Below are 121,073 nucleotides of genomic sequence, written 5' to 3'. Positions count from 1 at the left end.
AAGGTTTACCCTTATGGGCCCGGTTCCTCGAGCAAATGGCTTTTAAAAAGGAAAAGACCAAGACCCTTGGTTCGGGTCTTAGCTCGAAGTTTAGGTCATAGTAGGTCGTCTGTTTCAGCGAGAAATGATATTTTAATGTTTTGGGTTTTTTTTCTTTCTTTTTTAGCAAGACGCACTGGGCGGTCGTTAGAACCAACTAGTTTTTTTCCCTTTCTTTCTTAGGAGTCGGTCTTGCATAGCCTATGAACAAGCTCTCCACTTGGGGGAGTCGAGAGAAGTCACTCGAGAGCCACACGCGAAAGGAGAGGCTAGTGCCCGAGGTGGGGAAAGAAAGGAGAGCTCTCCTTTTCCTCCGCCCCTCGCGGCTTCGCCGCTCACTCGCGCGCTCTCTCGCCACTCGAAGTGGAAAACCTGCTGGCAGGCTACCTGAATCAATACAGTTCAGTCTCATTAGAAGTCTGATTTTTGTATAAAGTATTTCTCTGACTACTAAATTCAAAGCAAGGCTTAAATTAATTGCACAGCTTTGTAAAATCTCAGCGAGTTCACAGCAACAATGGTAATCATTAAAACCAAACTGAATGCAGGGCTGGCACTACGGCAAAGGGCTGATTTATTACAGGCCTATAATCAATCAGCCCTTTGCCGTCGTGCCAGCCCTACATTCAGTTTTGTTTCATTTTACCGGCACGTTATAAGTGACGTCTGGCTACAGCATCTCTTTAATTAGAGATCCGGCAAGAGGAACCAGTCAGTTATATTTACGCTTTGCGTGGACCTCTGCATTCAAACAGTTTTTCTTAATGCAAATATTGTTGCCATCATATGCATCTTGCCAACTAAGGCACGTCCCAGACCCTTTCCTCCACCACCCCCCACCCCCGGTTCGACATGCCCACAAACCTCACATTAAGGATGATCAATTAAAATTCCACGTGCTTGAATTTCTAGCGCTACATTTTCTTGTGTACTCTGTTTAGCGGGGATAGCGGAAAGAGATGAGGCTTTTCTTCGCCCTTCTATTCATTGGTGGAACATATGCAGGTAAAGTAAAACACGCGAGCCCCAATTTACATTTCATAATCACATATGCATATCCATGTAAAAATTTTGTATATCTTATTTGAAAGCTGAAAACACTCCAAGGATGTGGGCCTGAGCGGGAACCTTTTTGTCAGCCACGGTATCTGCAAAGGTTATCAGTGGAAGGAGAGTCGAGGAGGAAGGGATGTAATGTAACATAGGACAGACCATTTTCTAAAACTGGGAACAAGGTTACATTTTATACATTCAAAATGAGCTACAATGCTTGCAAGAACGTAACACAATCAACTGTATACATGAAAAAGAAGCTAAGTGCACAAAACGAAAAAGTTAACAAGTATTGAGCACTTTAGTTGAAGCCGTTATGCCGGAATAGTGATAGGGAGGCAATTTAGTAAACGATTCCGATGTTACAAGAGGTTCGATCAGACAAGGTTCGACTGTATTTTGTACACGCTGGTTTTGCTCTCTGCATATAGGACCTGTGGCGTGACCGTATAGAAAACAGTTCTGATCCTTTGCGCCCTGAGTTTTCGGAATGCGATGTTACAGATCTGATGAGAATTTCTGGGAATTTAAACTTGTTTTTCTTTGGTCAAATACGTATTAGATTTACAATGCTGTCTCCATGCAGGAGAGGTTTTCGTGTATTTCGTGATTCACAATTTTCCTTTATTATTTCATCAAAGTATGGTGTTCTATTGTAGCTTATTGTGTTGCGCGATCTTTTGTTCTGTTACTTCATTATAACACTGACGTGTTTGGTATTTTCCCGGGGGGGGTACTCCTGAGAATTCTTGGTGGGGCTGTGCCGAAGACTTCTCCAAATCCTGACCCCGATTCAGACCAAAAAATGTCATAGTTTTACACACGTTTTTAGACCTGGCCTCCAAGAAATTATGTCATAATTACTTAGATAAGATTTCTTATACTCTGATTTCGCGTATTTCTCTTTCTTTCTTATCCATTTGGAACTGAAACGATAAATACGTTCATACACTCCTATAGTTTCCTCGAAAACCATAACTAATTCTAGACCAAAATGGACGAAGTCTGTACTCGTTTTCAGACCAAAACGGCGTAAAAATCATACCCTTTGGGGTGGCACAAACCTATATCGGGCTTACATAATGGAGTACACCCCGGGGTATTTTTTCATGATTTAATATGATTAATGTAAATCAAGTAGAACGCGTTCTTTGTTGTTAAAGCTTTAACGCCCTGTCCACACCAATGCGTTTTCGTTGTCAGGGGGTTTGCTTTTCAGGATTTTTACGTGAGACAACAGCCTTTCCATCTTAGCCCTTACAGTATGCCCCTTACAAACGGACGAAAACATTGTTGGCCAACAACTCCCAATATTGTTGGTTGTTACATGTTGGGTCCGTTCGCACGGCCCTGTTGAACGTTGTTGAGTGTTGTTGGGAGTTGTTGCCCAAAGTTTGAAACCGTTCAAACTTTTAGCTACGTGAAAACGGACGCAACAACTCCAAATGACATTGTTGGGCGTTGTTACATCTGTTTGCAAGTAGTTTTAGACATACTTTTATCCAAAGGTAACAGATAACAACAGGGCAAATTTAATTTATAAGACGATTTTTTTTCCGCATCGTAGAAAGCCTCGTGCAATTTTGTTATGGCAAGTTCTGTAGGCCAGTTTATGAGTTTATCATCCTAAATAATAACCTACGCCAGGGTCAGCGAACTGAAGACTACTAATGGTTTTTTGACCGCTACTTATCAGGACTTATTAGATTGATATGTGTACATGTTTTGTAAGTAGTGCTGTTGATCTTGTTTTTTCCGTTTAAATTATGCTGGAAGAATTCATTTCCTCTGAATGTTGCAAGAATCACGAAATAAGGCAACGATAACCTTTTTTTTTTTTACTACTAATAAAGAAAATTATTTCTGGTAACTGTCTTTTATGCTCAGTTAGCCGATTATTGTACATTCATAGTAATCTTCATTTAAAGGTGATGTTACAAGAGACGATTCGCAACGGCGATTTTTAGCGCAAGACAACGTTGCAACATTGTTGCGATATTGTTTCGAATGGTTAAAACATATTTCCAGCATTGCAATACTGTGTTGCGCTAAAAATCCTCGTTGTGAATCGTGCCATGTAACATCACCTTAAATGAGATGTGTCACGAAATTTATCAAAATTCAAACCGTGGGAACCCGCAACAGTCGCGAACCTGATTGTAACATCAGTAAAAATAACTGCTTAAACATTGAAAACAAGGTATAATTACATAGCAAACACAGATGGACGGAAGCCGGATGAACAAAATTGAAGAAGATTAAAACGGAATAACGATTGTGTTTTTTTAAAACCTGTTGGCCTAAACGTTTTTGAAAGGTAATTGTCGTTGCCTATTAGTTTGATTTAATGCTTGGGAGAAAGGCATATTTTTTCCACACGAAGCCGTAATTTTGTCATTCACACTCTCTTGTAATTCACAAGTGATTTGTTAAGTTCCATAGCGAAAAAGGACCCTTCTTAAAGTGTCAAGTCTTCTAGCTGGCCTAAAGAGACCCTCGAACAGTTCTAATAGGGGACATTAAAAGATACCGTAAAATTCCGAAAATAAGCCCCGGGGCTTATATTTTCAAAGGCCCTTTTTGAGGGGCTTATATTCGGAGGGGCTTATCTACGGAGGGAAATTTGCGTTTCAAATCGATTGGGCTAGCTTATAGTTGGAAGGACTTCCGCTTTTGCTTTATTTTACTTTGTGTTTGAGGGCAATTTTCCAAGTACAAGCCCCCCCGGGGGGGGGGCCTTATAGTCGGAGGGGTGATTTCACGGAGGGTTTTTTTGTGTTGCGATTTTGTGTAGCTTATATTTGGAGGGGCTTATACATGGAGGGGCTTATTTTCGGAATTTTACGGTAAATGTTACAGAACTGAAATAAGTGACTGACCAGATTGACTGACCCGCTGACTAGATTGTTTTCGTCATTCAACAGCTAATTACTCCTGGCCTTTTTATCCAATTGCTAACCAGGCATTGTATGGTTACGACCAAGCAGCCAACAAATCTTTCAAAAGCGAGAAAATCCCAAATGGCGTCAGAACTCAGGTGGAAGATGGAATCCAGGCTCTGTTTGTGCCTGCAGGAGAAGAAGTCGACCTTGGTGACTTTGCTGGTACATGCATCAGTAATCCATTTCTCTGTCAGAATTTTACAGTGTCATTTCTCTTTAAAACTGGAGCCGATAAAGATCTAAAGGTCCTGGATTCGGGCTTGCGTGCTGATGACCAAACATATGAGTACGAGTATGGCTGGTCATTTGAGATTTCTCCCGATTCTGGCAGTGCTAAAGTGACATTCCCCTGTGATGGCGCGGGCAGCGAACTGGCGGCTCGCAATTCTTGGATTCAAATAGTTTTTACTTTTGATTACGGAATAATAACCAACGTAGTCCTCTATCAAAATTATAATGGCACACTAGTAAACAGTCTGTTGGTATCGGAACATAGTTATGTGGATCAAGACCGGAACACGCGTCTGAAGCTTGGCTCCACATCCAACACAAAAGGGTTCTTTATAAGCAACCTAAACTTTATTGGAATTAAGCTGAGTGTAGAAGAAATTCAAGAACTTGGGAACAGGAGTTTTAAAGAAGGTATGATGAAGGGTCCGTTATTAAATGAAGTATAACTTAAATTCTTTTGCAGGGTAATTGTTTTAAGCAAGACAGAATAAATGGACAGAGAAAGAAACACCCATTCTAGCCCTTAGGAGATGAGAATTTCACCAAAGTTATGTTTAGACCAATGAAACACTTGAAATTAATCGGAAATAAGTTTTCGCAGAGGTCCGCAAAGTTTTGTTTGGTCTTAGAATTCAACAGTGGCCATTAAAATATTCTGCATTGTTTGTTGTGAGGAAGTCAGCCGCCAGTGGACTTGATGACGTTTTAAACAATGGATAAAAATGTGCGGACGTCTCAGGAATTAGGCTTTCGTTCCATTACATCCTGTTAAAATAACTCCGCCAACGCCCGAAGATTCCATCTCTGGTCCATTATTCTCTATTGTTGCGTTCGACATAAGGAGAACGCAACACATAATCATGCGATTCCTGTGGTACTAAAGGGTGACCTTTTGTAGTACTCATTTCGTCGTACGTCTGCATTTTCTGCGCCATTTTGAATAATTTATCTCGTGGGCACAAAAATGTGAAAAATAATTAATTTAACTTATGGTCTTAGCAATTTGGTTGCGTGGCGCATGCATAATGCGTTGCTCTTTATACACGTCGACTCTCTTGACGTCGAATGTCTCGGGTTCCACTCCTGCTCATTGAGACTTCTTTCTTTTTTTTGTAGTCGTTTTGCTTTGTTTCGTTTCTTTTTTTAAAAAAAATATATAGGAAGCGTTTTGCAGCATCAGTTTATAAATAACGTCACATTTGACAGTAAACCTAAAAAAGCTCGAACGCAGTTCCTAATCTGCGATTACCAGTAGTTTTAAGTAGATAAATGATTTTCTAGTCTGGCTTAAAAGTCCACCAGACCCAAAGGTCTGTTAGAGGGCCAGTTAGGCAGTACATTCCGATTTGGTTAAAGACTAAGATCATGAGTTTTGTTTGGCTACGGGGATTAAGTCCGCGGATTCCCGCTCTGCAGTTTTTAACATACAGTTCAATGAAAACACAATAGTTCAATATAACCACGCCAGAAGTTCAATAACAGCACATTTGTTCAATGTCATGTCACTCAAAAAGCATAATATAGAGCATTTATCTCCCTAAAGCTACCAACTCGTTAATTTAAGGAGAAATTTGAAAGTCCAATTATTTCTCAAACTGCGGCCTAAGTTAGCCCGAGTACAACCGTCGCCTCTCTCAAACAAAAACCAGGGTTGCCACTGTCAGGGAAAAGTCAGGGAAAGACGAAAAGTTTTCAAGGTCAGGGAAAATCTTTGATATTGTCAAAGTCAGTGAAAAGTCAGGGAATTCTGTTTTCCGGTTTATAGTTCATAAGTTTTCTTCAAGACTTTGAAATGCATTTTCTTTCGGAAAAGATGAAAAGTATACTGCAAAGCAAGCAAAGCGATCAATTTTAACACTCTATGCCTGACACATGTAGTAGTTGTGGTCCGTGGTTTTCGTTGTAAATGCTTTCTTCCAAATTCCTTCTTCCCCTTTCTGCGAAAAGCGGAAAGAGGTTGAAAATGAAGAGAAAAATATCGATGGCCTGCAAAAAAAGCTAAAGCGAATGTAAACCTCGATTGTTTCTCATTAATAAAAGGTCAGTGAAAAGTGTTTAAAGATCAGTGAAAAGTCAGGGAAAAGTCAGGGAAATTTTAACTTTCTGATGAGTGGCAACCCCGATAAACGTCTCTCTACTTGTATTATGTTTGAGGGGAGGAGGCGGCTGTAGGCAGTCTAGCCTAAGCTAGACTCGATCGGTTTGATTAACGATTCTTAGAGGTCTATACAAGAGAATGTAGAATGTATTGATGTATTCACTACAATTTATTTCGTCGATAGCCATGGAGGCAAAGAACGTCACAATTGAGATTCTGGAAGCTCAAGTAATAATACCAGCAGATGCTGGCATGGCAGTGATACGAATGCGCCGTCAGGGATTTCTTGCCATTGCTACGGCAGTGAAGTAAGTACTGAAACAGTCCATGCTAAAAAAGGGAAAAATAGAAGAATGTAGCTCCTAATATGGTACGGCCAAAGGAGGTGAATTCTTATTATGGTATTGTTCGTGGTTTGTAGATCGAACCAGGCTCTTTGGTAGAGGAAAAAAAACAATTGAGCCTTTTTTCCCTACTAACGAACCGGGTCCGAGGCTAACTTTGTCAACGTCCATGAGAAGTGTTTAAAAACTAGCCGGTATAATCACTAAACAGTCTCAAAATAAGCACTGAATATACATTTTTTTCGAGGTGTTTTAATCAGTGTTATCAATTTCAGCACTGAAGAATACAACCTCGTCCCCAGGGCGCTTTTTTTCCCTGCCTTCCCCGCCCCCCCCCCCCCCCCCCCCCCCCCGGCTCCACACCTCCAAAACCAGGGAAAAGCGCACTGGGGACGAGGTTGTGAAGAATACGTACCAACTCCTCGGGGTGGGTGATCATAAGTGAGACCTCTCCCCTGGGGCTATGCTATGCTAATGAGTCCTAATGAGGTCGAAACAGCTGTCCATGGCTGTCACTGCCTGGATGATATGGTTGTGCGCATGCGTAAGGTACTCTGGCCATATGGCGGAGTTGATACGTGTGATACAGTGCTTTGATTTTATTCTTGATATGGATGAGGACGTTGTCAGACTGGACTCCTTAAAACGTGTTCAGTGTTTTGCTGTCGTTGGTACGGCAGTACATATGCATGGTGCCCATTTGGTCAGGATGTACGTGTTACCCCACGGAGGGTTGACAAGTTTAAATTTAAGAGTTCATAGCATTATTGTATGAGACTGAGTATGATCTGAAGAGTTATCCAATTCGTAGCGACCAGTTATTCGTTGGCCTCGGCGAATAACTCCCTGCTATAGATTCACAATAATTCATACATTAGAAACAAACTTATATTCTTACCTCGAGCGATGTAAAGTTACCTCTTCATTGGCTCGTTCCTTGGCAAATTACGGATTTAAAGGGATCGTTTACTCTAGCCGATGTTGCTCAAAAATCAATTGCATACGTTGAGTTATATCTTTTCTGTTTTTCGCCATGTTTTTAGGCATTAGTTCTGCTATCGTCTTCGCAAAATGTGTGACATTTTCCGCTATTTTCTCTACCACTACGTATACCAAGACAGCCGAACTAGCGCAACTTCGTCAAAGAGCTTCTAGGTTGCCATGCCTTTTCTTGCAATTACCCTATAGTACTGACGTCATTTTATCGGATATGGCAAACGTCTTCAAAAATTAAGTCAACGTTGACTGATTGCGGAAGAATCAGTCGGAGGATTTCGGCCAATCAGAAACAGAGAATTTCTTTTTGAATTAATAGTGATATATATTATCTGTGTTGTATCTTCTTAAGCTATGATGTGAAAAGCTTGACAGCGGAAGCAAACAAACACTACAAGGCTGCCGCTGGGGAGCAACTGGCATTTGCTCCGGGAGAGATTTACAAGGAAGTTAAAATTGGTATCATTAACGCGGATAACAGCTTTGAAGGCAACAAAACCTTTCAAGTCATTTTCTCAAGTTCTCAGCGGTCCGTGACGATGGAAGGACCGCAGCAGGTCAATGTAACTATTATGTACACTAAAGGTAAGAGAAATACTTTTATATCTACCTGGTGTTTTGAAAACTGGGCTACTGACCAGACCTGACCCCTACCTGGACAGAGACACCGAGCCCAGGGAAACAGGAATAAGCCGCGGTCGAAATTTCAGTACAGCCACAGTCCAGTACAAACCTGGAATTTCTGGAATTTAACCAGGGTACACCAAATATATACCAGCTAATAGCGATGTCCCTGTGTAATAAGCTAACACCCACCTTGACGACAGCCCTCCCTCAAAAACCGATTGCTTGCTCAATGGGGGAAACAGGGTGGCCCGAACCTTCTCGAGCATTTTTTCAAGAAGTTCTAAGAATCGAGCAAGGAAGCATAGAAAGGCGGCAAAAGCCGGGTAGACATGGATAAGGGTGTGAAAAACAAACACGGGATCTACGCCAAAATGGTTGTAACACCAGAAGGTCAACAAAGAAACAAGGAGAAACACAGACGCTTGATCCACTGTGCAAGGAGGGAATATACTTTGCAAGAGATGGAAACGAAACCAACTGAAAACCACCATCCTCACGATGATGAATCACAGCATCAAAAGCGACCAGATCCTTCTTACCTTCCCAGAAAAAGTTCAACAAAGCGGTGTTCAACTCACGCCACACCCAAGAAGGCGTGGAAAAAAGAGAAGCAGCGTACCAGATGCAGGACAGCGTCAGAGCGTTGGAAACCAGAACGCGACCACCATACGACAAAGAGCGGTGGCGCCAAAAATTAAAGCACTTTTGCACCGCATCAATTCGAGGCCTCCAGTTCACCTCACTCAAATCACTATTTCCAATAAATCCCGAGAACCTTGATCTCCGTGGACGTCCAAATAATATTAACAGGCCAGCGAGTCGGTACGACTACGCCACGCCCCCAACCGCACGCCCTCGCACATAGAAAAATTTAAAAGCTGCGAACCAGAACCCTTCTCAAACAAAGTGTAAGTTTCGAAAATAGCACGAATGGCACTGCCAGTAAAAACGATAGCGGAAGTATCATCGGCATACAGCGACAGAATCGGGAGAAGAGAAGGAGAGCAAGGCAGCCTTAACCTCACAATATCCGCGTGGGCACGGATATTAGGGGCTTTAAGATCCAACGACGCGACGGAAACGAAAACGTCGCTGAATTTGGGATCTTTCAGTCTTTATCGCCATTATTCTTACCCACTTACTTTGTCAAATGTAGGCGAACCCGCCTGGAGTTGAACTCCGTGGGACCGTATCCAAGTTCAGAAGGAGAAATATATTTTCGTCTTTGCTTGTTTACGTACTCCATAAAACGCGAAATTAGGCATTTTCAAGTCGCTGTCGTGCAAACAAGGGCAAAGAAATATACAAACAAGCGTAATGCACGTGAAAAGTTGTTGTTTTGCTTATAAAACCTATTGTTTTTTGACGTTCTGGTTTCCGTTCGCTTAGTTGGATCTTAAAGCCCCTATTAACGGCCAACACCTTCATGGTGAGCACATAGAGCAAAGGCGACAGAGGACAACCTTCCCGCACACCCCGCACCCCGAGAAGATTTCAAAGACGGTGATACATAACCGTCAACAAGGATAGAACTGCGAATATCCGTTTACAGACGTTTAACCCAGCTAATAAGGGAAGACAAAAGAGAAAAGAGAAGACCAATCAAAACGGTCGAAGGTCTTCTTTTGGTCCAAAGACAAAATGGCAACAAAAAAGACTGAGCTCATTCGCATAGGTGGCAACGTCACGAAGTAGAGCAACGTTTTCCCCAATATAACGGGAAGCCACCCCACAGGTCTGATCGAGGGCCACAAAGATGTAAATCACCTGTGACACTGTGCTACTGATATTGCATTGTTTAAAGATATCATCTTTTGAACATATATCTTACCAGAATAGATTACACACTGGTCAACCTCAGTTGATCACGTTACTGAAGTTTACTTGGTTTTTTTGGAGCAAGATAGGTGTAATCAAAAATTCCGACATATATAACTGAGAAAACTTGGACTTTCCTTGTGGCAGAAGGGCAATACCATGAATACCAAACGTGTCTTGAAAGTTTAATAATCTGTTGTTTTCCCTATTTTATTTTTCAAGGTACTGTCCGATCAAAAGCAGCCATCACTGATGGTATGTATTCAATTAAAACTTCTTACAGTTACACTTGGTACTTTTACTTTAATTTTTTTTTTTTTTTTTTTTTGCGTGACCTCTCGGGTAAATTACTGGCCATATCAGATTTTAGGCTTCACTAGTTGGTGTAATGTATCATCTTATATTTTTATTTTATTTTATTTATTTATTTACACCACCACTTCTAACGTAAGATTACAGCATTACATTCAAATTGAGATAAAATTCATGGTACCATAATTAATGAATCTTGAATAACGATATATGCACGGTTTAAGTTGAACAAGAACACTTTCATAAAATAGGTAATAAAGAAAGTGAGAAAAACAGCGAAACAGTCAGTGATGAGAAGACCGCGAACAGCCAAAGGCTTGTACAAGGAGGTCCTCCCTTGATTTGGTCATTGATTGAAATAATTTAGAACTAGGGTGCAGAAGAATACAATAGACTTCAGTCAGCTTCAAAGGTACGAGAAAGAAAGTCTGTTCTAAAGTTTCTGAAAGAAACGTGTCAGAAGAAGCATATTTTAAGTTAAAACTGCAAAGAGTGATAACTGTTTCATTATTCATTCAAAACAGTTCCTAGTTCCTCTCCATATACACAGTTAAACGCACCTTATAACCTCCCCTGAGCTTAACGAGTGTCTTTTGGTCCATAATTTTCAAAACAACTGCTCCACAAAATTTCACTGCGTAACGCAAAAGAGTATCGAAGTATGACTGCACAATAAATCTCACAAAATCTACCTGAGCGGGCCCTTCGGGATTTTCTGTTTTTACGTCATCCTAACCATTTCGTACTTGCGGGCGCAAACAATAGAAACGTCATCATTACCTACCGATTCCTCGCGGCCCCAGTTCGAGTAAATCGAGATTTTTTCTAGTATACTGACTGTATATTTGAACTGTAAGTACTGTCCTTAATATACGCGCGAGTTACTAGGGTGCCTCCTCGGGATTTCGCCTCTGGGCGAAATCCCTGCGGGGGCAATACGTGGTCTAGCCCGTTCCAGGCTCCTAGATAGTCGGGTCCGCGAAATCGACAAAGCGAGAACACGAAAATAGGCTGATTTAGCAGCAGAACGGGAACGTCATTTGACGACGGAAAAGCGCACGGAAAGGACTAGACTCTACTTCCGGTACCCAATTTGCCGCTCTGCCATTGGTCAAGCCAGTTGTTTGATTTGCGCGCGCAGTCGTCAACAGATGTTCCCGTTCTGTTGCTAAATCAGCCTAATAAAAACACCAACACCTCCCCTAATCAGATCACGCGCTCATATTTTCGCGTGTTCTCTTAGTAGGCCGAACTTTAAAGTCGGTCGAGTTTTTTGTTCGTGTTTTCTATGCAAAAACGGGTAAACAACGGGTTAACAAAGAAAAAGACGGGTTCCGAAATCGTAGTGTGTTCCTGGCCAAAGGTCTGCCAGCACTAAAGCTTGTTATTTTACATAATGGCACAATATGATAATATATCGTCTGTTTATCCAATAATCAGGGGGTCTACTTTACTGCGTTATTTTAACGTTGCTAAACCTGCTGCTGGTCTTCGATAAAAGAAAAGGTGCGGAAGGAAAGTAAGTTGATATATATTCACTTATTTTAATTGATGTAGAATTATTTTTTGCAGCAATATTTTCACGATTATGACGCTTTTCTTCTTATTTGAAGCGAATTCTTACTTCTGTCAATTCTAAACTTCCCTGTATCAAATAATTCCATAACACAGCCTGAGCTTTTGGTACTGAAACGGCCAGCATCTCTCTACGCAGTTCAATTCCACAACGAAACGGCCATTATAGTGCACCCGACTAATTGCTAAAATAACCTTCCCTCAATGACTATTTTTAAAACAAACCATGTACAAACTCATCAACAGAGTGTTCCTTCAATGCTTTGCTTTGTTGTAAATATGTTTTATCGATATGTTTCGAACAGTCACGTATTAATATACTATATAAAAATAATTTACGAAAATGTTGTACCGATGGTATCACACGACATATTATATCTAGCTCCTTAGCCTGAGACAGTAGCAGGCACAAAAACGGGGAGGGAAGGGTTAGGGCAATTTCTCTCCCCATCCTCACTCCCTTTTTTCGTTCCTCCACTCCAGACACGCAGGCTACTACCTCCCCATTACATACACCATATCTTCTTTTTCTTACTTCCAACCGAAATTTCCACATTTTTCTTTTTTTTTTTTGCAGAAGGGTGATGATGAAAGAAATAATAAGAAGAAAAGAAGAGAGCATATAACTCTGATCTAGTAGAGAAGATTACATTATTGTTCTTCATTTTTGGTTCCTGATCTTCTGGTTTTCCTGTTTCCAAAAACGTTGATGTTTTTTAGTGTTTAATGTTAATTACCCATAATTTTTTGCATTTGCTGTTTAATTGGCTAATTTTTTATTGTTTACTCTTTCAAGAGAAAATACTGTTTGGAGGGTATTTCGCGAGAAACTCGTATTTGATCACTGTAAAAATATATCGTTCACATATGAATATAACTACGACAATGAAGTCGAAAATTTTCGTTTTTCTCCTCAGAAGTCTTCTCCAGTCTTCGAACATCTTCGGTAGTCTTCGGAAATCTTCTGAATAATCGGGAATTATAGGAAAATGGCCGAAATTCCTTGATATACTTAACAAAATATTTTGGCTTTTTTGCGCCGTTTTTTTTTCTTTCTGGTAAGAATTTAATGTTACATGCACAGTGAATTTTTTACTGTTACCCAGTTAAAATGCCTAAAATTTTAAAACTGTTTCAGGTTACAGAGTCAAAAATTTTAAAAGTGTTTTGCGTTATCGAGGTACCCCCATTCAGACCCTCTTTTCTGGTGTATCTTTTCGGCGGCATCTTGAATTAAATCAAGTGTGAATAAAAGCTGAATCACTCTTATTTGTTTAAAATAAATACCTTCACTTTGAGGGTAAAGGTTTTGTTGTGTCTGTTGTGACATAGGAAATTATAAACCTGTTTAGTGTTTTCGTCTACACCTCTGATTTAGTTCTGTCACTTCTCTTACAACTTGTACTTTGGGTTATTACGATTTAGTACTTTCACCCCTTGTTCAACTTATATTTCCAGTTATTACAATATGCGCGTAAGAAGAGATATTACATTTCGCGTTGAAACTATATTGCATTATGCGTTGAGTCGTTAGTACAGTTATCCGTCGATGATATAACATTTTGCGTTGATATCAATTACATTTCGGGGCATAAGGACAGAAAAGGTACTCTAGAACGTATAGAGTGTTTTCACTCACGTGGCCAGCATCTATGCAAATTTATTGGTACAAAAGGAAGCGTTTGCATGAGATAAGAGTTCAACTTCCACAGAATTGGTTTGGGACACTAACATGGTCGCCGTTTCATTGTTTTGGGACACCAATATGGTCACCGTGACGTCATGTGGAAACACTCTACAGTACATCATTCGTTCAAAGCAATGCTGACCCTTCTTCAAACAACTATATTCACGAAAAAAACAAGCCACTCGGTATGAGTGTATAGAATTTGTTCAAACTTTGCCATAGTCGAACTAACAAAGGGAAATACAAGCTCCGTTAAGCGGTTTCTGAAAAAACTCCTGGTACCGAGAAATACAAAAGCAAGTAAAAAACACACTGAAAATATCGTCTCCCATGTCTTTATTAACAAAAGGAATTGTATCGTATTTACATAGTCCGCCCTCCTAGGAGTGGTATGAATTTACACTAGAGTACACTTACTAACTATACAATGTTCTTAACTCAAAATATATAAAGTACTAGAAAATCATATGTCTTCAAGATTTCTTAAACCTATAATGTATCCAAAATAATGTTTCTCATGCCAATAAATTTTTAGAATAATTCAGTTTGGTGAAGATTAGGATCCTTTTCGCGGACTCAGGTCTTTGCCTGGGAATAAAACATTTTGACTCAGAGTTAATATTGTTTGCGTAAGGTTGAAATAAAATCCGCCTCAGGTAAAATAGGGGGGAAAGAGAAGAACAGCTCCCCCGAAAAACTGTCTGCCAGCACTTGACCGATAGTTCGACAGTTGGCCGACAGTTTACAGACAGTTGGCCGACTACCTTTTATGTAGACTTTTCAGACTTTTTCTCCAGCCTGTTGCCCCAAAGTAACCACGCATTAACAGCCGACACGAATTAGAAGAAATAAACTTAATAAATGCCTTAGTTTGACGGTACTCAGTACGGCAAAACACGGTCAGCTATAGAAGTAGGTTAAAACGAAATCAGTAAACTTTAACACTTTTGCATCAAATAGAAGAAATAACCTTAATAAATGCCTTTGTTTGGCTATACTCAGTGCGGCAAAACACGGTCAGCTATTGAAGTAGGTAAAAACGAAATAAAGTTTAACAGTTTTGCATCAAATCCAACAGCATAACGGGTTTGCGGTCTTTGTGATGTCAGAGCATCGACGAGTGCGTCCACAACTTTATACGTGTCCGGCGACGCCTGGGTAGAAGCTAACTTTCTCAAACCTTTCTTAACTAAAAAGAAACAGAAAAAGATTGTAAAATCAAGACAAATTGATTCATGTGGAGACTACAGTGTTCTCGTTCAGTTTGTTGAAGGTTTGAGGCTGAAAAGAAAGGCAATGTAAATATAAATAATACTAGCACGAAACACTGGTCGGTTTAGAACAAAAAGTGGACAGTGCACGGCGATAGAAGTCGTTAACGCATAAAAAGATATTTTATTGGGCAGTTATTCTTTCAAAATATGTCTCCGTTTCCCACTAGCTTTTATTCAACATCGACTAATTTTTCATAAATGCATGGCTAGCACTGACGTTAACGGAGGAATAATTAACAATTATTCCTCGAGCCCGAATAGGCTCTGATTCAATAGCCCCATGAGGCCGAAGGCCGAATGGGCTATTGACTCAGAGGCCATGAGTGCGAGAGGAATAATTGTTTTAGTAAAATCCAACTAGTTGGTCAAGAAATTCGAGACAAAACGCGATTTATTTGCCATTGTTTTGGTTTTCAAAGCCGACGCTTTTTGCTACTAGTGGGCTATAACATATAGCCTAGTAGTAGCTGAACCAATCAGAACGCCGCATTGATAATAGACCACTAGTTGGATTTTACTAATAGCAAATTATCCATGATTACAGACACGCAGGAAAGCGGCGCCACAGCTTCGCTGTTTTGGGTGTGCAAAGCTAAAACAAAAAGTTCGCAAACAGCACCAAATTTTTCCAAGCAAAATTGCTAAACACAAATAGAAAGTACACAGGGTGACACATTTCATATACATACGGCAACGGTAATTTTAGTGCGCGTTAAAGCTAAGTTTCTATATGATGGCTACGATTACTTAAAACACGTTAAGACATAGCGGTCAGATAGAAAACCGGCCATAAAATTAGAGAAGATACTCTCAGACACTAAACCACAGCCTTGCGCATGCGCACTGCAAAATCACCCAAAAAGTGGCAGCCATGGACAGCTGTTTCGTTCTCATTTGGGCTCATCCATCTTGGCATTACTCTCTGACTGTCTGACAGGCTAGGCTCATGAGCATGGCACATCCAAGACCGAACAAAATCTTTCTATTCGTCCCCGCAACGATAGCTACAACATTTGAAGATTTGTTTCCATACAATCCTTGCGATCGCTAAATTTCTTTTTCAGTGATCCTAACAATCGTGACGATGGTAAAACCGTCATATGGAAACCTTGTCTCCTACGCGGCAGTTCTTTGTCTCGTCACGCAACACTCCTCCCCAAAGCCCTAAAGGAACTCTGGGAAGTGGCGTGGCGTAACAAATCAAAGAACGGTTGCGTCGGAGACTGGTGGAAACAGTGCTTTACGTTTTGAAAAATTTAAGATGATAGATGAATAAAAGTTACAAAATTAGATAACAAATCAAGATGGTAGAGATGTTAGATAATCAACAAAGATGGTAGAGGATCGATTTGTCTGCTAGAAAAACCTATCTCAAATCATATTATGACCTTACTTTTCTCTAGACGCTTTTCTCCATATTCCTGTTTTAACTCCGGACTGAGAGCATCCCACAATTCCTGTAATGACTGTATGTTGCGCTCTGCATCTGATAATGCAGTTTTGAACAATCCTGGTTCAATGATGCTGACCTGTACTCCCCAAGGGCGCATTTCACGTCTCAGAGCATCGGAAAATGCTTGGACGCCATACTTAGTGATGGAATAGCCGGCTGCTCCAGGGAGAGAGACTCTACCTATAGCGCAAAAAATGAAGACTTGCTTCAATTGAAATAATTTTTACTTCTTCAACTTTTGTCGTTGTTAATTAATTCCCGTTCTTTTTGAGATATGTCCAGAAATACACGCAACAACGAAAATGGCAAATTTGGCGAAAATTCTAATCACATGTTTAAAGAGGCCCCTTGAAAAGTGGCAATTTTTTTCAAAATCGCCACTATTGAAGGGGTCCCTTTCAACATCTCATCAGAAGTTTCGCCACATCTTTGGCGAATTTTGGCCAAATTTGTCATTTTTCGCCATATTCTCCGTCCTCGTCAACATCGCCACTTTTTAGGGGGCTCCTTTGCCATCTTATTTGACAGGTAGTTAAGGCTTTGATAAATTTTGCCATATTCGCCATTTTCTTCAAAATCGCCACTTTCAAAGCGCCCCTTTGCCATGTCATTTGAATTTTTGCCAACACTTTGGCGGGTGTTCGCCATATTTACCATTTTCGCCAAAATAGCCCCTCTCAACCCTCTGGTCATTTTTTTCCCAGATTCCTCATTTCTGTCATTGCTTGCTAGTTTTCACTATTTTCGTCATATTCACCGATCTCCAAGGGGAAACTTTTGGCATCCAACTTGAATATTTGCCAAACCCATGGCGAATTTTTGCCACATTCGCCATTTTCGCCAACTTCTCTACTTTACGAGGAGTGCCTCTTGTAATCTCATTTACATTTTCGCCAGTCCTATGGCGATTTTTCGCCAGATTTGCCATTTTCGCCATTGCGTGCATTTCTGGACATAATTAACTATTGTGACTATTTTCCTTGTATTCTGGTGAAAGTTCGCTTACTAGGGTCTGAAAAGAATGATCCTGGTCCCGCGATCCCGCTTCTTTTTCTCGACAATCCCGCATCCCGAACGTCTGTCACCTCTATACCGAATATCACCACATCCCGTACCAAGATTTGGGCAAATGCCGCTTCCCGAGTGATGGTCATCCCGGATGCCGTTAAGAAATTTTTCGTTTTTCCGAATCCCGCAATGTATTACGGTCAAACCCCGGATCCCGGTCAAATCCCTGATCCCGAGAATAGCCTTTCCAGTCCGGAAAAATAACCGGGAAAAGAAACAACGAGTTTTCTTTTTTTAAGCACCTCACTTGAATATACCTTACTATATCACTAACAGGAACGTAGAGCTACGTCCAGATTACAGTGAAAGAGAGGTCTGGGTAGGAGGCGCAAAAAACGCCCTTTTACGCAATGTTAACACCTATCCGATATGTGACGCTTCACTTTAGAGATTGGCGCGACGCATTTTTGCTCCGTTTCAGAAATCGCGCTGAAATCACCGTTCTAATGAAAAGCCCTTTCTGGTGTGGTTTTTGTGCGGGCGCAACAGCTATTCAGTGTAATGTTTAAGTACTTAGGACTTACCCAGGACACTCGATAAATTTACAACTCGTCCGCTGGCTTTCTTGACCAGTGGCAAAAATATTTTCGTGACATCCATGAGTCCCCAGAGATTGACATCAGCAAGTCGCTTGAATTTTTCTAGTGGAATCCATTCTATTGGTGCGGTTAGAACAATGCCAGCATTGTTTACCAGTCCCCAAAGCCCTGAGATGGAAAAAAAACAATAGTAATTACATTCCTATAAGAGCCTACCTTTGAATCCCGGGGAGGAGTTACTCATGCGAATTCTTGTTGGGGGTGTGCCGCCCGGATCTCCAAATCCTGACTCTATTTCAGACCAAAAATGTCATTTTTCACACCCGTTTTTCGACCTGGCCCCTAAGAAATTATGTCAACATTACTTAGATTAAGGTACAGTATAACGGGAAACAAGAACGTGCGACTTGTTTTGAGACATTGCCGCAAAACGAGTTAAAAAGCGATGTGGCGCGTTTTACCACCCACGTTCAAACTGTCTTGCAACAAATCAGGATGTTGCAGGTTGCGAAAATTTGTTGCAGAAAGTAGAGAATAGTTCTAATTTTTGCAACAAACTCTGCACATGTTGCGCTTTTTACCAGCCCAAGGCAAACTTGTTTGGCAGCTAGTGACATATCTTCTGTGTATGGCGTGGTTCCCGTGTAATTTTATTCAATCAGAAGTCAGTATTAACGCAACTTGCAGCAACCTTCATTTGTTGCGAGACAGGTTTGAACAGGTTTAAATATGGGTGGTAAAACGCACAACATCGCTTTTGCAGCAATGTTGCAAAACAAGTTGCACGTTTCTCCTGCCCGTTTTACCGTGCCTTTACTTACAACAGCAACAAAAAATATTTCTTAAAATTCATTTCGAATTCACATATTTCTCTCTCTTTCTTACTTATTTGCAACTGAAACGATAAATACGTTCATACACTCCCGTAGTTCCCTCGACAACCATACCCGATTCCAGACCAAAATGGGCAAAGTTTATACCAGTTTTCACACCAAAACGGCTGAAAAACTACCCTTTGGAGCGGCACATAGCTATATGGCTTATATAAGGGAGTACCCCACCAGGCTTTGAACAGGCACCCACCTCGATCGAATATTCGAATGTCCACCTTCAAGGTTGGAAAATTTGAGTATGAAGAGGACAGTCCCACCTGCCTTTCACCTCAGTAACTTCTGCGTCCTCTCTTAAAGTAGTAACTCATCGTTTCGGTGGGAGAAGAACCAATTGTCGTGAAATTGGGCCGCAACAAAAAAATAAATTGAAAACCGTCCGGTGGAAGAAGCCAAGAAAATGAAATGTCATAAAAGACTAATTTTTAAACAATTTATCCAAGTCTCAGGTCTTTGTGGCCCACAGTTTCTGAGTCATTTGCCAAAACGTTTCACGCACCTTTGTAGAGCTTTGTAACGAGCGACTAAATATAGGAATAGCTCCGACCTGTAATTGGAGGATAAAAATAGTTATTAAGTAATAAGTTAAAGCTTAACTTTCAGCCACGAGTCACACTGGACAACGATATCACTAACGTTGTTGTGATGTGTGACTTCTGTTTCGTCCTACGTAGTGAAAGAAGCAAGAAGTCGATGTATGAACCTTAAAATTTCACTTACATCGACAGAACCTTTTTCTGGTGTTAAACAGTACCAACAGAGATAGGAAATTGTCACAGCGTTGGCGAACAGCGTTCAGTTCGGACTCAAACAGTCGGAGCTATTCCTGTATTTCAACCGCTGACGGGTCAATGTACAGGAATGGCTCCGATCTGCATAAAGAGAGACTTGTCACATGATGGTGTGTGGTGTGGGAGGGGGGTGGGGGTGGGGTGAGGGCGATCATGACCAGATGATATAAATAAAAAAAAACAAAGAGCTTCACCGAAAAAAAATTCAAAATCAACTCAAATAAAAAAGTCGACAAAGGAACTAGACTTTGCTTGATCATTACTGATTACTTATCTGACTGTCGCTGGTGATTAGCAATACGGGGTTGTTTTTAAATGATCTGTTTTAAAGTTTTTGTACCGAGTTGCTTTTCATCCGACAAAACTTGAACGAATCAATTTATCGAAACTAAAAATAACTTGCTTGCGTCCATGATATATAAGGCCTAAATTTAAACCTTCTCACACGTAACTTAGTGGACATTATCGATTGATTGATAAATTCGACCTAAGTAGTGAGGTGCCCGCCTCACTGCATAGGATAGGGATGGGGGGTGAGGAGAATGAAAGCATTTTCTAGGGGGGGTCCGCACTTGAACATGCTTTTTTTAGGCTTGTATGCATTGCTTCTGCCTTTACTGGTGGGCAAAGTCTATACCCGTTTTCAGACCAAAACGGCTCGATAACCCTTCTCTTTGGGGTGGCACATACCTATATGGTTATATAGGGAAGTACCTCCCAGGGGGCACTTTTCTGATGGTCCCTCCTCAAAACAAACCTGACTCAGTCAAGAAAAGCCACTGTTTTGCCATGATTTGCATCACCCGGCAAAAACTAGGTCAAGACAAAAAATACACCGCCACACTCGGACTTTTTTTCCCGGTTTATAACAAATCGCTTTCTTTTCTTTACTCTGATGAACGCCTGTAGGACCTATAATTGAACTAGCTTAGTCCCTGTAGGTTAATTAAGTAAGAAAGGTCACATGACTCAACTAATACACAAATAATTTATTAAGCAAACAGTAGACTCAATGCAAAACCGGCCACTAGTTGATGAATATTATTTTGCTCATGGTTAAATTTGCTTTAATAACTTCATTCTTAAATTCCAAAAGTTAAACAAAAATGAGTTATCTCATGCGAGGCTAGTGAGGCTAATTTTAATGTATAAAACAGACTATTCGATTTAATAGGTTTTCTGCATTGTTTGATCAAACATCTCAGTTGTTGATTCTTTTCACTCATACGACTGAAGCAATTTTGTTTTACGAACTGCAAGTATGCATGACTGCCTTTAATCTATGCTGGGGTCCTGTACATAAAAAAGCCTTTGTACACTTTAGTCTATCTCGTCTATGTGGAATTTTCTTTTTTTGAGAATTTCTTCGGTGGTAGACAGGTGGTACAAGTCCATTCGTCAGGCTCTTCCTGCAGATTGGCACATTCCCTTGAGAAAAAAAAGAATTTAAGAAAAATGAAAATAGAAAGTTAGAAGATGCCGTCCTTTTGCCGAACCTTTTAAATTTAGCCATTGTAAGATTGCCCTGTGCACAGATGCCCTCTGCACTCCAAAAAGATTTTTGAACCCAAGAAAAAACATTCTCAAATTGACAAAAAATATATTCTTCAGAGCAGAGCTTTTGGAGCCCATCTGGATCAAGTTTGCGGTTATTCACAGCCTCGTTTTGATGAGACTGTAGTTTCGTTATTAAAATAAATTCTAATAATTGAAAAAGAGCACACATATTTATCTAATATCTGGGAAGTATTTCTAGTCGGAAATGACTAGTTTAGTGAGGTAGTTAGCAAGCTTTCTTTTCCCAGTTCAGACCAAGTGATTTCCCTTTTGTCTTTTTCTCTGCTATGCGCAAAACAAACCAACTAAAGCGGTCTATTAAAGAAGTGACCTCACCAATCAAACCAATGTAAACAGCTCTCACACTGGATCATGTCCATGTACCTCGACTGCTGGCATAAATGACATGACCAAGACTCCTTCAACTGGCTCACTGCAAAACAAAGATTGCTACGTCACTTGTCAACATATGTTCACACATCGCAGCTTGTCTTACTGATATTCTGTATATCGTTCGTAGTAATAAATTTTGCAGAACTATTACAATCACGATCCTAACAACAGACGTAATTATCACCTTGTAAATTTACTGTGAAACTCACAAAACCGTGAATACCAGAATTATTTATGGAATGTTATTGTGTTTCGAGAAATAAGCCAATAAGGCGCGAGATAACGAAACTGCAAACAGCAACGGTAATTAGTTTGTGGTTTTGAGCTTTGCTCGCCTGCCCTAAACTTTTTTGTGATTGGCCAGTACACAATCAACACTCCTGAAACTTTTCAGGCGTTCACGGTTTTCTACGTTTGACAGTAAAAAGTAGGTGAAATTAAAGCTGATTCTCTTACGCAACATAAGAAGCTTGTTCCATGCGTCGTCTGAGAAAAATCTTTTCAATACGGTCAAATCAGCGTCTACGGCTTCCCCTGGAATTGACATTACTTCGCATGGGCTGAGCAAGTCGCTAATAGAGAGTTTTCTCCCAGAAAGCTGAAGGTCTCTGATTGTTAGGCTTTTGTCTTTACAAAACCAATCAATCATTTCTTGCATTTCTAGAAAAACATATAGGCATATACTGAATACCATACGTATGTAAAGGAAAGTGAATAATAAAATAGGATTTAGGTATATGTAGCATATACAGGGATATAATATGGGTGATAACATGAGGACCCAAACTGATTGAAAGGTAAACCATCTGTTGTGCAGGTTTATGTCAACAGAACTGAAAAGAGTTTCCTGGAACATATTTCAATTTGCCTAGTTTCTAGTTTCTATGATTCAATTTCTTTGGTCTGTAAACAAGATTAACAAAAAGTGAGCACATAGGGTTGAATATGGGAACAGAGGAAGAGTGCAGGAGCGGATCCAGGATTTTTTTTAGGAGGGGGTGCACTCCTCTCTTGCTCTACTTCAACACCAATAAACCACATAGTTTTTTTTTTGCAGAATACCAGTTGTATTAGAAAACCGCAGGTCATCTCAGAGGGGGGGGGGGGGGGGGGGAGGGGGGTGCGCACCTCCTGCGCTCTCCCCCTAGATCCGCCCCTGGAGTGGTTCATGCTCCAGCAAAATACGTTGACAGAAACTATACATCTTCATAAAGCAAAAAAGGTCCTTTGCTTACCATCTTCATTTACGTCTTCTCTTGTAAAACAATCATTGGTTTTAGTTTAGTCTTGGCCTTCTCTCCAGGTCTCTGTAATCGATATTTTTTCTTCTTTTGACGGTTTTGCAAGTAGAAAAGAAACGTCTTTGTGGTACAATGTTTTTGTTATGTGGGACTTTGTTTTGGGGACTTGGAAGGTTTTTCTTGCCATGGTCTCGAATGGATATAAACAGGCTGTTTGCCGAATTAATGCTTCTCTCCAACTGTTGTAACGCGTTGTCGTTATCGCAGCCTTCAACATCGGTGACAATGGAGAGTAATTTGGCTGGAGGGCCTTTTTCTTTAGTTCCCTATCTGATGTTCCTTCATTGTTTGCCGTTTGCCTTAAGCATTCTCTTAGGAAGTTTAACTCAGAAGACTTCTCCAAATGCTTGTTGTCACCCCTTGACCATTGAATATCATCGTTATCACATGCTGCATCGTTATACCCCTGCGAGTTAATAAATTCATCTTGCGAGTTATCGCATCTACAGACAAGATGGATGTGCTTGCAAATAGTGCTGGTTATCAAACTGTCCGGACAATTGCAGACATAAAGATGCACGCCGATTCGACACTCAGGGCACTTAAGCTGGCAGTTTGCTCTTTACAGGCGCTCATCAGCTTTGAAACTTTGTAACGACTTATTCCGTCTTGCCCAAGAACTTCCCAAGTATCGTCTTCTTCCACCTTAACCGAGGCAGTTGGGAGGGTCAAGCTGCGAAGATGCCGTTCATGTATCACACTTAGTCGAGATGTTACTTTCCCCTTAGTCAATTTGATCAGACGATCAAACGTCTTATCTCGTACATATTTTAAAAGGTTGAGAAGAAGATTGCCTAACCGTTTGTTGCTTTTGCCTTTTAAGTATTGATACTTGAAGACCTTGTGGAAGGCTTCTACAAACATATTTGTATTAATACCAAGGCCGACTCTAAGGCAATATGCCCATTCTTGTTTCCTGGAAACCCATTCCTGTTCAAAATACTTTCTGAAGGAGGCAGTCTTTGAAGGAAGACTTAGACGACGAATGAACCCTCGTAAAGACTCCTCAAACAGTGTTTCACTGGTCTGTTCAAGAACGGTTCGAAACATCTTGTACACTTCTACCTCTGTTTGAAGGCCGCCGATTTTCTTTCTTAACTCTTTAGTGACTTCCCTGTCTACGTGCCAAGTGCAAAGTAATTTCTTAGGACGGGGACAGTCATCCATCACCCCCACCCATGCAGTGTAGAACTGTGGTGCAACATCGCTCATGAACCACGAGGCTTTAATGGTTCCAGTGTTCTTCTTGATTTCGCAGAAAAAGGTGCACATTGTGGTTGGTATCTGTTTGTGGTTTCTGGTTCGTTACTGGTACTGATTTCTGACCCGTCATTGGACGTGGTTTCTGGTCCGTAACTGGTGGTGGTTTCTGCTTTGTCCCTGTTGGTGGTTTCTGTTCCGTCACAGGTGGTGGTTTCTGGTCCGTTACTGGTGCTGATTTCTGACCCGTCATTGGACGTGGTTTCTTGTCCGTCACTGGTGGTGGTTTCTGCTTTGTCCCTGTTGGTGGTTTCTGTTCCGTCACAGGTGGTGGTTTCTGGTCCGTCACTGGTACTGTTTTCTGACCGGTCGTTGGAGGTGGTTTCTGGTCTGTCACTTGTGCTGGTTTCTGGCCGGTCACCGGTAATGGTTTCTGGGCTGTCCCATTGGATCCCGGAACAGTTGCGTGTTGTGATACCTGGTTTGTGTCCTGTATTCCAAGCAGTTGCAGATCGATATCTTTGGAAGATATACAGTGAATGAGCACCCTTCTGAGGAAGCATGAATGGAGTGTGGGATTTCTCAACCACAAAAATTCGTTGGAAATAGGTGCTCTGGTGTCAAGAAAACCTGCTCTCCAGAGGGTCGGATAAAGAGAACTAATGGCCCCCATTACAACAACAATCACCCCACAAACGCTTCCGCAGCTCTGCAAAGGTACATTCTTGAAGCATCCATTCGTACATTGGTGGAAGCCACGTTGGTTACCTTCTGGTTTGTGGGCAATAAATCGCCCTTGCGCTGGTTTTCGGAAGACAGGAAACTCCATCGCTAAAACATTAAGTATGGCGTTTACAGTGGTATTTATGTTAGTTGGAGGGGGCCACGCGAGGGTGTCGTAGTAAAACCACTTGTTCTCGACTGCATCTATGTAAAGCAGAGACCAGTGGCGTCCGGGCTTGTTAGGTGTGGCCACATCGGTTTTTTTAATGCCACCAGCCACATTTATGATGAAAACGATTGCCTTGATTTGTTTACCTCGCATAACGGACCTTGCATGTCTTTGTAGGTCGACATCGTTTAGTAATAGTAAATCATTGAGCATGAATACCGCCGTCATAGTGTTATGGTGGTGAACATTCAGAAGATCTATAAACCCGTTTATCATCGCAACATTCAACCACCTGTTTGACGTAAGGGTGGCCAAGTCGGACGTTAATATACCTTTATTGATGACAACTTTGTCATCAGCATTACCAAAGAGCAGTTTCTGATAAACGTCCAGAAATCCTGGTAGTGCGCATTGATGGTTTGGTAATGTGTTTTAGTTAGCCAGGTTTTCTCTTGCTTCACTTGTTGGGAAATATCCCTCAGCGAATGGACGTTCAGCAGAGTATCCAACGAGGAATTGGTATAAGTACCCAGAGAACAGGAGACTGCTTGGTACTTTCCATCTCTCAGTGTATCCAGCATAACCTCACAAATGAATCTAGAAGGAATGCTTGACACCGCGCTGACGTCACTAACATATTGTGGTGAAGTTTGTAGTGAAGTGTTTGGACCTCGGTAGGTAAAATTTTCGGGAAGGATAAATCTGCGAAATCACCACGGCTGGTCAAGTAAAATTTGTTCTTGATGATTATGTCCTAAAATATGACAAAAATAGCCATCATTAACACCAGGATTCTGGTATACAAAAGGGGTACCCTTGCTGTCGATAATGGCATATAAAAGGAAGGGATGGACCTCCGCACAGAGCCTCCCGTATGAATTTTTCTGGGGTACCCCCCGGAATTAAATGAATAAGATGCTTTCTTGGATGTAGCTTTACCTGAAGTACTGGATCTAATTCTTTCAGGAGAGTTCTCGATGTAGCAAGAGATGTCTTTTTTCCTACAAGGAAAACAGAAACTCATTACACGAAATGTATTACTTCGGACGCACACACGTGAATTGGACGTGAAGACACGCAGCACTTGGTTTGTTTCATCTCACTGGAAATATAAGCAAGGATGTCTGACTAAGTTAATATCATCTTACCTTTAAATCTTTTTAGACACATGTCCTGAGTTTCTTTATCGCCGGTGGACGATCTTTCACTAGACTAGAACAATGCTGAATATCCTGAGTGAGTATATATGCACTCCGAAGCACAGCAAGCTGTTGCAGAGCTGAATATGATCAACAAACAAATTTTCGCGCGCTGCTTAGCATCCAGGCTTGACCACAGGGTTCTGACCTTGCGTGACCAACCTATTTAGCTTATTTGTATTGTACCCTCTGGTTATAATCGCGTCAGAACCCCCCCCCCCCCCCCCCCCCAACCTCAACTACTTTATTTTTAGTTTCGATAAATTGATTCGTTCAAGTTTTGTCGGATGAAAAACAAATCGGTACAAAAACTTTAAAACAGATCATTTAAAAACAACCCCGTATTGCTAATCACCAGCGACAGTCAGATAAGTAATCAGTAATGATCAAGCAAGTCTAGTTCCTTTATCGACTTTTTTATTTGAGTTGATTTTGAATTTTTTTTTCGGTGAAGCTCTTTAGTTTTTTTATTTATATCATCTGGTCATGATCGCCCAGACCCACCCCCAACCCCCCCCCCCCCCCCCTCCCACACCACACACCATCATGTGACAAGTCTCTTTATGCAAATCGGAGCCATTCCTGTACATTGACCCGTCAGCGGTTTAAATACAGGAATAGCTCCGACTGTTTGAGTCCGAACTGAACGCTGTTCGCCAACGCTGTGACAATTTCCCATCTCTGTTGGTACTGCTTAACACTAGAAAAAGTTTCTGTGGATGTAAGTGAAATTTTAAGGTTCATACATCGACTTCTTGCTTCTTTCACTGCGTAAGACGAAACAGAAGTCACACGTCACAACGACGTTAGTGATATCGTTGTCCAGTGTGACGCGTGGCTGAAAGTTAAGCTTTAACTTATTAATAAAAAACCATTTTTATCCCCCAATTACAGGTCGGAGCTATTCCTGTATTTAGCCGCTCGTCAGCTTTGTATTATGGCCGCCGGAAAACAACAAAAACATCAGTCATCTGGAGTTCACTTTTTCTATAAAAGCTCTTTCTTTTCACTCGAGAACTAGCATACGTACGCATAAACATATCCTCTAACACTTGAAATGGTTATACTACTGAAAATCAAGAGGAGAGACTTTTTTTCAACGAGACAGCATTCCAATTTTGGTGTCACGCACTGTGAAAACTCGGAAGTTCAAATTGCTGTATTTTCGAAATGAAACATGCTACGGAAATGGACAGTTGTACAAAGACTTACTTTTTGTTTATCTTCAACCTAGTATATACAAGAATTCGTAAAACCTCGCTATTTTGACTTTACAGTTTGATGACTTCACCGTGAAAACCACTCCTATAAAGTAAATATGGGCATGAGCGCTTTTTGAACTCACCTTGTCCCGAAGGCAAAATTTCCTTTACTTTCTCGTAGACATCTTTGATTTGCTGCGAGTTTGTCACGTCCATCTGAAATGTTTTAAGCCTGTCGCTCGTCACCGATTTCAAACTCTGTTCCCCTTCCTTTGTCAGACAAGTCGCCAACACATGAACTCCCATCTTATCCAAGCGAATGGCCGTTTCGTGGCCAAATCCAGTGTCGCAGCCCGTAATAAAAACATATTTGTTTCCTAAGTCACTCACTTGCCTTTTAGAAAACAACCTGAAAATGATCACTGTCAAGATCACTGCTGCGAATGTGACCACACCGGCGATGCGGAAGCTGAAGCTAGTTAAAAACGGCTCGATCATGTTTATAAAGGAGCGATTTGTTGTGTCTGTTGTGTCATGTACGTCAATGTATTGTATGGGCCTTGGTCTGCCTAGCCTGCGAGAGCATCAGGCTTTTTCGGAACTTGAGCCGAAGAAACCGGATGCTCTCGCATTTTTGGCTATGGTCTGTCACGCAAATGACACGCAAGGCAGTGCCGTCTAACGACGCACAAGGGACCTGGAGCCTAAACGGTGGCGAAGCCTGGGAGAATCTACAAGACAGTGAAGGCAAAGTGCGGCGATTTTGTCTCGGTTTTGGAGGAAACTATGACAATTAATCCCGATTGGGAATGGGAAAAGCATCATTTGACCTCGCCAGTTGCGAGTGTTGCGTTTTTAGGTGCAGATTTGATTATTTCAGGTAAGAAAAAAACAAATTGACTTTAGATCTCTTTCACGTGTTATTGGATAGGAACAATTCAGTGTTTAACACTGAAAAATTGACAACCAGTTTGGGCCAGATGAGTACCGTTTAAGCTTACTGTCAGGTTAACCTAACCAACAGTAAAAACTATAGTGGGACTCGCTGTTGCTCCGCTGAATATAAAGAAAGTAATACCAGGGCCTGAACAATAGGAGGCCTTTTTATAGTTGTGGGCTTGGTGTCCTAGCCTTAACTTTGAGTGAACGTGAGGCTGAGGTTGACCTTGTTTCGATATACAAACCCTTCTCCCATTTTTAATGTAAATTTTGCTTAAAAAATATTAGCCAGTAGAAGAACAACATGATTTACATAATAAATCAGGAAGAGTTGTATCAAGGGTGTCCTCTGTTCCCCTCATCTCACACTATCTTTTTACTTAGGCAGTTTTATCCAAACAAGTTTATTCAGTTATCTGCATCTCGCAATGTTTACATGTTTAGTTTTGTTTCATGAACTTTGAAGGACTGGAATAACCTAAACAATGATATTATTGAGGTTATTACTCTAAATGCCTTTAAGCGTGCGATCTTAGAGATTGATTTGGACCTACAATAGTCCTAGTTGTATGTCATAACAGGTGATCCTTTCCTGGCATATCTATTTAAACAGGATTATTCATGTTTATTGTGTAATTTATATTTATTTATTTATTTATTTATTTATCTAATAAGCTGTGACTATAGTGCTGGCCAATTCACATGTATGGGAAAACCATTGTGAATTAAAACGATAGATGTAGATGTAGAGATCAAAACAAGGTCAACTCCAGCGTCGTTTTAACCTGTAACTGTCCAATGGACTATTGATGATAATTGATGATTGAATCTGGGGGGCAGCGGGAGGGGGGGGAGTACTCAAGGGAAGTTTGGGTAGGGGTGTGCCACCAAGGCCTTTAATCCCTGTCCCTGTTTAAGACAAAAATATTGTTCATTTCGCTAGCCTGTTTAAGACAAACATAGACCTTATTTGATTAACCTCATTTGTTTAGTTTTGCATACAGAATTGAGTAGTTTTTCAAACTAACATCATGGAGTTAGACATTTTAGAAAAAATGTTAGCCTGTCATAACCAACATTCACTCTTGTAAAAGCTTCCAGTTGAAAAGACACCCTGTTCAAGATGCTAAATACAAGTAAAGAAATTGTATATGCTGTTTAAAATTCAAGACCTTGAAAACATACCCTGTTCAGTGGCACTTGTTTATGCCAAATGATGTAGTGCCCAGATCAGATCTATCAATCAAAAGCAATCCATTAATTTCTGTGAATTGGCATAGACTGGCAGAAAAACTTCCGTGTTCTACCATAACATTATTTCTTTACAGGAAATGGACCATTCCTTTATATACACTCAGTGACAAAAGGAATTTTGTTGATTAATGAATGCCTTTTGACAAGATCAAGGATACATGGAATAAGAGGTATAAACTACATGCGCTAGAGAATTGCTTGTTGTCCTTTTCATTAAAATACTAGTCAGAAATATTTCTTGAAACTCTGGCAAACTTGGTCTAGCTTTTAATTTAAGTCTTGTCAGCTGGGTTAAGGTCTCGGTAAAGGAAAACAAGGTGCCCACAGAAAAAAATTCTAGTCGCGCGAATATTTTCGCTACAAAGGCAAGTTATATATCAAATTAAAGCTAAAAGACTAAATTACCTTATAAAAGATTTTATTTCATCGAATTTCAAAAGGCGCGTAAGTTTTTTGCTCTCGAACTCAGAGGTATCCAGTTTACTGCTGAAGCTCCAGCCCTTTCGCGTTGTTAAATATTCACTTCCTTTTTATTGCATCTGATTGACAGATAAAAGACCTAAAAAAGGGTGTGAGGAAATTTGCATATGTCTTGTATTAGCGGAATTATTGCATTTCAAACTAAAAAGTCAAATCTCGAGCGCGATTTAGGCAAAGAAAGTGACATAAAATGAGTTACAAAGGGAAATCGGAAAATTCCTCACACCCTTTTTTAGGTCATTTATCTGTCAATCAGATGCAATAAACGCGAAAGGGCTGGAGCTTCAGCAGTAAACTCGATACCTCTGAGTTTGAGAGCAAAAAACTTAAGCGCCTTTTGAAATTGGATAAAATAAAATCTTTTATAAGGTAATTGAGTCTTTTAGCTTTAATTTGATATATAACTTGCCTTTGCAGCGAAAATACTCGCGCAACTAGAATTTTTTTCTGTGGGCACCTCGTTTTCCTTTACCAAGACCTTAAGAACTGGTTGGGTGACCAGGCGTGAATGTCCTGCTATGAGGGCTCCTACTTCTTTCTTTCTTTCTTGTCTCCTTTTTTTGCTTCATTGTCATATTTTATTTTTACATGTGTATTGCAAAGCATTTTTTTGGTCGCAAAAATGGAAAAAAACCCAGCAAGTTTGGCTGCAAATTCAACTCTGGATCAATGTACAGAGCTGAAACAAGTCTTAATTGATCCATTGGCGGGGAAGTGCCAAGTTCATTGTGGTTTTGCATCAGTGTATAAACATGAATTCAAAGAAACATTCTTGAAAGTTTTTGATGGTATAAAGCCAGACTGAAATGCACTTCTGACACACAAAACTTGCAACGGAAGCAAACTTGTCTGCTAAGTGAGAGACACTCCTGAATCTCAATTTTCACTCTTATTTTGAAGCTAATGGTCCAAATTGCTTCAAGGTTCTCTGTTAAATCTTTCTACTGCCAAAATCTATTGCAAAAAGCCTTTTTTGAACACGTAAATGGCCTCAAAAACAGCAGGTCAAGTTTGATGCTTGATGATGTCATTCCAGACACCAACAGATATACAGTCGACTCTCTCTTAACTGACACCTCTATAAGACGGACACCTCCCTAAAACAGACACCTAGAGTTGGTCCCTGCCTTTCTTTACTCCCTTCATTTGACTCTCTATAAGACGGACATCTCTCTAAGACGGACACTTACTGCCGGTCCCAAAGGTGTCCATCTTAGAGGGAGTTGACTGTAGTACATAGAAATATACGTGGGCCACCCATGTTTGCAGGCCACTTCAATCCAAGCATGATGCTCCTGCTGCACACTACAAATTTATAATCCTAGGCCTTGTGTGAATTATATATTTGTTCAACCAAGTAAAGTACAAAGGTTGATTATTTATTTTGTTGATTGTGGTCTTACCATACAGAGATATTTTGTCAGACAGTTCTCATTTTCATGCCATCAAATTTATTTTTCATCCTAATGTTTTTTTGGTTTATCCTCTCCTTTGCATAGTTGAACAGAAGTATGGTAAGTTGGTGGTGATTTTTGGACAAAAGGCTATCAGAGTTGTCAGTTTGCAAGAGAGTGCTACTCAGTCTGGTAGCTATAGGTAAGTTGAGCTCTAGAGTTTTTTTCAAATCTGGTTATGTCATAAGTGATACAAGGGACATGGGCAAGTATGGTTGGGACAGGCGTGAGTGGGTAAATGAAATGGTCACAAATCAGGATGTGGCAGCATTCACAGCTTGGTACAGAATGTGATTCTCCCAGCTTCAATCATGGTGTATCTAAGCCTCTCATTGATGCAACTTCCCATCTCCTTCTTGACCTACCCTGGTGATCTTTTCCCAGGTTCTTGTTGAGTTTCCTCCAAACTACTGTGTTCAACAACCATCCTTCCAGGACTCAAGCTCATTTCTAATGGAGGCATTTGTCATTTCTGAGTCCACGGCACACACAAATTTTTCTGTAGTATTTATGCTCGAAGGCGTGATGCACTTCACATCACAATGTTTGATTGCGACAACTTGCATCATTTACCTAGGTGTGAATTATAGGTAAATGAAATGGTCTTTGGTAGGTGTGATAACAACAACAGCAACAACAACAACATTTATTTCCTTCAGTTAAAGTATTTCATGAAGTAGTGACCCAAAGTGACGATAAAATTTTCTGCGGTTCAAACACATGAAATTCATATATTCATCTTTTCATCTTCATTTTTCCCAGGTACATTACGAACCAATTTATTGACCAACTCCCGGTCCACCTAAACTGGGATCACAGAGGTCAGGGCCAAATCCCAGACTTTCTTTTCACAACTTACAGCATGAGTTGCATCGGTGACAGGGCTGTCACTAAAGGCTGGGACCGGGGATCTACCCGGGCAACTAAAAGCATAAGCTCTGGCTATTCTTGTAGAAAACAAAAGGAAATAATATCCAAAACACTTCCTAGCTGTTAAACTCCCCGCCTACTACAGTAATTTCATATTTTCAGCTACTTGACATTTTAGTGACAGCCCTGTTCCGGTGATCTTCTTTACATTTTAAAGTAATACTGAAAAACACTTTTTGTCTTATCTCAGTGTCAAGGCTGCAACAGATATTCAAACATTTCCTGATCTAATATGGGATGCTCATTGGCTCTACAGTGAAGAAGACTTGCCAAAATACATTGCTATAGCAACAGCTCACAATGCTGTGTGGCGTTGGGACTGGGAAAGCAGTACAAAGCAGTTAATTGCTGAGTGTGAGGAGCCCTGTATACTGTATCTTTGTCTACCAAAAATGAATTAAGTATCTAAATAAAGATATGACCATCACAGTGCTTATTGCAATGTAAGCAATATATTGCAAAAATTCAATATTGCATGAATATTTGCAATTAATTAACACTGCGATGGTCATATCTTCATTTAGATTTGTATGAATGAATGACACTTTATTTCAATAGGGTGCATAATTACATTCACACGATGAAACTTAAATACAACTATCACTGAAATACTAAAATCTTTAAATACTAAATACTTAAGTACCAGGATATTTCCACAATTCACATCATCTTTATTCTACATTTTATTCCTTTCATTGGTTAAAATGAACTCAACAAATTGGCCTGTGCCTAATGTATTGGTCTTCATGGCTGAGTTGGTAGAGCACTGTGCAGCACTAATGCACTTGGTTTGAATCCCATTGAGTCCCTGAGTACACTGTGTGCCCTTTACCAATATTAGAAGTAGGAGAGATGGCCTTAAAATTTTCACATCCAGCACTCATAATTGAAAATATGAATCCATCAAGACAGTTTTCTTTAACAGATGTTTTTTCTGCAAAGATACTCCGCTCAGTTCTTTGGATCTCATTTGGATGACTTATTTCTTGCTTCTGGAACGGTATTTAATCAAATTCTTCTTTGGAAAGTACATGGTAAAAAAGATGAACAGAACAAGACTCTTGTGCTCCATAGACTCACAGGACATGAGGGTGTCATATTTTCAATAAATTTTAACAAAGCAGGAACTCTTCTTAGCTCTGTTTCAGATGACAGGAGCATTCGCCTGTGGAAGATTCCAAATTTAAAGTCTTTAGAGACAAATGGCTGCGTGGAGCCATTTCTTGTAGTTTATGGGCATACAGCAAGAGTCTGGGATGCCAAGTTGTTAGAGACATGTTTTGTCAGTATTGGTGAGGACTTAGTCTGCAATGTGTGGAGCTATGATGGAAACATTGTGAAAACACACAGGGGACATACAGGTACGTTGTGTCATTTTAAGGGCACCACCCTGACCCGTGACTAATTGGAAGAATGTAGAAGGGGGTGAGGGAAATGATCTCCAGGACCAGTGCCATCTAAATGTACTTACGTAGATTGTTGTTCTACTTAAAACCATTTTTGACAACCCAAATCCTGGGTACCATATGCCCTGGAGACCATTTTACATAATTGCTGTTGCCACATAATTCACACTCATGTCCAGATGTTTAAGCGGAAAACTGCATGTAATAGAGTCAAAACTCCAGAGGCACCCAACAACTGCTTTCTGTAAAATATCTGTTCGGAGAAGCAAATATTGCCTAGAATATCCTATCACTTGAAGATGGCTAAATATTTCTAGATGAATTCATGTACATTTTTGAAGCTTATCTTATAAATTCTTACGACTTTCTGAGGTTTAATTTTTCACATTTCACTGCCCAGGTTAGGCTATTTTTCATACAAAAAGGAAACCTAAAATTTTCGGATTCAAAACTGTGATTGAGAGATGAATCCAAAAAATTCTCCCTTTCATAATACATTAAATTGCATCTAAAATTTTCAGGAAAATAATACTAAAGCCCTTGTAATTTTAAAAATACTCAAGTCCCCCTAGGATGACCGAACAGGTACAAATTTTGTAGCACCGCTTAGAATGCATTTCTAGAGATCTAAAAAGTACTCAGGATAGCCTAAAAAGTGTTTTCAATGTTTTTAAGAGGAAACCGTTTTTGGGTGCCCCTGAAGCTTCCTGAAGCAAATTGGAGTTAACTGTTGTAAGCAGAGGTCTGTATCAAACAGGGTTTTGACAAGGCAGCTGTAAGTAGAGCTTATAAAGGTATCCAATAAAAAAGCATGGACTGTACCAATAAAATAGTGAATGTCAATCCAACGGTCTGAAAGAACAAGTGTGATAACAAAACTTCATAACAGAGCAGCATCTTTAGGGTGCTTTTCTCTTTAAATGCACATGAGTGAGTTTTGCCATCTTGTTGTTGTGGACGTTAAAATAATAAATCTTCTCCCATCACTATACCCAGGTATTTAACTACATGTATGCTTATGACAGGTCGCAATATTTGGAGTCTTGCTGTCAATCAAAGTGAAGATCTCATTGTCACTGGTGGTGGAGATGGGAGCATTCGGCTGTGGCCATTATCTAGCTCTGATCAGTATAGCAGGACTACATCAACAGAGACATGTTTGCCATCGGACAACACAGCCTCTAGATCACAGAAAACTAATAAAAAGGATTACCCAAGATATGTCAGTTTACTTGACCTATCCAACTTGCTAGTGATGACAAATGAAGGGTAAGTAACAGTGTTGTGCCCTCCTGATGTGGGGGAGACACTCCCTTATTTGGCCTTAATGGGTATGTGCCACCCAACAAGGCATGATTTTGATTGTTAAGTCTTGTACAAGATATATGATTTGCTTGTCAGCTTCTTGAAGGGGCCATTTGTTGAAGCTGGGTAAGAGCATTGGGTTGTAATTTGCATAAATCTCACCCACACTAAGATCATTGACGTAACAAAAACCACCAAATAACGAACTTTAGTTAAAAGAGGAGTTAAGGTATGCATTGTCTGCCAGGACAAAAGTAGTGGCCATTGTAGGTTGGTGGCTTTTAGCTGAGACTGGGTGCATGGAATTATCTGCACAGAGGTTCAACAAAAAAACTATTTCTTGTAAGTGTCTGGTTTATTCTATTAACATGCATGTCCATTTGTTTTTGCTCAGGTGTTTGTATAAGTATAGCTGGTCAAAGAAAGATAATCAGATTGGTAAAGGAGATGATTCCCATACTTGTTCAAACACAGAGAGCATAACCACAAAGGATCAGTGGAAATTGTTATTGAAAGATCCAAACTATTCCTTGTATAGTGTTCTAGCCTTGTCTCCCAGTCGTAAGGTCATTGCATTTGGAAATTTACAGGGAAATATTAAACTTCAAGATACAGGTGAATATATAGCATTTTCTTGTTTTAATGTTGTCCAATTAAAAGTAACCAAGTAGCTTATTTGTAGCTTACTGAGAGGTTTTAAAAGAAACAGTTAGAAAAGGAGGAGACTTTGATGTGACTTTGATGATGAATGTGTTTTGTTTTTTTTTTTTTTATATGGCTGAATCCGTGAGTAGGCATTATAAAGTGAATCCTGTGTTCTGATTGGCTACGCAAGTGGGCAAGATAGGCACATCTTGCCTACTTGGGATTTCCTGCTCCGGTCCCACTAGTAAAAGTTCTCTTTTTTGCCTTATAATTAATTCTTTATTGACAAGCTTGTTTGGTCAATAAGGGTGGATATTGGCCTCATTCATTTTTCCTTTTATTGACCTTGACTTTGTCTAGGTCCACACAAATGCAAAATAGAACTTGGTGTATATCCAACCATCATAAAAAATTCAAAGTCTTATAAAACAAGACTCAAATTTGAATTGATTTTTTGATTGTTGATTATCATCATCATCATCATCATCATCATCATCATTATTATTATTAAATAAACCTTGCACCCTCCCTACAGATTTCAATCATCCCTGTATGGAACTCACTGCTTACTCAGGCAAGGTTCATAATCTTCTCTGGAGCAGTCAGAATTCTGGCCAGTACCTCTTTTCCTGTGGGCCAGAAGGACAAATGACTTGGTGGAATATTAAACATGTTCACAGTGTTCCTGTCTTCATTGTTTCTCCTCTGCGATCGTTTATCTTACCACCTTCCAAGCAACGCTGGGTCACAGCCATTGAAATATTCCCAAATCCTTCAACAAAACGAACCTCTGACAATTTAAATTGGACAGCAGAGTCTATGTTATTAGTATGTGGGGACAGAAAAGGTTCCCTTCATCTGTTTGATCCTAGATGCTCCACTTCTTCTGAAAAGGTACTTGCCAAGATAATGTTTACTGAAACTCTGTTTGACAAAATTTGTTGTTATAAAAATTTCCCATTTTTGTGAAAACTGCTAGACCGCTACGTTAATGCTAGAGCTTTGTAAGTCTGTAAAATGTCTGTGCCATTTTAGTTTTTGAAAAAGCCAGATTTAAACCGGCTTCTTGAGGAAAGTTCATTTTACCGGTATTAACAACTAGTATTATATGGTGCACCGAATTATCTGAATTGTGGAGGCAGAAGGAAGGGGATTGGGGAAGGTAACAAATTATGTATAGTGCTAGAAAGAGCTGTTTTGCTTATGTAAATTCGGTTTCGGTTTCCGAATTTGGATAATTTGGTGCATCCTATACTACTATGGACCAGTTCATTCAACGTTACTAGGCAGGGCACTGGGCAGTATAACAGAATGTAGGCCAGCAGCTAATAGATAGGACGTTAAATTTTTCCTTTTGTTTGTTTTTAAGCCAATTGCTCCATCGCATTCTCTTCCTCTTATTCATGGTAAAGCAGGCGTTAGTCATCTTAGTCTCCATAACAGCACCATCTACTCATCGGGCAGAGACGGCGTTTACAGGCAACTAAGAGTGCATAACAACAAACTGGAGGTTATTGACACTAAAAAGGTAGAAAAATTTGTAATTCTTACACAATAATTTATGCTCTTTGTGTCTTTCTGAACGTATGACCTCGTGTTTTCGTAAGCAGCTTAGTGTTGCCCAATGTAAGGGAGTCAAAGATTCTGCATCCCACTCCGTGTATTCCGGATTCAAGTATTTGTTAGTAAAATTTGGATTCTGGATTCAAAACGTTAGTGGGATTCAGGATTCCACAAGCAAAATTTTCCAGGATTCCTGAATGTGGATTCCCTTACGTGGGGCGGTTAATGCATCATTCAATAATACATTTAAAAAACTGACTAGTTAAAAACGGCTTAAAATTTCGCCTCCTCGAAAAAGGTGATTTTTTTCATTACAAATCTAGCGCGAATGAAAACACGTGTTAAAGTTCACTTGAATGTAGTGTAAAACCTGTCTGTCAGTTTTCTCTTACTGGGGCAGTTTCATTTTGTTTTATCTGTGTTAGGTGTTTAAAGGTTTTGACTGGCTGGAGCGACTGATATTCACGGCAAATGGACAACTTCTTATAGCGGGTTTCCATGCTGTAAGTCTGAATTAAAACCGTCTTTTTTAGCCAATGCATCAAAGAAACTGCTTTATAAAAACGTTGTATTTTATTTCTTCTTTTTTGTCTCTCTGTGCAGGCGTATTTCGTTTTGTGGAGCGTAGAACGTAATGAGATACTGTGGAGAGTTAAGTGCGGTGGGGCTCATAGAGTCTGGGACCTAGCCCTGAAAGAGTCGGTAAATAACGGCACGTTACCATGGAAGCAAAATTTCTGGATCTCAACAATAGGAAGCTTAAGCAACGGCGACGGCGACGGTGACGGCGACGGCAACGAGAACGGCAAAAAAGGAAAAAGGTTAATGAGCAAAACAACTTTGCACGTTCATCACGTATTTTTTGTACATTTCTTTGCCGTCGTTGCAAGAGTGCGACATGAACTTTTCACGCGCCCGCTTTACGGAGTTGGTGAACACAACGCAAAAATTTCCTTTTTCTTTTTCTAAACTTAGATACAGTCCTTTCGGATTCAACCACAGAAAATTTCGCCAAATTTGATATATTAAATGAAACTGAATAAGGTTAATGAAGTCTGAAACAGTGCGAATCCACTTTTTAAGTGACGTTCTCGGTTTGTCGTCCAGAAATTTTGCTACTATGGCAAGGTGACATAAAGACTTGACTTCTCCTCTCTATCGACCATGAAATAACACTCTGTCCCTATTGTGTAATGGGTCAAGAATACGTCTATTAGTCTAAGGCAAAGTAGCATTAATTCAGTCACCGAGCTGCAAAGAAGAATCGGTCATCGGACTATACTCAAAGAAAACTAACCTTTTGTCGGACATGATGTCTGGACAAAGCAAATACCAAAACTGTCGTTTTGCAGGTGAACAAACACAATTCTATCTTAAGCGCATGTAAATTGTGGTTCCAACGAAATAACATTGTTACATTGCATATGTACAGTAATTAGTGTACTAGAACACAGGGAGGCCCCTTAAAACTAGATTAAAACACTGCCGGAGGACACTTGCGTAGACTTTGCAAGAGAGAAACATGCCTGTGTGTGTGTGTGTGGGAGGGGGGGGTGGGGAGGGGATTGGTTCAGAAAAGGTCTGCTTTAACCAGGCGAAGTAGTTTTAGTTATTTTTCGCCTTTCCTTATGTTACAGCAAATAACTTTCAAATTTTGGACTTGGCAAACTATCAAACTCCGTCGAAGTTTCGTTTAAATTACCTATCTATGGTGTTATTAGGATGTTTCCATTTCTGGAGCGGTGTTGTCCTTTATCAAAGACTCGATGATTTACACGCATGAAATTGCTTTTCCAAGTGAAGTGAAGAAGGCAGTGTTAAAGGTAAGCTTTTTCAGTTTTATTTTGCTCACCCAGATTGTGAGGAAAAGTCGAGTACAGCGATGTTTGCTGTTGGTTCACTAACTTTTTATAGTATGCGTCGTCTAATTGCGTTCCGAGTTTAGGCCATAACAGTAAGAAGACAACGGCTACGAAAGGTCACTTGAAAAAGTGAATTTGCGCTGGTTCAAACTTAATTGCCCTTATTCCATCTCGTTCAATTCGTCAAATGTTGGCAATTTTTTCTAGAGTTGAATTCTAAAAGACGGTACCGAAGTTCGGTGCAAAACTATGACGTGAAATTAGGTATTTTCACGTCGTAGTCGTGCACATCCTTGGAGACCCAGCAGGGGCGGTCAGCCGGGTCGGGAGAAAAGGCGCGCGATAAAAAATTGGGTTTTTAAACAGCGACGTTTTTTTTGCACTCTTGAGCCGTGATTTTGAACAAATTTTTGGGCAAATCGTCTCTATAAGAATTAAGATACTTGTTGGCAATGCAAATATGGATGCGTCAAGGCTTATTAAAAGAGAAAAAGGCTCACTTCCAGTTGACATGCGTCGCTCAAAAACGTCGCTGCTTGAGCTCCCCATTCGCACCTGGACGATTTTACATTCGTGCGCCACGTTGCGGTGCTGTCCATATTCCTAGCACGAGGAACAGGCTATATATAATTCTTTGTAGCGTTCTCTCCATACGTCATCAGTTAACATATGACATCCATGGACAATTCCCTTATACCCTTATTCAAAGTGGAATTTGGAAATGATAGTGTTGTTGTCGCCGGAAAGTGAACGACTTACGTCTTATTTACCTGTACTGATGCAAATGTTTCTCATTTAGCCAGGATTTCATGGACGGGAAGCCACGTGCCTTCGTCATATAGACTCCTTTGTGACACGGAAAGGTATTTTGCCATGGATTTATATGATTAAAACTTTTGTTGTTGCAAGAGCGACTTATAGACAGCGTGGACTGTTGTTAAACAGCTCTCGTGTTTTCACCATGTTTAATGTCAAGTTTGTTAGTTGCTGTAATCATTTTAAAAGGCCGGTGAGATGCAGGAGTGTTGATGCTCTTTTCAAATCCACAACGGTACCGCATATTTTTAGCCAGAATCCGATGTTACAAATGTACGTCCACTGAAGATGTATCTTTGTCTTTACTTTACACTTGACAAGAAATTGATATTTCCAAAAGAATTGAAGTTTTAACCATTCCCTTACATTTTTTCTTAACTTGTTTGTTTTGTTTTGTTTTTACAGGAGAAATCTGTGACGTCTTGGCTACAGCTAGCGAAGATGCCAACATCAAGCTAATTATCTGTATCCTCTTCAGTATTACAAGGGTAAAATGTTCTAAAACTCCTCATCTTTTATCCCAGACATGATTCGGGATAGATGATGATTTTTTCAATGCGGATTACTAGATAATATAAAACCTGTGATTGTCTTCTGTGATGTTAATTTATATCGTCTTAGCTGTCTGTTTTTCGATTTTTTTTGGTTATTGCTTCTCTTAACAATAGTTTACACATCAGCTAATCGCTCCTCTGGCTTGACCTCGCCATTTTTCACCGCCCATGGTCACATATCAGGTGTTAAAGCTTTAAGCGTAACAAAACGTCCTCTATCACAGTTTCAACCAAGCGCCAGCAAAGACAAGACCAGCAGTCTCCTCCTCTTCTCTGGCGGAGGTCGCGCGTCACTTAGATGCTGGCGTCTCAACCTGTCACTCATTGATGTTGACACCGAGGGTTGTCATAGTGATACCATAACATCTCCGATGGTTTTCTTGGGAGAATATTCGTTCTCCTTCAGTAATCATCGTCGCAGGCGGAGGAAACAAGACTTAGCATCCTTGTCCGAGATAAGATTTATGTCTCTGACGACATTAAATGCGGTGGAGATTATCAATCAATCGTCAAGTCAAGACTTGATAGACAAGTCTCAAACATTGTACTTCGTAATGGCAGCTTGCTCAGATGGTTTCGTCAGGTGTGTAGTATTCCCTCTTTGCCTTTTACAAACCTAACAAAATTTGCAGCCATTTGAGTGGAAAAGGGCCAAAAGGCAAGTTTTTTGCGCCCGATAAGCTCGAAAATCACACCAGTGAAGTGAAAGGAAAGGAGAAAAAGAAAGAGCTAGTAGGAAGAAAGGAGACGAGAAAAAAGCAATGGTTGCACTCTTAGTTTTTATGTTGGCTTCTTTGGAGGCAGTTTTGGCCCAAAAAAACTGCTTGACGGAAGAAGTCTTTTCGGCGGTAACGTTTTAAAAAACCGGCTTGATATATGTTTAACTAAATGCGTCTCTGTTTCTTTCTTTTAGGGTTTTCGCCTTTTACGAACAGCAAAACAAGTTCTTCCTTCTGGCTCAGTCCCAGTACCTCAGACGCTGTGTTCTCACGGTCAACCACGTGATTGATTGTCTCAGTGGTGAAAGGCCGCTGGTCATGATGTTCGCGGGGGACACGGCTGGAAGGATTTCCTGCTGGGACATCACTACGTTACTGTTAAGCCATATAAGGGAATGCTGTACTCCAATCAACGAACAGGTCGAAACATTTGGGAATGTAACAGAAAGCGAAGCTAGCATTGAGTGTGACGTGGAAAATCTTGAAGTTGACAGGGGAAATGTTATTAATAAATCAAGTGAAAAGAACACATTTGAAGCTAGTGTTTCATCAGAAAATGGTGATAAAAGTCACACAACCTCGGAGAGCGTGACTTCATTTTCTAGCGAGGAACGCTTGACCACAGACAGTTTAAAAGCTGCAGAAAATGCCCAACAAAACGGAAATTTTTCTTCAGGTAAATGTAGTGAAGTTGTATTTAAAGAAGAGAATTTGGCCGATTTTGAAGCAGACGTAAACGCCTCATCTGAGATGGCTAATTGTGGCCGAGTAGAACAGCGAACCGAAAAGACAGACTCCAAGAACCTTGCTAACATCCAAACGTTGACTGGAGACGAAGTTTCAGAAACAGATAAGAAGGAAAATGCTGTTGTTAATGTTGCATTCGTGGTACCGCAAAATCAACCCTGCTCAACACAACTGCAGGATAATCCAGCACTTGACTCAGCGTTTAAGGAGCAAAGTGACTTTTCCTGCCTACCTCTGGTACAGACATTTCTTCCCCCTCCAACCCACGTGTTCAAATGTCACCAATCCGGGGTAAATGCACTCTCGCTCACAAATATCAATGGTAAGTTAATGTTATTGTGAGGATAGGTACAGTTCCTGTTCAGCTAACGGTCACCTCTCCACCAGGACCGGTGAAGGGCAATAGTGAGTTAAATTGCGGGAAACATATTTTAGTAGAGTCTAACCTTCATGTTCCATCCAAGACACCATGATTTTCCCAATAAAAGCCCTAAACGGTCACCTCTTGTAAACGACCGCAACCTCTTTTGGAGGTGATGGTTTTTTGGCGGATCCTCTTCTTGGAAGAGAACTCCTGTGGTTTGACTATGGTAACCGACTACTAAATCTTCGCATTTTGGGTGGTCTCTAACGGGACGTTCGACGGCTGTGTAAAATTTCGAAATAAGTTTTCAAGAAAAAGATATTTGTAAATTTAAATAAAGTTAATGTATAAAGTGCACCAAATATTAAATTCGAGAAAATCGTTTGTTATACTTATTAACGCACACTAGTCATCCAATGATCTTCCAGAACTTCCCACCGTGCTGGAAGTTTGAGTGTGACTATTGAACGGAAAGTGGATGGATCAGAAGAAAGACAAAGCCACGTTCATTCCGTTATTTTGTTTTATTTCTAGGAGAGTATTTGCTGGTCAGTGGTGGAGATGACAGCGCACTGTATGCGGCACAATTCACTTTGAAACTGGACAGCAATGACGTCACCGAGGTTCACGTGATACGCGAGATAACTGAGTCTTCAGCTCATACGTCATCAGTAACAGGTAACAACACGTGCATGCCACGTGCGTCAACGTTAGCGCGTTATATTTCCTGGGGGATCTGGGTCGATCCATTTACGTGACAAAGTTGCTTTGACAAGTGAATTCAACTCGCTCCATATAAGGGAATCCAAGGCGGTCTTGGATTCCGGTTTCCAGGTACTGCATGACAGTCTTTGTCAACTGGAACTTGGACTCGGCATTCCAATCTTTAGTGAGATTCCGGATTTCTTGAGCTGTATTCCGGATTCCAAAGCCAGGATTCTGGATTTCTTAAGCAAAAGTCTCCCGAATTCCCTTACTTGGGGCGAATTCAAAATTTGCGGTTTAAAAAAGACAAATGTTTTAAGTAATGTTTGAGACGAGAAGGTGAAATAGCAGGGTACCGGAAAGGTATCACAATGTAGACAGTGAAAATGACAATTACTTTTTTGATTATCGTAAATTTCTTGGTTTGATTGAATGATTGAATTCTACCAATTTTTCCTTCCCACATGCGTGTAAATTAAATTAATTTCCCATTTTTCTGTCGCGTGTAGAACACATCTGATCAGTACTCAAATGGCAACTGGGTAGACGCGAAAGGTAAAACTGTCAAACAGTTTAAAGTATCCCAAGGCGGATTAAAGCGTTTCTTGTTTGCCTCCACTTTTAATCACTGGAAAACTCATTTAAACCAAGTGTAGCGGTATCAAAGAATCGTGTGTTTATGTTACAGGAGTAAAGACTTTGAGAAGTGGATTAATAATCTCGTCTTCTGTCGATCAAAGACTTGCTTTGTGGGAGTTGGCTAACGGAGATCAGGTATTTACCGATTTTCTTATCACGAGTTTAAGTTCTCGAGCAGTTTTATGGCATTTTTCTTTGCCTAAGCGGTATTAGCGGGAGTTTCGCGTGTTGAAAGCCAACACTCAGAGACCAACGCTCGGGGTAGACCGTAGTTGAGGAGAAAGTGCTGCCTTCAAGAATCAAGTGTAATGCCATCGACTGCAAACGGTTAGACGGCTAGACGTTTCGGATAAGGACGATAAAACGTACGCCCCGTCTGACAGCCCTTGCGTATATAAAATTATTTGGGACGTTCAAAAACCTAGGCACTGTTCGTAAAGAGTCGTAGAGATCGTTGTCCCCGGTGTGGTGATCTATCCGCTCTGACGGTATCGGCTCAGTGCTGAGCGAATGAGACCACAACATACACACTTTTAGAGGTCAGGTTATTTGCAGGTAACCGCAACCCTCACTCAAGAACCCAGGAACTCAGGGCAGGGAGAACTAACAACGAAGACCCCACCCAAAAAGTGAATTCGCGCTTTTTCAAACTTCATCACCCTTATTCCAAATCTTTTAATTTGCAAAATGTTGGCGATTTTTTTTTCAGGGGTTGAATTCTAAAGGACTGTAACTTAGTTCACAAAGAGAAAAAGAAAAAAATTGTCTTGTGTTCACGTCCTGTATTAACGTGAAATTCGGAAGTTTCTTGTGCAGTGACGGCAAAGAAATGTTACAAAAAAGCTTGATGCGCGTGCAAAATTGTTGTTTTGCCAATATAAACCTCAGACTCGTACCCATTCGCTATTTAAGTGTTTTTTGGGGTGAGAGAAGATTGGGGGATTAGGTTGAGGCGCGTGCGGGTCCTCATGGGAAGGGAAGACGGAAAAATAGCTAAGTATTGTGGTTGAATTTTATCCTTGGTGCAAAATGTTATTTTCCTTTGTTTTATACTCTGTCCCACTTTACCATATACAAAAATAAGGGATAAAAAGATTAAAAGCAAGGATAAGACTAAGCCTCAGCATATGGCATGTAAGTTATTCTGACCTTTTAGAGCCACTACTTTCCTCTCTCTGTATGACTCGTATGACTCGCATTGCCGTGTCAAGAGATTATTCAGTTATCATATATTTAGAGTGATATACTATAATCGAAAACCGTTCTCCTAGATTCATGCGTTGATTGTCGTTAGTTTTTCTCAACATATGTTCATATTGTGTTGTTTGTCTTTTTTGTTTATGTTCAATAACAGGTTTCGCCCCCACTATTTGCCTTCCGTCAACTCACTGTAGAGGTGGTGGACATTGCCGATGTCCAGGATTTGGAGGTCTGGGGCGAGAGGTATTCCAGAATATTCAGCCAACTTAGAATCACGTTTGGGGCCAACGGAATAAAATCCGATCCAAATTGAAAATTTCTCAAGTTAAGAAATGAACTGATAAATACTGTTAAAAATAATTCTTATGGATAAAACTGACATGAAACCTCGTGCTTTTCTTTCAATAAAATGGACAGAATGAACAGTAAACGACAGGTAAAGGGAAAAGTTGATGACGCGGTAGAAGTATGCCGCATAGGGAATTCTAAGGCCATGTCCACATGAATACGGACATTTTTGAAACGGCATATTTTTTATCTGGTTCGTGTGGACGGGGCGTTTACTGCGCTTTTCACAAACATGCGAATTCTGAAGTTCAAAAGCCAACTGACGATTGCGTTTTTTGCTGCCGTCAATCATCTTAACGGACCTCTTAGGAAACAATACTTTACTTTAACGGGTTCAAAAGGGCATGGTTTGTGATTTGTGATTGGTAGATTTCGATCCGTTTCGTGTGTCTCTGTGTTTCAAGGTTCGTTGCTTGTGATCATAATTATGATTGACGGCAGCGAAAAACGCAATTGTGAAGGCGGCCTTTAAACTTTAGAGTTCGCATGTTTGTGAAAAGCGCAGTAAACCGCTCGAGCGACCATCCTCAAGAGGTTTTACAGGCGGTCGCTTGCGACAGACCATTCTCGTTAACAACCGGCTCTAGTTACTAGAACCCTTGTGACTGAATTAAAGAAAATACTAACTTGTTAATACTCTGCTTATATCTGGTAAAAAAAAAAACAAGAAATACAAGTTCCTCGGGCAGTTGTATCTGCCTAAAATTGCCGTCAGCAGATAATCACATATTTAGAGTTAAGGCCAAAGCTGAGAAGTTTATACTTCATTTCGTTATGGTGGCACACTCACTCATACTTTTCCTAACTTGTTTATTTTTTTTACAGGGACGAATGCGTTTTGGCGGGAGTTTGTGGAGTTGGTTTACAGACATTTTGTCTCGTTGGAAAAGAATGAAAGTTTCCGCTCTCCTAATGGAGACGGGACCACCATTTTTGTGTGGCTTATCCTAGCCACACGAAAGTCAAGCCGTGGCTAGAAAGGCTGTACATTCTTTCTCAGTTATTTTAAGACCCTAAGTTTTGGCCTGGCCGTGGAAAACCAACCTGAGACTATTCAGAACTACGCTCACCCGTACGATCATGCTCTTCTTACTTATGAAATGACTCGTGGGTTCAAACATTTTACTGGAGAACTCAGGTCCGACGACGGCGACGGCTACGGCGACGGCAACGAGAACGTCAAAAAGCAATAGGTTTAATTAGCAAAACAACAACTTTGCACGTGCATCACACTTTTTTGTACATTTCTAATTCTCAACCCCTGTACTTACGCTTCTGACTCCGCGCACAAGTCATGCGGAAAAGAGCTCTGGGGTCGAGATTGCTACATTTCGCCGCTGCTCGACTACGATATAAAAAATGCCTAATTTCACGTTTTGTGGATGACTGACGTAAACAAGCGACGACGAAATGTTCTTTCTCTTTCCCTGAACTTAGATATGGAATAATCACGATGAAGATTGAAAGAACGGGTATTCTCTTTTCAAGCGACGTTTTTGCCGCCGTCGCCGTCCCAACCTGAGATTCCCGAGACCTCCAGCTCTGAAGTCCAGCGGTGTACCACCTGAGCTAATCCGCCCGCCAAGTATAGAGTCTGGGTAAATGGTATAGGGCGCCATCCATTCAACCAAATTTTCCTGAAATTTCGGTCCAAAACTCAATGGATCGGTTCGGTCCAACCAGAAAAGTTTCGAAAAAACTGGTCCACCTTTTGAGGTGAACCACTTTTCCCGGTCGGACCTGTCGGAATTTTGGTTGAATGGATCGCGCCCATAAACTCGGTGGAATGGACCCTTAACCTCAGTGATTCATGATAAGAGAGTGCCTATTACTACCTGAAGTTTAGGACCTCTGTAACACACGCTTTATTCATGGACATTTTTGTAGCGCTGTGTACAAACACAATGCAATACATATCACTTTTTGATGGTGGTGGACGTGCTTAATATAAAAGCAATTTTCCTTTCCATTTTCCGGCGAGACTTTGTTATCCCACAGTCATCAATGTCTTGTTAAAGGACCCTTCTATAAAACAGGCTCCTCCCTAAAACGGATTTGTAGAGTTGGTCCCGGTCGCACTTACTTCTTTTCTTTTGACAGACTCTATTCTATTGATGGGCTATAATTTAAACAAACCGATTCTTGTTTGGCGGTAGCGTCTTGAACAGTTTCTCATCTGACCAAATCGTTTGTAGTTGAGGTGAACCATTTCACAAAAAACAACCAGACTATTTTCAGTTTTAAGAATGATCATTTCTTTATTATTTGAACCATTTCGTAATTTATCACTAGACCATTTGCGCTTTGTCTGTGCTATTTGACATGATCGTATTCATGTTTTGGTGTTAATCAGGTTAATGGCCGCACTTATTTCATGAATCACACATTTTCTTTTGTTACTCAACATCCTTTATTTAACTTACATACTTCATGAATATTTAACTAACTGAAAGTCCGGGGAGGGCTTGATAATGTAGCAGGGAAGAGCGGGGCTGATGAATTGAATAAATTGCTAATTATAAATGCAAGGGCAATATCTATATAAATACCCGGTATTTATCTGTATATTGCCCTGCTGCCCTGGGCAATATACAAATAAATCCCTTCCATTTATAATGAGCAATTAAAGCAAATCATACACGTCCTTTGACCCCGCCAAACATTCTGAGAAAATTTCTCCCTTTAACACAAATATAGAAATTTATTCTGCAACTATAGAAAATACAGTAGTATCCCATATATCATGCAGGCTATGTGTTCACTCTAGGAAAATTTTAAGTCTTTGGAAAATTTCGTCGTCACTTACACGCTTCCAGGTTCTTTCTTCTTCCGAATTTCCAAAACAAACTTCCCAAGCCAGTAGTCAAGCTGCTCATTAGCGACTTTCTTAATGTCAGGATTGACTTCGTAGTATTTCTCTTTGCTGCTATTCTTTTTAACTTTTACATTGCGTTCGACGGCCCATTCCTCCCAGCAACGTACCGCCCATGAAGTATTAACTTTCGTGTTTGCCGGTATTCTGGACTCTCTTCTCTTCTCGACTTCGTTATCACAAACAACAACGATATTACGCCCAGGATTTTCCTTCTTTTCGACTTCAACACTATCTCGTTCGCTTACTTCTCTAAAGTCTCCCACCAACTCTTCCAAATTCAACTCAGGGGAAAAAGGCTTCTGAGAGAAAGTATTTTGCGTTAGGAAAATTTCGTCGTCACTATCCATTGCCGCTCTCGCAAGTGTACTGGCCCCCAAAAAATACCAAGACAAAAATAAAAAAACACAAAAGGTTTGAAATTTGATTGTTGTCGGCTTAGCAAACAAACAATGCGCTATTGTTCTCTGTTTCTCACCTAAGTGAGAAAAAGTGGTTTGAACAAATTATGACCCGTGAAACGCCCTTTCTCTGTGTTACAATACTTACAATGAAATACGTCATTGTCTGCGGTCGGATCAAAAAATGACAAACAAACAGATGTCAAAAACAAGTGGCCAATTATTGCCCTGTGAAAGACGACCTTTATGTAACCTATACCTCATGAATAATATCATGAAATAAGTTAGATAAACCCCTCGAACGTCGGTATTAATCCATATACATCCCTCGGGCCTACGGTCCTCGGGATGTATATGGCTTAATACCTCCGTTCTCGGGCTTTATCTCTTACATAAAGGCTACTCTCAAGCTCGCGCATGATTTCCACAATCCCCCCCTTATGGAGAACTTGCTCGCAGGGCAGACTATATTAAAAACCGCCAGCTGGGCTGGTCCACTCGTTGTGGGACCCCAAGGGGTCCCACCGTCTTTGGCGAAAAAATATAAAACTGCTAAAAGGAGAGTCTCGAGCTCTCCAGAGCTTTCCAACTTAAGTCTTTAGCCGGCTTCTCCTCTCGAAAAGACGCTCTGCCGTCCCTGATCACATTCACCCTTTCAGACACAAAAGGGATGCGTGATCAATTACACGCAAATTTGAATAAGCTAATCGGCTTTACAACCGAACAAGGAAAAACAAGAATACTGCACAATATCATGTTCATCAACCTGAACCGTAAACACGAATGGACCAATTTTTGAGAATAAGTTTAGTTAGGAACAATAAAAAACTATTTCCAAAAACTCGCGAATTACTTTGGCGAAAATAAGGCTTTTAGTTTAAAGTTTTAGTTTTTAGGGTATGTGACCTCCCAGATCCGCAACTCTGTTGCAGTCTTTGTGAGTCTTCCTTACGCTCATGAATCTGCCCTTTGAACCCTCAACCTTTCTTGCCTAGAGATACCATCACGCAACACTTTTTTCCATCCTAGCAGATCCGAGCAAAGAGGAGGTCTAGCCGGTTGAAGATTGGTCAGTTATTCCATAGATCAGAGACCATGAAAATGCCCTATCATGAAATATAAAGTATCCCTCCCCCGAGAAAGAAAGATTTGTCTTTTGTCCAACGGTCGAGACCTGGTCATGAGGATGCCAGATGTGTTTGTGACGTCATTACACGAGGCTTTTCACTTTCAAAACAACATGGCGACAGCTGGGATATTTTTGGAGTTACGAAAATATTCGCGTATTTTTCGGTGTTCCCCACATTTAGCAGCATCAGACGAATATGAAAATCAGCTTCATGACATTTAAGAGCCTTGGCCAAAGGCGTTTACCTGGAGCTTTCGGTTTGGAAGGCTCTAGAGCTCGTGTAAATAGCCGACTGAAATTGGAACAGTTTGAGCGTTCTGTACTGAAAGGTGGCGCTGTGAGAAGACGGTATTTGTTAATTTACAAGTTTTCAAGACATTCACTTAGTTGTTCAAGGAAAAAATTGTCGTTATTGTATTATTTTCATCATGCCAAAGAAAGAAGAAAGCTTAAAGTGGGCCTGTAAATATTGCACATACTTTAACTGGCCGTGTTCCGTAAAATGTACTTTGTGCTCCGCTCCGAGACCTCCGCAAGTTATCACGCAAGACGCGAGTAGACAGACAAGTATTAGCGACGATATATACGAGACAGCCAGCAGTGACAGAATTATTTCGACAGATCCTCTTATTTGTACTTCAAGCGACAGAAACTCGCAGTCTTCACGATTTGCTGAACAAACTGAAGAAAAATGGACGTGTTCGTCTTGTACGTACGAAAACTGGCCTCGCTCACTTCACTGTTCGATGTGTCGGGCGCCGAAGAATAAATCAGTAAAGAATGGAAGACAAAATATAGAGCAAGGGATTGGAAATAAGGACGCCACTTCAAGAAGTGTTTCTCCAAAATCGCCAAGGTCTGTCGGTAGCAACGGGAGGCTCGATTCCAAAACAATAAACAATGACAAGAACAGAGCGCTGTTGAAGAATCATAAGTGGACTTGCCCTCAGTGTACGTACGAAAATTGGCCTAAAACTCAAAAATGTGCTCTTTGCAAGTGTTTAAAGCCCGCTAAAATAAAACATGAAGAATTCAGCAAAAATACACCATCAGACAACAACTGCCACTCCAAGAGGCCATCTACTTCAAAAAGAAGATCTCCCCCTACTTCGGTTAGTGAGGCCACATTAGAAATCCAACCAACCAACCAGAAGACTGGGGAAAAGATAATTTATGACATTCCAGCCTCGGATGATGTCAATGACAATGAAGAAATGTTGCAAATTCGCAATCGCCTTCAAGATTCTGATTGGTTGTGGCTAACAGCTTGTATAGGTGTCGTTGAAGGTGATACCTCATCCGTAGAGACTTATTTAAGTTCAGGGGGTGATTTGTCCAGGCAGTTGACAAGAGAAGACTGTTTGGTGTTGAACCGACCAGGAGTATTTGAAGTGGGACATACGCTTGTTCACTTGGCTTTTAAATTTAAAAGAGATGAGTTGATTACTGTGTTACTGACTCCAGAAGTGAAGGGACACCATTTAAGACGGGTGCCCTGCATCGCATGCCCTGAGCTAGCAGGAGACATTAGAAAGCAAATAAGACATACCATGAGGCAACGCAAAGGAGACTGGCGCTGTTTCTTTTTCACAGACCAGGTCACTTTTGCTTTAGCAGCAGGTAAGAATAAAGTTGTCACAATAAGAGAATAATATTATTATAAATGCTTTCCTATTATGCTTGCTGAAACATTTTGCAAGTAGTAGGAACAGTATGAGTATATAAAAATGGTAATTGCTTTATTTACACGCTAAAAAAATCAACTTTGTGGGTCTATCAAATATCCATGCATCCCATGTAAGGGAGAATTGGGTGTAGGGGTTGAAACATATTGGGGAACAATAATCGGACAATTCTGGAACCAGGCAATTACCATTAAATGGCCTATCCAATATAGCAGACAAATTTGGTTTGTCTTTGAAACATCTAAACCAAAAAAATTTATCTGCATTGGAAACTGTTTACTCTTAACAGGCTGTTGCATCTGTCATTGATTAGTGGAAAGAATTATGGATTTACAACAAATGATTGACAAGAAAAACACTTTTTCATTTATTTACTCGATTTTGTCCAGTTTTTATCTGGGACAAGTTTTGCAGATTGTCCCGTCTGGGACAAAATATGTAAAATCGTGAGAAACCATCCACATTTGTTAAGCATTGGGGATGACAGTAGAGTCACTTAAATAAACAACTTTTACACTGGTGCAGGTGGACCCAAACTCAGGAAACCATAAAAATCTAAAATATTTCACGAATGTTTATTGTGCTGTGACCAGTCATAACAAAGGAAGCCTCAAAACCACAATCTAATTATCATTGTTGCTTATGGTTTAAGTTTCTCATGCCTGATTGTATTTTTCCCAGCAACACAATCACATAATCCAGAAATATTTCTGGCCCCAGTTCCTGAAAGGCCGATTAATGCTAATCCAGGATTAAAAATTTTGTTACATTTTTGTATTTACCTTCCTACGCATCACTTAGAGTAATATTCTATGTTATCATCATTGAGTCTTGGAGTAAAGGCAAGAATGTACTTTGTAGGCTCTAGTGGACATATTCTTAGACAAGAAAACCTTGCTTAAAATTTGGCTTAATCCTGGGTTAAACTTAACCATCTTTCGAGGAACCAGGCCCTGGTGTTTATGGTTTCTGAGTTTCACAGTAATTTAACAGTAAATAGACTAGTGCATTCTTGAATCTTTTCTAGGGCACATTTGTTTGACCATACACTGGAATAAGAAAACATGCAATCAACTCTAGAAATCACCTGTTTTGGTTCTTTTTCGCAGTAAAATCCAGTAAAAATCTGGTGGACATTGGTATTTAATCCTTTGACTCCTGAGTGCACTTTAACGTGCTCTTCCAAATAAGGTGTACATTTTGCCCCAAAAAAGGCTCCGAAAGGCTCCATATTTTGTCAGATGACTTTCTATATTGCTTATATGAATTTGTTTATTGTATGATTCCATTTCAATCGGTCGTTCGCCATTTTGGACTAACTTTTTGGCAATATTTCCTCGCTGTGCTAATGATAACCTTTAAAAATGGCGTCAGACACAAATGGAGTTGATCGAACTATATTCGCAGCATCGGATTTTAGCCGTGATTCAGGTTAGGTGAAGATTAGTCCAATTAAATGGACGAAGACACTGGCAACAATTCAGAGCTTGAGCATGCAGATACATGGTGTGGTGGTCAAGAAAATATCAAAGAAAGAGAGCAAGCGGGCGCTTCGGTGGTCACAAGATGTACAGTGTCAACTGTAAGAGACTGCTAAAGGCAAACAGCTCTCCAAACAAACGTTAAGTTAATACACATATATATTTTGAAACCCTGATATGTCTACTTTCTAAATATGCCCGATTATAGGCACCTTTACCTCAAAGGGAACATTTGAGATGTTATTTAGTGTATGTATGTCATAACTGAAGCAATATGACAGAAAAACTCAGGAGTCAAAGGGTTAAGATGAATGTAGCATGGATGGTCCCAAAAATTGGGCACAAATTTTAGCGTATTCTTACTCAAGAATATGATCAAACAAATGCTCTCTAAAGTGTGCACTTGATGCATTGTGTTTACTGACTCCACCCTCTGTATGCTCCCTTTATTTATTGGTATACAGCTTGTGTTCTCTCTTTACAGTCTATGTAGATTTGATTATCTATTAATTTATTAAAATGTACTTAAATGTTTTTTGACAAAACTAAGAAATCCAAGACTTCCCATCAAGAGTACAAAGACAAGTGTTTGACGACATTCTTGACAGAGATGTCCAGAGAGGTAAGAATGGTTGAGATATATTGATGAGAGAAATTATTTTTTGACTGAATCCAAGAATAAGCAAGATAAAGTGCATTATTTCCGTGTTTTGATTTTCTACTTAAGCGGGAAAGATAGGCCCATTTTGCGTGCTTGGGATTTCCCACATTGCTCCTGCAAGAAAAAAAATTCTCCTTTTGGCCATGTATTAAATCCTTTATTGACCAAGCTTGTTCAGAACAGATTTAAGGTCCACAAGTGGATTATATTGCATGGGTTGTGAAAAATCTGGAAAGTCATGAAATTTAAGAATTTCACTTTTATGGAATTTAATTGTTTGTCTTTGAGAGCCATGGAAAATTAAAGTCATGTTTGGTAAATTAGTTATTGCAGATGTCAAAGCAAGACCAGTGTAAGATAGAAACCAGTAAATATAAAAGCATGAACTGCATGCATTTTAGTGGACACCAGAATTTGCATCTGTTGCACTAAGTGTCAAAAAATACACTAAAATAAGGAATGTTTTGAAAAGTGAAGGCTTGACATAGGATCATGGAAAACTTGGGAAGTTCGTGGAGAAAGTCATAGCATTTAAGAGCTCAAAAGAGTACAGACCTTGTAGAATTAGATGTAAGTCACTAACTGTATGCCTTTTTTTCTCAGTTTTAGAAATTGAGTCTCCAGTTATAAACTGGAGTGAAGAAATTACAGAACAGTTAGGAAGTAGGATTTATCCCCTTTGGAATCGATCAGCTGGTGATTGTCTTTTAGACTCAATTCTTCAGGCCTCATATGGTGTGTTTGACAGGGATAACACATTGAGACGGGCTCTATACGACAGCTTAACTGAAGGAGGTTCAAGGTAAAACTGTGTGCCGTCAATCAACTAGCTATTAAAATGGACTTTAAGTTCTTCTCATAATATTTTTTATGGAACTTATTAAGGTGGACCTTTGTTATTCATAGAATGATTCCAGTGCAATTAATTAATTCAACTTTCAAACTTTCCTATTATAGGAGGATCTGGTGAATGATATTAAAAGATTAAAATGCTTATACATTCACTTTGATTTTAAACTTTGAACACAGCAGAGCTTTTATTTAGTAAACACGTTCTTTAGGGCTTGAAGTCACTGCTTAAATGCAGTGACCCAGAAGAATGTGATATTTTAGGTTATGATGCAAGCATAATATGTCAGTGAATTACAGATATTGATGCGCCAGTGATGGCACACTCTGTTGCTCTGACAGTATTATGCAAAGTGACATTTAACTGTCACAGCAATGTTACAAATTGAATGTATTTTAGTGTCAGTTAATTTTATCTTTAGAATTTGTTTCCAACTGTTAGCATTCCATAAAAATATGACGAAAAAACAATGAAAATCAATTCCATCTGGGAATAAGTTGACAATTCTGTTGTGTTTGTTTGTTTTACATACATACATACATACTTTATTGTTAAAGGGGCTTTTCAGGAACAATGATGACATTACATTGTTTATAATAACTAATTACAACACTTAATCTAATACCAATTACAATGTTAGCTAATTACTAATTACAATGTTTTAAACTTAACTAGAAGTATTTACAAAATTATCTAAAAGCTGGCTCCTTAAGGAACGTTTAAAAATTTTAACAGATGGGCTTAACTTAAGAAAAGGTTCCAAATTGTTCCAAAGTTTAACAGTTCTGTAATAATAAAACTGTACAATATGGACTGCTGTGACCAGGCACATACAGTGATTTGGTTTCACTGCATCTCATGTTGTTAAAGTAACATCTCATTCTTGTGATCTTCTCAGGTTTTTCAACCGGTACAAAGAATGGGAATCCATGGAAGCAGAAACACTTCAATATTCTCTTGATGAAGATCAGTGGGAACAAGATTGGGCTTCCATTCTCAGCCTGGCCGGTCAGCCAGGGACGTCGCTAGAACAGACACATGTGTTTGCCCTGGCACACATTCTTCGCAGGCCTATCATCATATATGGTGTCAAGTATGTCAAGAGTTTCAGGGGAGAAGTCCTTGGTCTTGCAAGATTCCAAGGTAAAGGATGTGTAAGACATGTATTAGCTGTCAGTGTTATCCTTTATTCAAAGTTTTTTTTTTCCTTTGTTTTGGGGTATGGTAATGTATAATTAGTAAGAGTTTTTGAGGAAAACAAAGTTTGAACCAACAGTAAGAACCACAACATATACATATATGGCAAGAATTTAAATTGATTTAATTCTTGTGCCAATGCTGTTGTTGCAAATTAGACCACACTACAATTTATCATGGGCAAAAGTCTTAAGACACTTTTGCATTTCTGGGGCGTTTCCCAATAATTCACACACGTCCAACCCCTCCCCTCATCCCACAAACAATGTTGGATGCGTGTATCCAGAATTTTTTCCAAGTTTCAATTTTGTATAGGGTGAGGGGAGGGAGAACTGCAAGAAAATTTTGAAAAGGATCTACTGTTTTATAAGGGAATCCAGAAATTACGTAAAATTATTAATACTGCATTACTGTCCCAGAGACTCAATGATTGTAGCCGTATTAAAATGCATAATTTGTATAGCCGTCTAGTAAGTATTTGTGAGCCACAATGTAAACTAGTGGTTTTACCAGTAATTTGTGTTAACTCGTGAATGTTTAATTTTATTTTTTAGTCACTTATTCATTGAAGTCTGTCTTTATAATTATGCTTTAATGGTATTTAAAGAAATTTCCCAATCATTACAATACACTGCAAAGTTACTTTTTTTTATTCACTTTGACTTGCCTGCCATGTACATGATATGAGTTTAACTTTCCAGTATCCTTGTTAAAAGCTGGCTATGTAAGAGGGTTGCACCTGTGAAAGTCATCAGTTCTTTTCTTCCACTTACCCAAACCACTTTTTGTTTCAGGAGTATATCTTCCTGTTTTGTGGGAGCAGAGTTTCTGCTGGAAGAATCCATTAGTTTTGGGCTACACAAGAGGACATTTTTCTGCTTTAGTTGCTATGGAAACTGACAATTCTAATGAGCTAGGTGCAGGAGCCAATGTAGACAGTGTGGACAATTTTCATGTGACATACTTGCCACTGGTTGACTATGAAGGCAAACTGCTGCCTATTCATTTTCTGTCAGCAGAAGAGGTGAGGAAGTTTTTCACAAGGCTCTATTGCACAAAATCCAACAAATCCAACAACCTATAAATGCAACCACCCATCCTATAACCCTTTTTTTTGTAACTGCTTTTAGCAGAATATATTTCACTTGGTAAATCATTCTCCACCAGTTTAAATATATGGAATTTTATACATTCACTATTACAAATAAGAGCTTTAAGAACAACAACATGAATAATAACAACAAAGCACAATACAGCACACTTTTGCACTGGCGGTTAAGTGAGAGGTTGTGCAACTTGGAAATGGCCTGTCCATGCAAAACATTAGGGAGTTTAAAATGTCACAAATGCAACAACAACAGGAATTTCAAAAAAGCAATGTGTCAAATTAGCAAAACAATGACAATGTAAGTGCATCACACATTTTGGTACATTTCTTTACCGCCACTGCATGACTGCAGAATGTAATTGCCCAAATTCAAATCATGAAGAACTGTTTGTATCAATTAAAGAAATGCAACACTAGTGACCTTGACTTGCTTGTAGGAAAACACATGGGTTAAAAAAGGCAAAAAATTTCTGGCTGAGGGCAGGTAGGAAAAAAGAGAACCAAAACTTGAAAACATTGAGTGGACACTTTCAGGGCAACAGCATGATCTCTGGAAAAAGATAAAAAACACTCATCTGTTGTTCAAAAGCATTTTTGCGCATAAGCAAGTTTATCTTCATATTTCTAGAGAATGTCTACGCTATTCTGTCTAACCTGAAACTCATAAGGGGTTGATTTTAACCCCTTAAGAGTTTCTGATTCAACCTAAAACCATGGGTCTTTAGTTACTGGTTGTTTAAATACAACACGTTTCAATACAAGTTGATTCAGTCGAGTTGTAAATAGTTTCACAAACTTGGCTTAAAGAACAAAGAATAATCACCCAAAATGTATTCCTTGTTCACACACACCATCTTAAAGTGATCAGAATTTTTGTTGTACAGTTTTGAAGCTTGAGTTGTATCAAAATGACTTTGTACTGAAACAACCGGTTTCTGTGTCCTTACATCTTCTCTTGGCAGTCAGAACCAGCTGAAGGAATTTTAAGGGTTATGGGTTCAAACCCTTTTCAAGTGTGGACGTTTGTAGGCTTTCTTTTCACAACTGTTTAATTTGCATTCATACTGCTGCAGTGATATTTTCACACTTAGAAAAATTATTCCTATTATGATTTTTAAACTTGACTTGTTTTGCTGTTTACTTTTCAGAGAGGCAATGAAGAGCGCCTACTGCATGAGTGGCTAGACTGTTGTGTAACAGAGGGTGGGGTCCTTGTAGCGCAGCAGAAAGTGACTTCCAGACCAGCATTACTCAATCAACTGATTGATGATTGGTTGGATCGCTACAGGAAGCTAAGCAAAGCAAAGTGAAGTCCAATTGGTTAGGCAGAATGCATTTGCTGTTCCTAGAGTTTAAAGAATTTAAAATATAACATACTAGCATATGGAACTTATTTATTATGTACTGGGCTGCAAATACCCATCTGGTAACTTTTGTTGTAGAAGGGACTTACATGTATGTCCAATGAGGTAACCACTTGAGTCAGACGAACAGGCAAAGGTTTTTTGGCGTGCTTTATGTTGACTTTTTATCTTGTAAGTATAGTACTACATATACATAAATCTTTTGCCTCAAAATAATGGTCTTTTGTATTTGATCTGAACAGTCATTATGTCCAACTCTATGTAGGATTTTGTCAAATAGTGGGCCAGTTTTAGTAGGACAGTGTCTGATGAGCAATTATCATTTGCAGCTCTGGATGTATTTACTCCTGTAAACAGACAAATGCAGACAGGGGAGAAGATTCCAACCTTCTCTCTGGTCCTGGTTGTTCAAACATGGATAGCGCTATCCACCAACTAAATCTCTATCAAGTAATCAAGTATTAAGGAATCCAATTACACTATTCATTGGATAGAAAACAATAGGCTAGATGTATAAATTTAAAGTTAACAAAACTAACAGATGTGCGTGCACACATCTATAGAGAAAGCATCAGATTGATGTGTCGACCTGTTGATTAAGGTCCCATAACTGGATAGAGATTAATCCAGTGGATAGCATTTTCCACCATTGGAACAACTGGCCCTGCACAGTTACATCATACAAAATGACCTTTTGGCTCTTCAAATCAGCTTGTAAAATATTCTGCTCACTGTTCATGAGAAGTTGTTTTACTGTCAAGACCCTTTTTTACTGGCTGAACATTTCCTATATTCTCATTAACCTTTATGCCTGAGAGAAATGAGAAGCTGGTCACTCTTTGCAGCGCTGTCATTAAAATTTCATGTTGCCGGGCTAATGATACAAGTAGGCGGGGAATTCAACAGCTAGGGGTTTTGTTTGGTTCTATTTTTCTTCTATTTTCCTACAAAAGTAGGCAGGGGTCACATTCATCATAGCCAGGGAAAATCCCTAGCCACCGGACCTTAATGACAGCCCTGCTCTGTGGGGTTAAAGGGTGAAATTTACTCTGTAGAATTGCAGCTGCTCCATAAGACAGTGGTGACATTCTGGGTTTTGTTCACTCAGATACTCATATATTTAGGACCACACTAAAAACTGCAGAGCTTATTCCGTAACCAAATGACCCATTATGGTGAGCTCTAAATAGTTGACTTACTGAGGGTCTAGAACAATATTGTTGCCAAATCATTGTCTAGTCTGTTGGTTTTCTTTTTTGGCTGATCTTTTATTTTGTCTTTAGTGTGCATCATAAAACTGAAAACAGTCTTGATCATCATCATAATTTTGAGGCATGAAAATAGAAGCTGTGTAGTATGGATGGAGTTTTTTCCAATTCGTTGTGAATTTCTTTATTTCTGCAGGATATTATATTTTACATAGAGGTATTGCTATTTTCTTGTATGAAAAGGAGTCAACACTTTTGTTACCTACGACAGTTACCAGGGCTCAAAATTAACACTAGCAAACTCACAAAATAGGAGTGGACTTGGATGTTGCAAATCATAAGAATATCCTCTAACAAACGTTTGCAAGTAAGCATTTCTTCTGTAGAAATTTGAGAAGGAAAGGTAATGTTTGTTAAAGAACTTTGTGGTAAAAAGCTATGCGTACACTGAATTTTATGACTGTTATGAGAGAAAGAAAGTGGTTTCCTGTCGTCCACTGTTCACTGCTATATGTGGAAGTTATGATCCCAGCTGCACATTTGCACTTTACTGAGTAAGCACAGGCACTGTTTTCAGGTTTTGTGAGCCATTATGTTAGCATTTTGTTTGACGATGTATTAAAAACCGCCTTATACGAAAAAAAACCTTTGACCTAAAACACAACAAAAATAGTCAGTGAATTTAATTCTTTTAATAGCGCATGAAATCTTTCTTTCAAAACTTAAGTTTGAGCCCTTGTTACCATTCCAGCTTATAAACACTCTGTAATAATTGTAAAGCTGAAATTACTCTCAAAGGGACTTCTCCTCATCCATTCTGAAGAGAGTTCAAAATTGCTGCTGCTGTTGCTGTTTTCTTTTTTTTTTGTAAATCAAAGAAACCTAAAACGTTGATCTGGTTCATTGGTTTGAAGGAATTTTTAAAAACTATCTTATCTTATAGAACTGATACTGTTAACTATAAAGTCCATTAGTTTAAAATGCCAGAGTGAAAGTGGATTTCAGGTTGCGTTAAAGTTTTCCAGGCTCCCCACCAAAATTTACAAACCGTTTTTTTTTTTTTCTGTTAATTAATTTAAGATATCACTTACTTCTCAAAAATTCAAAATAATTTTTGAATGGGCGAACCGCATTTTATTTTAGCTCTGATATGGCAAACATGGCCAAATGCACTATCCTGCGATCAAGCTCTCCTGGGCAATCTGGCCCCACTCTTCCCTCCCGGCCACACCAGCGAGTTGCGTGAGAGCTTGTTCGCAGGCCAAAATGCTTGAGACGAACTGAGTGAACATGTGTTGGTTGTGTGATTTAAAGAGCCTGGTCGTTGCATGCATTCAGAATTAGCTCCCTATACTGCAGTGCTGATTGTTACAGTAAACCTTGAAGCTGAGTAATTACTGAGCTTAGAGGCACACCAACTAATATTTTGAAATGTCAGCCGTTAATGGGGGGGGGGGGGGGGGGGGGGGGGCTGACGCTTCAGACTAACCAACACTGGAAAGTTCATCATTATAGTAATTTTATTCCGAGTGTGGTCTGTATCTGTAATCCGTATCTTATTTTTGGCACATTGCTTTAACGTATCATTTTGTTCAATTTGTACAGTTTAATGCGCCAGTTAGGAAATTTAAAAAAATCATTACATACAATGTAAAAAAACCATTATTACCAGTTAGGTTATGCTTATACAAATGTATTATCATTTTTCTATGGTAGTAAAGCAGTTATGGGATTCCCATAACAAATACAAGTAGAGTGTCCAGTTGTGTTTTAGGGGCATATCCTGGCCATTCTTTAAACAGACTAATTTTTTGCACAAACGGTCATTATCTGTATACGTAAGGGCTAGGCAATGGCCGAATTGATGCTAGAGAACGATTATCCGCCTTTGTTTCAGACGTTTTCTATCCAAAGGCTAGCTAGTAAAATTTAGCCTTCGTTTCAGACTACTCTAACCAAAGGTTTGGTTTCGTCGGTGGCGCACGCTAACTAGCAAAATTTAGCCTTCGTCGCAAACTACTCTAGCCAGAGGTTTAATTTCGTCGGTGGCACTAGCTTGCGAACAGCAGACGTATTTTTTCGGAGGGAGAGAAGCGACGACCGGAAATATGTCTGCTGTTCGCAGGCTAGCTAGCAAAATTTAGCCGTCGTAGCAAACTAATCTAGCCAGCGGTCTAGTATCGTCGATGGCGCAGGCTAGCAAAATTTAGCCTATTCGGTGTGGCAAGCGTTCGAGAGGGAAGGAGAAGGGAATTTGGGCGCGAGATACAGGGTACCCCAACGCGCGCCTCTCGCGCTTCTCTCGCGCCGGAATCCCCTTCTCTTTCAAACGCCTGCTACGCAGGCTTAATTTAGTCTTCGTCGAAGACAGTCTCTCTGATCAGCGCAATTTGAGGTCAGATGATTAGAGCTCAAATCGCGCAGAAACTTCGTAGAAAGAAAGACAACGACATCATGGCCGGGTTGTTCAAAGCTGGGTTAAGATAACCCAGGGTTAGTTCGAAATCTGAATTCAGATTTGAAAGCTTAAAAAGCAAATTCAGTTTCATTCTTTTTGTCCACAATATGATGATTAGATGATCTTAAAAGGATGAAGAAAATTATCCCAGAAAATGGATTCGAATAAAAGAAAAAGAAACTTCGGTTAAAAATTTAACCTCAGATTCGCGCTTATCGGCCTTCGAACAACTTCAGGTAACAATATTTAGTAAAATTCAGCTATTCTAGTGGTCTATTTGTCAATGCTGCGTTCTGATTGGTTGAGCCACTACTAGGCTATATGTTATAGCCCACTAGTAGCGCAAAGCTTTGGCTTTTTGGCGGTAAAAAACGATTTAAGTCTAGCTTTAACTAGCGTAAGTTGTTTTGCCTCGACATTTTTGACCAACTAGTTGGATTTTACTAAAACAATTATTCCTCTCGCCCTCATGCCCTCTGAGTCAATAACTTCTCATGGGCTATTGACTCAGAGCCCATTCGGGCTCGAGGAATAATTGTTAATTATACTTTATCGATAACCTTTACCCGTTTTGGTTCATCTATTTGAAGTAAGTTTTATTTGCCATACAAACTCTTTTTTTCCCATACAAACTCTCATTTTACGCTTGGGCTACTTGCGATAGGACGTGCTGTCGAAGAATACTGGATGAATATACCTCTTAGACGGGTTATCGTCTCAGTCGGATAATTCGTCTCTATGGCATAAATTCGTCCAATGAACGCGAGTGTTCCATGGGATGTAGTGTCACGAGCATAAATATAAAGCTCGTAGGTAGTAGCAATCGTGGTCTTAAATCTACGCTCAGTCGTTTTCACGATCTGATTTCGAATACAGGATATTTTCATTTTGTTGACACACACAGTGTTAAAGACCCTGATGAGCAATGCTCAAGACATCTCTCTTGTGTTTCTTTGTGTTTGTTTTCATCTTCGCAACAAATAATCGTAGATGTCATTCTACAAGGACAGCTGCGCGGATACATGCCAAGCATGGCTCTCCTGGTAAAGGCGCTGTAAGGAGGTAATGGAGAGTTTCTCTTCCTTTTAAACTTCTGTGACTAAGGCCCTGTTCATACGTCGCGTTATCGTCGAATTTAATTCAGACGAATTTAATTCAAAGCCTCCCATGCAATAAAATTCGACGATTCTGTGACGTATAAAATGAATTAAATTCGTCTGAAGAATTAAATTCGTCCAACAACGCTTTAGTAAACCTCGGGCCACTGATCAAAAACACCGAAATCTCCACATGAGCCGGTAGGATTAAAATTGTCGTCTAAATCGGACAGCACTTTACGAAGGTTAATCGACGAATTTTCTGTGAATTAAATTTTTTAATTCAGTTTTTAATTTTTTTTAAATAAACACTAATGAGTAGCACAAAGCAAAGCGAGGATCTTGTTAACTTGATTTATTTCTCGGACCGGTTTCGTCTCATCAAACAGACTTCATCAGGGGAGTATAACAAAATAGAGCTAAGGAACTAACTTTACACCTAATGATTAAGACAAAGTCACGTTTTTGTAAGGGTGTGAACAGCATAAAACACCCACAAAATATGCGTGCACCCCCTAAATTGACCTAAACAGGTATGTGCCGCGAAACAGGGTATTCTTTGCGGGATATTGAGTCTTAAAAAGGGAATACAATTTCGTTATTCAGTGTCTTGAACAGGGTAACTTTCTGGACCGGATGCATTGAACAGGGTAGCCTTGCTTTTCCTAGCAGGTACCAGAAAATCGCTCTATGGTCTTGACTCAAATTCGTTTTAACATGTAAAGGTCATCTAAAAATCAGTATAGTGACAAATATAAGGAGCCCATAACCTGGAGTTAGCAACTTCCATGTACCTTTGCCACGGTACGGTGTTTTCAACGACTAGTTTTCCTTTTAGAACGATTTTGCCGTCAAATTTAGAGTACCATCAAAGTGTTACTGTGAAACACAAAACCGTGAACACCAGAAATATTTATGGAATGTTATTGTGTTGTGAGGAATTAGCCAATGAGGCGCGAGAAAACTAAACCGCAAAAGCAGCGGTAATTAGTTTGTGGTTTTGAGGTTTGCTTGCGTATCCTGAAGTTTATTGTGATTGGCCAGTGCACAATCAACATTCCTGAAATTTTTCAGGTGCTCACGGTTTTCTGAATTTGACAGTAATGTTATTTAGTTTCCCCTATTCACATTTTATACTTCGAGTGCGCTCATAGACGAGCGGAGCTTTAGTGTTCGCAGGAAAAAGTTCTCTAAAATGTAGCTAATAATAAACCGGTCTGCGTCATATGCTTTGTATGGGAGTTGCTTGCTCTGGCTTATGGTCTTTTTTGGCTCGACACCTGTGACAGTTCTAGACGTTCTTAACATCCGTTGTGTTGGATCATCGGGTAGCTCAAAAGGTCGACTTATCAGCCTGCATAGCATGCGTCGAAAGGGGTAGGGGATTGGGGGGAAGGGAAAAAGGAAGGGAGATTGTATTCTCCCTCTTCCCCTCTCCCTTTTTGCATCTGCTACGCAAGCTATCGACTTGTAGGCAAGACTAGTCAATGACAGCTGTAATGGTGGTCTTTTTGCATGCTGCTAAGGGCATTCCTTGTTCATTGCCAATTTAGCAGCATGTGTTGCAGAGAAGTTTTCGACACTGACCAGATAGCAGCCGCTCTGCAAACCTCATAGTGCCAGGACTGAATTGTTCCGGACAAATCATTTCTTTGTGTTCGAGGCGTTTCAGTTGACAAGGTTTCCGATCAGCCTAGTCCTTACGCGTTCTCGGCTCGGTCAAACCTGGACCTCTACCGTGACCTGTGACGTCACTGAGAGAGAATCGTCCACCCTTTCCCAGACTTCGCGAGGACAATGGGGCAACAGAGAACGCATAAGGACTAGGCTGGTTTCCAGGTAGTTAAAGCCAAATTTAACTGACCATAAAATAATATATAGATTTAGCCAGGGCTAAAAGCGAAGCTCTCGATAATATTTATAGTTTGTTCAAACAAAATATAAAATCATGTTGTGCTCGCCCTGGAGACGAGGTTGCTTTGCCGTTGCTTTGAACGACCACAACGTGAAACTTCCAAAAACTTCCTAGTTACACGTTTTACGGAGGAAATGTCGTACTTGTTGTTGTTCACTTTTTTTCACTCGCTCATTTTCACCTTGGTGGCCGCTAGGATTTCTCATTTTCTCACCGCCGCTAAAAAATTTTCATGTTGTTCTTCCAACAAATAGCTCTTTATCTTCCGCTCTAGCTCTCTGTCGCTCTTTTTCTCTTTGAGCTTCACTGGCCTGTCGCCCACTTTATTATTTCTCTATATTCCAAATTTGTGGACATCACAACTAATCTAAGTTAATACTTAAGACAACAAGGATACAAAAACAATTTCCGCTTTCCTTTTACGTCTTTATTGACTCTTAAGTTGTCTCTGCTACTCAAGACGCAGGTGGCTATGCGATTTCCCGCCAAAATAACCTCGAGTTGCATTTGGGTTGCCATGCCTGTTGGTTGAGTTATTTCATATTGGTATGCCTGTGGTGCGGAAGGACGGCCGGTCGGGCGTACGGTCACGTGATTACCAAATTTTCTCGGATGGGTAGTTTACCACATTTCTTTACCCATGGTGCTCCGCTACAACAAGAAATTCCGCTGCAATCGTTCGGACTGTCAACCTTCTTGTATCATTATAGTTTTCTGCAATCGCGTGGAGCATGGAAAACAAAATAAATTTTACAAATCTGGTGATCTGTTCTGTCTGTTATTCACGTTACTGGCTGCTATATTGTCAAGCTGTCAATTTACAAATGAACCAAACCGTGGAATATCAAGGGGCGTTTCCAGAATCTTGGGGTTTGCCGGCAAGTGTGTCCTCTTTTCTCGTACCCCTCCCCCTTCGATTTTTTATTTCTTCTGCTCATCATATCTATATTGTTATTTTAGTCCTTCAACAAATTGGTGTGAACAGACTTCTACGGTTCCCTTCAGTGATCAGCGGTCTCCTGGAGTTCAAAGTCTCTTCACAAAGGTTCGAGACGGACGTCTCATATCTATGGTTGTTATTGGGGCTTCCAACACAGCTGGAAGAAATTGGAAGAAAAATAAAGAGTTGTATTCGATTCAATTCACTGATTGGTGGAATAAACACGTATATAAGTCAACTGGTTCTAGATTAACGCTGAACATCATGGGTATCGGTGGAAGTTCAAGTGATCTTTTCCTCTTTTGTTTGCAAAACTATTTACCGAAACAACAACCAGACATTGTTTTGATTGAGTTTGCTATCAATGACTTTGGTAAATACGGCAAGGCAGCTCAACCAATGGAGCTCCTTACTCGTAGACTTCTTTTAATGGCATCCAGGCCTTTGGTTATGTATGTTAACTTGGTAAATCCAGGTATTATAAAAGGAAAGGTTACGAATACTTATTGTCAAAATATGGAAGATCTTGGTCTCGATGACTTAGCAAAGTACTATGGGATACCGTCTGTCAGTATGAAAGATTTTGTCTGTCCGCTGACCAGCTCAGGTAGACGAAAATTCAAAGCTAAAATGGACCTCTTTGCACCCGACGGGATGCACGCGGGGCGCAAGTCACAAAAGAAAATAGCATCTATGATCATTGAATATTTTAGAACTATTTTGGCATCAAAAGACTGCGACCGATCTTTAAAAGGAAAAAGCAATAAAAAAGCCTCGCTTTCTTTGTTAAAGCCGTTATACAGCGACCCGTCAATAAGTGATATTCAACTAGCCAAAGCCATGTGTTGGACTCACTTAACTCCAAACTGGAAAATTCCTTTAAAACAATCACTGAAGGCACGTGTGATCGAATCACGTGGGTTTGCCTATGTTTCGCCCTTAATGTCATTAAAAAATAGAACTGTTGATCGCTCTGAAAGGCACATGGACGGTTACGGTGGCTGGACTTGCCAGCCTGGAAAAGGAACAAAACACCTCACAGTTCAATTCAACGTTCCGAATACGAATCCACTAGTGCTTCCATCCATTTCCGTTGTATTACGTTTGAATTATACAGCCACAATGGTCAAAATGTCGCTAAATGATGAGCAAAGATCATGTATTCTTGTGAAAACCGAAACTCAGCGGAGAAAGTGGGTAAACACTCGTATATATCCTTTAACAAGTCAGATAACTCCAGGAAAGTATACTATTCGCATTGAATGTACAGCAAGGTGGATGTTAGTATGTGGAATTGTGATTGGATATCATGGTTACCATGGTTACGAAGGATATAAACCAATTGATGAAAATGTAATTAACTGTAGTAACGAGGGTGGGGTTTAGCCAATAAAAGCGTAGCCTGCATAGCAAGCATTTCCATGCGTTTTCGTAGCAAAGGACGAGGAACAAGAGTGGCTACGCACGGCTAATAAAAGCGAAAAGTTTTTTGAAATCTACGTTCCCTCTTTGCTTAATCTTACTTTAATAGTAGACTTCTTCAGAGACGAAGTCCCCTATATTTTCCCTATTTCCCCCTAAGATATCGTCAAGATTCAGCGCTAACCATTACAGGCGGCCATATTGGTTTTAAATGTAAAGAGTCTCACCGAAAAAATGGGCCGGGAACGGTTTCAGAGGAGGCGCTATCCAACCCCAAACCCCCGTCCCTTAAGTTCATTTGAAACCAAGATGGCTGTCCGTTAAGGTGAGCGCACTATCTCAACGAACTTACGGAAAGACAGGCAACCTTGTCCCCTGGAAATTGCAGGCCCACTGCAGGGTATCTATCTCTTTACCCTTACCGGCTTGACGAACCCCTAAGCTGTCTGCGTGGGAGGCTACCTTCAGTTCCCCCAAATCCCCAGCTTTCTACATTGGTCTCGCTATGCCGGGACTAGTTTCCTTACAAAATGTCAAATGTCTCAATGGTAGGGTCCATTCTTACCCGGGGGTTTAACCTGAGATCAGGCGTTATTTTTGTTGTTGTTGTTGTTTGCTTCTTTGGCTCGTGAGAGACATAAAGGGATAATAGGGAGAGGGCATGATCTCAGGCTAAAGGGGGTTACTCAATAAAATTTTATACGGCTCCGCCCCGAGGTCCAATGAACTCACCCAGTGTCTGCTGGGAACTGGAACTGAGAGTCCAGGCTTCCTCGACTAGTATATCCAAGATGGCGGGGATGGCGGGCAATTAGAACGAGCAGCATGTCCGTTGTTACACTACAGTTGGGCCAGTGTGGGAATCAGATAGGCGGTGAACTGTTCGATCTTTTGATAGAGGATGCAACAAAGCTGAACTCACAGTTCATTTCGAAGAGCATAGACCGCAAAGTGATCCAAGATTATGAAGAAGAAGTGGTAGAAAGGTTCTTTACTCGTGACAAGACGGGAACTTTATTGAATGCACGTGCAGTCATGATCGATATGGAATCCAAAGTAATATCTCAAACATTAACAGAGGCCAGAAAGACTGGTAAATGGACTTATCCCACAGGGCAGCAATTTTGCCAGAAACGCGGTTCAGGAAATAACTGGGCACACGGCTTTTTGGAACATGGGCCAAAATCAGCAGATAAAGTGCTGGAAATTGTACAGAAAGAGGTCGAAAAATGCGACAGATTTGGCGGATTTCTGATCTTGCTTAGCTTAGCTGGTGGAACTGGTTCTGGTGTTGGAGCTTATGTTACTGGTTGCCTTCGTGATGAGTTTCGACATTCGTTTATACTGAACCAAGTCGTCTGGCCTTATGGAACCGGAGAAGTGATAGTGCAAAATTACAACGCTATTTTAACGCTGTCTCATTTGTATAAGTGCTCAGACGGTGTAATCATACTCGAGAACGACAAGCTACAAAGTATATGCTCGAGGTTAATGAACTTAAAACACATCTCTTTCAAGGATATAAACAAGGTGATTTCACATAAACTTGCAAGTGTATTGCAGCCAGTGAAGCTGTTTTCTCCGGGACAGGACGCTGCTTACTACAAACAAGCAATCTCAGTAACTAATCTTCTTGGAGATCTGATTGAGCAAGTTTGTCCTCATCCTGAATATAAACTGATGACATTGAAGAACATTCCTCAAATGGCTGAAAAGTCCCTAGCCTTCAGTACCTACACCTGGTCAGGACTATTGAAACATCTGCGTCAAATGCTTATAGCTGATGCCAGCATGGAGGAAGGTATACATGATCTCTGAGATAGGAAGTAGAAAGTTTACCTAGTGATCTATACCCAGATGGGGGTGCACTTAAAAAACTAACATCCTGAAATATTTTTTTGCTGAAAAAATTTGTTAGTACCACAGATGTAGACCACTCATTGCCAAGCTTAACATCCTTGTAAAGCAGAGCCGTAGCTAGGTTTTTTGGAATTTGGGGGGGGGGCATTATTGCAAGTGCCGAAGGCACGAGCCTTGAAGGGGGGTCTGGGGGTATCTTCCCTAGAAAATTTTCCAATTTGGAGGCTCCGAAACGCTATTGTCAGCACTTGTCATGAGATATGTCTCTGAAAAATCGACCTTGAATATGAAAATGGCAAACAATGCAAGTCACTATAATAAAAATAACTGAGTCTAAAGAAAAGAATTCCAACCACAGACTTGATGTGTCTGGCTCAACAGGTCCGGGGGGAGCAGGTACCCCACTCGCTCCCCCGCTAGCTATGGCTTTGTAAAGGCTTCTGGTTAAAAAATAAACCCTGTTCAAGACACTGAGTAGTGAAATTGCATACCCTCTTTAAGACTCAAGCCCCTATTAATCATACCCTGTTCAACGGCATATACCACTTTAGAGAGAGATAGAGGTTTTTTTATCGCTTTGGGGGCAACAAAATTGAGCGTTGAAGTCGCAAAGTGTGTTTTGTTACAGAAACAGAAATTTGTGCCATATCCATTTATTGTTGTTCGTGATTTCTTGTGTTTGTTTTTACTTTCCCTCATTTTGGCAGGCATTGACTGGGAAGTGAAGTTACCTGTGCCATCCAACCCTGATGGTGCTGATTTTCATCTCAGACCCGGTGAACCGCCACGATTGAGAGAAAAATTCAATAAATCCATTGCTAACCTCTTGGTATTACGAGGAGTGGATGTTCATAAGTCTGATCTGACTTCTTTTAATGATCCTAGACTTCATGCGAACTGGGTGCCATCAAGTTGTGCTAGCACAATATGGTGCCATCCAAGGCCATTTAACCATTATGATAAGTCAGTGACATTGCTTAGCAACAGCCAAACCCCTGTGGCTCCCTTAAACTCTGTGGTTCAGAAAGCTTGGAACATGTTCACTTCACGGGCTTATGTCCACCAGTATTTAAAGTATGGAATGACAGAGGATCGTTTTGTCGACAGTTTTGCAGCTACTGAGCAAATCATAAGAAACTACTCTTCACTGTAACATGTTTATGAGTTATTCATAAGATTTGGCATGGTACATGTATGCTCTTTTCACGGTTTAAGCCATGAAGTGGTTGTCTTGTTATGCCATGCAATACTTACCTGTAGTCAGCATTGCCCGGTGTGTCTCTGGCGTTATTAGGGAGCTTAAGCAACAATGACGGCAATGCAACGAGAACGGCAAAAATTGGCAAAATAACAATACTGCATGTGCATCATGCTTTTTTGTACATTTCCTTTCTGTCACTGCACGACTATGACATGAAAATGCCTAATTTCACGTTTTGTGGATGATTTGAACACAAGACGACTTTCTTTTTCTTTTCCTGAACTTCAATACAGTGTTTTAGAATTCAACTCCAGAAAAATTGCCAACATTTGAGGGAGGGACTGAAAAATTTAAAGTTTGAAGTAGCACAACTTCACTTTTTAAGTGATGTTTTGTTGTCGATGCTTAAGCTCCTATTATCGTCATGAACAACCTCTCTCTTTTCAAGTACCAATCAGGGCTTTGTCTGCAACAGGACCTAACATGCATGATGTTCAAAGCATTGATAGTGAAGTGGAAAGTCCATAGTATGTTATATGGTGCCTCAGGGAAACCTTGGAGACATATTTTGCTGAAAAAAGCCTTATACACTCACAATAAACAACCCCGTCAAAGAGGCAAACGTCTTTGCCTGGACGTCCATGATTTCTCTTCCCTGCCATTTTTTGGACTGCTCTGTGGACAATGGTAACATGACGATGGTGGTAATACTCAGTTATTAATGTGGTAGGGAAATTTTAATAATGAATGCCTGATTATAGTTTGTAATTTATTTCAACTTTTTGTCTTAACTCTCAGTCACTTATTTAATAGTTAAGTAATTATTATTAACAAGTTTAATGATTTCAAAGGACAATCTGAGATTGAGAAGTAAGTATTTCAAAATAACAGTGGATAGTTTTACTGGTTGTTAAAACTTGTATGAATTTTTTGGTAATTACGAGTAACAAGACAGACAGTGTTTTCTTGACTCAAATGCAGGTGAGTATATACTCCCAGACATCAATAAAATAGAAAATTATCTGCCTCATACAGACAGTTTATTGAAACTGATTGCAAACACATGAAATATCCCATAAACAATTTAATTCTTCATTTTTAATTAATATAAACAACAGTAAACTCTCTACAAATAGCCATCCCCAAGAAAAGGACAATATTATTTATTTTTCACTCCAAGAGAGACTAAACCTTTCGCTCCTCTTGATGATGTCTGATTATAGAGAGTTGGCTGTATGAAGAATTATGAGCAAAAATGTCAATATTCATGTTGAACCTTGGTAAAAAACTTGTGAAACATTTCTTTGTTTTCAGACTATTGTTGCCTTCTTCTCTGATGATCTGCACTGTTTCTTTGCTGAAAAATAATATAATTAGCTCCCTGTGAGTTTTAGCAAGGTTTTTCACCGAGGATGAGCGTAATGTTCTAATTTACAATAAATATAAAGCTAGTCAGGAGAATTGTATGAATTGTACATACTTCCTACTCATTACATGTATAGTCAAGATTTTAATGATATTAAAAAAACATGAATAAAGACATAGGATTTAATATTGCAGTAGTGAAGTGTTGATGTAGCCTGAGAAAACAGCTTTCATTTTGCGATGCCAGCATAGGTTTCGAAGCGAAATCAGGAATGAACGGAGAAATTCCATACTGATGACCTGTCACTACCCATATCTGGGTAGTGCTTCTGAATGTCTGAAGCAAACTTCCCTTGTGGTACAACTAACCTACTACCCAGATCTGGGTAGTGACGCTTCATCAATATTGATTTTTTGTGCTCATTTCTTAGATGTCATTTTGTAGGGAACCCAGTGCAGGCAGGGTGCAAAGAAAGTCAGTTTTACAGATTGTCATTCGGGCAAGCGGAAGGTAGCATTTGAAACGTCATTTGAACTAGCCCCAAAAACCTTCTGGATGAGCAGAATTAATTTCACAGTTCTTCTGTAATTTGAATTCCTCAAAAAACTTCACTTGCCCGTTGGGCAAGTTGAGAACAAAATTTACTAGCCCAATAGCAAAATCCACTAGTTCCGCGCTATCGGACACGACTTTCTTTGCATGTTGGCATGCGTAGCAAATTTTGGCTGTTTACTAAGGCTAAAGGTGATGATGGTATTTAATTATACAGTCATTCAATCACCTTATAACCTTGTTTTTGATAATTAGGTGTTTCTTTTCTTTCAGTGATACTTGAGCGAATAAACCAAGCAAGTGGGAACAAATTAACACTCCAGCATGTGGCCATGTCCCCTCCCTGCCTGCATTTGAAAGGAACTGAATGATTTTTCTACAGAAAAACAGGAAACAGTCTGACCAAGATATGAGCACACCCTGTGGTTTTGCTTACAAGACGGGAAGAAATCTGTTAAATATCCTGCTCAAACTATCTTAATCTCTTAAATAATAAACTTTAAATTAAATTAACTTAACTAAATTCTCTTTACATGGTCTTGCTTTAAACTTTTTTGTCTACGTTGGATAGACGCTTGACAAAAGTCAACATTTCCTATGTACACAATTAACTTATTCCTTCAATAAGGTCTCCATATTTTCACTAAATATTTCTTTGCTTTGGCACTTTTTCGTGTGCTGACATGCTGACACTGTAGATTACCATAGACACGATCCTGCTGCTTAAAAAGCCATTTTAAAAGAAGAAAGAGAGGAAATATAGTGCAAATACATGTAATTTAAGTGCACCTCCAAAATAATGTCCACCCAGACTGCTTCACAAATAATGCATATTTTTGTGTGAGCAGCTCTCCTAACCCTAAAAACCATTGGTTTGCTAACCTTACCGTAAAACACAGGATATAGTGATAAACAATGTTGTGTTATTATTTTCTGCAACCAATGAGGACACACCTTACGAGCAGCTGCTACAGCACTTATTTTTGTACACAGAAAATTTCCAAACTGTCAGCGGTTGCCATTTTTTTTCTTCCAGAAAATAACATGTGAGCAGAAGGCAGTTTGGGTGAACAGACCTTAATGAAATACCACTTTTAAGATATAGTACCTAAACAGTTTGAAATTTGATTCTTAAGTTATAATATATTGTTGTACAGTTAATTAAGTACCAAAAACTTGTAAGGTATACGTATGCGTACAACAAGGGCTTTTTGGAACCTTATTTGGAAAGGCATTGTTACTAACGAAAGCCTATTTTCAGCTAAACCAGGTATGGTGGGATTAAGCCTTCTGACTATTAACAGTTGCCTCCTGATATGACATGACTATGGGGCCACTTTAATCTCAGTTTGCTGATTGAGTCCAAGTGATTTGGCAGAAATCTTCAAAATCAACTCTCAATAAAAATTTATTGCTCTCAACAAGAAGAATTTTTCACTGAGGGAAGACCAGGGCTGTGCTCTAGCAGAGCCAGGTGGCTCTGGCGCCTAACTTTTGCCCTCGGGCGACAAGATTTTCATACAAATCATATACTGGGCACCCTAGATTTTACAGTTTCAGAGCACTGGGCTCCCTTCAATTTTCCTTAGAGCACAGCCTTGGAAGACAAGTTCATTCAATGGGTTTGGACTTACCTAATGCCCAGAAAGATTCTAGCAGCCTCACATTTTAGATATTGCTAGATTTCTAAAGGAGGGCTCTATTAATAGCTATGTGAACCATGAAGTTTTTACATTATTTACAGTGAAAATGATTTAATTCCTGTAATTTGAGAAATCGATTGATCATGAGATTTCTTCCAACAAGTATCATTTTACTGCCATAATTTTGAGGCAATTTGAACAAATTCTTGCAGCCCTGTGCAATGCAATAACTCTGTTCTTTTAGAACTTGTGGGGTCTGTTTCTTCTGTTTTTGTGTTTATGTGAGGACAAAAAACAGTGTCCAATAAAATTGTTCCTTGTTTAGACAAGCTTTCACTCACCTGCAAATACAGCTGCATCGCATCACTTGCTGTCACTGGTGATGTTTCACAACTGGATTGTCTGCATTCTGTCCTAAGAAATTTTGAGCTCTGTTGTGGATTGGTGCCAGGAAAACTCAAATTCTCCTTGTAAAGCATTATTATATTGTGAAAGGTTTGAACCCAGGAGTCACATCAAAAGTAGGTTGAGTTTGATGGTCCGGGTGAATGTAGTCCTGAGTAGGACTGCTGTTGTTGACAGTGACTGACGTTTTTGACAACCTGTGCGGTAGTCATCTTCAGAGTCAAAATAGGTTGTATCACGTCAGTTGATGATATTATACTCTGGTTATTGATCTGATTGGTCAATTACGTTACGATGTATGTACTAGAATGCGTTATACATGTCGCAGAGTCCCAGTCAATTTGATGTTTCGTCTGTAAATGGTGCTCAGCAATGTGATTGTTGACGTCACCATTCCTCCTGGCTCGTTAGTGTCTGGTAGTCGCTTTATATTCATGGGAAATGCAATATGCAGATCTATCTCTCTTGAAAAACATTCCTAGTGACAGGAAGTAATTAAGGCAGTTGTATCGCAGGCTATTAACGCCCAAGTTCTTGCTTGAGCTCTGGATTTGACTAACCGTGCTCTCAGGGAGGGACTGGATTTGATAACATCATTTCTTATATTACATGTACTTGAAGGCAAGCGAACTTACTTTTAGAAAATAAGTAATGACTACAGGTCTAGTTAATGCTAAAGCTTTGCTTTGGGCAGTTACTGCATTAGACCCGGTTCCTGAACATCTTGTAAGATATATACACTTAAATGAACTCAAGTAAGTTGCAAAATGTTCTACATTGTGTGATAGGTTCTTTTGTAAGTAGTAATGCATCAAACAGCTCTCTGCAGATTTTAAATTATGTAGTTACATGATAAAACATTTTAAAGAGCTACTGGTGCATTATGTCATAATTATATTTATATAATAATACTCATTTTACCAAGCTAAACAGCTTTCATCAGCCATCAGTTTTAATGCCGCTTGCGCCTCCCTGACAGCAATTCTGTAAAATCCTTTCTTACGTTTCTTGTGTCTTTTAGCAAAGTTAGGCAGAAACAACTGAAGGCTGTGTAAAGGCATGATGGAGCTTGTGTTGGAGCCAAACCAGGAAACATGAGCATCTCTGTTCCATGGGTTCTTGCTGTCTTCATTTCTGATTCCACTAATGGCCAGTACCTTTCCTGGCCACCAAGGATGTCCATGAACTTTGCCCCACACAATATCGCCGACAGACACGGGGTTCCTGTTGTCAGTCGGAGTCACCTGAGGTTGAAGCTGCCAGGTCATTCGTTGTGTGTACTTGATGTTATTGGCAGATTTAGTTTTGTGTTTTTGAGGTTGTTGTTCTGTGTTTGGTTGGTGTTCTGTGTTTGTGGTTGTGACTGTTGAAAGGTTTGAGGAATTAAGACTCAAGGCATTAGAAATTGTGCTTGACTGGTTTCTCTCTGGCTCAAGCCCTTTGAGCCAATCTGATTTTTCAAGGTAGTCCTTAGCTGCTAAAGAAGAGGCAATGATCTTTGCCTTCCTCTCACTGATCCTAGCAGATCGTTTAATGGGGCCACGATTTTCAGTTTTTGATTCCTGTGTTCCTGAAAAGCCAACATCAGTATTCAACAGACTTGTCTTATTCTCTCTTTTGTGTTCATCAGATGAATTAGACTCAATCTGAATATCAGTTTGATTAGTGGCTGAATTTATCTCTCCAACTGAATTCTCTTCGTCCGAATGAAAGTCATCTTTATCAGTCATAACATTGGGAGCACAGCATTTTGCTGTTTCCACATGCAATTCAGAGTGCCTCCTGTTATCGATGTCCACACTGTCTTTCCCTTTCTTCTCAAGTTTCACTGTTAAAATAGGTGTCTCATCGCTTCGATTTTCCCATTCTTCAACTTCATCATTACAAACATTCTTAATGACATTCCTATCAGTCAAATTAGACACAACTGTCTCCAAGCTTTTTCTTACAGGCAATCTGTTCACCTCCCTTTCAGCAGGTGGAACAACTTTCTTAAGTACCAACACAGTGCTGGATTGTTGCTGTGCATTTGTGTGTGTCCCTACCGGTACTGTGGGAACTGCAGGTCTCGTCATCAGAATTTTGTACTGGGTTGAAGAGACGCTCTCTGCTGTTAAATTCTTTGATTCTATGGTACTTGTTTCATCACTAACCAATTTAGATTTCTTTGGGCTTTTACACTCGATTTTTATTTGCCTGTTGTCAGTGTTTTTCTGGACACCTTGCAGGCTCACTGTTGGTGGTTTCTTCTTTGATGGCCTGTCACAGATGTCTTGACCAGAAGACTTCCTTTTTCGTTTAGTCTCACATTTGGAGGTCTTGACAGTAACTTGGGTCGATGCACAGGTGACCTTTCTTGCCGAAATTTCCTTAGCCTTGTTTAACTGCCCTTGCTTAGTTTTATAATCACCCAAGGCAGTTGGTCTTTTGGTTGAAGTGCCTGATTTGCTCACCATATTTTTAGAGTTTCCCTGACTTTCCTTAATTAAATCAGCGTCTGTTAGGACTTTAACGTCGCTAAATAAGCTCGGGATCCTTCGACAAGGAAACGACTTATTGTTCTGTCGTCTGTAAAACAGACTGGCCTGCCTTGTTGACCACCGTGAAGTGCCATCACCAAGAGTAGTACTTCCTGAAGTAATTTTCCCCTTCACTGCTACAAGTCCTGCGTTCAGCTCATCAACGGGTGCTCTTTATATTTCAAAATATATCGTGCGTTAAAAAAGAACAGACATAAGGATAAGTCTCAATTAAATTTATCTTTAAACTCACTACCTGAAAGTGCAAAATCCCTTACGAAATAATTTTTAACAATTTATAACTCAACACAAATTGTGAATAAACAAGTTGACCCACCTCCAAACGATCGCGTTCTTTTCGTCAAAAAGCACTCCTCTAAATATTTTTGACTTATGCTTTACGTAGACAAGAAGACAGTTTTCTAATGATTGTTCCACAGTAGCGGTAAGGACGGTTCCCGCTTGTAAACAAGCCATTTTTCAGAAATATTACTTGATATTTTCTTGTCTCGGTTGTGTTCATTGCATTTCCATTTCTTCGCACTGTGCTACGTAGCGAGAAAATCGAACTTGATCTTTCCGGGTGCAAAACGTTAAAAAAAGTAATTTTCTTTTTTTCCTCCCAGGCTGTGATAAATAAAAGGAATGAATACTAGATGAAGTTTATGAATTTTCAGTGGTACTCATTTCACGAAAAGGATGCGAAAAAGCGAACGACTATACAGGTGCAATTTGTTCATTGAATCATAAATTCCTATTACCTCCCTGGTACTCTAAGTGGTCAGTACAGGGAAGCGCGATGTTCGCCGGCAGCTTCGAGGCCTGTGGCAAGATCATTCCAGTTTCGTACGTTCAGCAAGCTCAGAATGCTAGAAAGAGCCGCGAAAATCAAATAAGAACATTTCTGGAACACGTAAGTGATACAATATTGGATCATGACTCCAACTGAAATGATAGCAATACGAAGTTAGGCGCTGTACTGAGATGTCTGCTGAAAATGTTTGTTCTGAAAAGTTTTAAGTACGCTGTAAACGGTATATTGTCGGTGAAAAGTTTCTTTCTTTTGAGCAGTTTTATAATTTGTTTTAAGTACATTCAAGAATTGTCCAGCTGATGATATTAATTAGGAGGGGAGGGAGAAAGTGGAGGAAGCTATGAGCCACAAATTGTAGATGTTTAGGAGCATGAGGACGGAGCACTGAGCAACAATACATTAAGCTAAAAATAATTCAATAAATTGCTTATTTAAGCTTATGTTCAGCAAGAAGGTGCTTTTAACGTGGACTAAATCATATTTCAGTTGAATAGAGCAGTAGTAGCTGGTTATAAATTGGCCAAATGGATGTGTTTTTGTTGTTTCAAACACAAAACAATAATCATAATCTCATAATGAGATTGATCAGATCGATCTCCAATCGATACTGAGATCGCATGGGGAGCTGTTCACACAGACGACTTCTAAGCAGTCAAATAATTTTTTAAGTAAGGAGGATTAGTCCTGAGGCTGCAGGTCTCCAAGGAAGTTGCTTAATTCTTTAAAAACTTAAACTCATGCATTTTTTTTCTTGAGCAGGGGAGGGCAGTCCTGACTTTTTACAGGAATCATTGTAGTTTTGCAATTTGGCTTTTAGTTGTTTTGCCTTTGTCCAGCACTACTTCCGGTCCTGTCCAGGGAATCCCTGTTTTGTTACAGCTTTAGCAAAGTCTACATAAACATCTGCGTTTTGCTGACTTATGTTAATGTTATCTTGAATCTGATCACCCCAAGCAGTGATAAGAGCTCTTGTCTCAGACTCCGTACACAGTTCTCTTTTTTGAAGACATTGCAACTTGTAAAAACAAAAGTCCTCTTGTGAGTTACAAGTTGCATGATACGCTTTGATGACTCTCAATGAGGAGAGGCTACAGAGCTAGATCGCTTTCAGGAAAGTTCATGTTCTCACTTTAATAGCATGGAACAAAATTTATAGATCATTCTTGGACCGATCTCAGACTACCATCTGAAGCGATCCAGGTTTGATCAATCCCAGATGTAATCTCAGAAAAATTGCAAACATTCACATTCAGCATGTATAAAAGCCAGATCAATCTGAGATTGATCTAGTCGCTAAGCATGAACAGGGCCTAAGATTGATTGTTAATTAAAGCCAGCATTAACAGCTGTGGAGGCTAATGGTTTTCAAAAACAGTTGTTGTAACAACTCGCAACACTGTCTCTTTCAAGCTCTAGCTTTAAGTGTCTTTTCCTGCCTTGTACTTCATCCTGGAGAGTTTAGGATCATGTGGCTAGTGATTTAGTATCTTGGACATGCAGTTACTTTCTCATTGGGTGTCAGAGGTGCCATAATTTCTGGATTAAAAGTGACGGGGATGATGATGATGATGATGATGATCGGAAAATTCAACTAATATTGGAGTGTTTCGAGGGTGGTGAAACTTTGATGACAAGTTTCATGGTAAAGTTAATGAACTAAATGACTTGAAAGTGAGGGGACAGAGATGTCTCCCAGATACTACAAGTATGACCCCAGCTATTTTTATGGGAAACAAAAGAAAAATAGAGCCAAGTGAACATTTTACCTGTTCAATTCCCACCTGATAATTGCATTTACCTGTCAACTTGAAATCTTAGCAACAGCCTTGTTCTTGGATTTAAGTTTGGTTTAGGGAAGTTTTTGAAATCATCCTCCTGATTTTGAATCTAGAGTCCTGTACAAGGGATGATACACTAAAAACAGTGATTCATCACCCAAGATCAATGTTATGAGAGATGTAACAGTAAGCAGTCAGAACTTCTTTTGGTGAGTTTCTATCATCTACAATCGGCGACAAAATCGGTGAGACATTGTCCTCAAATTGGGTAACTTTGAGAACAAAACAGTTCACACCCCTCTCCCCTCCCCTCCATTCAAAGTTGAGGTGTTTGCTGTTTTCTATAGGTATCTCAAACAGCAGCACAACTTTACACAGAGGGGGAAGGGAAAGCTTTATTTTCCCTTCTTAAGTAAGCAAAACGTTTGGGAGGCCCTTTAGAGCAGAATTTCTCAACTAATTTTGCTGCCAATTGTAGTTTTTTCAATGCTTTATTATTCTGTCTCTTGCTTTCGTTAGAGAAAATGGCCACCAGAGGGTTGGGATGATATCAGCATTGAACTGCTTTTGCAAGAACTCTCTGTTATGGACAGTAACAACTTTCCAGGTGTGGCATGAGTATGTTTTTAACCTGAATTTTGACTTCTAACATATACATGTAGAGCATTTTATTTGGAATCAAATTGGATCTTCAAAACAATAATCATAAAACTAGTTTGAATGAAATGAAAGAAATGTGGATGTTCTAGTTCAAGAAGAAATTGAGGTTTTAAAATAGTTTCTACTTGTACCTCAATTTCTTTTGTCTTTATTATTAATTTTGAACTACAATATGGATTTACTTATGAAGGCAGACTTAATTGACTGTTTAATAATTAACAATTATCAATTATTGTTGATTTCAGGTAATGTTGGTGCAGGAGAAAGAGAAGGAAGGGTTATTTCATCACTGGTGTCAAGACGCCATTTTAGGTAATCTGCTACACAACAAGACTGAAAAAATAAAAGTTACTAGGTTAAAAAAATATACCATATCATGGCTGTTGACCATATATAAGGATGCATGGGAACCCTAGACTTTCGAAAAGTCCTTGCTCCTATTTTATATGGCCTGCAGGAAGAATTACAGCGGTTACCACCAACTAAAAGTAGATGTGGTTTAAATCTTTGGATAATTCTTTTTTCAAGATATTATTTTGTTAAACAAAAAATGCATTTTTTTATAAATGGCATGTAATAATGAAAGTACCTTTAAAAGGGCTTTTTTTGAGTTATACTCAACCACGAAAATTATACCTTCAAGGTTAGTTTGAGTCAGACTACAAAAAATTCTCAGTGGAGAACTCTCGAAATCATATCCAAAGACATCCAAAATTCTTTCCAAAAACATTCCACAGATTTCCAAAAAGTCAAACAAAATTGTAGGTTTGGTAGAAAGTAGGATCATTCACATGGACTCTTCTCTCCTTTGGAGAGTCATGCCTGACCTGTGATCAAGTTGTTCTTTTTTCCTTTTTCTTTCTTTGCCTGACATTTTGCACTTTGCTGACTTTTCACACTCCCCCCAGAAAGAAGGAAATTGGCTGATCACAGGTTAAGTCATGCCATCATCATCCACAGACTTGCTGCCAAAGGTAACAGGATGCAAATATTTTCTATTCATAATGGGACAAATTGCAATATTGCACAATGACATCGTTTTATTACAACTACCAGAATCCTTCAGTTCGTTTTTTTCTTGCGCAAATTAGGGCTATTATTTTTTAAACCTCAGCAGAAAGCAAAGACGATTCTGGTAGTTGAAGTCAAATATCGTCATTGTGAAAATGGGCTTTTGAGTCTGGAAGTGATCAAAGCATAACTGTATCTGGAGTGAGTAGTGATTATTTTGCTCTCTCCTGCTAGGCTAAGCCATGGTATTGGTAGATCTGGGGACATAGCAGCAGTGCAACCTAAAGCAGCTGGCTCATCTCTGTTGATGAAACTCACCAACTGTATGGCTTTAGATGCTATTAAAATGGCAGGTAAGTTCCTTTTGTTATCTTAACATGGTGAAGTTGGTTTGAACAGTGGAACCCCACTCTAAGGCCACATGCATAAGATGGACGAAGGACAAGCTGAAATTTTAGTTTTTTCGAGCCCTGTAAACTAAAGGAACTAAAAATTACTTTTTCGTATAAGAAAACAATGCAATCCATTCTTTTATAGGGGTAAAGTCAGCAAAAGCCTGTCTTGTTTTGCCAGTGGCAACAGGTATGAGTTTGGTAATGACACTGTTGACATTGAAACAGCAGAGGCCTGGTGCAAAGTGTGTGATATGGCCCAGAATTGATCAGAAGTCTTGTTTTAAATGTATCCTTACTGCTGGTAAGTGATTATATTAGTTAGCTAGCAGTGTCTTCTTATCTTGTTGATATGTTACCCAGCCAATGTGCAAAACTCCAGGCTATAGCTTCAAAGTGAAAAAAAGGCTTTTTCAAATGAACCTTTTTTAGCAAGCTTGTTACTAATGAATTCTTTTCAATCTCAGTATTAAATTTTTAGAATTTTCCTGTCATAATTTTGTAATTATTTTGTTTTTCTTCTGTTTGTGATCTTTTTATAAAGCACCTTTGGGTTTTGGATTTTGGTGCCATACAGTGGAAGCTCTCGTGAGTAGACACCCTTGGGAATGAAAAAGGTGTCCATATAACTGGAGCTAGCCACTTACGAGAATGGTTACGTTCTTGTATGTGATCACTAGAGGTGTATTAGGGTTAGATGGCTGCTTACGGGAGCTTGCCCAGCTACAAGTAAACATTGGAAATGCAAAAAACTGACAATTTGTAGTGTTTGGCTACACTGTTGTTGTGCCAGACAATGTTGTAATTTAGTCACTGGCCAGGGATAAAATTCAAGTGGTCTTTCGAGGTGTAACTGGGCAGATGTGTATTTGAAAAAACCAAAACTGAAACCAATATAAAGTCGTTGTAAAGAACAATGGTTTCAAGTTGATTTATTTAAGTACAAGATTCATAGGAGACTGGGATTTCATTTCAGGTGGGAACTTGTGGGATCTTATAAACAAAGCCAATATATAAGTTGTAAACCCTGAAAGTGTCCGTGGCATCCGCTTATAGGAAATAAATACACAGTTTGTATTGGAGTTGAAACCAGGTTTTGTCAAAGTGGCCATAAGTAGAGCTGTCCACTTACAAGAGTGTATGTTACAAGAGCTTCAACTATACAAATACAGTTGAACTAGACTCCATTAAGGGACCACCCTCAGGGTACCAGTAAGTGGCCACTTAATGGAGGTAGGCTGCCAAATAGAGGTTAGTCGGAAATCAGAATAGTCTTTTGCAAAAACATCGCTTTATTTTAAAACAAACACACAATGGAATGTGGCATTACTAGTACACATCATCTTCCATCTCAAACTATATTTTCCTTCATCATAAAGGTGTCAGCTTAATTCACATTTGTATTCTACAATTATTTGGGGACTTCGATTACTGGCCACTTAATAGAGGGTGGCTGTTTAAGAGGCCACTTAATAGTTTACTTATTATTATCACCGTGTTCTCTTACCAGGATTTGAACCTGTCATTATTGAAAATGTTTTGGAGGGTGATGAACTACGAACAGATCTTGCAGCTGTCGAGAAGAAGATCAAAGATTTGGGTTCTGAAAATATTGTCTGTATTATGACCACTACCAGCTGCTTTGCTCCAAGAACACCAGACAGGTGCTGGAAAAAAAAATGTTCTTTAAAAGCATTCATTCTTTATTATGATCTTGTTTCTTTTTAAGTGCGTCACAAATGATTACCAGATTTTGCATTCAAGGTTGGAAGAAGTGGCCAAGCTTTGCAAGGAACAAGATGTACCACACATTGTAAACAATGCCTATGGGGTACAGTCGTCCAAGTGCATGCATCTGATTCAACAGGTACAGTCTGTCAGTTCACATTCTCTTGAGGCAGAGATGTACCTTAAAATATGGCAGAGTTTATAACCAGCTGTTTGAATGAAAATTAATTTTGTTTCGTTGAGAGGTGGTGCATGGCTTCAATCCTCTTGTCCAAATTTCTTTTTTGCAGTTTTGATACCTTCAGTTGTATTTGCTAACAGTACACTATGTTCTTGTTGGTGTGTGTAAAAACACACCTGGTATAAAAATGGCGTCCAATTTTACCATTCAAATTAAACTTCTTTGACCAAACATTTGTATAATAAATTCAGACTTTGCTACAAAATAATTGGAATTTTTTGTGATTTTTTGGGTTGAACATTGGCCGCTATTACAATGCAGGAGTGAAGGGGTTAAAGTAATGTTGTCATTCTCTCTACCACAGGCAGCAAGGATAGGCCGTGTGGATGCATTTGTTCAAAGCACTGATAAAAACTTCATGGTTCCTGTTGGGGGAGCTATTGTGGCAGGATTTGATGAAAAATTTATCGATGCTGTCAGTAAAACATACCCCGGTGAGTGAGGTACAGTAAAGATTGTATTACTTTTGGAGTGCCAGTTAAGATATTAAGTGGCTATTTCTCACACATCACGTGGGTGGCTATTTCTCACCCATCACTGGTAGCCATGCCAAGCCGACTGCCGCAACAAAAGCAACTGCCCGCCTTTTGGTCACATGATATATACCCAGGCCCCTAGCGGTGTGTAAGAAAAACATTTTCCGTGTATTTTATTACACTCAGCCACTGGAAAATTACCTGTATGAGAGTTTAATCACATCCAAAGCTAAATTCCTTAAAAAGCACCCAAGTTCTTTCTACGTCAAACCTAGCTTTGTTTGATGTGAAATTTTATTTGAATGACAGGTCGAGCATCAGCCACTCCTTCAATTGATCTGTTTATCACTTTGCTGTCTCTTGGATCAGCTGGATATCAGCAGCTCTTGCAACAACGAAAGGTAAGGCTGCATGGCATGGAGGCCAGACCGATCAAGTATAGTCAAACCCCACATGACCGACACCCGGTCAATATGGACACCTCATTATTACGGACAGTTTGCTTTGACCCTATGGAAAGAAGGCCCTTACGTTTTCTTTAAATTCAACCCGCTTATTACAGACACCTCATTAATATGGACACCTTCTATGGTCTCCTCAGTGTCCAGGTTAATAGGGTTTGACTTGACTGATCTTTGTGGTTCTGTTATGTTTCACATAATTTGATGCACTATCTGACATCAGTCAGCGCTCAAGTTAGTTGGTCATCAGTGAGAAGTTAAATGAGGCTTAAATGTAATTTAGGTGAGGTTAAACACAAGACAGATATGCTGGCCAGCGGTCTCCATCACTTATCATATATGGGGCTGTCTTTGGGCATTTGCAAGGCTCTAGTAATTTTACAGCTCTTTTACTGAGGTCAATATTTCGCTCATGTTGTCTTTGTGTGCAGCCTCTAAAGGGAAAGGTAAAGCAACCATATTGTACGTCGATAACTCGTGATAGTAATGACTGATAAACTTGAGGTCACAGTGACAGTGCACTCATTTCACCCCCCTCTCTCCATCACTCTTCCGTTTTAAGGGTATTTAAAGCTAGTCAAAGCTACATCGAAAAGAGAGTCTAAGTCATGTATTTGTCAGTCAGTCAGTCAGTCAGTCAGTCAATTATCAGTGACTCAGTAATCACTTTATCAAAAGTGAGTTATTTATTTCTTTAGTCAGTTGTTAGTCATTCATCTGTCAGTAAGTCAATTCAGTTTTCACTGTTCATTTGCAGTCAGTCAGACAAACAGAGAAACAGACCATCACGTGATGTTCAGGTTAATTAACCGTCATTCAGTCGGTGAGAAATTGTTAGTTTTTTGTCCAAAATGTTTCACTTGAGATTTGAAAATACTTTTTTTACACTGTGCGGATGCAAATGAATTAGGCTCAGTCTCCACCCGTAGTGTAGGTGTCTCAATGCGCCCGCGATTCTCCCCACCTCGTGACACCCACGGCTCAATGGAGACTGAGCTTAGGGTGCAATCAGCAGGGAGCTTAAGTAACGACGACGCCGATGTCAACGAGGACGGCAAAAAAGCAATAGCTTTAGATAGGCAAAACAACAACTTTGCACGTGCAACACGCCTTTGTGTACATTTCTTTATCGTCACTGCACGAAGGACCTAAAGATGCCTAAATTCACGCTTTGTGGAGGAAATCGATACAGTCTTATAGAATTCACATCCAGCACAAATTGCCAACAGTTGGGCAACTGAAAAGTTCAAAGTTTGAAGCAGCACAATTTCACTTTTAAGTGACGTTTTCGTAACCGTCTCTGCCATTGTAGTCTGCTACAGAGCTGTTTTTAGTGTCGTCACGCAACGCTCCCCCCCCCCTCCACTTAGTGGGGAGGAGCGTTGCGTGACGACACTGAAAACGGCTGTGTGGCAGACTACTGTCATTGTGGCTTAAGTTGAAACAGAGCGAATTCCCGTTTTAAGTGACGTTTTTGTAGCCGTCCCCGTCCCCGTCCCCGTCCCCGTCCCCGTCCCCGTCCCCGTCGCCTTCGTTGTTGCTTAAGCTGTGTAATATTATTTTACTACTCTTATCGTAATCTTTTCTTTCCATTTATTATCCTCTTCAGGAAGTATACAGTTACTTGTCGGATGGCCTTTCCAAGGTAGCATTAACGCATGGAGAGCGGCTACTGAGTACTAAAGGCAATCCCATATCACTGGGTAAGGCGGCTAATGTCTTATGTTGTCCTTCTACTTCTTGTTTCTTATTTTTCGGCACTGATTAGACTAACTTGCTCCCTTGTTCATATTCCAGCCATTTCACTTGAGAAAGTCACAAAGGGCCTGGAATTGAATGCGGCCGGTGTTACTCAGCTTGGGTCCATGCTGTTTACGAGATGTGTTTCAGGAGCAAGGTAAGTCCTGGGTCAGACGCCGTTCTTTACATTAACTGAATCGGTTTGTGCTGTATTAGCGTAGTGTAACGCGGTTGACTTCGAAGATGAGTTGAATTAAACTTATCAGAGATTAAGGTGCAAAAGTTATTGAAAACTTCTCTCCACTCATGATTCTGATTCTCATTACATCTATGCCTCTAAAGAGGATCCTGAATGTTGACTTATCTTATTTGCCGAAGTGTGCAGAATATTTTTACAGATTTTGAAAACAGAACCTGTTTCAAATTTTAGGCTAAACAAGTTCTTGTATATAGGGGACCTAACTAGCAAATGTCAACCTAATAGGATCTTAAAAACCAGGTTCTTACTCGCAGGTTATACTGTACGTGTAGCGAGGGTGAAAGTTGTTTCAACCAATTAAAAGCTCTTAAGGAGCACGTCATCAGTATTATATAGAATTTCTGGGTTCGTCCCTCATACGTCGTTTCGCGTGGGAACCTAAAAGTGGCGTCGCGAAATGTCGGCTATGTTCTCAGGCTCACACCTTGGGCTCACGCTAAAGTAAGGATTCAGGAACTTGATGACAGTAATAAGCAAAGTCTAAGGATGGGCGACAACTAGCCTGCCTAGCAAGCATTTCCGTGTGGTTTCGGAGCAAAGAAAGACCGAGGAATGGACGGCGCGATTTTTGACTCTCGTTCCTCGTTCTTCGCTCCGAAACCGCACGGAAACGCTTGCTACGCAGGCTTGGTGACAACTTATCAAAGGTTGAGTTGGGAAAGGTCGTTGAAAAGAGGCTTTTAACTCAGCTCCAAATGAGCCGGCACGCTGTGAACATAGCGAAAACAGTGCAAACTAATCCTTATCGAATTTACATTGCAGAGTAGTTTCCCCTGATAGCACAAAGGAGATCAACGGTTACGTCTTCACTGGCTGGGGTGCGCATGCTCAACACTACCGCTGTGCTTACCTTACTGCAGCCGCGGCGATAGGGATGACGAAAGCGGATGTGGACACGTTTCTGAAGCGACTCGACAAATGTTTATCGAAATTCAGTGCTAAAGAAGTAACTGTTTTGGGGAGTATTGAAAGTGGTGACCAGGACGAACAGAAGCCGAGGGACGGAAATGAAAATGGCTTACAAAAGATAGCGGACAATGAAGCTGCAGATAATTCAACAGTGAACAGATAGTACTAAATATTGATTTTTGATTTTAATTTACAGTAAAATGGTTCGTGGCTATCCAACAGAATTGTTAATAGGATAGCCTTCCAACGAGTGCTCATTGCCTAGTTTCAAATCGAGAGAGGCTGGGTAAGAGTCCGTAGTCACAAAGAGCACATTGAAATTAGCAACATTCTCAAGTTTGGTGTTTATCGGGATATACTGAACGAAATACAGCCATTCAAAACCTCCAAAATTTACTAAGAAATGTATAGCCGTCCAGGCGATGTGTCCGGTAATCCATGCATCTCTTATCAATTTTTATGTTTATTAATAGCTGTATCTTATTCAATATTGGCCCGATCGACACCGAACTGCCGATTTTTCATAACCTCAATGTGCTCTGTCTGACTATGTGGGTCTCGTGTTGTTTATCCCATAACAAACCGACTCGTACCCAGCCCCTCTCCATTTGAAACTAGGCAATGTCATAACAATAGACCATTTACGAGTTGCCTCAAGACTCAAGCCTGTTTCAAAGAGAAGCAAAGCGCAAAACCATTGATCTGAGTATGATTTTTTATCATCACGTAAATAAAACTCATTTTGACAAGAAAGGTTTTGCACTTAGCCTCGTTTTTAAAGTGAGAGTTTTTGGAACTCGGAAATAGCCTATTCAACATACCGCAGGAAAAAAAAATTATGAAGAATAATAAGTGACGCAAAGATAGGTTTCGGGCGTTGTGGATTCCTTGGGACTTCTTTTTCTTTTCCCGTCGTTTGGGCGGGAAAAAAAGCGAGAGAAAGGTTGAAAAACCTTGTAATTGACGGATCGTTTTTACGGCTAAGGTTTCTAGTTAGCCGGTTTGAGGAGAAAAACGAAGAAAACTGCATGCTTGAAGGAAAAAATTGCTGTAATTTGTGATACAATTGCCATCGTAGCGTACCTTGTGCGTCTGTATAAAATCCAAGTTATGCCGTGAATTTTTGAATTTGACAAAGAAAAGCTAGTTAGCAACTTATTCCTTGGTGCTATTTCATTGTTTTATTTTGGGACTTGTATATCAAAATCCTGGAGTCTATGTCCAAAAGAAATGATTGGTAGTCCTTTTCCGTTTTGTTGCAGATCATCCCCGTTCCAGGGCTCGGAAAAAAACTTGAATTCCAACTTGTCCTCTGGACAAGCAGCTCTCACATTTTCTTGCCCTGGACAACTTTTCGCTCGTCTTAGTTAATGATTTTGTTAGATGATAAATTGCCTGGACCCTTATCCATTGGGCAAGTAAGCGTTAAAAGTTACTTGCCAGTAAGAAAATCCACTTGTTTGGTACTGCTGGACAGGACTTTTTTCCAGCCATGCCGTTCAGTCGCTCCTGTAAGGTTGTTCAAATTTACACTGTGCAGTGTTAAGAAAAAATAGAGCGATTTTCGTATGACCTTGAAAAATGGTTTCGGTAAGTGTTCGCTATTTTTTTGTCAGCCAATGGATGCATGGACTCTTCGTTTTCCCGCCAAATAAAACCCTAATATGGAGATTGCTCTGACGTCATACTGTAACTCTATTCTAGAGTATCCAATCATCAAATTGTAGGCAAAAAGAATAAAAGTGAATTTGCTTTTTAGGGTTTCATATCTGAATTCAAATTTCGCACTAACCCCGGGTTATCTTTACCCTGTTTTGAACAACCCGGCCCCGTTCGTTCGCGTAACCAACCTAAAGCCACGCGCGTTCGCGCGTTTGTGTACGTTCGATAAACCAATCAAATCGCTCTATTTCCGTTCGTTTGTTGTTTCTGTTTTGTTCGCGCGTTTTCATTTCAAGGTCATACGAAAATCGCTCTAATAATCGGGAAGATCACGTTTTTGGTAATATTTCCTCGCAACAAAAAGTAACTTTTGTGTCATCTGGCAATGAACTCCCCTTGTATTTTCCCGATTAATTTTTCCTTTATTAATTAAAGTTCCTAAATGTGCTAATTATTTTACATGAAAACAAATCTCTCGGCCCTTTTGCTTTTCGGAAAATACTGCACTCTAGAGTAAACTGTTATCGTGATTATTTTTTGACCGTAGATTTGACGGTAACCATTTGGGAATTAGATCGCTGTTTGCTTTTATTTCTTGCTCCGACTCCACAGTGAAGTACCTGTGAGATTTTACATCGAAAGGAAGCATTGAGGTTGTTCTTTTTAGGCCGAGACGAGAACGGTTTCTTGAATCAAATGCGTTTTCTGTAGATCGACTAACTGGCCGACTCTGAATGTTTGGGAGTTTTCTATTCCTGCTTGGGTTTAGATGCAATTCAAAGCCTTCCTTGACTGTATTCAGGTTTGATAAACAAGCGCTGTTAAACCGAGGTCTTGCCGGCTGAGAAGTTGACCTGTTGTTTCCAAAATGCCCTCTTCTCTCGAGGAAATCAAGCTTTTCAAAGCTCTCAACTCGATAACAGGCACTTACAGTTTTAGCTCTTGGCCGCGGAGTTGTGCTATTTTTCACTTCATCAGTCCAAGCTTCGGAGTGAAAACAATGTTGTGCTTGCCTCTTTAGAGCATCCAACCTTTTCTGCATGGTTTCCTCCTCCTTGTTTTTCCCTGACAACCAAACCTGTCTTTGTTTTTCTATATGCTCAACTTGTTTTACATAACTCTGTCCCAAGTTAAGATTCGCCGCGTACAAGTTTCCAATCGTCCAATTCGATCGCATTATAAAAGCCTCGTAGTGAGCATCAATACAAGGGGAACGAAATTTCTTAAAGACACTTTCAGTCCTCTTTTCGCTCGCTTTCCTCCCGTCTTTCTTGGCAGACATCTTCCTGCTTGTACTAACTTTCGTGCTTAGTCTGTTTTTAGTCGATGTTAAGTTTGTTTTTCCAAGTTCGCTTTGTGATATTTTTGAAGCCGTATTTGTTTTAAACAGATTTTCACGGGAGACTAATTATACAGATGGTTTAGTTGAGCTCGATATACACGGTGCAAAACTTGCCTTTCTGTTGCCGGCTACCAAAATGAAATCATCGGTAGAAAACCTTTCTTGCAGGTCAAATCCTAAACTTCGGTCACTGTTTATGATTTGGTAAGAACATTTGACCACTGTTTTTTTAACTCACTTTTTTTTCTGACACTGTGTACGTGTTGTTTGTTTTAAAATAAAAATTTCGTTATGAACCTTATTGAAAATTGTTTCTAAGAGGCGAACTTATCGAATCCATTTATTAGCAGAAATTCTATTTGAGCGGTCTAGTCTTTTATCCGTGGCTTTTGAGAATATATACAATATATTAAGTTTCCGTTCGCATGACAACAAATTGACAGGATATATGAAACGTGAACGCCAATTACCTCATGCGAATTTTAAAATAAGAAACCTTTCTTTTCATGAACAAAACGTCGCTTGTTAGCTATGCAAGGGGTCTTTTTTCATACTGATGTTAATCTCGATCCGGAATTTCACATTCCGGTGATAACGAATATCTGACATTTAGCGTGTTCTAAAATCTCGGCGGCAAATTTTAGGTTAATTTGCTATATGCATTGTAAAGTAAAACCACTACTTTAAGTCTAAAAGAGCTTAAATATATTCGAAATCTTAGCCCCTTTCATTAGAAGCAAATTGAAAACTTTTAGGCCCTATCCACACGTACCGTATATTTTTGAACACGGAGATTTTTTTTCTCCGTTTTCCAAGAAATACGAGTCCACACTTAGCGTATATATTTTATTTTTTTGAAAAGTCTTTGCCAGACCACATGAAAACGCTCAAACGAGGTCGCTCAAACTATGGAATTTGTCAGGCCCATAAAGTGGTCGCGGTCGCTTACAGGAGGTGGTCGTTTACTAGAGGTTCCAATTGTAAGGCTTTGACTGGGAAAACTTTGGTGTTTTGGATTGGCGGTCGTTTGTGAGAGGTGGTCGACATGGAGGTTCGACTGTATTCCACAACCCCCGTTTTCGTCCCGGTCCACCCTTAGACGAGAGGCCGACAAAGGTTGAGGCCGACGCCCAGGGGGGTACTGCCATATATGGGCTATATAGGTATGTGCCGCTGTGAAGGGTATGGTTTTCAAGCAGTTTACTCTAGGATAGGGTATATAAATCAGAGAGTTTGGGTCTAGAATAGGGTATCATTTTTCAGGAAACTGATCAGTTGCTAACCGTTGGTTAAGAGGTATCAAAAAGTATAGGTTTCCATGGTATTTAACGCCGGTTAGCACTAACCATGCTTCGAGCAACCCGGGCCAGTTGCTTGAAGATTTTATCTAGACTAGGGAAACAGCTACTCTAGGATAGGGGGATTTGGGGAGTTTACTCTAGTATAGGGTAGCAAAATTCAGCTGAACTTGCTCTGGTAAAGGTTAAGGGTTCCAGGGCCCCAGCGGCACATCCCCACCCAGAAATTCCTAAAGTACCCCCCCCCCGGGGGCCGACGTTTTCAAAAATCTCCACTCTGGATGGCCTGCGGACACAGACGTATTTCCGCTCGTCGCTCCTCTTTAAGCGACGACCGGGAATACGTCTGCGTCCCTAGGTAACACTCTGGGGAGCGTTATTGAAAAGATGGGTTTTTGGTACCCAAAAACGCCCGAATTCTAAAATGGAGAATAGACTCTCCGTTTTCAATACCCGGTTACGTGTGGACTTTCCCTTTGTATAATACGGCTACACTCCGTTTTTTGGTGGAGTACGCTGATGATTGGTTGATGAAGAGCTTAACCACTTCCTCGAAACGGTACTCCGCAAGGTAAAAAACTAATCCTTACGGCACGAAGACTGGCATCTTGACTGAGAACAGTGAGACAGACGGTAAAAGCAAAGAGTATGAGCCTGATATTTTGAGCGTTAAGAGACTAGACCTTGTATTGTATGTTTTGCCGACCAACTATAGGGTAGCCGGATTTATCAAAAGAGGATCAGAATGACCTCATTCTCTCTTGGATTTATATGTTCACCCTCTCCTGAGTGAAATGCACAGCATCGACCGCTCTACCGGTGGGGTACTCGAAAAATCTTTGGGTATAGGTGAGCCGCTGAGGCTTTGAACCCCTGACCCTGTTTAGGACGAAAAAATCCTAAAGCCATACGGTACCCTGTCGTTTTTCGCTTGGCTGACATTTATTTTTACGGAAATGAGCCTTTTCAAGACCACGAATGATGCCAACAAGATCAGACCCGAGAGATTTCAGTCAGGGGCGTAACCAGCTTTTCGTGAGTTGCAGGCCTGGCTCATTGACCGTTCCTTTCCTTATATATCCTGAAAATTGCAGGCATGGCTAGTACGCACTGACCTCACCAACGCTTTGAGCTCTTAAGCCTTTTAGCTCATATCACCCTAACAACGCATAATTTGTTACAAGCGGTAGAGTGATCAAACCAAAAACTTGTTGGCCCGGGCCTACAGGTTTATGGGCTGTTGGCTACTCCCCTGTCAGTCATTTAGCAAAAAAATTGTTCCTACTATTTTTCGAGTCGATCACTTAAATTATTAAGGCTCCTAGATTCTGCTCCAACAGCGACCATTCGCCATTGCGCATTTCCGATACACCGTTGCTTACCAGCAATTGTGCTTACCCCCATCATGCACATTGACTTAAGTTTCTCTTGGGACAAGTTTAACCCAGGAGAAATTAAAAGATGAGAATCAGTTTGGGAAGACATTTTAAAACAAAAATTTACTATTGAAAGTTTATGTCATTATTTTCAAGGTGCAAAAGGTAAGAAATTAACCAACCAGTGTGGACCTGGGCTCATCCCCGCAGTACGCCCTCACCCCCGCCCCGCCTCCGCCCATAATGACAACAGACACTTCATGTGTGTGTAAATGATATACCTATCGTTTTCTTCTGGGAATATGGCTGCGTTATGCAAGGTTTGTGCGAAATATTTTCTTCTGTTAGTTACGTATACTTTAGTTTCTTGACAGTTTGAGGCTTAGAATCACTTTCACATCAGGGGAGAATCTGAGGAAATTCTTTGGAGACTAAATAAGACGATAGAAAAAAACAGTAAGCTTTAATTTATTTGGCGGTCGATTTTTTGGTCTAACATCGTCATCATTCGTTGCATCATAATTTAAGCAAGACGTTTTACTGCCCTGTAGTTAAGAAAATTTTTAACCATAGCCGTAATCCTGTTAATTTAAACTTTATTTCTCCAGTCACAGTTTTTATCAAGGTCTTCTCGCCGCTTATCATAAAGTTGTAGGTAATCACTTCAGGAAATCCAATAGTAACACAGTGTGCCCTTTTCCTGCTTTTTTTTTTAATTTTAATTTTTTTGTTGTCATTATAGACTTTCAATAATCGTCGCAGTATTTTGTGAGTTAAAGATTTTATAAATAAAAACGCTAGCAATCCTGGATATTTTAAAATCATAAATTGTGACTTGTTATTAAAAGGTAATCTAAATTGGTCACTGTCAACGTAGACTTTTTAGTCTATTTTCATTAGTCAGTGGAAAGCATCGCATCCCCATACCCCGGAACAATATTCCCATCAGAAACAAGGTTTATGTTGTAGTTAGTTTTCTGTTTCAGGTAATTTTTGTTTTTCTTTTGTTTTTGGGTATGATAATGTATGCTAATGAAGTTGAAACAAAAGAAAAACAAAAATTACTTGAGATAAAAAAATAACTACAACATTTATATGCTTCTGTTCTTGTACCGTGCCTATTCAAGATGGTGAAAAATGGTGAAAGGCTAATCCCTGTCTATCAAGCCCTGCCAATGGTCCCCAGTCACTGGTACTTGGGTCTAATACTGTTGAAAACCCTGCTTACCATGGGAAAAGTAGCAGTCTAAAACCGCTTAAATCTCCCACTTATGCCATACATTCCCTGGGTATGGGCACAGGGGGCTTTCCACTGACTAGTGCATTAGTCTCCGTTGTTTTCTTCTTTTGAGTGCATGCTGGAAAAAAATGATCTCCTTCAAGTACATCCCATGGGGAAACTACATTATCATGAAATCTGAATTGTTACTTTAACAACGTTCTTGTTTTTTTTGTGACCAGATATTGTCCTCTGTTGTGAGACCTGCACGAGCGGTAGGAGGTGGAATCTTGCAAAGCAGTAATGGAGGATACAGGCCTTTTGGTTCTATCCGCCATTTAAGCCAGCAAGTAGTACAGCCAAAGGAAAATGCAGCCATCAACATTGTCCCAGGACCACTTACAGCACTCTCTGAAGAAGAAGAAATGATGAAAGAAGCAGGTAATGCAAGATGTTATCACTAAGTATCAAGATAAACTTATCCTTTAATGTACCTTATCAAATTACAATATAGTGTGCTGGGAATTCTAAACATATATATTTGTTTGACCCATTTGCCTCTAGAAAACGTCTCAAAACGTCTTTTGAAGCCAGTGAAACTGCCTTCTGGTTACTGTGTGGCTATAAACAGCCAAAACTACCCAGAATGCTGTTTATAGTTTGAGCACTTTGTAAATGTCTGTTCCAGATGCAAGATATAATTTTAGCTTCCAAATTGCGGACATGTGCAGAAAGCAAAATAACTGTTCTAGGTGTTTCGTAATGTTTTCACAAACATTGAATTATTTCAAATAACTGTGAATTCTTTGTCGTTACTTTTTTACCCCTCAGACTTTGCTGCTTTGGTTTGTGCATGATACTTTCATTCCTTTCACACTCCATTGCCTTATTTCCAGTTATTTGGTTCAATCTCGAGATAACTCGAACTTCCAATAACTCGAACTTTTTTCTATTTCCCTGGAAGGTTTGAGTTATCGGAAGTTGACTATAATATGTAATAAGTTTGGCATATGTAGAATGATTTTATAGAATGTAGATGTTTTTACGATTTTGCAGTGAGCCAAAAGGATGTCTACATATTAGGCTACAATTACGTGAAATGTTATGTCTTCCGGCCACTTCTTGTGCTTTTTAGCTCAGTTCAGTGGTTTAATGGAAAACTGCTTAACTCCTTTATTGTGTAAGGCTGCAACAATTATTCCAATAATTATTATACCCAGGATTAGTAAATACGCTAAGGATTTTTTGATGATATTTTAGTTGCGAGGTTTGCCAATGAAAAAATTCAGCCCTTGGTATCAGAAATGGATCAAAATTCAGAAATGGATGAGTCTATCATCAAAGGAATGTTTGACCAAGGAGTAAGTTTAATTATTGAAAGTTGTTATCTCTTGGCAAAGTGATGATGATAATAATAATCATCATCATCATCATCATCATCATCATCATCATCATCATCATCATCATCATCATCATCTATAAATCCAGGATAACCCTTCAGTATCAAGTACTATGTGGTCCTGCATGGAAATGTAGGCCTGAAGAAAGTAAGTGAATAAAATGCAGGTGCCAGATTAAATCAGATTTATTTCTTGGCCTCTTTGTTTCTCAGTGATGATACTTTTAAAAACACCCTGTTTTGAGCCTAATAGCCCAGCAGCCAGCAAAAATAACTGGCTGCTTGGGTCATTTGTATTGGCTGCATCAGGTACTTCTTTGAAGAATTTTTTTAGATTATATGAAAGAGAATTGATGGTGGTGTTGATAATCTGGCTGCCACAGAGATACTACCACAGTACAATATTACTGACAATAAGACAGCTAGTGTTTTCATGATGATGTATTCATCATCAACAGTGAAAGCTCTTGTAAGCGGACACTGCTGGGACTCAAAAAAGGTTTCTGTTACTGGAGCTGGCCAGTGCATTTGGTGTTGGTCTTATGTTTTCAATGTTTGCCCACACACTGGTGCTGATCTTTATACTGAAAAAAATAGAGTTGGCAGGTTGATAGTGCAGATTTGATTTTTGAATTTTTTTTCTGTTTTCAGTTGATGGGAATTGAAATAGATGCTGATTATGGTGGTACCAACTCATCATTTTTTGTGGCATGTCTTGTTGTTGAAGAACTTGCTAAAGTTGATCCATCTGTCAGTGTTATGTGTGATGTACAAAATACTTTAATTGTCACCTTGTTCAGAAAATATGGCACAACTGAACAGAAAGCAGAGTACTTGCCACAGCTAGCGAGGAATATGGTGAGTGATGATACCCTGTGTTTATAGTTGTTTATTCAACTTAAGTTTTATCAATAATGAATAAAATACTGCCAAACCCTGTCAAAATGGACACTGAAGAGGCCATAGAAAGTGTCCATATTAACTGGGTTTCCATATTAAGCAGGTCATGTTAGTAGAGTCAAAAATACTCCTGTTATTTGAACAAAATAGTAAATAAATTAAAGAGGACATAAGCATTGTCAAATTAAACACCTCTAATTTCCATGGAAACACCTAAAAAATGCTCATCTATTTTTTGATGCCACCATAGTCTAAATTGACAGTTACAAATCACCTACACTGGGTACTGTAGCACTGAGAATGACAACATGCTGTCAACTGAGGGTTTTTTTCCAAAATGAAAGGTCTATTATGGCTCACAGTTGATAATGAATGGTCCGCATCAACGAGGTCCATCATCTGCATTAACAGGTGTCCGTATTAATTGAGTTGAATGTAGAAAAATGTAATGGCTTTCCCCAGGGGCAAAGAAAACTGTCATTGTTAACGAGGTGTCTGTATTAAGGGGGTGCCTATGAAGCAGGGTTCGACTGTACATGTACGGCCAAACCTCCTTTAGGGGTGACGAATGGTCTTTGCGAGCATTTGCGAGCATGCCGAGCACTGCGATTTTTTTGTGAGCTCGAGCAGAAATAAAAAATTTGCTTTGAGAGCTTGCGAGAAATGCAAAAATTTGGGGAGCACGAGCAAGCGAGCACTCATTTAAATTTTGCAAGCAAATCGAGCAAAGGTAAGATTTTGCGAGCAGTTAAAAATTTTAATGGACCATTCATCACCCCTTCCTTTGGTGACTACCTATCCAAAACATCAAAATTTTCCCAGTCAAAATCGTAAGATAACCAGCCCTCTCTTGTAAGTAGCCACTTGTGGCACAGTGTGATACACTCTTTTTTCACCGTACTATGTATGTACTGCTGTGCCACTCAGAGTAAGTGAAGAACTTTCAGTGACAATAATTATGGAACTATGCATATCTTATCCTAGAAATACATCCAATAAATTGTCTTCCAAAAAGTAGATGAGTCGGGACCTCTTTTCGAAATAGACCACCTGTGGGTCAACTGCTGTAAGTGACCACCTCGCGTCAGCGACCACTAAATCTTTGCATTCTGGGTGGTCAGGAGGTTGAAGTGCAGGTTCCAATACCCTGAGTGTTAGAGATTTTTCAAGTGCAGTTTTTGGTTTCAGTCAAGTCTTTACAGTAACCCATGTTAGCATATGTCTTTGGCCTCTAGTCAACTCAGATGCATCCCACCATGTGCGAGAAAAATTACCTCTTGTACCCTGGGTAAGATCCCCAATAAGAGATTCAAAAGCTGATATTTTGAGCACTAGTCTTTCATCAGAGCAAAGGGATATGGTTTGAAAAGTTTTGTTTGGAATTTTGTGGCCCATATCAAATTTATTTTACTTTCAAGTATCAGCTGATAAATCTGAACTGCTATTTTTCTCTGTCCCAACAATGAAGACTTGATAATAAGATCAGTATATTTTATCTCTAGGTTGGAAGTTTTTGCCTCTCAGAAGTAGGCTCAGGAAGTGATGCTTTTGCCTTGGAATCAAAAGCTGAAAAGAAGGGAGACTATTACATTCTCAATGGTTCCAAAATGTGGATTACAAATGCTGAACATGCTGGAGTTTACCTTGTTTTTGCTAATGTTGCACCAGAAAAGGTATAACTTGCTGTTCCCACAACAGTGTGATAAATAATTTATTACTATTGACCTGAAGATACAATGGGACTGCAATGCGACTGCAATGTTTTATTTTATTTTAGACATACATGTACCAGGTTTTACTTTATGATATAAATTTTAACTGAATTATTTTGTTAGGGGTACAAAGGAATAACAACATTTATTGTTCCAAGAGAAACTGAGGGACTTTCACTTGGCAAGAAAGAAGACAAGGTTTGCAATTTTGATAATATAATATGTTCAAAAGAACCGTAAGCAATCGTTTATATACAGTATATGAATTAACCAAAGGGTCTTGTTAAGGCAGCTCTTTAACTATCAATATATGAAAGCTGCAAGCACCAGAAATAGAAATGAAACTGCTTGTCCAAAGACAACCTTAAAGTAATGGAAATGAATGTATTTCAAAGTAATTTGATGTTTCTCTTGTATTCTGAAATATGTGAGGAAGCCATTTACCATGTTAGCTTGTTTTTATTAAAATAAAACAACCGGCTTGAACTTGTATAAGTTACATATGTCGTTTGATGGATTTAATCTCATTATAATAACTAATGTAAAAACTTGACAGACATTATAGTCTTGATGGTTTGGTACTAAAAATTTTGTTTTGTTGTAGCTTGGGATAAGAGCATCATCAACTTGTCCGGTCCACTTTGATAATGTGAAGGTGAGAGGCTTTTCTGCTTAAAATGCATTCTCTGTCAATCTGCTTATCTTCTCTTCACTAGGGGTTATCTCAAACACATCTCGGCTGTGAAGTCAGCCCTTTGCACCACTAAATTTAAATAAAATGGCTTGCTGTTTCCCCCGGCCACAAAAGCAAGCCATGATGTGCATATGACTTCACATTCCTCGTTTTCCAACAAGTTCCAGATCTTTTTGTGGTTTTTGGCCACTTTTTAAATTGAGTAATGACAGCAAAACAAATCTGAACTTTATGTTTAAAATAATGTCTTCCCATTGGAATTTTGACTTGAAATTTGGCGAGGTAAGTATTTATTACTTCTACTTCCTATAACTGAAAAGAAAAGGGCAACCAAAATTTTGATCATAGTAGCATTTTAACTGGCATGTACTTCTTGTATGTTTGTACGTCACCATAGGTACCAGAGAGCTGGGTTCTTGGTCAGGTTGGACATGGATACAAGTATGCTATTGAGTGCCTCAATGAAGGGCGCATTGGAATAGGAGCTCAGGTGAGTGATCGACAGCTGGTATGACAGTGCATTAGCTGGTGGCAAGGAAAGCTCCTATTTTGGTAGATTTTGCTATCTGAACATTCCTTGCCTCAGAATAAAATATTAACCTTTATTAGTTCTTTAAGCAATGAATTCACGATTTGTAGGAAAACTCAAAGACAGATGTTTCTGTTGGTTTCTGGCAGACATATTTGTGCCCCTCAAAGGGACACCAACATGGCATCTCCATACAAAGCTTTATAAATTTGGGTAACACATTTTCCGGAATATCTTGTGTACGAAATATCGCACAGACCTGATTCTTGGCAATGATTTTGTCTATATATATATATATTCTTTCATTTTCCAGATTCTGAACTTTCTATATTGAATGATTTGCATTTTTTTTTTTTGATGGCGTGACAGTGAACACAGAGAATAGTCAGTAATATTACACAATGTATGCTTAGTAACCTGGAAAAGTTCCAAACTGTTTCAACAGCATTAGACCGATATCAAAAATCAAAATAATGTCTTAAAAAAGTTTTTTTCCTTTAAGGAAAGTTATTTGTGTTTCCAGCTTTGTTGTTTTTTTTTCTTTTTTTTTTTCATGGTTCGTCCTTAATAAAATAGTCTTAACTAATGACAAATGAGGTAAAGGTTGACTAGCATGCAATGAAAGTAGAAATTATTTCCAACATTTTTACTTTTGTGCTCTCAGATGCTTGGTCTTGCTCAAGGTTGTTTAAACAACACAGTACCCTACACACATGAAAGAAAACAGTTTGGACAGAAGATCTGGGATTTCCAGGTAAGAATTCAGGGATCATTATACTTTTCTGGGAAACTGCCCACCTACCCCTCCCCTAAGCCAACGTCAACACTTACTTCTCACTTAGGGCAAAACGTTGGCTTATAAAAGGAGGGGTAGGTGGGCATGCAGTTTCCCAGAAACGTATAACAGCAATGATTCATACAGACACTCCCAAGAGGATACATCTCGAATATCTCTTGAATCTTAAGCTTCAAAGACAGCACAGCATCAACTTGCTTATTCCACAGTTAAAATATCAAAAAGATTCATCATGGGTGATTTCATCCTATATCCTCATGAAATCCCTGATCAATCATACCCCCTTTTTTGTCAGATACGCTTGAGCGAGTAAAGTTCACAATTGCGTGGATTATTTCTTCTTGGAGGAAGACACGACTTGCTTGGTGGGTGGGGGTGGGTGAAGGTCCCCCAGGCGGTACGCTGTGAGGGGTATTTGGCGGCTTGCTATCGAGACATCAGCGTTACCAAGCCTTTTCATTTTTCGAAGCCGAATCCGAAATCAGATCGAACGTCGAATGGAAAACCGGGAAAGCCGAAAATCGATGTGGCAGCCGGACACGGCCGCATTAACAACAAAGAAAAATTGTCCATCACCCTGTGAGAACGTAACGGCTCCTCAGAAAGCGGATTTTCTCGGTCGAAATCGGTTAAATGATATTGACTTGTCTTGTTTTTTCTCTTTTTTGGCAGGCTGTAAATCACCAAATTGCTCATGTGTTCACGCAGATTGAAGCTGCTAAGTTGCTGGTGTACAATGCAGCGCGGAGAAAAGAGGCAGGTCTTTCATTCCTACGGGAAGCTGCTATGGCTAAATACTTCGCCGGAGAGGTAAACTACGAGCTTTTCATTGCTTTCTTTAACGTGAAAAAAAAAATGTTAATTTAACAAAACGATGGTAAGGTGGAGAGAGAACTTATGCGTTACACTGCCCATTTCGTACCTGCGTTTGAAACTGAGTCAGGAATTTTGTCGAATAACACGGTGGCACTGTTTTGGGAGACGAATTTGACCAAGTTTTTTGGGGAACCTCGTTGTAGCCAAGGATGAAAGGGTGGCTGGCGCAGTGGTGAGAGCACTCGCCTCCCACCAATGTGGCCCGGGTTCAAATATCGGCGTCAACCCTATGATTGAGTTTGTCCACCGTTTTCGTCCGTCTACACGTAAACGATAAGCCGGCGTTTTCAAAAATCTTTTGCGTGGATTAAGTGTGAACGAAGGGCTAAAACGGGAAAAAAAATCTCTAATTTCAAAAATATCCGGATACGTGTGGAAGGGGCCTTATGGTAACCGGTCATTTCGCCCCAGTTACTTAGCACCCTATTTAGGTAATGTAATATGTAATATTCCTCGTTCTAGAATAGGGGGCTAAGTACCCGGGGTGAAGTGACTTGGGGGCGAGATGACTGGTAACCGGCCTTAGTAGCACTTAGCAAAACATGCCTCTGGAGGTCACCGTGTATAGTTTAAGTTTACTTTTGTTTCGCCGTCTTTGATTGCCTAAGAAAAAAGTTATCTGGATATTTCCTATCCTTATTTTTTCGGGGGGGGGGGGGGAGGGGTAATTTGCAATTGCTTAAATTGCAATTACCACTGCGACGATCATAATTATGTTCCTTGAAAATTGTATTTCCGCAGTTCACATCATCTTCGTTTTACATATTTTCATTAAGAATGAAGCTACTAGCTGATTGTGTATTTTGTTTTTGGCAAATACGAAGAGTGATTATAGCGTTCGTTTTTTCCTTTTTTTCTACTGGGCACTGAATAGGTGGCAGCCTTGACAACCTCCAAGTGCATCGAAATAATGGGCGGAGTTGGTTTCTCCAAACAATATCCAGTGGAGAAGTTTTACCGCGACTGTAAAATAGGTTAGTGCCGCCAAACTCTGCCGCGGGTCACTCTACTGCATGAGTTGTCAAGTATTTAAGGTACATGACAAGTTCAGGTACTGTTCAGTGGGGTGTGCAAGTGATTCTCAGTAGCTTCTGGGCAGCAAGGGTGGCGCAGTGTTGAGAGCACTCGCCTCCCACCAATGTGGCCCGGGTTCGAATCCCGGCGTCGACGCCACATGTGGGTTGATTTTGTTGTTGGTCCTCTCCCTTTCCCCGAGAGGTTTTTCTCCGAGTACTCCGGTTTTCCCCTTTCCTAAAAAACCAACACTTCCAAATTCCATATTCTGTTGTAAACGAAGTAGGACTGGGCGATAACTCGAGAACACGTGATGTAAATAAGCGCTAATAGAGAAATCATACCTGGAAATCATGGGATGAAATGTGATCGTGCATTCATTCTCAAGTTCGGATCGGTTTTTGTATCGTCTGCATATCTCAGAAAGGACCTCAAGGACCTCCCCCAATTTTTTTCTGCCCTTTTTTTCTGCCCCCTCCGGGGGGGGGAGTCCCACCCCTAGATCCGCCACTGCTAAGAACTCTTCGTGGGAGGCTTCAGTCTAGATGAATATCAGCATTATCGTCCTTGTATGAAGTTCCATTCCACGGGTTTTCAACTTATGACTGTAATCAGTTAGCAAAAGTCCGTCAACACGGCTAAAAAGAACGCCTTACACTCAGTGAAGATGTTAAGTTTGAACGTAACTTGTTGAAAACTAACGAAGAAATAGCTCCGCAAAGCCTCCGTATTTTACAAATGTTTCTTACTGAGGCGCTAGTTCAGGCCCCCACCATTGAACAGTTACGACGTATAGATATTTCGAGCAACATCAATTTGCTGTCTGTCCCTTTTGAATTGTATCTGTCTCTCTCTCTTAGGAGCCATTTACGAAGGCACGTCCAATATTCAGCTATCGACAATTGCCAAAAACATGAAAGAGTTTGAACCTTGAAGGAAACTATGTGGACAAAAAGTCTGGAATTCCACAAGTCTGGAATGTGGAATTCCAAAATCTGCTTACTGAGGAAGAAAAACACTCTGTTATGGATCAATATGGAATCTGAAACGTCGTTGAGAACTTGAAAGACTAGTATTTCATCCTGCAAACTGACCCAAGAATGGATGGCTTAGGTCTCTATTCCCTTTCAGCGAACAAAATAATTTGACACGTTATAAATGAAATTTTTATTTAACAAATTTAGGGACTGTGCTGGAAGATTCATACGTGTATTTTGCTTTAGGCTGAGACCAGACTTCTTGGCGGGAAAAAACAGGGAATTATGCGGTATCAAGCGCCAGAAATCGGCCAGCCTCTTCCCTTCTTTCTTCGCGCTTGCCCTTCCTTTACCCTGCTGCGTAGCCTGGTCCCAGGCTAATGTTTCTTCTGCTGCCACAAGCTTAACAAGTAGTAGTTCTCAGTGCTCTCTGTCTGTCTGGAAACGAGAAGCAATGAAACCCTGGGAACGAAAGGAAAAGAACAGTTTCCTCGATTAAGTAGATCGAGGGTTTGTGTACATGGAAACAATGAATGTAATTGCTTGGTATTACTATATTTTACGCACGAATTGAGTTGACCTCAAAATTGTAAATTTATTTAAAGCGATTTTTATTCTTTCAAGGGTGTACAATTTATTAAAAGGAGTTGTCAACGCAAGGCGATGTCACACGGAAGGATTCGTAAGGACGATTATTGAAGGTTTAACGCAACACAGCATTGTTAATATTTCTCAACATTTTCCCAACGATTGTTGGAAATCGTCTCGTGTAACATTACTTTCATGATAACAAACTGTAAGTTCAATATCAAGACTGAATGTATGGAAAGTTTGTCTTTCTTGGTAAAACCTGCATTTTATGTACAACTAAATATTTGTCCTGAGGAGCTAACAAAAGTGTACTCTGAAATATAAAGGTCAAAAACGTGACTTTGTTGACGGTGGTAACATACATTACTGCATTGCTGCTGAAGGGCGAAGCTATGATCATACACGGCACCCAACTGAAACAAGTCTTTCACACCCACATGGTGTGAAGCGATTGGCCGAGCGGGTCTGGGGCCCGTTTCTCGAAAGTCCCGATAATTAACGGGCCCGGTAAGCTGTCTCGGTTTCCATTAAAGATCGAGGTTTCAATAGTTTTGCATCTAGCATGATAAAACTATCAGTTAACGAAACAAAATGCAGTAGTTTGCTAGCCAGGACCCGCGCTCTTACTCTTTTTATTTCGATTTGAATATTTGATTTCGGGCCCGAAAAGTTAACGGGACTTTCGAGAAACGGGCTCCTGGGTCTCTAAATCCCAATATTTACTTCCGTCTCAGTATAGTTTCCAGTCCCCTGTTCTACTTATCAATTTCCCCAACGGTCCAAGTACCTTTTCGCGCCACGCCAAAGAGTGGCAAGGAACCTATCCGATATGTGACGCTCCACTTTAGCTGACTTTAGAGATCGGCGCGGTGCTCTTGAATGAATCAAGAGGATGACATTTATTCACTGACACAGGCCACAGGCGACTCGTTAAAAAAAAAAATTAGTTGAATGAAAAGCGCTAGTTCATTTCGTGAGGATTGAGTGTGTCGATTTCCTTTCGACCACTACCATAGAAATTTCGCGATAAGGGGACGCGCTGAGTTGCAAAAAGGAAGCCCACCTGCTCCTTTCGAAAGCGCTGGAAATATGGCGAAAGAGGCGGAGTTGCCGTTTGCTATGCAGCTGGCGTGCAAGTAATGAAAGAACTTAACCAAAAAGCTTGACAGATGCTTTAATTTGTTAATGGAAGCCGTCCAACTGGGGAGATTTTGGTGTCCTGGTGCGCAAACACCAAAACATACGAAGCTGTTCGCTATTTTGGCAATGAACAGCTAACAACGCTGTCTACTGCCAACAGAGCCTGCGAAGAGCGCCAATGTCTTTAGAAGATTTTCTAGACGTTGCCGAAAAACACAGAAATCGCCACGCATTCCACGCGTACTGGAAGGGGAATTTTAGCGTTTTAATGTTTCGCTTTTTGGGCAACATTTAAGCACTTTTTTTTTACAATTTTCCTCATTTTTAATGCAATATCTTGTCTTCGAAACGTTTTCAGTAAGCCGAGTAATTCTGTTATCATGAATCTGAATCATTCCACCTTGTCTCCTGACTGCAGTCATGAAAATGCACAATTATCCTTTTAACCATGGGAACAGTGGATTTTGAAAAAAAAAAACCGTTCGTGTTCGACCTCTAGTTTGGTCACCTATCAGAAAAAATCGAAAGTTAAAGCTTTGATAAAACTAAGAATATTTATCAACATCTGCTAGGAAATAATTAAAAACTACAACTAACTTTCGAGCACTATTTCGAATTTTCAAGCACTTTTTCAAAATTCGAGCACTATTTGAGCACTCTTTTTTGCCATGTTTTGAGCACTTTTTGGCGAATTTTCCAGCGCAAACATGCCTAGTGATAGAGACCATCTATTGCGGAAAAGGGCGGACGGTGGCTTTCCTTGAATTGTACCTTCACGGCTAAATATGAAGGCGTTTTGCCCAGAACAAACTAAGTGAGACCAAAATCCGAAATTTACACCCCTAAGCTTTACACCCCTAGGCGAGACGACGAGCATCCCTACCCCTTTCATAATCGGAGTCCGCCCCCCCCCCCGGGGGTTCCACTGTATAAGAAAAAACTTTCCGAATCGCGCGCGCTTCCCAAGCACGCGGAGAGATCAAACATTTCCCATAGTTCTAAGTGGCATCGTTTATGACGTAGCCATTCAGTTGCGTGCGCACTCAGGCACAGGCTTCTCGTCAGTTTTCCTCCGTGGTATTCCATCTTTTGATAAAGCCAAGAATGGTAAGTTAAAAGAAAGTTAATCAAATTTTTGGCACATTCTTCCCGCTAATGAACCCTTTTTCTCTTTCAAGGACGAAATAAATGACAGGAGGACCAGTCTGTAAGTGAAAAAAACTTCGAAGAAATTGGAGATCTTTAATGTTTGTTGTTCAGGAAGTTGCACGCTGTCGTTAACATTTTTTCCGATTCTCCTTAACTTCAGCTACGTGGGGAACTTAGATCGCCGTTGTACCGAACAGTTTATCAAGGATGTTTTTTCCAAATGCGGAAAGGTTGTACGATGCAAGATTATTAACCCGGTAGGTAGTGCATTTCTTTTTTTGTAGAGACAGAGTTGAATTGATCAGCCGGCCGGCATTTTCTCGACGCCACGGCAATCCTTGTAAGCTATCTACTAAATAGATGTTTGTCAGTTATTATTTTTTGTATGTAATGGTGCCCCATAATCATTTTCAATATGTTGGCTCCTTGCTAATCGTTGGCAGACGCTGATCTGTTAAAAAGTATGGTGGTAAATGAGTTCTTCCTTAGCCTCGCTTCCTTTAAAAAAATTGTAAGCTAAATTTTCTACTACGAACTTCAATTCATCATGATATAAGCATGCGCGTACACATTAAGCTAGATACCAAATAAATTCGAGTTAATCTAGTTTTCTGTGCTTGTAACTGAATACGATAAGGAAGCCCAGAATGTTTGAAATACTGATTATTTTATGGAAGAGTAATAACTGTTTGTATTTGACAAGTTCTTTACCTGATAACTTTGTCGCCAAACTTCCGGTAGTGAAGTTCTCTTTCAGCGAAAAAAAAAAATGCCACATGAATATGCGGTCTAATTCTTTCAGTTCTAGAAAATGTAAGTCTTGGAATCAAAATATTTCTTAATTCTAAAATTATATTTAATATTTATTGGGAAACTGAGTGGGGAAAAATCAGGCAAAAACAATAGCTTTCTCTCCCATCCTTCACGTTCCTTTAATAATATTTTGCTTTCTGTATGAAACAACAACCAGTTTAACTGGTGGCTAATCTGTGTACAATGAAACATACAAGATTGTTGGGAAAATTTTCTGATAAGGGATGATAGGAGGGAGGTGGGGGGGGGGAGGTGTTATAGAAATAACTGGTGTCTGGAAGAGGGATGTTTTAAAGGGACAGGTTCGTGGTTCAGCGCATGCTCATTTATCAAAATGCTGTGTTTCTGCCAGCACATGCTGTAGCTGCCGTGACATCAATTTTTGAAAAGGTCAGCACATGGCACCACACTCAAACATGCCCAAAACTGCCCAACATGCCGTTTATAGCTTGAACACTTTCCAGCCTTCTGTTCCAGATGCAAAATATCAGCTTCCGAAGTTTGGGCATATCCAGAAAGTACAATTTTTAGATAAGTGCCACAGCAGTCTTGAATTTTACTTTTTGCTTTCTCTCCTCCCCTCTTATATCTATCATTTTTCTTGCCTGGTTTGTTTTTCTTTTCCTGGGCATTATTTTACAAGGCTTCATTAAGGTGTGAAAGTTTTTGGGAAGGCATTAAGGATCTTAGGATTAAACTTCAACTTTATTTAAATTTGGAAATATAACAAAAGATACATTGGGACTGGTCTGCAGTTAGCGACGCTATTCGAGGCAGGCCAGGCGACATAATTTACTACAAACTAGACAAATACAAAGAAATTAGACGTTATATAAGTATATATATTTTTACATTAAATAGATACTATTCTACTTAAATGCAAGGACAATATTAAAGTGGAATTTTAAAAATAAAATAAAATGAAAATAAAGGACAAGAGAATTACTTTTTCATTTTCATGACGATCATATCCACATCAATATAGGAGTCTTCAGTTTCAAGGATATCGAGTAGCATTTCTTTTAGTGATCTTTTAAAAGCTTTTTTCGGTCATTCTTTAAGAATTTGAGGTATCCCATTCCAAATTTTGACCCCAACACGCGAAAAAGCATTTCGTTTGACATTGAGTCGAGATTCTTTAGTATAAAAATGTTCAGAGGTTGAGGTCAAGTGTTGTAAGTATGAACACTAGAAATTCTAGAGAAGAGTTTCAAAATATTATCCAGAGCAGTGGATTGGATGGAAGGATGGGTTTATGGGTAGTGGAACAAGATCTTTATGGGAATTTTTGTCCTTCTTTCCTCAGAGCCACATGTGGTGAGCGAAAAAGTAAAACTACGCAAATTAAATTTAAAAAGTAGGGGAGATTTGGGGAGGGAGAGGAAAAAGGATGACTGCAGAGGTGTTATTGTATTCTGAATGACCATTTCAGTGTAATGGAAATTCCTGATATGCTGCCTGCTTGTCAATCTTTCAGCAAAAAAATCTCAGTCTCAAAGATGTCCAATTTTTGCAGTGGCTGAGTCAAACTTTCGTAGCACATGGTGAACAAAAAGTGCACTCCAGTTTCCAAATGGAAGCCGAGGTCTTCCTGGGTTAACTAGTCATTGCCTTTGTGAAATCTGAAATATATTCTCAGTCAAAATAAATTCTTTATGTGGGCTTGAAAAATTTTGCAGTTGGTGTTGGTCAAACCTATTTTTGGTTGGATACAACCTGTTTTTGGCGAGATAGTAATTATTATGTTTTAGTGAAATCCAACTAGTCGTCTATAATTTACTCATTAGCTCGGACAGGAGAACCCTTGTTGCATGTCTTTGGACCCCCTTCATTAGCTTAGAGATAGACCTCGGGCAAAATAACAACATTGAAATACTTTTGACCGGATATGGCATTGAGCGGCCATTATTTCAAGCCCTGTATTCATCCTCAAAATTTTTCTATGTGACAGCCAGTGGTGAACCATGGGATTCACTACGATACCATCTTTGCAATACCTCACAGATAACAGACACACTGTTTCTTTGCAGGAAAAAGAAGGCAAAATGGTGTCAATAGGCCCTTTGCAGCTAGCCATTCATGTGGTACAAAACCGCCATCCTGGAGAGCAACAATCGTACTGGGACATGATAAACAAAAGGCATACATAATTTTAAATGGTAATTTCCTTGGTTTGTCTTGTCCCAGTGTGACTTTTGCTCTCCAGCATGGCGGTTTCGTGCCACGGCTAGCTTCAAAGGACCTATAGTCAAAAAGGAAGGAGCTGTCAATAGAGGAGGCGTGAAAAGCAGCAAATCACCAGATCAAAGATCCCATCGGAATTTCTTAGCGTTCTTTTGCTCAGGTTTCCGCCCTCATTCCTCACAGCTTCACTTCCAACCCCTTGTGTATGCTCCTGATAAAAGGAGACTGCTTTCAGTCTATGGGCAGTTTTTGGCCAATATTACTTGGTTTTTTGCCTTTTTCTTGGGCCTCCTTGACTAAATTGTGTTCATTCTGGTATGGATTGAAAGATCTTTTTCGCCTGCACAAGTTAGATGAAATGTTAAAACTGATAACGTCACAAGCAGTGAAAGGGATGTGGATCCGCACTGGTGGTTAAATTTATTGTTTATATATTTAAATATATTTCTGATCAGTTTTTTTTCCATGTGTAGACTGGATCAACTGACCCATATTGCTTTGTGGAATTTGAAACCAGAGAATCAGCTGAACAGGCTCTATTTGCAATGAACAATCGAAATGTTTATGAGAAGGTGAGTAAAGGAATCATGAAAGATTTGAATAATAAATAAGGATATTAATTTATTAATATCCAGTCCAAAAATTTTGCTTAAAATTGGGGGTGGAGCGAGGGGATAAGGAAATAGTTTTAGATGAGAGGACAACAGTATGTGTTCTTTTATGTTATGTGTGAAGAATAATCTCGTCATCAGCATGCAAAGGCACCACTGGCTGTAGCTATCCCGGGAAGGCGGGGTGGGGTGGTGGTACTCAACAAGTTTTATATGGGGAGGCTGTGCCCCAAGGCAGGCTCCCCCATATACTGTAGGCCATTATAGAGAGTAACCCAGCCCCTGACAACAAACACAGAGGTAGACCCCACAACCAGGGAAACTCCTCCTACTTTTTGTGAACAGTAGTGTGGGTTCTTTTACTGCTCCCTCAAGTTCATTCATGAAGGAAGGATGAAGAAGACAAAGATAAAATCTTAATGTCACCACTCAAAGAAAATATCAAAATCAATATATCAAATTCCCAAAATATTCTGGATTTGCTACACATCCTGAAAAATTCGTTCGCAATGTGAATTATCCTCAGCGCAAGTTGTGAATGAAGAAATTTTGTCTCTGCTTGCAGTCAGTTTAACTAAAATTCAATAACCAAATAGATTTTCCCTGATCATGTTTCACATGGGAATGTGATTTAAACAGTCAGAGAGCAAATCTGTGAAAAATTATGTCCTGCAAAAATTGTTTTTGTGCCACCTGTTGCTTGTGTCATTGAGTTAAGTTATAGTGGCCTTGACCTTCATTATTAAATTATGTCATACATAGTACATTATCCACTTAACATCAAGCTTTGTAGTCATAGCAAAGCTTATTCAAGCTGGAAAGGGATATTGAAAGTTACTTCGGAAGCCATAAGTGTTGACAACAAACCTGAGGAATTGCTGGATAGATGTGTTAAACTAGTAAAAGTGAGTTCCAAAATGAGTATTGTGACTTTCTGGAAGAGGCCAAGGCTTTCTCTTGCTGTATAGCGTTGTCTAAATTGACCACCCTCAGTCAGAGGTAGTGGGGTGTCAGACACGTAATAGTTTGGACAAACCCTTCATTGACCTGTTCTCTCCCAAGGGAGGCTAAAAGCATTACTGAAGAAAATTTCAAATTTGATTATTACAATGAAATACTCAACAAATTAATAGTACCTGATCAAGAAGAGGTTTCATTTGAATGGTCACTCTATACAATTTCCTACGGAGACTCAAAAGTTATAACAACACCACAGTCATGTTTCTGATAACTACCCTAGGAATGAAAAGACTAGAGGCATTGCTGTATTGCTTACTGCTATGATAATGTTAATTCCTTGCCTAATTTCCTTTTTTGTCCAGGATAAAAACCAGAAGCTCTGTCAACATTAGTTGTTTGTTCATCAAAATGTTTTTCCCTTTCTATTTTTTCTTATTTTGAATGCCAAAAAGATTTCACTACACCTGCCTTGTAATTTCATTTACTCGCTGACTAAAGTCAACTTAAAACTAACTCACAACATATATTTTATCTGAAAGCAATGAATACATACACTGTAGAGCTTTTAACTGATTCAAACTTTTTCAGGAAATAACATACTAAGATAGTGACGTCTACAGTCTTCCTATTTTTCACAAACTAATTTGGAAAATGACTGGCTCGTTTACTGGATTGTGTTTTAGATTTAGTGTTTCAAGTGCAAATTTTATCTAGCTAAGAATAAAATGAGGTACGATTTTTCTTCTTTGATTTTTAAACTTTTCAAGGGCACATGTACATAACAATATAACATTGAGAAACAGGTGACAGTTAAGCATTAGAGTAAATGTGAATGTTTCCAGAAGACAGTTGAGGTAATGCAGAAACCCCAGGGATGCTAGGCTTTTCAGACATGTTTACTCCTTGTGGTTTTAAGAGATTATTGTTTTGGAGTTCTGGAGAAAGTTGTTTACATTATTGACCAATAGTCTCCCTCCAGATCAGTCATGTCTGGAGAACAGATCACAGAAGCCCTTTTCTTCTCCCCACAGTTGTCCACGTTCTTAGGCAGCATTGATTCTGTAGAGCTTGTAATTGTTTTTATGTGTGTGTGTGTGTAGGTTATCCTCTGCTGTGATGTATTAATCACAAATTTGAACCAACTAAGTTCAACTTGTCAGTTTTGGTTATAAGGGTGTGTATATTTGGTCAAGATATCTTTAAGACTTCAATACTAATTTTCACAACAGGCCACCTGCATCGTGGAGTGAATACCTGCTTCAGGCAGCTTGCTATAATAAGGAGATCAATAATTAGTTATCAATAATGTATGATATTCATTGTTTCTCTTTTTTTCCTCTTCTACCCTGCAGCCTATCAAGGTGAACTGGGCTACCAACAACACTGGAGGCATGAGGAAAGATACGAGTAGTAAGTACAAAAAATTTCCTGTTTTATCTCTCTGCTTACAGAATCATTCATGCAGATAATCAATGGACTTTCTGCAATTAGTATTCAATCTATCATGTCAGAAAACTAAGGACTAACTATCTCATGTTTGAGTTTTATTTCATTTAAAGTTATCAGTTGGGTTCATTTTGCATGTAGTCTGGTTATTTTCCCCTTACATTTACAAAGGAATCAGGAGACCCTTTAAAAATGAACTGGTTGTGCTTACTGTAATAGAAAGAAAGGCAAATTCATGGGTGAAGGATTGCTTGAGTCATTGGCTTGAACAAGTTTATTAGTGACCTCATAAATATTGATTGTGTTCACTCAAACCTTGGACAAGAAAATGTCTTTTTATTTCAATTTGCAGATTTATAGATCTTTATGAAATGGTCTTCTGTCTTCTAGGTTCTTGGATGGAAATACTTTTTTGTTTAACTCTGTTATATTAACCTGCCTTTGCCCCTCCTGATTGATTCTAAATTTACCAGCAATTTGCATGTGGTGTTATCTCCAATCTATTTGACAGATCTGTGACTGGGGGTAATAATATTCTAATTCAGCCTTCACTTAATTCAGAACAGTTTTATCCTTCAAAACCAGTCAAGATTGACAAGTGACATTGTTCAATAGTTCCGGGGTGTTAAACCCTTTTACCCTAAATGGTGACCAAAGTAAAACTCCCAAAAAATTCCAAAATTTTTGGGAAAAATCTTTAAGAAATAATTAGTACTTTGCAAAAACTCTGCCGAAGAGTTTGCAGTTCATCGGCACTGGATCAATTTTTAGAGTGAGAAGTAATCTTGCCATAGAATTTCCTAGTAATGAAAGGGTTAAACAATAATTTTATTGTCTCTTTAACACTTGAGATAAAAGCAACAATTTTTAGAGTTTTTTCCACTTACGATTATTTACTGTAGTTGCTTTATTTTCAACTTGTAAACTTGTGTGTAAACATTTTTGGCACAGTTATTGTCGACAGAAATGCTCCTCTGATGGCCATAAATTTAGTTCATCTTCATTGATTTTTTCACCTGAAGTCTGTAGTTTTCTGTAATTAAGTATCTGGATCTACGTGCCAAGCCCTTTCATTTCACATCTTGCGAAATGAATGTGGTTAAACTCATTGACACACCATCATTTCATAAAAATGTAAGAAAATACTGTAGTGACAATTTGCCTAACTTTGTCCAAGTTGTGTTCATTTTCTGTACTGTATAGTGCATGATGGCTTCACTAGTAATGTGAATAAAACATGCATGTGATGTCACTAATTTGGCCATCTAGGTGAACAACTAGAACTAGATGTTCAGCCAGTGCAACACTTCACTCTCTGCAATTAATATCGCTCATCAGAAAGTGAAAAATTTGGGGTGATAAAAGTGTTGATAAGGCCAGACATTTCTTTTTAAATGTTGAGTTTATAACATTGCTTGTTTCAAACAATATTTTGTTTTGTTGTACTGGACTTCCCTTTTTGGGCAGAGGTTATTCTTCTATGTTCAGAAATTTACAGTTTAACCTGAATTGAATGAGAAGTGTATGCTAATGAGTAAAGATTTTGTGTAAGAAATGATTTGGCCTTTGGGAAAGGGGGATTTTAACCCAAAACCATGGGTACAGTGGACTCAGAAGCTAAAATGTGTTATTTATTTCAGTCTTTGATCTGGAAGTCCACAATAATACAGTGCAACCGGGAAAACCATAAACACTCGAAATATCTCAGGAATGTTATTGTCTTGCAAGAGAAAAGCCAATCAGGCATGAGAAAACTAAACCGCAAGCAACAATGTTAATTAGTTTGTGGTTTTGTGGCCAGTTTGTGTATCCTGATCTTGAGCCTGTCCTGTGATTGCCCATAACACAATAAACATTCTTGAGATATTTCAAGTGTTCACAGTGTTTTCCTGTTCGCACCCTAAATACATGAATATCAAGACTGAAGTGGTAAAAAACTGTGCTCTCTTCATTTCACTGCAGATCACTACCACGTGTTTGTGGGTGACCTTGATTCAGAGATTCATGATGAGTACCTTCATAAAGCTTTTGCTGCTTTTGGGACTGTAACGTAAGTATCAAAGTTTTGTATTGTTTGAAAACAAATTCAGTAGAGTTATATTATGTTGGGTAACATCAATAAAAACTTACAAAACATTCCTCAAACATCTGAACCTTCTGGTAATAGCCCTTATTTTGTACATGAGAACTGCTTCTCTGACAAGAGTAGCAGTTTCTTCATAGTTGCCATTGGTGACTTTGTGTTCTAAAGGCTTCTAATTGAAAGTTACAATTTTTTTTATTGATTATTGGCTCTGAATAGTGTGGAACATCCTGTTTCATTTTTTGCGAAACGTTCCATATGATACATTTTAAAGTGTTACTAATCTCCTTGTTTTGTCTTGGTGATTCTTATTAAAACATAAGGTTTTGAAAATGCTTTTGCACGACAAGGTACTGAAACACCACCCCTTTACAACTAGTTTGCCAGTGAAGCAAGTGCCTTCCAAAATTGGCGAAAAAACAATTCTTGTTATATTGCAAATTGTAATGTATGTTGACTTGAAAGGCATCTTGTCCCACAAATCAACACTCATGCTGCAAAAAGCATTTTCATGCCTCTTAAGTTTACTGCACTAGTCAATAATAGGCGAACTCAAAAGTCAAAAAGTTAACCAACGGTTACAATTTTTGCTTCCGTCAATCATCATTGCAACCTATCACAACCTACAGACAAGTCTTTCTGAACCTGCTGAGGGAAACCTATATTTCCTGATGGGTCCTTCAGGGTGATTGACGCAAGCCAAAAACATAAACGCTGGTTACATTTGTTACTTCAAAGTTCACATGTCATTAGAAAGCACAGTAATTTATCGCAAGATTAGGTTCAATTGTGTGTTTAATGTTATTGTTGAGTTCAGTGTTACTTTTGGCACCTAATGTTGAGTAATTTGCCTGGATAAGAAAATGTTTGCTTGCGTACTGCCCATGGTGATGTGATGCAAACCCCTTCTTTTGCCTTAAATCTGGTCAAATGAAATTTAAAATAAAAACTTATCCATTGTTCTTGCTTGTAGCCCTTGATCTACAGCTGTATTAATCCTAAAACTGAGCTCTTCAATAATATTATATCATATAGCAGCTCAGGAATGACAAAGTCTTTGGTTTGCAGTGATTACCAATGCAATGCCAACAAAGGGAATGCTTACAGTTAGGTTCTTTTCTTGTCTTTTCCACTTTTTTATATTTTTACCATAAATTAATATCCAATTATCTGCTGATTTTGATTGTCCCAGAGTACATAACAAACACTGTGCTTCTCAATAACCTGCAAACTCTAATAATGTTTGCTTGATGAATAAAAATGTTTTACCTTTTTGTTTCCTCCATTTTGCTATCACTAGCAGAAATTTTGGCCTACCCACTGGAGCATTTATTTTTTGCTTCTATTTTATCCTTCGTTTAAATTTTTCCTTTGTTTTTGGCTTTGGTAATGTTTGGGTCAAAGGAAAATAAAATTTAACTCAAGGATAAAATATTATATTATTCTCCTTTTCCTGGTATACTCCCTTGAGTAGTTTTTGGCAGTGAAAAAATCAATACTTATACTACTTAAGAGTTTGCTTGTTTCTGGGAGGCACAGTTCAAAATAGTTTTGAGTGATATAAATTTCATATTGGTGTTGATTAAACAAAGTTCAGAATGGTAAGTAAAGCTTTTTTTTTATCTCAGCTTTCTTTTGTTGACCCAGGAAACCACAAACAATTTTGTTTTTAACCTTGGATTGCTCAAATGAAACACAACCTGCCACCCTTTAGTTGTTAAAATGAGATTGTCTCCAGTTGTTGTTTTTGCTCTTATTGGATGTTCTCTAAGGTGTAGACATCACTTCAAGAATTAGCCTTTAGTGTCCTCTTAATTTTCCATTTGGTTTTATGGTTATTGTTATCTCTTTAGAAGAAAACTGTGCCTTTAATTTTTGAAAAAAGACCACACAATTTATTTTAGTGTTCTTTCTTTTAAAGATGTTTTTATCACGATTTGGCACCTCACCTTTAAATCACTGTCTTTTTAAGGCAGATTCAACATAAGCTCCGTTACTGTATTATCATGCCTTCAATATTCCTTAGATGTGTTTGATGCTTTAAAGATGGGTGAAGGATTAATTTGAGTTGATGTTTTTATATTTTTATCCATGCTTGCTCTATCATGTGTAATAACACTTACTTATTTGCTTGAATACAGATGAATGTGCACTAATTGCCTCCCGCTCAAGGCGATGTATGCCATTTTCCTTGCTTGTTTTTCTTTTTTATCTTCTAAATTAGTTGAGGTTTAAGATTAGTGAAGTATACTTGTATACAGAAATTTACCAATAAAGAAACTTTTTCTGTAGTTTTCAAAAGGATTACTTCACTCTTTCATGTGTATTGAAAGTTAGGGTGTGTTGTAGTAAATTTGAAAATGATGACTTTATTTCTGATGATAGTACTGAGAAACTATGAGCCTGTAGTGTTTAAAGTAAGACTACTGGGTTAGAAGAATTATTTAACCTTTTGCTAATTTAATTTAGGAGCTTTATCAATTTGTTTCTTTTCTTTTTCCAGTATTGTTAAATTGTATCATCGATAGTGTTCACTCTACTCTTGTTCTTTGAATGTTCTTAATTAGGGATTGCCGTGTTGTGAAAGATACTGCTTCTGGGAAGTCTAAAGGATATGGCTTTGTGGCTTTCCTCAAAAAGGAGGTATGTCCATTACCCTTGCTAGGATCAAACAAACACCTTATACAGTTGATAATATCATGAGAGATGTTGTTCATCATGGTTTGTTTACGACAGCCTGTATCATTTTAACCGACATCTCACCATTGTCAAACAATAAAAAAACCCTGTTAACCCTTATGTTAGTAGACAATGGCCACTGCTACTTTAGCTCGCAATTCATCTGTTTTTTTGCAAAGCAGTGAAGCCAATGTAAGTGCCTAAACAATACATTGTATAGCAAGATATAGATGTTTTTTAAAAAAACAATGGCAAAAGATGTTTCAGATACTTCATTATCCATTTTCAGTAGAGGGTGTTTACTTATCTGAAACACTGACTTTTTCTTCCAAACAGAAATCGTGGTATGTTGTTATTTTTATTTTGTCTTATTTTATTTCTACTGCCAGTATTAAAGGTTTGCAAGGAATTTGCACAAGCGACAGTTGCAGATCATATTGAAGAAATAATGAACCATATTTCTTTTATTTACAGGATGCTGAAAAAGCTATGAGAGAGATGAAAGGTAATTAAAAAAAATTATATGATTAAAGAAATTTTGTTGTATTTAAGATTATTAGTTAAATAAACAGTACTGCCAGTATAACAGGTTTGGTGGGTGCCTTTTTACCCCATACGCCTGATATCGTTACCTTACCTTGCCTCTTTGCACTCCATTACGCTGTCTTGGAAAGTGTGACTGGTTTCAGTAACATGTCATTTTTTTTTTGCAGAGGTGGGCCATTAACCCATTGCCTAGCCTCCCACACAGGCGTTTTTAGGGAAGCTCGTATTTCATCCCTCCCCACGAACGCCTGTTCCACCGAGGACAACATTCCTTTCCCATGCTTAGCCAATCAAGTTGTACTTTCCAAATTCTGGAAAGCTGACCTTGACCACAGGGTAACCCGATAATTACGCGATGTGCATGAAACTTTGAGAAACCTTCATGACCTCTAACAAAATTAATGTTAGACTCAGAGCAGCAAAAGTAAGATTTACTCAGTCGGATTTTAGAGTTCTCTGTGCACTGCATAACGTTAGCGAAGGAAAGAAAAAAAAAAAGGAAAAGGTAACTCTACGGTCATGTTCTGGGTCATGTTTTTACACTATCACGAGCTTATGAGTCGTGTTTAGCCTCCCAACACTTTATCTCAAAAGTGTTGATTGATCACTTACCATTCGAATATAGCAATGGGAAAGGAATGTTGTCCTCGGATGTTTGTGGGAGGCTACCCATCGCGTGGAGGGCTAGGTGTTGCGACTGGTCTCGCCTCTTTACCCAAAACCTGCCCAGCATGGTTGAACCCACCAGGAACCAAGGTCCCAACTGGTAGAGCTTCCATAATCATCAAGGCGCACAAACCTCCCCACCATGTTAAGCTACAACACTCAGTCTTAGGGAGGTCCCTTGAGATACAGGGGCCAATGTTTTAGAGTAATGCCATCTTTCTATTTTCAAGGTGCTCAACTAAAGGGAAGATCCATTCGGACAAACTGGGCAGCTCGGAAGGCAACTCCTCAAAGTAAGTATTTACACTTTTACAGTAGGTGTACACCAATTGCAAAGATTTTCACCTGGAATTTTCCAACTTATCTTAAGTGTCCTTCAGCAGGAATGAAAAGTGTGTAGCGTTTATTTTGCCACATAGCCTATTTTGGCTCACGAGACAAAATATTATCACAGATTACTGTGAGGTCATACCATCAGCCCCTGACCTTAAAGCAGCTGTGTCACGGCTGTCTGGTTAATTCTGTTTAATATTTCCAATCAGTTACACTTCCGTGTGCCCTATGAAACTTAATATCACTGCTTCTTCTTCTTCTCCAACAAATATACCTCCAAGGCTTTATATCAAACATCACAAACAACAAAAATGATGTTTGAAAAACTGTTAAGCTAACAAGTTTTCAGAAACCAACAATTAGTTTTAATCTTCTTCAAGTTTGTCCTTCCGTGCATACTTTTGTATTTGTTGTGCTAATAATACCTCTTTGTAATTTTTTATTATAGCGATTATATTTAAGTTTCACTCAATTCTGTGGCAGTTTCTTCTGTAAGAATTTTGATAAAATTTATGACACAGCTTCTTTCAGTGCAATTCTATTTTGTTGCGGTAAATAAAACCATAAATCCTCTACTGAGGCCCCCCCCCCCCCCCCCCCCGGTTGGCGTATTTATTTCAAACACAGTTGAGGGGGAAGGCTTAATAGAGATGGAGGGGTTAATTTAGCAAAATGATGGTATCTGTTCTTCACAAAGAACTGTAATATACAAAGTGGAAAAGCTCAAATACAAGAAGTTGGAGATCATGCAGCCAATGGTTGAAAACAGATCCAAACTTCCAGTTGGTGAATAAACCATCCCAGAATAGTCAACAGGAAGTTTTACGGTCGTGCTCGATTAATACAGTCCATCATTTATTAGTGAAGAATAACAAGGGGGAGGGTAGTGGGGCTTGAAAGAGACGGGGGGAGGGGGGGGCTTATTAACTTTCTTCTCCTGAAAAAGGGGGGTCTTATTAGAGAGGGGGGCTTAATAGAGGAATTACGGAATATCTTTTTTCTTTATTCATTTTTTTTTGTTTGTTGTTCTTTGAAAACAGCAAGAGTTCAGTCAAAGGAGGAAATTGCAAGACAAGCGTCGCCATATAATTCAACTGTGTATGTTGGGAACCTTCCCCCGTACTGCACAGGTAATATTAGTGCATTACCTTTGATTTGGTTTAAGTATTCTGCCATCTTGGTTCTAACTCTTGAAGCCCTAAACATGAGCATCATCTACTTTTTCCTACCAACAGAAAGGTTAAGCATCACGTTTATGTCAAACAGCAAACGCCAATTTGCACCACGTGACCAGGTTTCCTCTTTTCTTGTCATTTACTGTTCATTATTTCTATGCCTAAATTAGTAGTTTCACACACTTTTGTCCACAAGAATTATTTTGAGCTGTTTTTATAAGCTCATTTTTTATTTTGTGAAATAATTTTCAGTTGCTTAACCACTTTCCATCACTTGTAGACACTAGAGTGGATAAGATTAAAATGTCTGTGAATGCCCTACTTTGTGAGCTTCATGTAAACTAAAAACAGTTGAACTCTCCTTTTCATGGACACCTTTCTATCGCAGACAGTTCTTTTTGGTACCAGAGACACCAAACTTCCTGCTTTCTCTTTCTTTATAGTACAGGCGCCATTGTAATACAAACACTTGGCTTTTGCCCTTTGGTATCTTTATAATGGAGGTTTGACAGCATTGAAGTCTTGCCTCCAATCTTTATTCAAAAAATTGTGTTCACCAAGTGCGCACATAAGTGAAGTCTTGTCTTGTAGAGTCCACCCCCCCCCCCCCCCCCCCACCCCACAACCACAAGTCAAGGAGGCTCCTTTTCAAGTGTACTGGTTATGACCATTTAGCAATATCCATCCGTGGTCTTTTGTATTCCCTCTGTCTGTGCTTCCCTTCCCCTTGAGAGGTTGAAGGGACTATACCCAGGTAGATAGATACTTTATTTGAAATAAATACATGGGCAGCCAGAGTTTGAACTGCGTATTTACAATTAAAACTAAGCTAAAAATATAATAATTTACAATACATCAGTATTAAAAATATTAAAAATTCATGCATATAATATGTAAAAGCATTCAAACCGAGTCATTTAGTTGTACTTTAGGCACGATGACAAAATAAAAGTGTTCTTAAAACGGTCCGTCTTCCACTTTGGAAGTGCAAAAATTTTTTGGTAAATATGGAGCTTTATTGGCTTCAGGAACAGGTACAGTTATTTCATGGGAAGACCTTCAACAAAACTGTACAAGTTGTGAAAATAACCCTATCATTAGTAGATGACTAGCAAACTCTCTTTGGTTTAGAGAGCGTGCTTGCATGGTACTCTTGGAGTGTATGATGGATTGAACGAAATTATTTATATGATGGTGAAAAATTTTCTCCCTTCCTTTTTATGCAAACCTTTGAAAAATAGATTTGTCATTGCATTAAATAGTGGACACAAGTTTTGTAGTTTGCTTTATTGTGTTCTCTGGACTCCAAAACTCTAACCTTTTATGCTTTTAATTTTTCTTTGCCAGATGATACACTTCGGCAAAATTTTTCACCGTTTGGACAAATTTATGACGTAAAATTATTCCCGGAGAAGTGTTATGGATTTATCAAGTAAGTTTTAAGTTAATAATTGAGGTCAGTTTATTTCGTGTCATGTTCCTTCATAAAACTGATATTGAACAGAAAATGATGTTCGGTCAGATAAGAACAGGGCTCGCACAGTCTTAACTTTAGGGGGAGTCCTTGAAAAGTCCTTGAATCCCATTTTCTCTTGAAAAGTCCTTACATTTCTGTACAAGTCCTTGAAACTTCCTTCAACTTTGAATGTAGTAGCCTGAAAAGTGTATTTTAATGCTTTTTGGTTGTTA

At 39.5% G+C, this 121,073-nt stretch overlaps 9 protein-coding genes across 9 annotated transcripts in view; 6 read left to right on the top strand and 3 right to left on the bottom strand.

Annotated features, from left to right (window-relative positions):
• Window positions 1–14,041: 14,041 nt before the first annotated feature.
• Window positions 14,042–28,069, bottom strand: LOC140933698 (retinol dehydrogenase 7-like). Its single transcript, XM_073383309.1, has 4 exons — window positions 27,625–28,069; window positions 18,042–18,224; window positions 16,390–16,629; window positions 14,042–14,911 (listed from the first exon to the last, which is right to left on the bottom strand). Exons 1-4 carry the CDS (start codon window positions 27,977–27,979, stop codon window positions 14,721–14,723), a joined length of 969 nt encoding a protein of 322 aa, XP_073239410.1. The 5' UTR covers window positions 27,980–28,069; the 3' UTR covers window positions 14,042–14,720.
• LOC140933699 (uncharacterized) lies at window positions 20,750–22,941 on the bottom strand. The gene is made up of 4 exons (XM_073383310.1): window positions 22,923–22,941; window positions 22,144–22,347; window positions 21,631–21,727; window positions 20,750–21,165 (listed from the first exon to the last, which is right to left on the bottom strand). The coding sequence occupies exons 2-4, from the start codon at window positions 22,343–22,345 to the stop codon at window positions 21,072–21,074; spliced, it is 393 nt and encodes a 130-aa protein (XP_073239411.1). The 5' UTR covers window positions 22,346–22,347; window positions 22,923–22,941; the 3' UTR covers window positions 20,750–21,071.
• A 158-nt stretch (window positions 28,070–28,227) lies between the features above and the next one.
• LOC140933697 (tRNA (34-2'-O)-methyltransferase regulator WDR6-like) lies at window positions 28,228–46,516 on the top strand. The gene is made up of 20 exons (XM_073383307.1): window positions 28,228–28,361; window positions 29,749–29,844; window positions 31,654–31,750; window positions 32,729–32,911; window positions 33,481–33,899; window positions 34,970–35,213; window positions 35,644–35,864; window positions 36,430–36,788; window positions 37,264–37,422; window positions 37,883–37,960; window positions 38,061–38,159; window positions 39,179–39,280; window positions 40,119–40,182; window positions 40,541–40,600; window positions 40,816–41,272; window positions 41,603–42,477; window positions 43,054–43,197; window positions 43,913–43,998; window positions 45,218–45,306; window positions 46,237–46,516. Exons 1-20 carry the CDS (start codon window positions 28,268–28,270, stop codon window positions 46,304–46,306), a joined length of 3,996 nt encoding a protein of 1,331 aa, XP_073239408.1. The 5' UTR covers window positions 28,228–28,267; the 3' UTR covers window positions 46,307–46,516.
• A 3,382-nt stretch (window positions 46,517–49,898) lies between these two features.
• LOC140933696 (ubiquitin thioesterase ZRANB1-like) lies at window positions 49,899–58,913 on the top strand. The gene is made up of 6 exons (XM_073383306.1): window positions 49,899–51,433; window positions 53,530–53,601; window positions 54,244–54,442; window positions 55,389–55,633; window positions 56,482–56,711; window positions 57,944–58,913. The coding sequence occupies exons 1-6, from the start codon at window positions 50,242–50,244 to the stop codon at window positions 58,103–58,105; spliced, it is 2,100 nt and encodes a 699-aa protein (XP_073239407.1). The 5' UTR covers window positions 49,899–50,241; the 3' UTR covers window positions 58,106–58,913.
• Window positions 58,914–67,991: 9,078 nt separating this feature from the next.
• LOC140933695 (tubulin delta chain-like) lies at window positions 67,992–71,308 on the top strand. The gene is made up of 2 exons (XM_073383305.1): window positions 67,992–69,000; window positions 69,767–71,308. Exons 1-2 carry the CDS (start codon window positions 68,025–68,027, stop codon window positions 70,210–70,212), a joined length of 1,422 nt encoding a protein of 473 aa, XP_073239406.1. The 5' UTR covers window positions 67,992–68,024; the 3' UTR covers window positions 70,213–71,308.
• A 3,289-nt stretch (window positions 71,309–74,597) lies between these two features.
• Window positions 74,598–77,364, bottom strand: LOC140933692 (uncharacterized). Its single transcript, XM_073383303.1, has 2 exons — window positions 77,083–77,364; window positions 74,598–76,917 (listed from the first exon to the last, which is right to left on the bottom strand). Exons 1-2 carry the CDS (start codon window positions 77,220–77,222, stop codon window positions 75,144–75,146), a joined length of 1,914 nt encoding a protein of 637 aa, XP_073239404.1. The 5' UTR covers window positions 77,223–77,364; the 3' UTR covers window positions 74,598–75,143.
• A 127-nt stretch (window positions 77,365–77,491) lies between these two features.
• LOC140933693 (O-phosphoseryl-tRNA(Sec) selenium transferase-like) lies at window positions 77,492–88,363 on the top strand. Its single transcript, XM_073383304.1, has 12 exons — window positions 77,492–77,658; window positions 79,857–79,944; window positions 80,243–80,309; window positions 81,243–81,361; window positions 81,546–81,704; window positions 82,911–83,064; window positions 83,165–83,267; window positions 83,674–83,803; window positions 84,155–84,246; window positions 85,916–86,009; window positions 86,104–86,203; window positions 87,068–88,363. Exons 1-12 carry the CDS (start codon window positions 77,545–77,547, stop codon window positions 87,375–87,377), a joined length of 1,530 nt encoding a protein of 509 aa, XP_073239405.1. The 5' UTR covers window positions 77,492–77,544; the 3' UTR covers window positions 87,378–88,363.
• Window positions 88,364–94,357: 5,994 nt separating this feature from the next.
• Window positions 94,358–103,684, top strand: LOC140933691 (short/branched chain specific acyl-CoA dehydrogenase, mitochondrial-like). The gene is made up of 11 exons (XM_073383302.1): window positions 94,358–94,552; window positions 95,372–95,472; window positions 96,162–96,368; window positions 97,913–98,083; window positions 98,246–98,320; window positions 98,727–98,777; window positions 99,214–99,306; window positions 100,010–100,099; window positions 100,814–100,951; window positions 101,892–101,991; window positions 102,892–103,684. The coding sequence occupies exons 1-11, from the start codon at window positions 94,537–94,539 to the stop codon at window positions 102,963–102,965; spliced, it is 1,116 nt and encodes a 371-aa protein (XP_073239403.1). The 5' UTR covers window positions 94,358–94,536; the 3' UTR covers window positions 102,966–103,684.
• A 2,097-nt stretch (window positions 103,685–105,781) lies between these two features.
• The window catches only part of LOC140933690 (nucleolysin TIAR-like), a 20,517-nt gene continuing 5,225 nt past the window's right edge, over window positions 105,782–121,073 (top strand). The window contains exons 1-11 of the mRNA XM_073383301.1: window positions 105,782–105,846; window positions 105,918–105,946; window positions 106,049–106,145; window positions 109,359–109,457; window positions 111,809–111,866; window positions 113,865–113,952; window positions 116,553–116,628; window positions 117,139–117,169; window positions 118,107–118,169; window positions 119,250–119,339; window positions 120,732–120,816. Coding sequence (XP_073239402.1) covers window positions 105,844–105,846; window positions 105,918–105,946; window positions 106,049–106,145; window positions 109,359–109,457; window positions 111,809–111,866; window positions 113,865–113,952; window positions 116,553–116,628; window positions 117,139–117,169; window positions 118,107–118,169; window positions 119,250–119,339; window positions 120,732–120,816 — 719 coding nt within the window. The 5' untranslated portion in view covers window positions 105,782–105,843. The remainder of the gene's footprint in view (window positions 105,847–105,917; window positions 105,947–106,048; window positions 106,146–109,358; window positions 109,458–111,808; window positions 111,867–113,864; window positions 113,953–116,552; window positions 116,629–117,138; window positions 117,170–118,106; window positions 118,170–119,249; window positions 119,340–120,731; window positions 120,817–121,073) is intronic.

The sequence above is a fragment of the Porites lutea genome, chromosome 4 (assembly GCF_958299795.1).
Source record: "Porites lutea chromosome 4, jaPorLute2.1, whole genome shotgun sequence".
Lineage (NCBI taxonomy): Eukaryota > Metazoa > Cnidaria > Anthozoa > Scleractinia > Poritidae > Porites > Porites lutea.
The sequence above is the reverse complement of the archived record's forward strand: the minus strand, read 5'-3'. Positions and strand labels throughout refer to the sequence as shown.

Coding starts and splice junctions, on each gene's coding strand:
- LOC140933699 (XM_073383310.1), bottom strand. CDS start 22,345: ATGCAAGAAATGATTGATTGGTTTTGTAAAGACAAAAGCCTAACAATC. Junction 21,728..22,143: donor GAACAAGCTTCTTATGTTGC/GTAAGAGAATCA, acceptor TTTGTTTTGCAG/TGAGCCAGTTGAAGGAGTCT. Junction 21,166..21,630: donor TGTTTACATTGGTTTGATTG/GTGAGGTCACTT, acceptor TTTTTTCTCAAG/GGAATGTGCCAATCTGCAGG.
- LOC140933698 (XM_073383309.1), bottom strand. CDS start 27,979: ATGATCGAGCCGTTTTTAACTAGCTTCAGCTTCCGCATCGCCGGTGTG. Junction 18,225..27,624: donor AATTTTGCCTTCGGGACAAG/GTGAGTTCAAAA, acceptor TTTCCATCTCAG/GGCTTTGGGGACTGGTAAAC. Junction 14,912..16,389: donor AGAAAAGCGTCTAGAGAAAA/GTAAGGTCATAA, acceptor GTTTCTTTTTAG/TTAAGAAAGGTTTGAGAAAG.
- LOC140933697 (XM_073383307.1), top strand. CDS start 28,268: ATGACAATTAATCCCGATTGGGAATGGGAAAAGCATCATTTGACCTCG. Junction 35,214..35,643: donor CTAGTGATGACAAATGAAGG/GTAAGTAACAGT, acceptor GTTTTTGCTCAG/GTGTTTGTATAAGTATAGCT. Junction 40,183..40,540: donor CTCCTTTGTGACACGGAAAG/GTATTTTGCCAT, acceptor TTGTTTTTACAG/GAGAAATCTGTGACGTCTTG.
- LOC140933696 (XM_073383306.1), top strand. CDS start 50,242: ATGCCAAAGAAAGAAGAAAGCTTAAAGTGGGCCTGTAAATATTGCACA. Junction 51,434..53,529: donor CACTTTTGCTTTAGCAGCAG/GTAAGAATAAAG, acceptor GACAAAACTAAG/AAATCCAAGACTTCCCATCA. Junction 53,602..54,243: donor TGACAGAGATGTCCAGAGAG/GTAAGAATGGTT, acceptor TTTTTTTCTCAG/TTTTAGAAATTGAGTCTCCA.
- LOC140933695 (XM_073383305.1), top strand. CDS start 68,025: ATGTCCGTTGTTACACTACAGTTGGGCCAGTGTGGGAATCAGATAGGC. Junction 69,001..69,766: donor TGATGCCAGCATGGAGGAAG/GTATACATGATC, acceptor TCATTTTGGCAG/GCATTGACTGGGAAGTGAAG.
- LOC140933692 (XM_073383303.1), bottom strand. CDS start 77,222: ATGGCTTGTTTACAAGCGGGAACCGTCCTTACCGCTACTGTGGAACAA. Junction 76,918..77,082: donor AAGAACGCGATCGTTTGGAG/GTGGGTCAACTT, acceptor TGAAATATAAAG/AGCACCCGTTGATGAGCTGA.
- LOC140933693 (XM_073383304.1), top strand. CDS start 77,545: ATGTTCGCCGGCAGCTTCGAGGCCTGTGGCAAGATCATTCCAGTTTCG. Junction 80,310..81,242: donor GTGTCAAGACGCCATTTTAG/GTAATCTGCTAC, acceptor CTCTCCTGCTAG/GCTAAGCCATGGTATTGGTA. Junction 86,204..87,067: donor AGATGTGTTTCAGGAGCAAG/GTAAGTCCTGGG, acceptor TTTACATTGCAG/AGTAGTTTCCCCTGATAGCA.
- LOC140933691 (XM_073383302.1), top strand. Junction 95,473..96,161: donor AAGGAATGTTTGACCAAGGA/GTAAGTTTAATT, acceptor TTCTGTTTTCAG/TTGATGGGAATTGAAATAGA. Junction 100,100..100,813: donor AGAAGATCTGGGATTTCCAG/GTAAGAATTCAG, acceptor CTTTTTTGGCAG/GCTGTAAATCACCAAATTGC.